This window comes from Musa acuminata, chromosome BXJ2-9, assembly GCF_036884655.1.
Source record: "Musa acuminata AAA Group cultivar baxijiao chromosome BXJ2-9, Cavendish_Baxijiao_AAA, whole genome shotgun sequence".
NCBI classification, from domain to species: domain Eukaryota; kingdom Viridiplantae; phylum Streptophyta; class Magnoliopsida; order Zingiberales; family Musaceae; genus Musa; species Musa acuminata.
This window is the reverse complement of record NC_088346.1, coordinates 9,803,422-9,931,592: the sequence shown is the minus strand read 5'-3', so window position 1 is coordinate 9,931,592 and position 128,171 is coordinate 9,803,422. Positions and strand designations below refer to the sequence as shown.

Below are 128,171 nucleotides of genomic sequence, written 5' to 3'. Positions count from 1 at the left end.
GAAACTGACTCTTTGATGTATCTCATCCTATTACCATCATCTTTTGAATTTGGTTTAATGTTGCCATGTCCTCAGCCATCAATTGTGCAAATGGTTCAATTTTTCATTAGATGTTGAGACCAGCCTTGTTTTTAAACAACACACTAAAATGCTTTGAATATCAAAGAATGAACACTTAACCTTTCAATATACATGCATGCATTTGTCAGCATATTTTGATTTGGTAAACAAAAGGCATGTTGCGAAATCCAATATATAGGACTTTACATGTTAGATTTGTTTTCACATCCAAGATTTTGCATTAGTCATCAAGGAAAGAAGCATGTGACTGACAGAAAATCTTCTGCTGGGTTCACACATTGTGGGCATGAGCTAAGCTTGCCTGAACAAACACATTTTGCTTCTGTATGTTTGAGCATGACAATCGATGGAACATGTTTTTGATGTGACTTGACTATAGAAGAGTTCTAGCATGATAGCACTGAACATAAATGCAAATTTACTTGCTTTTGAGCAGTGGCTAACCCTAGAGAGCCAAAGGTGCAGCAACAGAATTTTAATTTTTCTTCCATTGTGTATGAGAAATTTGTGTAATGTTGGTAGGCCTAGTCATTTTATTCTTTACTATGTTAATATCAGAAAATTTTATTTTATTGTGTATAGGATGAATTTACTAATCATTTACATGATAGGTATATGTTTTAACTGATGATATTATCTTAATTGATGATAATATAAGTAAACTTAATTAAAAATTAAATTATAAAGATGATCCTTAGAAACTAAATATTTTAGATAAGCATGAGTAAAACTGAATATAAGATATAATATTAATAATTTTAGGAATAGATAAGAGAATATAGATGAAAAATAAATAAATAAAAAAATTAAGATATTGTGAATCAATTATTCAATAAAATGATTAGATGATATTTTATTCTGCAATGTGCAATGTGAACGACTGTGGGGAGAATAAGGCAACAGGAAATGTGAGGTGACACTTGCGATTGCGGACCGTTATTCGTAATAGTACACTTAGGACAAATGATGAGCAAATGAGGCCTTTCAGGATGACGCATCTCTTGATATCTTCTATCTAAGTACTATATATATGTATATATTGTTGATTTTTTTTTTCCTTTTAGATCTGGATTTACTAAAATAAATTCTGTCTTCTTAAGAACTTGTTGAGGAAAAATATAAGAAATTAAAAAAAAAATAGACCAAAGATTAGAACGCAACGATGACAATTCTTTGTTGTGATTTATGTATATTCATTTCTTCTTTCCTCTTTATTTTGCATTACATAAGGTATTTAGTTATTGCATGGGATTGTTTTGGGTCTCATTCTCAACTAAATGGGTTGAGCGCTGCTGTGGGCCGAATCCATCGCAACTGGAAGCACCAAAGATGACGCGGCAAATTGCAGAGCTTCCTTCACCTCCTGCTGCCCTGCTTGTTTGATCGCCCTTCGTTCATAGCGCGCATGAGCACCACCATCTCTCTCGATGCGTGAGCGTCCGCCACATGCTTGCGAGTCTGCTCCGACCCACATTCATGGAGGAAGGCACCGAAAGATGATACCAGACACTTGCCGCCGACCTGCTTGTGAACCTTAACCTTCGTCGGCCAATCCTATCAGGCTGCTGCACGGACAAATCAAAGGTGTAAGTTCACAGCTGATGAGGTAATCATTCCAAGATCTAAAGCTACGTATACATGCTACTGGAGTTCTTTTTCCCGTCATATGTCTTTCTGCTTCAATTTTTGCTATGTATAACTTGATCTCCTTTTCTTTTACCCGTCATAGCATGTTATAATTTATTGACTAGTTTTATGTTAAGACGAAGCTACTTTTCCTTCGTGTTCATGGCTCACCCATCTCACCAGTCGCCCTTTTGATTGGAGACATTAGTGAAGCAGCTGATGTTTGAATAAACCTTGACTTGACAATGATGTTAGCAAGAGTTTCTTGCACCACTCTGGAGAGGAGTAGGTACAGAGGAGATCTTGATATGAGGGAACCGAGAAGACTGGGTGTGGATGAGGTGCGGCCGCAACCCGCACTGGGTTGTGTACCACCGGCTTTTGCACTTCCCGGTGGGGGTCACCACTCGGTTTTGATGCCCCTCCATGGCAGACACAGGGTTAGAAGATCGGTAGGTGGCGGCATCGAAGTGACCACCAGCCATGGTCTTTTATCCGTATCTTCCCCCTCCTCGGAGCTTCTAGTTTCTGAAGACTCTGCACGAAGCAAGTCGCCTCCATTTCAAATGAGTCATACGACGGCAGGAGTCACCAGGAAAATGAATGAAGTGGAGACTAACAGTAGGAGGTTGTCTTCAGCAGAAGCAAACTTGATGTTATATCTAATCCAACAGAAGTGCCTCCATCTTAATCCCCCTAGAAGCCAATCCCAACTTGATACGGAGATGAAGAGTAAAGACATCTCTTCTGCTTCTTTGAGTCACGTTGCTACTAAGTAATTAGGATTACATATCTAATTATTGTTTCCTTTTTCCTAAGGATGGTTTGTGGGATTAGAAAGCACAAGTGTAATACCAGAGAAAAAAATGGTTCTTCTCTACTGTACTTGGTCACCATTAGTTTGAGACAGATTGAAGCAGGAATAAGGAAAAAGACAGCTAAAATATTGTAAATAACTAAAAAACAATATAGAGAATTTGGTTTTGCATTTGCTAAAATATACTAAAATAACTATGAAAACAACACATTTAGTGCTCATACATATTTCTGCAATAGTTATTTTTTTTCCTTTTATTAATAAATAATCTTACATTTTATATAAGAGAAAAGATAAATGAGTAGGATTTGGAAAGTGTTATTTTTCCTACAAGTTCTACAAAGAGAATTGAATTTATTTTCTGATTGAGTGCTGAGCAAGGAAATTGGATCTTTCAGCAATTATGCTATTAGATGCACCTCATCTAATTCTTTCTTCTTCTTCTTCTTCTTCTTCTTCTTCTTCTTCTTTTTCATTCAACAGTTTGCTTTTAGCTCTCGTCAATTTTATAGCAAAACAGTATTGAGTTTCATTTTTTAATCTTTAGATTCTCCAAATGTCTTATTATTGAAAACAATGCCAGCTATATCCACTGCATATGATTGCATTCTAAATGTGAGATTTTTGGCATCATTTAGATTTAACATTTGTGTTTCTCCAAGGACTTTGTTGTATTCCTTTTTTTTTGTTGTATATATATATATATATATATATATATATATATATATATTACACAAAGTAGACAACAACCAGTCCACCTTTACCTTTCCATATATGCCTCCTTTGTTCTAGAAAATAACAGTGTATCTCTGTCATTTTTGGTAGTTCTTTTATTTGTCAAAGATGTTATCATAACAAAGAAGAATAATTCATTTTTTTTTGTAGATCAGTTATATATAATCAAATAAAGGAGATGATCTGTGAATAGAAGGAGATGTGAAGAAATGGGTAAAAAAAAAAAATCCATTTTCATAAAATTACTTTACAAAAAACTAAATCAAACATATAGACAATATTACTAGTTAACATTGTAATTAGAAATATATAGTATGCAAAAGAAGACTCTGCCCTTGCAGGAGTTGAGACATGCAACAGACGGTATCATCCTCTTACATGCAGATTCCTCAACATATCATTAAGATTGTTTTTGCAGATCAAAATATTTAGATTATTTTGATCTAAGAAACCAAAATATTTCATCAAAGCAAACTATACATCAGTCATGAAAATTTGCCTGGATGCAGAATCCTCAACATTATCCCTGATAACATTTTTGAGAATAAGAATCCTTCATTTGTTTTCATGCACAACAGGAAAAAAAAGAGAGTAGATTTTGTATCTGAGAAACAAAAATGAGCACCAAGAAATCAGAGAGAAGAATGATTTTGATCGAGCGCAGGACTGACCGAGAGCATATTTCAAGATATTTCAAGATGAGAAACACTTGCCGTACAATGAAAAGTGACAGCATATTTCAAGATGACTGCTGTCTTCAACCTCAGGGCTGACTGAGAGCAGCAGCTGCATCGCAACTTGTTCCGACAAGGGAGGGTGCACAGATGAGGTACCCGTCAAATCCAGTCTCCTCCGTACTCTAGAAACTCCAAAGACCTCAATCATGACCACCGTGCTCTTCCTGCACTGTGACCGAACGCATCCGAAGAACAGTACTTCAACGCATGCTTTCAACGCCTCCATTGTTTGTGGCCTTTTTGTCCGTCCTCGACACGTACAGCCCCGTAGCTGAGACGAGGAATGCTTCATTCGAGATTGATAAGTATCAAGTATTTATTTGCCTATTTGAAGGATAAGTTTCGTTGGTGGGTGCTGTTTGAGGACAGGAGATGGGAGTCAAGATGTGACTTAAAGATGGCAACAAAGTTTGCTTCTGATGCTCCACAGCAAGCACCAAATAACACCATGTTTTCCTCACTGCAACCCTCTTGGCTGATGCCAAGTAGCCTGAGCAGTTTAGTCCACAAGCACATGTTGCCATGCATCACAAACCAGAGCCATCCCCAAGATTTCCCTGTCTTCCATCCAAGCACAACACTGAGACAGTGCTTTTGGAGTTTGGCTCACTGCCAAGCCATCATCATATCTCGGATTACATTGGTTTGACACATGGATGGTGAAGGGCAATTTGGAGTTTTCACGAGGGCCACAAGGAGGAAGCACGGCAGCATTGGTGAGAGCGATGGTGGCTAAAACATGTCAAAGTAGATGACAATGTTAAGTGTGAGAGACAAGATGATACGTGCAGATAAAGTGCAAGATATCACCTGCTGCAGGCCTGAAGAGAAAGGAGAGTCATGTTATGGCTTCTCCAGAATGTGCATGAGGACAGACAAACACACAGTGAGTTGCTGTTGATCCTGTTGTTCTATCTGATTTTGAGCTCACCTTTGGTGGCCAAAACATCTCAATGAAGTATAAGAGACAATATGATACATGCAGATAAAATGCAGAAATCATCTGCTGCAGGCATGATGAGAAAAGAGAAGCAGGTTATGGTTTCTCCAGAATGTGCACGAGGACAAACACAAGGTGAGTTCCTATTGATCTTCTTGTTCTATCTGATCTTTAGCTCACCTTTGCTGAAAAGGTTAAGACAAAAATCTGGATCAAGTGATGTCTAACAACAATGCATGACCAAATGCAGTTCCAAACACACGGTGAGTTCCTATTGATCTTCTTGTTCTATCTGATCTTTTTGAATTTAGTATCTAAATTGATTAGAATTCTGGAGAAGAGCCAATATAAAAGACAAAGTATCTTTCAACTTGGAAAAGCTTGGGAATGGGATTACACTGTGCACTAGCCTCTATCACATCAGTTTTGGCCCCAAAGCCATGTTGACAATGCTATAACCAATGACATAAGAGAAGTGTTTCAGTGGAGATCACTCTCAGATGCTGAAGGAAAGGAAGACTCAATGGCTCTTGGTTTGTGTTTACTCTAAACCACAGAAACCTGGGAAAACCTGCCTCTTACAGTCTTCTTTCCTCTTTTTTTCCTCTTCTCACTGAGCAAACCTCCATTCATCTGTCCAATGGCAAATAGAGCAGATGTTTGCTGAGGGTATCAATCCTCATTACCTCAAGATTCAATATGCAAACTAGTTAAATAGCAAAGGTTTCAAAGAACTTCCAAGTAACACTGAAATAGATTAATATATATCTTCAAAAGCTTGATGTAACCAAGTGACATTAAGATATTCATGCTCTTGTTGTTATAATTACAAGATGAAAGAATGAGAGAAAGGAGCATAAGAGAGGCCTTTGGCAGTATATAACCATTAAAAACCAATTGGTTGCACTTGGCATTGAAGATGTTAGGAAATGGCATGAGAGGGAGAGAGAGAGAGAGAGGCTTTGGCAGTGTATAATCATTAATAACCAATTGGATGCACTTGGCATAGCAGAAGTTATAATATCACACAAGATCTTGCAAACCAGAATAAAGTGAAGTAAAAGAAAATGACACCCCTCTAAGGGTTTTATCCACTCCACATCTACATTAGAGTTTAATATGAATTGGATCCTTTCCTAATTGCATTGAGTATTTAGAATGACTGGTCATCCAAGTTTTCGAGAGTTCAAAATTCTTTATTTATCGGATATTTAATTAATATTTATGTACTATTTTTCTCTCAAGATATGTGTAAGACCCATCCAATAAAAAATCATTATCATCCGCAGCCACAAATCGACCCATCCTCCATCATCCATTGCTCCACCATGACATCAAGATCCTGCTACTCTCACTTTGTGCACGGGTGAATGCCCTTCGCTGTTCTCCAACCAGCACTTGGTTTGATGGTAACAGCACCTGATGGCTGTGATGAACAGCACATCACTGTTTCATCACCATCGGGCAGTCATAATGGTGAACACTGTGTCCATCATCTTCTACCGACCAACCTTGGGGGAGAGGAACTACTGCCTTCTGCACTATATATTAACCCACCAACCATCAACCCTTCCTCCCCTTCCTCAGGCGTCTGCTTGTAGCATCTCCTTCCTCCGTTGACTCCCCTCTCCCCCCTCCTTCTCTCATGCAGAACATTATTACCATGCATCCTGGAGAGATTGCCAGCTTCGGCTACCTCTCACCTTCAGATTCACCTGCTTTCAGTGTCACCTCCCATCTTAGCAGCCTCTTTGGACCTTATCTCGCACAGCAACTCCAGACCACTCCGTTGATGCACTGCCTCAGTAGCAGCGCAGCTTGGGATGAGGCAGGCGGGCACCAACTGAGCGTAGCAGAAGAGAGGAGGAAGAGGAGGATGATATCGAACAGGGAGTCAGCTCGGCGGTCGCGGATGAGAAAGCAGAAGCACTTCAGCGAGCTGTGGACGCAGGTCGTCCACCTCCGGTCGGCGAACCGGCAGCTCCTCGACGAGCTGAACCGGGTGATGAGAGAGCGTGATCGGATCATGCACGAGAACGACCAGCTCAGACACGAAGAGACCGAGCTCCGGAAGAAGCTTGAGAGGTTACCGGCGGTGTTCGGCTGTGCTCCACATGGTGCAGAGAAGCTTTGATGAGGGGGAGATGCTCTTTTTGTGTGTTCTTCCGTTCCCCATTCTTCGAATTCTCTCTTTGTGCGGCATGAACATTAGAATTCCACCTAAATAAAGATATAGAATGTGTCCGACGAAGTTCGATTTGATCTCATCAAATTTCCAGATCAGGATGGCTGGAGCTTCTGTTCGAGATGGCAAGCAGCTTAATGAACACAGAGATGAATATGAAGTATATATGTTGATCCAAACCATTAAAGTTCAGTAACAACAGATGGATGGAAGTTCATCCATAGAACTCGAACACATCTATATTCTAATACATCTCATTGACCTATTAACTTTGTTGAGTCTGTATTACTAATCTAAAATGTTTAAGCTCAATTTAGTAATAATATATCCTTACCAATCAACAGTATCACATCAGGGTTCAGAGGAGCTACCAAACTGTGATCTGATAATGAAATGATATAACAAGCAAAACTGTTCAAGTTGTTGTAGTAGAACAGAGGAAAGTTGCAAGTGGAAGTGGTTTGATCATGGTGGATATATTATGCAACAGTACCACAAAAGGAAATTGTCTTCATATCCTGTTCAGGTCTGTTGCAGGTTGTAACCTGTCCCATAATAACATATGAAAAGGTACAGCCAAAGAGGAAAGACTGCTCCCTAACTTTGCTTTGATCATGAATGCCTGGCCTGGTCAAGGTTGGGAGGAACAAGTTTGCTTGCCCTGTTTCAGGTAGCCTCCTGCAGCATGTGGTCATCACTTGTTCCCAATCTTGCAAATCCTCCTTTTCTTGCAAATAAGTGAATTGGAACTGTCAATCCACCCAACTTAATGTAAAAGCTTGGTCAGCTGAATCATGCTCACCAAATTCTCCTTTCTGCAAGAGGTATCTTGGATTTTATCTTTACACTTCTTTCTGAAGATGCCAATTGGTTAAGGTTGTCATTGTTACATGTTGTTTGTACAAGTGATCTTTGCTATTTTAGCAATCTATATTGCTTTTCAATCACTATTAGTCCTGAAATTTGATCTGATTGTGCACTTTGGAACATAAAAGACAGACTTAGAAGTAACTTGATCATCTAGCAAAATTGATATCGTCCGAAAACTTTTTAACTTTTTATTTACAAACAAACAAGAGTAGAATATTGCTAGCATATATAAGATGACAAATTCTATATAACTGCTTAAAACAAAGAGGAGTCAGTACATTGTCATAAGCTTTCAATAAGCATGAAACATGAGAACTGGACTACAAGGACTTTATTGTCATAAGCTTCATTAAGCATGAAACATGAGAACTGAACTAAAAAGTCTTTAAAGTAAGGAAAAAGAGGATCTCCTTGTTGTCATAAGCTTCCTTAGGCATGAAACATGAGAACTGGACTAAAAGGACTATGAAGTTAGGAAAAAGAGGATCTCCTTATCGAATATCAATTTAACCTTTATAAAAATTCAGAGAAGTACCATTGATAATAGAACATAGGAGACAAAATCCGTGCGTTTATCCAATCAGCGAAGCTAGCATGAAAATTCAAGAGCTTAGGAACATTGATAATGTCACTCCACAACATTCTATAAAACTAAACAAAACATCTTTGCCGTCTACAGTTTGCTGACTTACAACACCTGACTACAAAACCTATAAATCCAACCCCAGATCATTCCTTATGATGGAAAACCAGCATGCCGAAAACACAGAACACCCATCTCACAGAGTGAGATCACATCAAGAATCCTGGTACTAGCACTCTGTTACTCGAGACAAACACATTAAGGGTTTCTGATAAACTAAGGATGTACTCGAGCTTTATTAACTAATCCAGGTTCCCATGACGTTGAGGATGATCACAAGTTAAATACAATGTCCCAAGTTGTCTCCCATTCTAGTCAGAAAAGAAGAGGTACTTGTTCCTCTAGTTCCCCTTCATGCCACACAAAACACTTGCAGCTTGACGAGCGAAGTAAGTTAGGATGATGTCTGCACCAGCCCGTCTAAGGCATAACAGTGACTCCATCATGACCTTTTCCTCATCAATCATTTTGAGAACCCCACCAGCTTTTATCATTGAATACTCACCAGACACCTGTAACAACAATCAGAGGTACTAAACTTTGGAATTTAGGATGTTACGATCATGAGTTATTATCAGAAAATGATGTTACAGATGCCATTAGGTCCAAGTGAATAGAGCTAATCAGCTGCATTACATGGTACATATTAAATAACTTGCAGTAGCCATTTCTTTGCGCAAATCAGGTGTTCAATATAGGGACCATACTGGTCATGGAGCCAGAAAACATAATAAATAAATAAATAGATTCCTGCTTCAAGAAGTAAAGAAGGGTAGAAATTTCCTCTAAAAATAGACAAAAAACATCCACATTTGAAGTTCATTAACATGCATAGTTTGGGTCAGGTCCATACTAGTTTCAAATATTATTCAGTTTTTGGTGAAATAGACAAATTTGTTCAAGTTAAGAAGAGATTCTCTGTTTTCTTAAGTGCCCACACCTACAGAGAGTTCAATGCACCAAGCAGTACTAACAGAAGCATGCTAAACATAGCAATAGCTGCACTCAGATGAAAGCAGACATCAACCAGTAATTGAACTTTGAAATGAATCTCCTATAAATGAAGAATTGTAGAAAAAGTTTTTTTTTAAGATGTGATACTGTAAAATATTTATAATTGTTATCCATCCAAAAAAAGAAGGTATATCAAATTGTCAGCAACTGAATCTGACTTCCATTGAAAATTAGGACACCTATGTCTGGTATTCTTTATGATAAGTTAAGGACAATATGTATGTGAATTCCAAAGCTAAGGATGTGTTTGATGCAAAAAAAAAAAAGGTGATGCAGAATACAAAAGGTAGAACTTACCTGATATGCAGCTATTGGTAAAGAAGAATTATCACGAAGAAGACGTATAATGTCCAAATACGGCAACCCTGGCTTTACCTGTGAGACAGAATTACAGAGCTCCTAAACTGAATGCCTAGAGGAAAAGTACAAGGACATGTTCACAAGACATGTCATAGATTACATATGAAGAAACCAACTCACCAGAAGAATATCTGCCCCTTCAGCCTCATCTGCCTCAGTTTCTACAAGGGCCTCTCTATAGTTTGCTGGATTCATCTGGTAACTTCAATTAGAAGAGGTGCACTTAGTTTTGAGCAAGAAAATTAATCAAGTTGATGAAATTTAGAAGTTATCAATTAGTTACATACGTTTTCTTGTCCCCAAAACGTGGATTTGAATCCAAAGCTTCCCTAAATGGACCATAAAATGCACTGGCATACCTGTTTAAATGCATACAAATAATAATAGTGGTCAGGATAAAGCTACTGAAACTTGGAATTTGGACCACTTGCAACGTAGTTATCAACATTGCACTAAAAACCCCAAGAATCCAAACAAATCTAAGAACAATACTTTGCTGTGTAGGACATTATGGATACATCCTGGAAACCTTCAGCATCAAGTGCCATCCGAATTGCTAAAATTCGACCATCCATCATATCACTAGGACTAACAACATCAGCACCTGCACGGGCCTGTATGTGAAACAGGTACCATAAACTCACCGAACTGCTGTTCATGACAGTAATATAATAAAATCACCTAAAATAAACTTTAAATACCTGCGAAACTGCCTGTCTGCATAACTGATGCACTGTTTCATCATTCATAATAACACCTATAGTGAAACAAAAGGCAAAACATATTAGTATCAAATTTTTTTTTTTGTTTCCTTGTACATGTTTACTTGTTTGCAAGAGGTTGATTTGTGTTTTGGTAAACACCAACTGACTTGACAAAAAATCAACATATGCAACAAATCCCCCTCCTTCCAAGATGTATTGAGTGCAAAGATGCAATACATTCCAACAGAGATCTTTAAAAGAACAGAGTTCTTCTTGATCAGTCAATAATTTCATCCCAAATGTGCAATTTATTATCAACTAAATTTGGGATAAATGAAGAGATCTGCTATATTATTCCTTAATATTTATGGTCATATAAATTTGTCTCGATGCTGCACATCACATTCCCTGGTTAAATAAAAGACGATGACAACTGTAGAGACCACTTATTTTGTCTCATTTTTTACCTTAAAATGTAAATTATTCTTTTATCATGTAATGTTATACAAGACCTGTAATCTTCTTGTCCAGCATAATTTACTGACAAGAAAGATATGAACAGCAATCCTCCTGATCTGGATTCTATAAATACTCCCAGTCAGAAGTGATCTTATCCATGTCTAGTTTGAAGCATATGGTTTCTATCATGCTTTTCTTATCGACCACTACGAGGAATTAATATCTCATCGTGGTCCAGTTCCTCATCCATATAGCATGAGTAAATTTCTACTAACTTTAGTTAACAAAAGGCTAAAATATGAGTCTTGTACCTGATTTGATAATAAAATGACACCAAATTGATAACAAGATGAAATTAAAATGCTGAACTTAAGTACCCCTTACCATCTTCCCTCACGATTCCATCATGCCCATCCGAGGAATAGGGATCCAGGGCAACATCAGTGTAAATAACCTAACACATGCTGAAAATTTTAATGGAAACCACAAAAATGCATAACAATAGTGGACAATAAATATGCTCACAATGTCAGGGTATTTGTCCTTAAGAAGGCGTATGGCTCTAGGTACTAAACCATTGTCATTGTATGCTTCATCTCCTGTTTGTGACTGAACCAACAAAAGTCGCACATTTCATATCAAAAGATATGAAGGATCCAAAAGATAAAAGAAATTCTCAGAAAGAAACCTTCAGTGCATCAGGAATTTTAGGAAATAGCACAAAGCTGTTAACACCAACATCCCGTGCCTTGTAAACCTGCAAATAGGAGCATTTAATTAAGACCATTAAGCTCTGCAGGTAACAAGACATTCAGAAAAGAAAATAGGCTGTTGCAAAGGAGTAAAAAAAAAAAAACACATTTGTTTTATTTATACAGAGAAAAATTCTCCTTCCTTTTCTGTAAGTAAGAGCACAAATTCCCACAAATTTTCAGGGTATTCCATCTAATGATATCCTTCTGTCTATACGATGTTAATTGTGCTAACACTTGCAGCAAGAAACATGTATAAATTTCTTATAAGTGTAAGCATTCCATCATATCAAGAGGAAGAAAAAAGCGTAAGCACCTCTTCAAGAAGGCCATGTCTCCATCCCAACCTAAAGCATCCGGGCATAGCACCAATTGGGACATCCTCTTCACCTACAGATGCAGCAAGACGACACAGAAAAATCAATTATTTTCCCAGTTCCTTGTTAGTTTTTTGGTTCAATTTCTCATACACACATAATAGACAAACAATTACAGAAGAAATATTCCCATCTATTGGAGAAACAAAAAAAAGTTAGAAAGCACACAAGGATCTAAAAATTGCCGCCAACCTTCATGGATAAAAAGCGGATGAACAAAATTAGATGGTGACAGAGTTGTCTCCTGGAAAGCGGCTCTTAGCGCAGGTGATTTCCGATTGCGCCGCGGCCGCCTACTTAGTGGCTGCAAAGATGAGAGAAAACAGTATGCATAAAATCTATTATGTCGCCTATTCTCAACGACACCAAGATGCGTTCATACATACAAGTGGTTGGACAACTGGTGTTCCCTTGGGGCCCTGCGGCCTATATAACGGGGGAGGGTCCGGAAATTTCCCGGCGACTGCTGCAGCTTCGCACTCCTCGATGCTCAAGCCCGAACTTTTCACGGACACCTCCTTCTCGCTGCTCGCCCTGACCACCGCAAGCGGCCTCGCCTTACTTCCCCGCGCAACAGCGACGTATGTTCGAGTCGACAGCGGCCTCAGGCCAACGTAGATCTTGTCATCTATGCTTCTCACGACTCCAACGTTGCCCGGAGCTGGAGAGAGGATCGAAGCCATTGACCCGCCTTATTCAACAAATTCCTACAGATCAAGAGCACGAGATGATCATTCACTGTGGCAAACCAACAAAAGGCTGTCGGGCATGACGTTCTGCATAACATCAGCCGCTCGATCCATCGTCACAGGTCCCAGATCGATCTCGTCTCCAAAAGAACCAATTGAGGTATGATACCAACCACGGATTGCATGGGGATGTACCTTGACGACGGTGGAGGAGGAGGCTTTGATGAAGGGGATGGTTGGGCTTCAGCGGCGAAGGGGGAAGAGCTGGCCTTATCTACCGAAAGAACGGGCTCGGCTGACTACGCTCAGTCAGGCTGCAGGATAGTTTGACCGCGATATCCCGTGGGCCCCGATGGTTCCGCCAATCGCCACGTGCCTCATACGCTTTCCGAGGGCCTTTCCGCAACCCGGTACGATGATCCGCGGCGGGAATCCGAATCAGCCAATCACCGGACTGAAGCCCCAATCTCTTTCTCATTCGTGTCATGGCATAGCAGTGCGTAGTACCGCATAGAAAAATTATAGAAAGATCTTTTCTAAGCCGTCCATTTTATCTAATTATACCATCTCGACCGTCCGTGTATTTGGTCAAATTAATATTTTGATATATATTTATTTTACTGTCAAGATTATAGTAGGTAATAGAACCAACGGTCAGATGGATCCTTAATAGCTTATATGAACGGTGTACCCAAAGTAGATGGAGACCGAGTGCTTCCTCTACGGAGTTGGTGAACCACACCAACCAACTGCCGCATCTAATTGACCGGGTAGGAATTTGGGTCACGACCACGCGGTGTGCATTTGAACAAGATTTTGGAAGGCTCGGCTGTTGTCGGCTGCCCGCTACAGTTTTATATCGAGAAAATGATTCTTTTTTTACTTGGTCAACCAAATAATATACCGGCCTAACACGGTGGGACCCGAACCAATATATAAAGTATCCTCGCTGCAGATAACGTTGTGTCGAATTGAATACCGAATGAGGTGGAATGTTACGTCGTGTGGGGCAGTGTTGTGATCGCCGTAGCATGACTCGTACGTAGATCGACGCCACCGACTTAAGGAGGAGATGCGGCGATGGCGGATCTTTTCCGTCTCCTCCAACTGGTGATGGATCTGACAGCCGCCGGGATCTCTCTCATGCTTGTGCTCGGGATCTTCGCGTTCGCCGCCGCCATCCTTTCCGCCGTCGCCTTCATCCACAACTCCAAGGCCCTGCCCTCCTAATCCCGGTCGTGGGGTGTTCGAGGTTTCCTTCCTCTTGATCTCAGTGTTCTCTTGGTAGAATCGAGAAGAATCGCGTTTCTGTTTTAGGTTTAGGAGATGGGTGACTCTTGATCATTGCCGGTGTCGAAGCTGCGTAGTGGTTATGGTTCTATTTAGGGTTTTGTTCGATTGATTTCTTGGTGGAATCGATGAAAAGCTGCGGCCTTGGTTCCAGATGTTGGGCGTCTTGAATGTCTCGGACTTCATTCTTCCCTCTGGATCTCAGTGTTTTCTGGGTGTAATTGAAGAGAAGTTGCCGCGTTAGAGGTTATGATCATGCCTTGGCTTCGTAGACTGACGATTGTATAATTGGTGTTTGCTTGGTAGAATTGATGAAAGGCTGCTCCTTTAGATTGGAACTCGTGCAAGTCCCAACGAGTATTTCTAGCTTATTTATTGATGATTGTATAATTGGTGTTTTCCATGTTTCATTGCTAGTTCATCTAAAACTATGGCATAAACCATGAATCTTTCTTTGCAAGGGTCATCTGTTTTCCAAAGAAACATAAGGTTATCTTATTGTTCTAATGAGTGGAAGCATAACGGGTTTCTTGGTCCCATTTTGTTGCTTAATTCAATTGCTAGATTTTCTATATTCCTAGCATAATTTTCCATATTCGAAAGAGGAGCTAGTTATATGTTATCCCCAATAATTAATTACTTTTAACATTTTAATCTTTATATTTTTAAAAATTATATTGAAATTATTGTATAGAGTTAAAAAGATAATTTTATAAGGTTAAAAATCAATAGAGAAAAAAAAAATTGTTGAAACAACAAGATTAAATATTTTACTTCCCTAAGTATAAGAATCTTAATATACGATTTCACATGGTTAAAGATCATTTGAGAGATAGGATTAAATATTTTATTTTTGTAAATATAAGGATCTCAATATAATTTTTGAAAGTATAGAAATCAAAATACTAAAGATAATTAATTACAAACGATAATATATAATTAGCAAACATGTGTTCCTTATGTGATAGAGATTTTAGTGTGGGTAATATTCCTATCACACGCAACATCCCCCGAACAAAAGTTCCACTTCCAAGCCTATACAGCACACCTTAAGCTGCATTGGGCCAACAATCTTTTTTATAAGCTCCAAGATGATAAAAAAGCCTGAAAAGATTCTTTCTGTATTATTATTTCCTCATTTTTCTCTTTTTTTCCCTGTCACCCTGCAGTGATAACATTTTTTATGTGATGTATTTAACAATGCCTGATGTGAGATCAACACGAATACATTTAATGTGACACTCTGATGAAATCAAGGCGGCTATATTACACGTTTGTAGAATGTGAAGTGTGACTCAGCAAATACTTTGTGCAATGCAGCAAAGAATTGTTTGCATCTCTGCGTCGCTTCATCTTGTAGAGGACTATATACTCTGGTACTGCTACGTGTGCTCTATCATCTGAAAGCTTTCCCAAATTCTTGAACTCGATAGACATCAACAACCACAGGACGATCTGCTCAGCTAATGACTAGTATGAGTTCAGGCAGTCCATTATGATTGCGATGATCGGATTGTCATCGAATGCATTTCCCACACTTTCAAATAAAATGCCCTCCGTTCTTGCTTGTACCCCATTCAGGCATTTTAGCTCCTGCAATGCTTCCTTGACAGTCTTGTCCAGGCCTAGCAGAGAATTCCCGAAGCCACTTAATAACTCCGGCAGTGATGGTGAGCGTTTTGACACCTCAACCAATTTAACCTGGCATCACCAACACACGTTAGTGACAAAGGCATGAAAGAGCCAAGCCATATATAGAGTAACATAAGCTAGTTTCGTCCTAAACCTCAAGATTGTGGTTATCGATATATCAATCTAGCATACAAAAATGAAACCAACAAATCACACATTCTTACTATTTTTCCGGAAAATTTGATAGGATTTAGAAGCAAAGAAATCAACAAGTCAACATGATAGAACAATATAAATTCATAATGTGTAATCGGCAATTTGAAACAATATGCATGCGGCAGCCTCTTAACACTACAAGGATGCTCTCACAGAAACCCTGCATAAGTTCACAAATAATACGCGTGCACATTGTATGTATGCATGCAAAATATATGTTTCTACAAATGCACAGCTGCGTCTAATTTTGCTAGGTTATCTGAAAAGAACTGCATTTGGAATTCGATCAGAATCCAGTTGTTCAAAGGGTGAAGCCAATCTAGCTGCAATATTCAAGAAACATCAGAGATAAGGCAGAAAAACACAGGAACCTGTCTGTCTTGCGGTATATTGGCCTTGTGTTTTGCTATGGCAACAGCTGTGGAGAACCCACCGATAGCATCAACCAATCCTCGAGAAGCTGCATCTTTGCCACTCCAGACCCGTCCTTGAGCAACTTCCTCCATTTGGTCCACCTATTTACAAATGATATTTTCAAGAGGCCAAAATAGGAAAAGAATACAATTTATCAAGAAAAAACTATGAATTGCAACATCTTACAGTCATCGACCGTGAAAAAGCTGCTTTATCTCGAAATAGCCGATAAGCATTTTGTGCAGACTTCTCAAAGAGTGCTGCTTCATCTGGCCTATAAAATTAAAAAAAGAATCACATTTTAAATGACATGAAGAAAGACACTACCTGGAGAGTGAATCAATACTCCTATGAAGCTAAGAATATCCTTACCCTGAATAACAAGTTCAGAATTATGGATTCTCCATATTGTGTTGGTAATAAAAAAAATATAAATCAATTGGCAGTTGCAAAAATCACGTAATAAACTCTTCCATCTAGCTGGTATATTCGAAGCTAAATAAGACTCCACCAATATGGCAATTTATTGATGGCCCTAATTTAAGACATTGCATCACTTTTAAAGCAAAAGTCCATTTTTGAGATAAGAAAAGTCAAAACCGGACTACTGGTCAACCATAAGGTTCATGGAACTCTTAAATACTCTGAATGGTTGCTGATGAGAAGGTGATATCTGTTCTCTTGTTCAAGTTAGCAAAGAATAGATACCAACATATCTTTGTATCGAGTATGGTGGAAACTTACGTACACATAAACCTGATTCAGTTTGAATCATGCTTCTGCCTACCTCAACAAACTGATTGCTTTACTAATTTAGCTTAAACAGTATTTGACTCTGATCTTGGGCAAACTAAAGTGGCCCAACATCAAAATTGCACATTCATGAAAAACTCATACCAAGTGACTATGCTAGCTAGGAGACAGCATTGCAGAAGGTTCTTGAATATGTTATGAGATGCAGCTAAGAAATTTTCTCCAAGAAAGCACAGATATTTACCTGAAAGGACGCTGATCAGCAGCATTAAGCTCAGCATATTTCCCCCTTGAAATGATCTCCTTATTGAATCCAATCCTTTCATATAGTTTGTTTAAGCTAAATCTCCCTGTGATGAATCAGAATGTAATAACTTAGAAAACAAAAGGCACTGACCACATTAATAAGAGGACACTGCTACAAGTAGAATTAACATTTTACTTAACATGTGATCTAGCAGTGAGAACTAGCCATGTCATGCAAAGTGCAAACTATTAAATTCGTTATAAAATAACTGAAAACAAACCAACTAAAACTAACAAGGGTATATGGAGAGATCGGAAAAGGCCTATGTGAGCAAAAAACAAGCTTTGCTTCAGTAACCAGCAATTTCCATATCTAGGTTTGAGAACCTTGATCTAAATTCTCCCATAATGCATTGCATTAACAATTCAAACGGTGGTGAAAATCAATGGTGCTTCACTGATTTTAGTACCACATCTGGGCTCTCTGTGAGTGCTGCCTTGTATTATGACCTCAATGTGGAGAAATATGCCAGATTTTTCCAATATAAAACAAAGAAGCAGAATCCTGATAGAAATTATCAGAGATACTGTTAAAGGAAAATTCTTGAAGGATGGCGAAAGATGGTATTATAAATAGATCCATTTGTCAACAACCGAGATTGACGGTTACTGTTTGATGCCGATTTGTTTGAAACAAAATAGATGTCAGGGTTAAAACTGACAATGTATTTGCTGAGTTTTCTTGTAAAGTTGTTTTCTGTTAGAGTCTCCATGTTGGTATATCTTGTTACCATGTTAAAGTGACAAATAGCAGACACAGCAAGTGAATTTCTTGGGTGATGTGAGGCTTTTGCATGTGTTGAGTGTAATTGTGTTGTATTTGCTGCGACAGCAAGATCTAGGACAAAATTGATTGTCATTAAAAAAATCTGCTCAGGTGAGTGAATTTGCCCTTTGGGTTGACTTATGTCAATAAGTTCAACTAGAATATGGAAGGGTCAAGTTGTAGTTCACAACCAGGACTGGAGAAGTCAAAATAGTTCATGCAACACGAAATAAGTTAATGTTGGACTAGATGGACCAAAAATAGGAGAGAAGAAAATCTGGGTAAAAGAAATCATATAATCAAGATTTTAGGTTCCCAAAGTTCTATAGTTTCTCTAGCATTGTTGGTCACAGTATCAGCAAAGTATGATCTCTATTTGTCTTACCTTCTTTATTGCAGATAATCTCTCTAACCCTAAGACCTAGACTCTCCAGTTATCAACTCAATACCATCATCACCATGACCACTTCCATCTGCATGCTCCTATTATTTTAGTTACCATCATATTGCTAAATTTCAAAAACAATATTTTGGGTTGATGAACCCAATGGATTAAGTATGAACTAGATATCCTAGTTATATGACAAATGAATAAGGCTGAAGAATAAATTTAAGCTGAGCTGACCAAAAGTGTACCCAACTCAAACATTTGGACTTGAATTTGAAGTACCAGACAATCAATTTTCAGCAAACCCTGCCAGTTTTGGCTAAAATCCAGTAGATTTTGACTGAAAACTGATCGAATATAAGTAATCACAAGGTGTTAGTATGCTAACCCAGTACAAGGCACTCGTCATTTGAGGATACTTTCTGCATAACAAAAAGATAAAGATTCCAATCTTGCATTCATGACTTGTAGTACCCACATATATCCTTCAACAAAAATATTTATTAGGATGAACATATGAGATCACAGCCAAAACACTTTTAGTTCTACCAAATAAGAAAAATGTACTTCTCTAATTACTCATTAGGTTTCGTAATAGTTACCTAAAAATCAGGCCACCATAATAATAGTTATTATCTCAAACAATTTTTACAAAAAATCTTGAGTGATGATTGCTTGTTCTAAATGAATTGTCTATGGCATAAAGGAGAAGCACATGCAATCTTAATACTGCTGTAGAATCTGAACTCCATATAACAATAAGTATATCAACCCAACTGAATCACCTGTGACAACTCCAATGGAACCAGTCAAGGTAAGTTTCTCAGCTACAATGGCTTCTGCTGCCATAGCCATGTAGTATCCTCCACTTGCAGCAACGTCAGACATTGATGCAATTACAGGTTTAGAGGCAGCAAGAAGCCTTATCTCCCTCCACATTCTGCATAGGGTATTCAACAAATATTAGGTTGCAACAAAAACAAGTAAAATATTATACAAAAAAGAACAGATTTAAACAGAAAAAAATTGAGTATGATTTTGATATATGCAAATTATAGTAAATCAAGGCAGCAGCAAGAAGGAAGAAGAAATATATCACTTGAATATAAATGGTGTTCTTGCATATCGCAAGTACAGATTGATCATCTATACGCAACACATGAGCACATGCAGCTATAGTCATTAATATACATAAGATGAATTGCCATGGCCTCCAAATTCTATTTCAAGGTATTAATCTCACAAGAGAAGATGACAATAATGGAGGGATATTCTCACCAGATTCAAACTTCTTTTGGCACTTCTACCAAGTATAGTGAGATGAGGCCAGCCACCATCATCAAATTATCCATGTCTATCAACACTAAGAACAAATGAAATTATAGAATGATCACCAGCCCTTCTAGCTTGGGCAGTAAAGGCATCTGAGACCCTTTCAAAGGGTAGATGATTCGAATCCCCATCTGGAACATGTCTAATTTCTTCAGCCCTTGGAGGTGGATGACTACCACATGTGGGGCTTGAATGTGCCACGTGTGATGCAGTAAAGTTAAAAAGTACCACTAGGAAAAGCAATCCTTTTTTTTCCCTTTTACCAATTAAATGGCATCATGGGTTTCATGTAGGCATTTTAGGATTACTTGCAAATACATAGGTACCATTTACTTGATTTAGCATGCTTTCCAGCACAGCTCCTTGCATTCCATTCATTTTTCCATAACTTGCAGAGGATCTGCTAGTACAGGAAGAAATGACAATGTGTTGATCATTTTCATATTATAATCAAGACCCGAAATTAATGAATCACTTCGATGAAGAATCTATGGATAGACCAACTGCAGCATTACATCAACGAATCCCAGCACTTCTGCCAATTAAAATTGCTCACCTATGGTTATGGAAAACATTACAGAAGAAAGTGGAATTAAATTCATTCTTCAATTCTTAGCATGAAATCAAATGAAAACACACACACACACACACACACACACACAATTTTAGGACTCCCTGATTTTGTTTGCGTAGAAAGATGCTCAATAACTTCCTAAAGGTTAATCATAACAAAAAATGAAAACTTTCTCTGTGTATGCACTTACAGGTTTACTGTAAAAATTATCGAGGTGAAGCCATGTGTAGCACTTACAGGTCAGAAGCAAGAGCATCACCACCGGGGCTGTCAATACGCAGAATAACAGCCTTATACCTTTCTGACTCTGCAGCAAAAATAATTACTTGATTTCAGTTCAAAGCTTTAACAAAAACTTTCAAAAACTCCAGAATAAAATTTTAAATAAAAAAATTAGACTAACTTCTCAGAGCAGTGAGAATTGCTATTCAGCAGGCAATGTTTAGCAAGTTGCAAACAGAGTTCGTCTTGCATGATACAAGGAAAACACAGAACATATATGTTGAGCCAAAAGCATTTCTTCACCTGTTCCAGATTCTAATTGGAAGAATTCATATCAAAAGTAACTTGGGTGTTTGACTGCATCAAGTATTTGGACATCAAACTCTTGTTATACAGAGTCTATTAAGAAAAGATTTGAAACTGTTTCCACCACAATGAGGTTAGAAACAGAACCTTGCCACTTATAAATCTTTGTAAGATCACTCTGTGCATGAAGCTCCCACCAATGTGGGGTCTAGAAAGGGTCATTCTGCACAGTTTTATCTTTGCAAAAATAAAACTTATTTCCGTGATTTGAATCTTAGTCACTTATCTAAATAATGTGGAAAATACTTGGGTTGAGTTGGAATATTTCAAAGAACCCAATAGCAGGTTGGGGGCCTTTGGAGTAGTTGGCTGAGGACTCTTTCTTTAAATCCATATACGGGGATGCTATTCTATGCACTGATTGATATGGGTGTATAGTGTGTCAATACACCGGTATGTGTCGAAGACTCGAAGAGAAAGAAGAAGGAGAAGATGAAGGAAGAGGTAGCAGTGGAGGAAGAGGAAGGAAGAAGAGGTGGCGCGGAAGAGAAGGAGGAAGAGGAAGGAAGATTGTGACTCTTCTCTCCTATCCTAAGGAGTAGGAGAAGGCTTTGGAACCTCTTTCTACACTCTTATTACAACTAGGATTGATTAAGATTCTAGCTTCCTGATTGGGACATTTGCTTCATTCTTCTGCACCAAGTAGGATTCGTGCAGCAAGGCAACCTCCTTGCTGGTCTTTGGCTAGAACACATTAATAGGCTGAAGCAAGCAAAGATCTTCCGTGGGCTGAAATATATTGTTTGAAGTGTGTTTACATAAAACAAATTGAGTGTGTTGCCTCGAGGGGGTTTCGCCTTTATGTGAGCATTTGCAATGGCCTAAGTAGATGATTGAGGTGTAATAGTCCCTTGAATGATGCTAAGTTGTCTGGGGTTGGGTCACATCATAACATGTGACTGTTATTGTCGAGCCATTAGAATCCATTTATTGTGTCAATCATGTTACTCTTGTGTTGATGATATTTTAAAGAAAAGCAGCTGATGCTGGTACACACAAGTATGTTATCAATTGTGGAGTTATGTGGTTGTTCAGTGTACAATCGAATGCATAAACTAATTTTGGTTAATGAGCTTCCTAATTTTCCTAATTTTGTATCTTATTTTTACAAAATTGGCTGAAAATCCACTCAAAGTTCAAGCTACCGATTCCTAATCCCAGTTCAAAATTCCATTATTCTGAACAGTTCCCTTGATTTCAGAGCTTTACCATAACTAGATTTCAACTGAAAAAAAAGGTCAGCTTTTACCAGAGTGAACTGAACTAACCAAATTTTAGCACCAAAGTAAGTTTCAAAGTGATCCCTGTTAACAATGTATTAGTTTCAGCAGAAACAACAAACTATATTTTAATCCCACCAGGTGAAACTAAGGTTTATATTCTTAAACATCTTTGTTGACTAAATAGCATACAGTACACGACTTATGCAAAGTAGAGAGGAAACACCAACAGATGGAAAATATTTATACACACCCTATTTCAAGTTTGAATAGGATAGTGAATATGTACATATGGAACATACAAGAGACCCAATAAATTATATACTTATCGAACAACAAGTGCAATGTTCTAGAAAGTAGAAACAATTGGAAGAATGAGCATCTTGGCGGTTCAATACTTAGCAAGTTATATATTGATAGCAGATTCAAGACATAAAATTTTTGACCTGAAAGCCAAAAATGTATTTGGTTGAATTGTTGAACGAACCTCTAATACTGCGAATCTTCTCAATCAGTTGCTCACTGATGATGCCAGAGCCAGAGACGCTCAATGGACTACGAGTGCGACTTATGCTTCCGGAGGCTCTGATTATGGCAATTTGATCTTTACCTCCTTCCAACCCAAGGGTCCATTTTCTTACATTAGAGTATTTACTGTTGAAAAGACAACAGAAATGTAGCATCTCATCACTCTCCTACTATCAGTAACATCTTCAAGAAGTAATTTGTATTACTCATATTCAATGTTGCTATAATAAATCAAGAAATATCTTTTAACCTTGTTAAATTGGAAGATCAAGCTGTCACACTTGAGAAAAAACCAAGATAAAGCTTGAAGATCAAGCAAATGCACTCAGATGTACAGATGACAGTCTAGGAGTTTATCTTCAAGATGAAACAACTGGAAGTTGCAAATTCAGCAAAACAAGCATCGGCTTTCTACAAATGATGCATCAATTCATACATAACCAAACACCAAATGAGTTTTAGTTTGGCATGTCGGATTAAATTCAGTTATGTAGCTTCATTTCCAAGTAACAAAGAAATAACAAAATATCAAGAAATATCAATAAGCCTTTTATGGACCCTTGAGTTATTCACTTATTCTTCACCATCAACTTCATGATTTTCTTAAGAAAAAGGATTCAAATGTACCATGTTCATCATATTAAAGCAATTACTTTTTGATAGAAACCTAACATTTTAAAATTTAAACATCTTGGATATCTTAAAATCTAAGATATTCAAAATTTATGTTTTATTCCTAAATTTCTTTGGATTGCATACTGAGATAAAATTTGAAAACCGAGTAAAACTAACACACTAGTTATGTGTTATTTTTGGTCCCACAAAAACTGCATTGATATAATTCAAGGGTTGCTGAATAAATCCTACTGAAGGATTACACTATATGGCATATAAAGATAACATAGAAAATGAACCATAATCTAGCTGGATTAATGACTCACTCAAGAAAACAAATGTGCATTATCAATTTTCAAAATGACCAAGGGCTTTCATGGTCATCAAAAGCAATTTTTCAGATCAAGCTCACAACTAAATGCAATCCCCTCTGCAACACATTTCAATGATTTTCTAAGATGTTAATCACCTGTAATCAACCATGAGAAGATCTTTCTTATCCTTCTGACCCAGTCTTGCTTTTAACATTGATCTAACCTGCAGTTCACATTAGCAGTTCATGCAAGCGAGTAATTATTTGGAAAAGAAATTGACCTAAAAGGGCACTGAGAAGATAAAAAGACCACAGTTCATTATCTGATTGAGTTAAACCACATTCTACTTCAAATAACTAGGAGTCTTGCAGTTACCATGTGAACAACTACAAGTACAAAAATGATGTTCCTTAAGATAGATGCATGTATATCTTTAAATAAAATGATAATGGTTTTTTAGTACATCTACTAAATGCTAGTACTGGGTAGTTTCAAGATTCGCCATGCCGAGCTGTACTGGGTAGTACAGGCGATGCACACTGATCCAATAGGAGGCCAGCTCGTAGATCGCCCTGTATAAGGCAGTCCATAACAGGGGACCTGTATCGCCCGATATAGGGTACGTACTAGTCAAATGGTCAAAATCCAACCGTTACCAACTTGTACCAGTCGATAACGATCGGATTTTGATCGATACCGATCAATGGCTAGGAATTGTTAAATTCAAATGGTCCATTTGACCATTTGAACCAAGGTTTGCCGTACCGGACTGTACCGCCCGGTACGGGCGGTACGTACCGGTCCGATAGGCCAGTGGTACGCGGACCGTCCCGTACCGTACCGAGTACTGTAGCAGTGTGCAGTAACACTGTAGCAGTGTACAGTGCTCGGTACACCTGGGTGTACCGAGCGGTATACCGTACCGTACCGGTACCGAGCCCGGGTCGAAACGCCGGTACGGTACGGTACGACGAACCTTGATTTGAACTATCTAAGGGTTTCACCCTCATTTGACCGTTTGAGGGTGGTGCATGGACCGAGGAGTATTTTACACATGCTACTCAAGATTCAGATCATGGAGTTTGACGCAGTACTGGTCAAGTTTATATACAGAAGGGAAAGAGGAAGACAATGGATGATCTTGAGTAGATCCGACAAAGCCTACATAATGTAGACACAAAGTGAAGCTCGTCGTATTCATAGTCGTCGTACTATAAAGAATCTTACGGCCAAAAGCAGTACAGTGATAGTTGGTTATTCTTCTCCGAGCAACAGTACGGTAATCGATCTTATGATACGAAGCAACAAATTAGTGGCGAAAGCAAAGGTTCCGACATTCTCCAACCTCCACACCAGTACATGCCACAATAATACTTGCCTTAGGAGCTGCCTCGGACACGTATGGTTCACAATGATCAAACTACAACCATTATCGCATTAATGTATCAATGGCACACGATGTATCAGTATACTATGTCATGAGATCAATTTCAGTATTGGGTCCGACAAATATATCAAATTGATATACAGATACATAAAATCAAGGACCCCAATTCACCGCCCGTGGAGTCCTGTCGTTCTTTTTTGTGGTAAAACCAAGTATATTCATCGATCGATTACTTGATTCATTTGAATCTTAAAATTTAAATTATTTAACAAATAATCTAACAATTCAAATTATTTCTTTGGATATAATTCAATGTCAATAGAAGGATGGTCTAGAATGTATCACAAAACTACTCCTTAAAGCCCAAAAAAGATGTCATTATTCTTTCCTAATTTAGATTATTTTTGCTAAAATTATACTAAATTTATATTTATTTCCGACTTAAAAAATTTAATCTAACTTTTTTTATTTTTCACGAATTTTTGGAGATATTTTTGGCCATTTTTTCATGCCGTCAGTATGCCCCACCGTACCAACATACGATATGTCAGTACAAAGCGGTACACATCATATCATTAGCCGGTTGATACACCCGTACAAACTAGTAAGGCAAACCCTGGCCAGTTTTAGTTTTAGACAATATATTGGAGGATATCAAAAGTCGGCAAGGATAAATTAAGATACATAAACAAAACATAAAAAATCTCATAGGTACCATTTAAAGCTAATATTTGTTTTGGAATAAACAATGTTACTAAAAGATATTTCCTATGTTCTACACATTCCAATCAATGGAACAGGCAGAAATTTGCACCTCATCATCATACAATATATTTGTTATATACCCTTCTTCTTTAAGTCTTTCAACTTGGTAAACTCCTGTATTTAGAAAATCCTCAATTTCTTCCCTTTTCTTTCCTGAAACAAAGCAGATTCAAAATTCCAAAAGAGTGATTTATGAATTTCAAATCAATAATTAATAAAATAGGTAAAAGTACCTTGAGTTGAAGAAATTGTTTCGAGCCAATTTTCATAAATATTATCCAGCAAAGTAGTAAGCATTTCACAAACTTCTTTTGACATGCTTTTACGAGATAGTTGGTCTCCAGCACTTTTATATCTACCAATGCGCTGAATTTCAGGCAGAATTCCTACTTTCTCAAGAACACCTGGGAAAAAAATTGCTAAATACAGTCAAGCAATAATTTTGATTTTAGAAGTCTCACATCAGAATGTCTTTTGAAAATATAAAAATGTTTATTAATTAAATTAAAACATAACCGCTGCTTGTTCAGTTTAAGCAATATGTTATGATTGTGCCATTTTAACAACTATTTTAGAAACATTATCCTTTTCAAAGAACACCTTCCATCAAACATTATATGGTAGCACACAAGACTCGGAAAAGAAATTCTGGGAGGGCAAAATGGATGAGAAGCACAGAGCAAAGTAGTACACATTATCCTTTTCAAAGAACACCTTCCATCAAACATTATATGGTAGCACACAAGACTCGAAAAAGAAATTCTGGGAGGGCAAAATGGATGAGAAGCACAGAGCAAAGTAGTACACAGACTATGTAGATCCATCAGGGACAGAAGGGCAATAAGCAGCAAAATAGAATTGACATCAACTATATCCTGAAAAGTGTGCAAATTTCCATCACTACTCTTAATAGACACCCATCATCCAAAAGACAAGGACACGTTGAAGTTTTAGGGTTATAAAAATGATTTCCTCTGACAATTCTTTCCTTTTTATGATTCATAGCTTCTAACAAGAGATTAAACAAGTAAACTTTAGATTCTTATTAGGAGATGTAACAAGAGAAGCATAAAACCAATTTGATCTAATTGCAAAACAGTGATTTAAAAAGCGCTAATCGCCAAGGTCCAAAAACACCCCAGGCACTAGGCGCTCGCCCGAACGAAGCGAGGCGCTAAAATATAAAAATATATAATATAATTAATAAATATAATTATTTAAATAAAAATATGATATTAAATTAAAAAATCTTACAAAATCACAATATCACATTAACAAAAAAAATCTCAAAATTCAAAACAATAACATTAATTTTAAATAAATAAAAATTAACAGTATTAAAATTAAAATAATATATTATATTATTATTAATATATTGTTACTAGTATACAGTTAACAGTATACTGTTAATATACTGTTAACAGCATACTATCGAGTCGATGTGAGAAAAGGTAGTAACGAGCAGCAGGAGCAGGAGAGACGAGTGGCGATAGTGGCAGCGGTAGCAGTAGCAGCAAGAAGCGGGATCGGGAGCGGCACGCAACGACGGTGGTAGCGACAGCGGTAGCAGCAAGCAGCGGGAGCGGGAGCGACGAGCGATGATAGTGGCAGTGGCAGCGATAGCGGCAAGCAACGACAGTGACAACGGGAGCAAGAGCGGCGAGCAACGATAGTGGCAGCGGTAGCAGCGAGCAGCTGCAGCAGTGGTAGTTGTTAGGATCCAGAGCACTAAGAGGGGGGGGGTCAATTAGTGCAGCGGAAATCTTTCAGCGATTAAAAACGAAAGCTACGTTCGTTCGATAAAAACTATTTTGATGCAAAAGCCGATTCTAAGATTACTTATAATTAAGTGCAGTTTACGTTTAAACACAGTTAGCGTCTAAACGCAGTTTGCGTCTAAATGCAGATTGCGTCTAAACTCATATTGCGTCTAAGCGCAGATTGCGTCTAAGCGAAGTTTGCGTCTAAACACAGTTTGCGTCTAAGCGCAGTTTAAGCAGAAGTATAAAGACAATATGCTGCTATTGTACAGCTCAAAAAGTAATCTGCAAAAAGCAGATTTACGTCTAAACGTAGATTTACGTCTAAACGCAGATTTACGTCTTAAACGCAGATTTACGTCTGAACTTTGAAACTCGTTTGTATACTCGCAGAAGGCAGTATGCAGTTGAAATCAAGACGTAAATGTAAACTGAAATCTGATGATTGTGCGAGGAAAGCCGATTTACGTCTAAATGCAGTTTTACGTCTAAATGTTGAAACTCGTTCGTAAAATTGCAGAAGACAGTTTGCAGTTATAAATAGAATCAAAATGTAAATGTAAGCTGCAAAGAAACTCGTTCGTAAAAGCGCAGAAGACAGTTCGCAGTTATAAATAGATTCAAGACGTAAATGTAAGCTGCAATGTAAAGATCGTACGAAAACACCTTTTGACGTCTGAATGCAGATTCGGAAAGATTAGAACTTAGAAACTTGTTCGTAAAAGCGCAGAGAGCAGTAGCTATGTAGGAGATTTGCAGTAATGATAAAGTGCTCAAAATAAACGCAAACCAGAGATTTAGAGTGGTTCGGTCAGTCTTGACCTACTCCACTTTTGGCTTCCTCCACCGGCGAGGTCACCGACGTCAATTAGGGGCCTTCCTTCAATAGGCGAAGGCCAACTGCCCTTTTACAGTTTCTCTCCTTTTGACGGGCTCAGGAGACAACCCTTACAGATCCTTTCTCTCCTCTCTTTACAACTCAAGACTTGAAGAACAGAAAAGAGGAGAACTTTTGGACTTTACACAAATTTGAGCTCTTAGAATCACTGAAAAGATCAAGAATTCGGTGTGGATCTATATCCCTTCAGTGCTGAATGGGTGGGGTATTTATAGGCCCCAACCCAATTCAAATTTGGAGCTCAAAACGATCAAATCCCGGAATTTCGGGATCATGCGGTTGCACCTCTTGACTGGAGAGGTTGCACCGCCTGGCAGAGCTCGAAGACCGAGCTCAGGCGGTGCCACCTCTCTGTCAGGGAGGTTGCACCGCCCAGTCTTGCTCGAAGACTGAGCTCAGGCGGTGCCACCTCTCTGTCAGGGAGGTTGCACCGCCCAGTCTAGCTCGAAGACTGAGCTCAGGCAGTGCCACCTCTCTGTCAGGGAGGTTGCACCGCCCAGTCTAGCTCGAAGACTGAGCTCAGGCGGTGCCACCTCCTGGCTGGGGAGGTTGCACCGCCCAGTCTCGCTGGGAGGCTTAGCCCAGGCGGTGCCACCTCCTGGCCTAGGCAGTTGCACCTCTTGGTGCAATCAGAGTCCGAATGGTTAGCTCCATTCGGCCCAATTTCAATCTTTTCAGGGGCCCAATTGCCCCAAGATTAAGCTAATGGGATCACCTCCCATTTTCCAACTTAATCAACGTGCTAACTACGATTAAATCTAAGACAATTTCTGCAGCTTTGCTCCGATGCGTCAATCGCTTCTTCCGGCGAGTTTCCGGCGAACTTCCGTCGATCATCCGATGAACCCTCGGTGATTCTTCTGTGGACTTCCGGCAAACTCCTGGACTTTGTAACGATCCACTTGGCGAGTTCCGACGAGCTTCGCTTGGCAAGCTTCTGGACTTCTCGGATCTGTTCTCGCAGAACCTCCGACGACCGTCCGAACTTCCGTCGAACTCTCGAACTCCCAACGTGATCATGAACTTGACTCCGGCGCAACTCCTGCTGCTTGTCTAACTTTCATCGTAGTTAATCCTGCACACTTATCTCAACACATAGATTAGACAACAAATGACAATTGACTTCATCATCAAAATCCGAGATTCAACAATCTCCCCCTTTTTGATGATGACAATCAATTGATAATGGAGTTATCCTTAACTCCCCCTGTCTATATGCCATAGTTGAGATAAGTCAACCTTGAATTCAAGACCTAAGAATTCAAGTGACGTATTGATAAGTTAGATCAGTTAAACTTATCAGTACTCCCATCATGATACTCATCATGATGTATCTCTTCAAAGATGATGTCAAGGCTTGACATACATCATCAAGTTTGTATGATTGTGTTTGTAACTATTCATCATGTAGTTTGAACATTATCATATAAAGCTGTGAAGCGCTATTACATGATGCATATATTTGAAATATTCTAGCAAGTTTTGCATTTTCTTCATATGATAAGATATCAACTCAGGGCATAATGCAAACTTTAACACATGTTCATATATCTCTTGGTGATGCAAGGATGGCATAATCATAGCAGTGTTTATAGCATCACTCATAGTATTTCTAATCATGGCAGTGTTTATCAATTCATATATCTCCCCCTTTGTCATCAACAAAAAAACATAGTAATTATGATATCAGGAAAATAATAATAGCAAGCTTATAGAGGAATTTTACATATATTGCTTTAATACTTCTTCCCCTTTTCGTTATAAGCCATTGTCTATGTAAAGATTTAGCAGGATGGAATACATACACATGAATCACTTCATCAAATCTATTTCAGAAACTTATTTTTCATGAAAGTGTACGAGAAAATCTGTTTTATAGCATTCGAACAAATAAGATGCATTTGGACAAGATTTTGTTACAGATTTTCACATATAAACATGGCAATCAAGTGATCTGATCATTCAATATAGTTCGAAAAATAATTTTAACAAATTTATTTATTCGGACAACTCATCATTCCTAATTCTCTTCGAATGAAATCAAATTGTTCTTCACTTAGAGGTTTTGTAAAAATGTCAGCTAGTTGATGTTTAGTATCAATGAACTCTATGGTTACGTCATGATTAGTGACATGATCTCGTATAAAGTGATGTCTAATATCAATATGTTTTGTTCTTGAGTGTTGTATAGGATTCTTAGTTAAGCATATTGCACTCGTATTATCACATTTAATGGGAATATCTTTAAGATTAACCTTGTAATCTTCTAAAGTGTTTTTCATCCATACAACTTGTGCACAGCATGCACTTGCTGCAATATATTCAGCTTCGGTTGTTGATAGAGCAATCGAGCTTTGTTTCTTTGATGACCAGGAAACAAGGGCATGTCCTAAAAATTGACATGATCCTAATGTGCTTTTTCTATCTAGTCTACAGTCAGCGAAGTCCGCATCAGCATAAGTTGTTAACTCAAAATTTTCTGATTTTGGGTACCATAATCCTAGATTTGTGGTTCCATTAAGATATCTAAGTATTTTTTTAACTGCTTTAAGATGAGATATCTTAGGGTTTGATTGAAATCTAGCACAAAGTCCTACACTGAACATGATGTCTGGTCTGGTGGCAGTGAGGTAAAATAAACTTCCTATCATACCCCTATAAGTTTTTTGATCAAAGCTTTCTCCACTTTCATCAATTTCTAACTTAGTGGAGGTGCTCATAGGAATGTTACTAGCCTTTGAGTTGTTCATATTAAACCTTTTTAATAAATTCATGGCATATTTAGTTTGACTAATAAAGATGCCATTGCTTAGTTGTTTGATTTGTAAACCTAAGAAGAATGTTAATTCTCCCATTAAGCTCATTTCGAATTCAAGACTCATAGTTTTAGCAAAAGATTCACAAAGAGATTCATTTGTAGAGCCAAAGATGATATCATCAACATAAATCTGAACAATGAGAAAATTATTTTCAAAATTCTTGATAAACAATGTAGTATCAACCTTGCCTTTTGTAAAGTTATTTTTGATAAGAAAAGAACTAAGTCTCTCATACCAAGCCCTTGGGGCTTGTTTTAAGTCATAGAGAGCTTTAGTTAATCTAAACACATGATTAGGGAGGCTATTATTTTCAAATCCAGGAGGTTGTTCAACATAAACTTCTTCGGAAATAAAGCCATTTAGAAAAGCGCTTTTAACATCCATTTGAAATAACTTAAAATTATTACAACTAGCGTAGGCAAGGAGCATCCTTATGGCTTCCAATCGAGCCACAGGTGCAAAGGTTTCTTCGTAATCGATACCTTCTTCTTGGTTGAAACCTTTGGCTACTAATCTAGCCTTGTTTCTAACCACGATACCATTTTCATCTTGCTTGTTTCTAAAGACCCATTTAGTACCAATAACTAAATGGTCATTTGGCCTAGGAACAAGCGTCCACACCTCATTTCTCTCAAATTGATTCAATTCATCTTGCATTGCGATAATCCATGAATCATCTTTCATGGCTTCATCAACACATTTGGGTTCAATTTGCGAGAGAAAGGCGGCGTTGCCACAAAAATTCTTAAAAGATGATCGTGTTTGAACCCCCTTTGATGTGTCTCCTAAGATTATCTCCTTATGATGAGCATCTACATACTTCCAATCCTTGGGTAAGGAAGTGGATGCATCCAAGTTGCTAGTTGGAGACGGGGTTTCGTTTAAATTCAAAGAATCAAAGTTAACATCATCATCAAGATCATTTTTCTTAATTTCGGAAATCTCATTGAAAACAACATGGATGGATTCTTCAATAATTAACGTTCTTTTATTGAAAATACGAAAAGCTTTAGAAACCGAAGAATAACCAAGAAAGATTTCTTCATCAGATTTAGCATCGAATTTTCCTAAGTTATCCTTTTCATTCAAGATAAAACACTTACACCCAAAGACTTTAAAATATGAGACATTGGGTTTTTTGTTATTCCATAACTCATAAGGAGTTTTGGATAGTAAGGGTCTTACTAGAACTCTATTCAAAATATAGCATGCAGTGTTTACAGCTTCGGCCCAAAAATATTTGGGTAGGCCATGTTCATTCAACATGGTTCTTGCCATTTCTTGTAAATTTCGATTTTTTCTTTCTACTACCCCATTTTGTTGAGGATTTCTTGGAGTAGAGAAATTATGGTTGTATCCATTGAGTTCACAGAATTCTTTGAAATCATGGTTTTGAAATTCTCCACCATGATCACTTCTAATTGACGAAATCATAGATTCCTTCTCATTTTGAACAAGTTTACAAAACTTGGTAAAATATCTAAAGCATTCATTTTTCTGTTTTAAGAAATAGGTCCATGTATATCTGCTGTAGTCATCAACAATGACAAAGGCATATTTGCTACCTCCTAGACTCGATGTAGAGATTGGTCCGAACAAGTCCATATGGATCAATTGTAAGGGCCTAGAGGTGCTTATTTGATTCTTAACTTTGAAACTACCCTTAATTTGTTTACCTAATTGGCAAGCATCACATACATTGTCTTTGATGAACTTGATATGAGGAATTCCTCTTACAAGTTCTCTAGATGATACTTGAGTGATTAGTTTCATGCTAGCATGACCTAATCTTCTATGCCATAGCCAAGCATCCTCATTCATAACCGCAAAACACATTTCATCACATAAGTCATTGATGTCAATAGTGTATACGTTATTTTGTTTTAATGCAATCATAGACATATTTTTATGTGGTTTTTCAATGATGCAAGCATTAGATTCGAATTTGACAGTATATCCTTTGACTAATACTCAAGAGGTTATGTTTTAAACCATCAACTAACAGAACATCTTCAATAAAAAGGTTGGATTTGTTACCTATGGTTCCTTTGCCAATGATTTTACCCTTGTTGTTGTCTTCGAAGGTGACATAGCCTTCGTCTATGCTAGTGAGCTTAGAGAATTGAGATGGATCTCCGGTCATATGCCTTGAGCATCCACTATCAAGGTACCATCTCTTGCGATGGTGTGGGTTTCTATAAGAAAGGATGATTTTTAGGTACCCATTTGCTTTTGGGTGCCTCAAAGATAGATCTGCATTGTTTATCATGTTGCATGGAGTTTATCATGGTTCCTTTAGGAACCCAAATCAATTTGTTTGGACTTATTTTCTTGAATGGACAATAATGTGTCTTGTGTCCAAATTTACAACAGAAGTTACATTTGTCTTGATGTCGAATATGTAGGATGGAGCCTTTTATGAAGGTGGTTGAATTTGGTGAGGACTTCTCACGAATCCAATTCCACTTCTTTTGGGAACGTGACCCTTGTTTGTAAGGATCATGTTCAATGACTTGCTACCAACCTCGAATTTCTTCAAGGTGTCCTTAAGTAGCAAGTTTTCTTTTTGGAGAGTTTCTAGATCATGGCATTTTATGCATGGGCTTAAACTATCATGATGTTCAGCATTTAACTTATCGAAATTACAAATAAGACTATCATGCTCCTTTTTTAGCAATTTGTATTTACTACTGATAGTCTTACACTCATCAAACAATTCATGGAAAGCATTTAATAATTCATCGAATGATAAATCTGCATCTATTGAATTTGTTACCTCATCTTCGATGGCCATTAAGGCATAATGAGCAACTTGCTCGGTGTTGGACTCCTCTTCTTCGGATGCGCTTGAGTCATCCCATGTTGCTTGAAGCGTCTTTTTCTTTGACGTTCTCCTTTTGACTTGGGGACAATCACTCTTGTAGTGTCCCGGCTTTTTGCATTCATAGCAGATTACTTGGTCCTTCTTGGGTTCAAGTTTATTTTTTGCATCATTCTTAAACTTGTTTCTTTTAAAGAACTTTTTAAACTTTCTTGTTAGAAGTGCCAAGTCATCATCACAGTCCTCATCACTTGAGTTTTCTCTCAAGTGGCATTCAGAAGTTTTGAGTGTCATATCCTTCCTGTTCTTTGGAAGGATGTCTTCTTGCTCTTCATGAGCTTTACAAGTCATTTCGTAGGTCATTAATGACCCGATTAGTTCTTCAAGAGGAAAATTTCGCAAATCTTTTGCCTCTTGAATAGCAGTGACTTTAGGATCCCAACTCTTAGGAAGGGATCTTAGTATCTTATTAACAAGCTCAAAATCCGAAAAGCTCTTTCCGAGTCCTTTTAGACCGTTGACGACATCCGTGAAACGGGTAAACATGTCGCCAATGGTTTCACTCGGTTTCATCCGAAAAAGTTCGAAAGAATGTAACAGCAAATTGATTTTTGACTCTTTTACTCTACTTGTGCCCTCATGGGTCACTTCGAGTGTGTGCCAAATATCAAATGCAGTTTCACAAGTTGAAACACGGTTAAACTCGTTTTTATCAAGTGCACAAAATAAGGCATTCATAGCCTTTGCATTAAGAGCGAAAGCCTTCTTCTCCAAATCATTCCAATCGATCATTGGAAGAGAAGACTTCGAAAATCCGTTTTCGACAAGATTCCACAATTCAAAATCCATAGAAATAAGAAAGATCCTCATTCGGGTCTTCCAGTAGGTGTAGTCCGTCCCACTGAACATGGGTGGACGCGTAATAGAATGCCCCTCTTGGTTTCCGGCGTATGCCATTTCTCTTTGGGTTTTAATCCGTTAGAGAGTTAACCTTGCTCTGATACCAACTGTTAGGATTGAGAGCACTAAGAGGGGGGGGTGAATTAGTGCAGCGGAAATCTTTCAGCGATTAAAAACGAAAGCTGCGTTCGTTCGATAAAAACTATTTTGATGCAAAAGCCGATTCTAAGATTACTTATGATTAAGTGCAGTTTACGTTTAAACACAGTTAGCGTCTAAACGCAGTTTGCGTCTAAATGCAGATTGCGTCTAAACTCAGATTGCGTCTAAGCGCAGTTTGCGTCTAAGCGCAGATTGCGTCTAAGCGAAGTTTGCGTCTAAACACAGTTTGCGTCTAAGCGCAGTTTAAGCAGAAGTATAAAGACAATGTGCTGCTATTGTACAGCTCAAAAAGTAATCTGCAAAAAGCAGATTTACGTCTAAACGCAGATTTACGTCTGAACTTTGAAACACGTTTGTATACTCGCAGAAGGCAGTATGCAGTTGAAATCAAGACGTAAATGTAAACTGAAATCTGATGATTGTGCGAGGAAAGCCGATTTACGTCTAAATGCAGTTTTACGTCTAAATGTTGAAACTCGTTCGTAAAATTGCAGAAGACAGTTTGCAGTTATAAATAGAATCAAAATGTAAATGTAAGCTGCAAAGAAACTCGTTCGTAAAAGCGCAGAAGACAGTTCGCAGTTATAAACAGATTCAAGACGTAAATGTAAGCTGCAATGTAAAGATCGTACGAAAACACCTTTTGACGTCTGAATGCAGATTCGGAAAGATTAGAACTTAGAAACTTGTTCGTAAAAGCGCAGAGAGCAGTAGCTATGTAGGAGGTTTGCAGTAATGATAAAGTGCTCAAAATAAACGCAAACCAGAGATTTAGAGTGGTTCGGTCAGTCTTGACCTACTCCACTTTTGGCTTCCTCCACCGGCGAGGTCACCGACGTCAACTAGGGGCCTTCCTTCAATAGGCGAAGGCCAACTGCCCTTTTACAGTTTCTCTCCTTTTGACGGGCTCAGGAGACAACCCTTACAGATCCTTTCTCTCCTCTTTTTACAACTCAAGACTTGAAGAACAGAAAAGAGGAGAACTTTTGGACTTTACACAAATTTGAGCTCTTAGAATCACTGAAAAGATCAAGAATTCGGTGTGGATCTATATCCCTTCAGTGCTGAATGGGTGGGGTATTTATAGGCCCCAACCCAATTCAAATTTGGAGCTCAAAACGATCAAATCCCGGAATTTCGGGATCATGCGGTTGCACCGCCTGGCAGAGCTCGAAGACCGAGCTCAGGCGGTGCCACCTCTCTGTCAGGGAGGTTGCACCGCCCAGTCTTGCTCGAAGACTGAGCTCAGGCGGTGCCACCTCTCTGTCAGGGAGGTTGCACCGCCCAGTCTAGCTCGAAGACTGAGCTCAGGCGGTGCCACCTCCTGGCCTAGGCAGTTGCACCTCCTGGTGCAATCAGGGTCCGAATGGTTAGCTCCATTCGGCCCAATTTCAATCTTTTCAGGGGCCCAATTGCCCCAAGATTAAGCTAATGGGATCACCTCCCATTTTCCAACTTAATCAACGTGCTAACTACGATTAAATCTAAGACAATTTCTGCAGCTTTGCTCCGATGCGTCAATCGCTTCTTCCGGCGAGTTTCCGGCGAACTTCCGTCGATCATCCGATGAACCCTCGGTGATTCTTCTGCGGACTTCCGGCAAACTCCTGGACTTTGCGACGATCCACTTGGCGAGTTCCGACGAGCTTCGCTTGGCAAGCTTCTGGACTTCTCGGATCTGTTCTCGCAGAACCTCCGACGACCGTCCGAACTTCCGTCGAACTCTCGAACTCCCAGCGTGATCATGAACTTGACTCCAGCGCAACTCCTGCTGCTTGTCTAACTTTCATCGTAGTTAATCCTGCACACTTATCTCAACGCATAGATTAGACAACAAATGACAATTGACTTCATCATCAAAATCCGAGATTCAACAGTAGTAGCAGCGAGCAGCGAGCAGCGGGAGTGGCAGCAGCAGTGGGAGCGGCGACAGTGGCAGCGACAGCGACAAGCAGGGTTAGGGTTGGGGAAGTCGCAAGAGGGATGTTGGGAGGCTGATATCGGTGCTTTAGTTGGTTCAATCGAACCAACTGAAGCACCGGAGACCGAACCAAACATAAAACAATGGTTCGGTCGCTTGGTTTAACCCGGGCACTCGCCCGAAGCGCCTGACGCCGGGCTCAGGCGAGCGCCTAGGCAGCACCTCTTTGAAGCGAGGTGCTTGGACATGAAGTGAGGCGCTCGGGCCTCGCCTTGCCTCGCCCAAGCGCCTAGGCGAGCACCCGAGCGCCTATTGAAATCGCTGTTGCAAAAGACCCTTATAGAAACATACATGGGGGACCCTCGAGTCCATTACCACATGATGCTTCATAGTAATTTATTGATACAGTTGAAAGAGAAAAGACTCAACTCTTCCTAGCTTATTCTCTTAATGTTCACTTCCTTATGTTTGCCCTCCTTTTTTCCCTTTAACATGTCCACTGCTAACATTGTGGCAGTTGACACATGTAGTGCAAAATCCAGAAGGTTAAGAAAAGCCAAACCTCTAAAATCAAGAATGGCAACAACCAAACCCACATAAAAAAGAGGTAGATATATACCATTGAAAAGAAATTAACAAAATCAGAAAATCTAATGTCACAACTCACCTAAAATTGGATAAAATAAAAAATGAAACTCCTAAAACAGTCAACCTTGGACATCTTGGTTATTTATTTTTTACTAGATGACAACCTTCAATATCAAAATCCTCCAATGATATACATTCCAAGCCTGAGTAGTTTCATCAATTTTTTTATCTACTGATGACAGTCAAGAAAAAAGTTAAACATGAGAACCTTAAGGAACAACAAATAGTCAAACCACCTTATGAAACCAAAACAACTATTTTCTGCAGCTACCAGCTAAAAGTAGAAAGCATATGATATATGAACATATCTATGGTCATAAAACTTCAGAATATTTTTAGCAAGTTGTCTCTCATTTCATGCAACATACAGTTGTTGAACAAGACAAACTTACCCCCAAGGAATGATGATTGAACAGTCAAACCATAGAGTGCAACATAAGCACTAGGGGGGACATAGACTTCTCCACAAGCACACGCAAGGTAGTACTCTTTCTCGCCACATATGGTAACATGGCTCACAATGAACTTGCCTACAAGGAATCAAATTTACTTTACAGGAAAAGTATCAAAATGAATTCCATTTAACAATTATCTTACGTAAAAAATCTCACTGTTCAATATGAATAAAAAGGTTTTCCAAATAAACAAAGGTAACCAACCCTTAGTGAATGAATAATCATCTTTCAACAGAGGAATTAAATGATCGAAGCATACTCAAATCAGTAAAAAATGCACCCAAATTATGCTCATGAGAGCAAGGTTTCAAATACAAATCCTGTACCAGTTTATGGTATCGATATAATGGGGGACAAACTGCTGGACCCCCAATATCATTGAATAAAATACAAAAATGAATACCACAAGTCCTCAAGTACTAACATTGAGCTACAAGTTTTGATAACAGTATCTGGCCAGACCAGTAAATGCCAATCAACCAGTATTTAGAACTTTGCACGAGATATGTCACTCAAGATCATTAATTCCTATATCAAAATCATTTTAGAGTATTATACTAGTTTACACTTATCATGTAATTCTGAAACAACTCGTCTCCATCTATCTCAACCAAAAGATGCATCCATCGGTCATTGTAAAACATTATTTGTTATGAAAACCCTCATTTATGCATTTTCAGGAAAAGCATAATGGTCGTTTATAATTTTTGCACACATAGCGCTGGCAGTAGACCTATGCTAGCACTGGTACCCGCTTCTACAGGTTATCATGCTAGCATGGATTTTTTCATGCATTTTCATGGCTGCTGCAAGTATTTTGACATTGTTTTCTTTGTTACAATTCTTTACTGCCAGTTTGGATCTGAACCTTCATCTTTTCTTCAAATCTAAGCCAAATTATTGTCAGTCATATAATGCACATAAATTGAAATATTCTTATAGCCCCTTATCGTCCTTTGCAATTAAAAAAAAAAGCAAGAGGATCCTCTGATGTAGAGCTGCATTGACAGTCAAAGTCAAGAAGGGACCTCTTTTATATTCCCATTCTCATACTTGGTAAATGTTCTCCAATTTTTTTATAGGGAATCCATCGCAAATTTGATTTTTCTCCTTGCGTTCATGATTTTGCTATTCTTAATAATCTTAGCACCAAGCAAGGTCTATCGTACCGAAACGTACCGCCCGTACCGGGCGGTACATACCGGTACGTGGAACACCCGATACCGCTACATTGCTACAGTACTATACTGTAGTAGTATAGTAGTGCTACAGTAATATACTGTAGCACTGCTAAAAAAATAAAAAAATATTCGGTACACCAGGGCGTACCGCTCAGTACGCCCTGATGTACCGCCTGGTACATCCGTACCATACCGTACCAAGCCCAGGTCGAAACGCCGGTATGGTACAGTACAGTGAACCTTGACACCAAGTAATACTACAGGTACTTGGTTTATCAATTTTCCAAAGGGCAATGGTTGACCCTCTAAATTCGATATAATTTGAGGTTCTCCTCCTGATTTAGCTATCTTTTTTTAAATATCTTTTGCCATGAATAATGATCTGTAATGTAAAGATGTGTCATATTCATAATCACACAGTTCTACTATGGTACTATGTAAGATGTTAGTGGCTGGGGTTCCACAGAGAAATTGAACAAGTTAGTTCAGATTTTGATGTCATAGCTAATTTTCTCCTAAGAATAATTCGGCTCTCTTAAGTTTTGAAGAGTGACATATATAATTTTAAGTTTTTGCAGAAAGAATCATGCTACTCTCTCCAACAGGAGCTTCAATGATTCCTTTCACCATTGAATGATAGATCAAACCAAACAACCTAGAGGTTGCAACCTCCAAGAACCAATTACCAAAAATAACCTCAGTTATCCTTTTCTTGTTATTCTTCATAAATAGCCAAGCATAACTTTGTCAGAGGCAACAGTATTCCTATGTTCACCTGGAAGCATGAGGCACATGTATGTCTTCTTTCTTGATCTAACAATTCACTAGTGCATGGTTCTTATTTATTAATCATAGTTAAGTGATCAACTCAAGTGTCTAAAGTGATGATAAAGGAAGGTAAGAATAATAAGAACAAATGAACAAATTTAACTTTCAGGAAGGGAATGGAAGTCAGGTGAAGGGACCTGGTTATTGTTCTGTTCTTTAACAGTCCATTTGAAAAAAATGGGTTGTTTAATTTTATTACATGATAACTTGTATCAATCATTAAGAGAATCCTTCCATAATTTACCATCTTCAAAGGGAATCCAGCCTCTTCATTGAGTGATTTCATATGGTCAGCCAGAGATTGTTAAATCTTTTGTAGCTCTTCCATTTTCTTTGTATTTTTTTATTTTCCTTCTCCTTCTTTCCTTTTTTTAACTTATTTAACTTGTTTGTAATCTTGCTGATTTGCCTCAATACCTCAAGAACAAAAGAGGTGGATAGACTTGGTTCTTTAGACCTCAAGAACAAAAAGGTCAAGCTAATATGTGAATAGAGGTTTAGGGTTTAGAGTTTAGGGTTTACCAGTCGTGATCTTGCACACACACCAAACAGCGGGCATTTGGCATGTCCATCCCAAGTGCAGAATATGATTAGTATGCATAAAGATATTTTCTAACAAATATAAGGAATTTTCAAGTTCATCTTATTTAAGAGATACATAGATAAAATCACCCACACACATACACAGATAATGAGATTCTCAGTGTTTTTGGGAAAATCATCTACAAGGAAATCAAATCAATGTGATTTTATAAAAATCTTAAAAATATTTCATCACCTTACTATCAATGACTTTATTTATAAGAAACCTTACTTAACAAGATTTATAAAACTTAAGTTCAGTTAATTTATCTGTACCTGACTTCTTGAAATACTGTATATGTCGTCGTATTTCATCGATTTTGGCCCATCCACAGCTAAGTGGTTCTATTTCAAGATAAATTCCAGAAACACGAGGGTCATATGCTGCTTTTATAAAATTTTCACAAATTTGAGGTAGAGACAACCCAGAAGAGAAGCGCGTTTTTAACTGATCAGATATCTGCACCATAAAAATATAATGTTATGGTGCATTCATATCAGAAAAGATCCATTTATGTATAAATACCCAAATTATCATTCAAGATTAATGATTATTTTCCATATCAGCACATCATTGTTTTATGAGTTTTCGTGGACAACTATGTTGTATAAAGGCATACCACCAAGGCACCAACCACCAACGACAAGATTTGATGATATTCTACTCTTTTCTGTGTCAACTGGAACACATTGCACAAAAAAAAGCACAGAAAACCATGTTCTGAAAGTAAAACATTTTAAGGCCCCTAGATCTGCCTATAATAAAGATGCTAGAGAATACAAAGAGTACTGAGTACTTGCTCATGGAAACATTTCTAATTTCTTGAATATTTTTAGCCTGAAAATATGCTCTTTTGTGCTAAATGCACAATCTCACTTATATGGATGTCCCAAATTTCATTCATTAGTTAAATGCTAATCATCCTGTCCTAGTTCTTCTGAACCTTCGCATTAAATTATTGATTTAGACTGTGGCATCATAGCTTTCCACTTTCAAGCATTTGGCATGCTGATTACTCGGGCACAGTAGCATATGGACCTTAATATGAGGGTGGCAACTTGCTGCAGAACACTCAGTTTAATGCTTTGTGGTGCTGCAGATTGATGCATAAGATAACTTATCCATATATGTTACTGTTATGGTATTCACTAGCAAGTACTATTAACTGCAAAATCATTTTTCAATCTCAAAGACACGAATTAATGCCATCTTACGTATCTAAGAAGCACACGTTGGCTGTGATACCCAGGCTGTAAAATAGACTGGCATGATGAGACATGACTATATAATATACAGATGTGCATGGACAAATCCTCAGCATGGACATGATATGCAATAGCATAGTGAACTGAGAATAATAGAAATGAGTACATCTTTGTCATGATTGATGTCAATTGTTGCTCAGATAGTCCATCGCAAGCCATGGAGAGGTACTGACTTATCAGGCTGAGTGATAGTATTTATTTTCAATATTGTTTTGTTGTCCAACTGAAAATTACTGAAAAGATATAATGGGGATTGATCACCGAACAAGTGATATCTCTTTGATAACTTCATGTTTCAAAGGCAAAACATAACTTATGTCTTGGTATCATCATGTATAAGAATGCGGAGCAATAATCTTAATGAAATAGTGGGATTTCCAGTTTTACAAGTGGTTTCAAGTCTCCTGTCCTTCCTTTTATTTAATCTGGATATCATAAGTCAGCCATCATCATATACAATAATCAAGTATGTTTACATATCAATAATGTCTAGAAACTCTTCTGAAATTCAAACTATATATTGTAAAAGCTGAAACTAACTTGCTATAATGGTTGTAGAAGATGATGTTCATGACTGTCAATTGCCTTAATTCAGGAAAAATGAATTAGCTGACGGATAAGGTAGCTACATGGTAGTTGTTCTCCCTTAAAACACTGAGCTGGTTAGGATGTCAATAAAAGGGTCAAAGAGTGAGCAGAGGGATACTTTGCCAAATGCAAGGTTCGCAAAACCATACTGTACCGACCGGTATGGGCGGTACATATTGATCCACCAGCAGATTGGCATGCGGACTGCCTGTTATCAGGCAGTATTAGTCTTTTGGCCTCATATCGGGTGATACGGGACTGTATCAGGCGGTATCGATCGAAATTTCGACCGTTACCGACCTATATCGACTAATATCGGACGATAACGGGAGAAATAAAGCAGGTGATCCTTTATTGCTGATTAGATCGCCAATTCTTTGACCCCTCCATGATCGCCAGTTGGCCCGATGCTGAACCAATGGAAGAAGTTCTGGGCCGACGGTGGTAGCAGCGGGGACGACGGAGTGTGCTGGCTCCTCGTTGAACTTTGGCCTCTCGAGCAAGGCGGCTCACTTGTCATCCTGACCGGCTTCCAGACCTCCCTGGCCGACCTTGTCGTCAAGAACCGCGATCGCTTGAGTAAACCTTCGCGGAAGAAGAAGCTGCCTCCCTCTGACCTCGACTCCTCCGCTTCTGGTCCCGTCACAACCCTCGTTGTAGCGACACCGTCAGACAATGGAACTCGACTCGACGCTATCGTTGTAAACCGCCCCGTTCCACTGACTAAGGATGGTTGTTCGTCGTCGCTCATTTATACTGAGACGAATAGTAAGAGGTTAAAGACAGGGTTGGGGTTTCTTTTGGGAATGATTTTGGTTTTGGATCGTGGGATCAATTTCTATTTTTTGGATATTTTTGAAGGTTTAATGTTTTTTAAGCAAACCGCTCAGTACGTTGTATCGTACTATATCAAGCAAAGCTGGATATATTCGTACCATACGAGATTAAAAACCTTGGCCAAATGAAAAGGAAAACACATATATTCGTTGGAGTGAACTCTAGTGGGAAGTGTACATACCTGACTTATTCAAGTGAGGAAAGGCAAGCATCATTGGCTGTCACATCACATCATCAACAACATTGACCATGGTGACTTGGTCACTATGCCAAGTCATAATGAAAATCAACTAATAGTGTCTCATCCTTGCAAGCTGCATCTTTTAAGTTCTCAAGTGAAACAAATTCCTATCCTGTACTAATAATCCCTGACTGATCCTATAACATACATAACTTCTAAACTTACCAAGTAATTGAAATTCACAAACTTACTAGCAATCCCTTTTCCTAATAATTAAAATTCAATTACCCTATTTGGAGGAATTCAGTCCCTCATTTGGGTTTAAGGATTTCAATTTTCATTTGATGGAGTTGTCAGAAAAAATCTTAAGATAACAGAAATATTTTAATTATATTAAGATCACAATACCTCGATTACCATTTTTTATGTTCTCCCTCCCTCTAGCTAAGTGCAATATTTATTTATCTTTCTGTGTTTCTTTATACATTAACTCTTTATCTTTACTTGTGTGTGTGTGTGTGTATATATATATATATATATATATATATATACAATTTTATCATTGTATCATTTTTTATCAATGTACTATAAAGATTGAGATCATTAAATCATATAGTAAATAATATACAAAAACATTTCATACTAATGTTTGCATTGAAAATTATTAGTCATTTCATATTATAATGAAGAAACAGCAGTGTCCCTCCTAGTTAACCAATTGTAAATCAGTACATGAATACAAGCTGTTTCACAACCCTAGCGTTGACACACCCTTACTTGACGCACTTGCAATCAATTCCAATATTTTTCTTGAGAGAAATCGATCCCTAATTAGTAAACCTAATACTTGTTAGGACCAAGTCAGCACTAAGAGGGGAGGGCAAATTAGTGCTTTTGATAAAAACGACATCGATTCGAAGATTCGTTCAAAAAAGCTTGTATTCGTAAAAGCATTTAAACTTGAAAATGTTCGTAAGTGATTGAGGGCAGTGAGCAAGTAAATCAACGAGTAATGAGAATGAAAAGCATGAAGAAATGGCACAAAAAGAAAGCACACCGGATTTATAGTGGTTCGGTTATCATGACCTACATCCACTCCCGATTCCTCTTTACTTGAGGCCACCGGCTTTCACTACCGATCTTCTTTCAACGGGCGAAGATCAACTATCCTTTTACACCTCTCTCTCCTTTTCATAGGCTTAAGAGAGAACTTTTACACCTCTCTTTTAGATCTCACTCCTCCCTTAGAAAACTTCAAACTCTAGGAAGAAGATACTCTGAATCCTAAGAGAATTTCCAATTTTTCTCAAGTATTCTTTCCCCCCTTTAAACTCAATTTCATTCTTAGCCAAGTAGAAATATCTGGGGTATTTATATACCTCAAATAGCCTTAAAAGTAGAGCCAAAAAAAGTCTCATCCCGGGTTTCCCGTGTCTTGACAGTACCACCGCCTGCAGCACTGACAATGGACGATACCACCACCCAATCTGACGGCACCACCGCTTGACAACCTGGAAAAGTGTGCTCTTGACTTTTCCAGCTCATAGGTGGTTCCACCTAATCTTGGGTGACCGAATGGGCCTTCCACTTGGCCCAACTCAGGCCCAATGAGCCCCTAATTGAGTTGGCATGGTTACACCCCAAAACCGACTCAATTAGACTCTAAACTAACTTAATATAGACATAATCGATTACTAGTATGAATCCTATGTTGTCCGACATGTCATTGATTCATTCGACGCTTCATCCGATCATTTCGGCGCATAGTCCTTTCTTGCGGCGTATTGCCCAATCGGCATGTTGACCTTTGTAATATCCTATCTCCTTAACGCAATGTCCGATCCTTCTGGCCCGATGTCTAAACTCATGGCACGAAGCTTTCTGTCGATACGTCGACCGATTCTCCGACTCGACGTCCAATCTTCTGATGTGTTCCACTCCAGTCCAACGTCCGATTCCTCCTGTTTTAATTGATTTGCTTTTTATGATCGAAGTTAGTCCTGTGTTACTCAAAACATAGATTAGATCGTAAACTCATCAATTGATTTCATCATCAAAATTCGAGATTCAACGATACTAATTACACATCGTGACTATTCTTTTCATCGATGAGCAACACGTAGACCAATCATTTTGCTTCTAAGAAAGTATATGAATCAATCTTAAGCTGCTACTGAACCCTAGAAAAGTACTAAGCGAAAAGAGAAAGAGAAAGCAAAACAAGGTCAGCAAATCAACAACGCCAAGAGAAGACAAGAAAGAAAGCAAGATAAAAAAAGAAAGCAGAGAGAGACCTGGCCGCGGAGTCTCATCGAGAGAACGCTCCCTTTCTTGACGCGCTCCCAGGGAAGAGCAAAGAGCATCCTCACCTTAACGACGAAGAGCCTCCACCAATCGAACTCCTCCATCTCAAACTCCCCAGTCGGGTACTCCTGTCCAACTTCTCCATCCGCACCGACCTTCTCTCGCACGGCCCCATCGGAACCCACACCAGGAGCTGAATTGCTCGGAGGCGTGCCGCCGTCCCCCACATTCTTGGACTCCTCTGCATCCTCATCCTCATTGGTCTTCGCGGCGGAAGACTCAAGCGCCCGGAAGTGGAATCCACCGCGGCGAGGGTTGGATGGCAGCAGGGAGGAGGATGAGGAGAGGAGGCGAGAAGTGGGCGGGGAGGCGAGGGAGGGGGAGAGATGGAGGAGAGATGAGAGAGAAGGTTTGTGAGAAGGGAAGAGGGCGGACAACTTCTGGCGACTGCGGTGTGGGAAGCAGAGACCGTGGAATGGTGGGGGGCTGAAGAGAACGTTGGACATAGTTTCTCTGGGTGGTCGAGTTTGGCTTCCTCCTCTTCTCCTGTTGGTTATACTTGCGCTCGAGAAGAGAGGAAACGAGGAGGGGAGGCGACGGCCGAGTGGAAAGCAAAGCTTACCGACGACAAGGTTGCTCTACGGCCACGTCATCCCAAAAAGCCGTTGTATATCTTTCTTTTGCTTGGTGAGGCGAGACTTCTGATACCCATCCATGGTATGAGCTGTGTTGTGGGACCAGTGTGGAACCCACCCGCGTGAATCACCCCCGAAATGGTTTTGGCTGATGCCACATGGGAGCCGATTTATGGGGTCCAAGTGCGTGGGTCGCATCACACCAGTTTTCATGTGAAAGGTTGAACTGACACGTGTATCGGCTGCCATCATACGGTGGTACGAAACACTTAAATACGTAGACCTCATAGTTTGCAATATATATATATATATATATATATATATATATATATATATATATATATATATATATATATATATATATCGTTTGCTTTGGTATTGATCTTATCGTCTTAATTTGGTAATGACATTGTTTTCTATTGTTACAGTGGAGAGTTATTGTTAATATATATATATTATAATTTCAATCTGAATCTTAGAAAATTTATATTAGGGCACTCCTGATAATACTTTTACGATGCTTAAGTTAATAAGTTAGTTGAATACATCGGATAGTTTTTAAGTTTAGATTATCTTAAGATGTATTTATTGATCTGGTTTAAAGATATTACTTTCTAATAATATCACCTGTGGTAGGGTGATGCATTGATCTCAGGCGCAATTATCATCACTTTATACTAAGTTTGAGATTTGATTATTTTTTACTCTACGGTGTTAATCGAGCAATGCAAGATAATTGGTTAATTGATCACTTATCGCTGAGGTATTAACTGTATGAAATCGAGATGTCAACCACATAAAATATTTTATGACACCGTATAGCACATTTTAAAATATGACTTAGAATTGTGTACATTATGATTCGAATTTTTTTAAGCGTGTTTGATCGTATAGAAATTTATTTTATGCATGAAATACTTCGAAGTCTCATTTGCCGACAACCAAATTCCTCGACTTTATCCAAGTTGGGAGGGGGAGGAAAGTACGTGACACTTTCCATCATAAGAAATATGAGGCAATGACGAGTGCCGTGGGCACATCAACCACTTAGGGCGTCAACGTGTCAACCATCCGTTAAAGTAAAAGCATCCGAGTGTCGTCCTCTTCAATTTAAGTGGGAGATTCGTCCTCTTCAATCGAACTCCGTGAGACTTGGGATCTTTAGAGAGACTGCCTCACGCAGCAACTTCCTTCTTTTCCTATTACTCGGAGATAGTTTTGCTAATTTCGATGACCTAAGGGTGTAGCCAACGTTAGCCACCGCGAGATGGGAAAAAGAACCAAAGAAAACGAAGACTCAATGGAGAAAATTCTAATTCCTTTCTGTTCACCGCTAATATGTATATTTTAAGAAGATTATGGTTTTCCGTTAGTTTAATTCTGTCATATGTATAAATGAAAAAAAATAAAATGAATTTCCAGAAAAGGATTTTTATTTTTTTGAGATGATCATATTTTTAGAATTTTCTAAAAACGTCCCTTCACTTTGTGTAATATTTAAAATACTCTTATTTAACAGTAAGTCATTTATATCTTTTCTTTTCACTTCATTTTGTTACAGATCGATCTAGTAATAATATATATATATATATATACATATATATATATATATATACATATATATATATATATACGTTTGTTGAGATTTGAAATTTCTTCTTAAGCAATTTGATGACTAAAATATTATATTTAATCGCCTTCTGTTTACGGCGAAAAGTCTCGTCAGCGAGAGAGGAAGGAAGATTCCTCTTTTAAATCATTCTCAGCTTTAGCGAAAAGCCTCAGACAGTGAGCGGCCAAGTAGACGCTTCTTTCCAACCCTCACCTTCAACCCGGTCTCCCTCCTCGGAGCTGTCTCGTCGATCTCGAATCCCATGGCTTTGATCGAAGCTTGGCGATCGATTGACTGGGAGCGAGAATCGTACCCGGCCTACGAGGATTTCTGGGCGATGCCCTTCTTCGCGTTGCTCTTCCCCGCGGTCAGATTGTTCCTCGATAGGTTGGTGTTCGAGGTCAGTGATTCACAACTTGCGCCCTTGCCTCTGTTCTGATGCCTTCAGCCTTTTGACCAATTTTGATGGAGACCGTGCGGGAAAGAACTGATTTTGATGTAATTTGTTGTAATTATTAGTGTTAGATCTCTTTGCTTTGTTCTTTTGAAGTTAGGATTAACCGAGGGTGAGATCACGTTCCACAGTCGTGTATGAACTTTCTGGAAAATTGTGGAAATTTCTCTACTGTTATTCTTATTTTGGTGGATGGTTTTGTTTTTTATGAGGAATCAGTATATAATGAAGGAAGAATATGTTTTCTGGTGACAATCTTAAACAGAAAAGGGTTATAATATCACCAAGAAACCTATCACCCATGTTAATCTTAAGAGTAAAAGAAACCCTAAAACAAATCTTACATGACATCATGTGGATTGAAATCCAGAGAAGCATATAACCAGCCTCCTGAAATTTCAAACTAAACCTATCTATCCGCTATCCAACAGTATGCACCGACAAGTCATTTTAATGCTTATATTTTATGTACATTCTCAAATTATACAGCTTTATTATGTCAGACTAGATCTGTTGTAGTTATAGAGTGTCAATGATGTTTTGTTTGAAATGCAATAGAGTCCTGCTGCTTGGTTGGAGGCCTTTTTCCTGAGCTCATGAAATCATCTATTCTTTCACTTTTCAGATAGCTAATTGAAGATATTCCATATTGGAAACAGATGAGGATTCTGCTGAATCTAGGATAACACTAATTAGAATTCATACTGAACTTTTGGTGCAATTTAAGAAATTACTGGGGATTTGCTACATGAAAATTTACCAATCTTGTCAATGATTAACTGATTGAGTTGTTTGGCTTGTACAATTGGTACTACTTTATATTTTTTTTATTTTCATTTTGTAATATCAAGTGTCTGTTACTTATTGTGTGCTTTTCATAATATCTTTGTTTTCTGTAGAAATTAGCAAGGCGAGTTATACAGCAAAACTCGATCGAAAAGCTCAAGGTTGAAGTAGACAACAGGAGAAAAAAGATTAATAAGTTTAAAGAGTCAGCTTGGAAGTTTGTTTATTTTCTTTCAGGTGAGCTGCTAGCTCTATCAGTTACATATAATGAGCCTTGGTTCACCAACACAAGATACTTTTGGATGGGGCCAGGAGATCAGGTCTGGCCAGATCAGAAGACAAAGTAAGATATGTCCAAATCAGTTGCTTAGCAATTAATGTTCATTTATGGATGGTGTCATGGTTTTAACTTATTTATTTCCTGATTCCCAGATTAAAACTTAAGGCTGTCTATATGTATGTTGCTGGCTTTTATACATATTCAATTTTTGCACTTGCATTCTGGGAAACAAGGCGATCAGATTTTGGGGTGTCAATGGCTCATCACGTGGCAACTGTTGTTCTCATTGTGCTATCTTACATATTCAGGTTAGTCTTAAAAATGTTGTTCTGATTGTGTTATCTTACATATTCATGTTAGGCTAAATAATGGATCAGGCAGGGTTATCCTCCGCCATGGTCTACTTTGATCCCTCCTATTAAACCATCAACTACATACACATACTTTGGGGTCACGCTGAATTGCTTGTATCTTTGAGTGACTTGGCTACCCTAATGGGAACAAATATGAAATCCTTACCACTAACTATTTAAGGTGTTTTGGCATTGCAAATTTCTTTCACTTCAAACAGGTTTGCTCGTGTTGGTTCAGTTGTTCTAGCCATTCATGATGCTAGTGACGTGTTCATGGAAACAGCAAAGATGTCCAAGTATGGCGGTTATGAGATGCTTGCTAATGTAGCATTTCTCCTATATGTTGTTTCATGGATAATACTTCGTCTTACATATTTTCCTTTCTGGATCCTTCGAAGTACAAGGTGAGTATAACTCTCTTGATGCAAGTTCTATTTATTGTAAAATGCATATGGAAATACTAATCTGCTAAGTGTATTAAGTGAAAAATTGATAAAACTTCTGATTTGGGATAAATATCACATCCTCTAACCTGTTGTTTTGTTCATTTGGAGCCACATATGTGTGTTAAATCTTCAGATTTTGCTTCACAATGAACCAAGACAATGATGGCAGTTGATTGAAATCTAATATCATCTCATGAATTTTTTATCCTCCAGTCCAAAGAGGAATCGTTTTACAAGATTGGAATTTTTAGCTATTGTGAAATAAGTGTTGCTTACTTTATTAAAAGATGTGCGATGCATTGGGAAGTTTTCTCCAATAAAAAGGTGAGATCCAGGAGGACTATTTATGTTAGTGAACTCTGCATATCTTATTCTTAAGTGTCTTTAATAAATGTGAAGGGCAATGGAGAGAGAGTTTCGGATTCATGGTTAGGATCACATTGAGAGCAAGCCTAGGAAGTGTGTGGGGCTTATTTGAGATTCTGGATCACTTAATCTCTAGACCTTTATGCTGAAACAAATTTAGGAGAATTTTTTCTTGTTTTCTGTTGTTTGTCGAATTGTTTATAAGATAATTTGATTTATTTTTTGTACAGATACTGTATGCTTCCATGTAGAAAGGTTTGCACTAACCGAAGTGTTTTCAGTCAAAACATAGTTTCATCATTTAAGTAATTAATTTGAGTAATATTTACTTTGTTGTACACCAGTGGGCCAGGTAAAAGACTACCAAATCCTGTTTAGCTTTTAAACTCTTATTAGCATGATGCACTGCAGCTTGTGAACTTTCTGTAATTATATAGTATAAACAACTATTCAAGGATTATTCTCTATTGTTAAATGTTGAGCCAGTTTATCTGCTGGAAAGTTTCATATGGAAGATGACCTTGAAGTAATTAGTCTGAAATCTTAATTTTCCCTTACATGGCAGCTATGAAGTTCTCTTGAATTTGGACAAAGAAAAACACAAGTTTGAAGGACCAATATATTATTATGTCTTCAACACTCTCCTATTCTCACTGCTTGTTTTACATATCTATTGGTGGATATTAATGTTCCGAATGCTTGTGAAACAAATCCAATCAGGGCAACTCGGCGAAGATATTAGATCAGGTAAGTGTTGTTTCTTTATAAGTTTCATTTGAAGCTTCCCCAACTAGATGCTGATCCACATCCAATTTCTTAATGATGGAACTAAGAGTGTATATTCTAGGCAATTAGCCAAATGTTCTTAAAAAGTTATGCTGGTCTAGTAGCGTTACAATGTTATACGGCATGACATTTTCTATTACTGCTATGCTATTTTAGAATGCACATACTCTAATTTACTGTTTTTGGAAATTCTTCCATTGTGTAGATTCTGAAGGTGAAGACGAACATGAAGATTGATGTACCTGGGAGATGCAATGCATAACCGAAGAAATCACCAAAAGAGAGTTTGGTGCTCATGATGTCTTCAACTTCAGAACTAAACTTCATTATTGGGAACCAAACAGTCTGCTGATCTTGTAGACATTTGATTCGTGTTGTTGTACTATGAATTTATCATAGAAAAACCAGGCTAAACATGCTAAACATAGTAAACATGTACTTTACAGATTAGTATATGTTTTCTTCTCTTGTTTTAGAAGTGATTGTTGAGTGAATTGTCTTCAGGTCATGTAATTGGGTTAAATCATATCATTTATCGGTTGACCATGTTTTTAAGTGTTGACTACAGTTGTATAAGTAGGTCAAATATATGTCAATCAAGTCGTCTGATGGCTTGGTTACATCAAACATGCATTTGTATCAGTATATCCCAATTCATAGTGTGATCAGATTCGGAGTACGATCCAATTTGGGGTGTCTCATTGAGGTTTTTCTTGTGGAACAAGAACAATTGTCTCATGTTATCAATCCAAGACTAATTTTTTTGGCTGCCTTATTCTTTGCTGAGCAAATTGTCTTTATTTGGTTGTGTTTGACTGCCAGAGCTGGTCAACCCAAGCCACCAAACTCAATCAAGTTTTAGCTTGCTGGTTCCACCAAACTCACTCATGTTAGTTGATCCCCCTGTTGACTCCAAGCGGCCTCTTCAAGCAGTTCACCCTCCCATCTCCTGCATGAAGCATATAAAAGGATGCAACGACTGCAACCCTTCTGCTCATATCCTCCCATCAAGCATCAACCGAGGCGAAGCAGACACAGCAGCAGCAAATCATGGCCAAAGGTGTCGGTTGCTCGACGCCTCTGCAGCTCGTCATGGCTTTTGTTCTCGCCACCGCGGCCATCACCTCATTGGCGCAAGACCCGTCGCAGCTGAGCTTGGGCTACTACTCGAAGACGTGCCCCACCGCGGAGCAGATCGTGCGGACGGAGATGGAGTGCGCGGTGAAGGCCAATCCCCGCAATGCAGCTTTCATCATCCGCCTCCATTTCCATGACTGCTTCGTCCAGGTCGCCTTCTTGACATCATTCATACGAACTGTCAATAGATCAGTAGTAGCTATAGTACTGAACTGCTGCAGCTCTTTAGGGTTGCGATGGATCGGTTCTCCTGGACGACACAGCCACGCTGATAGGGGAGAAGCAAGCAGACCAGAACGTGAACTCGCTGCAGGGCTTCGAGCTGGTCGACAAGATCAAGGAGAAGCTGGAGGCCGAGTGCCCCGGCGTCGTCTCCTGCGCCGATCTCCTCGCGGTAGCAGCTCGAGACGCCACCATTCTGGTATCCTTCAAACCACAAACTTGTCGTCATCCTTGGAAGACATGGATTCGAGCATTTCATCCTTTGAGATTAGCAGGTTGGAGGGCCGTACTGGGACGTTCCAGTGGGAAGGCTGGATTCCAAGACTGCAAGCCTGGATCAAGCGAACTCAGACATCCCATCTCCGCAGCAAGGACTCGCCACCTTGATCACCAAGTTCTCAGCCAAAGGACTCTCGCCCACTGACATGGTAGCCCTCGTAGGTAAGATCATGGATCACTCTGATTCCTTACGGCCATCCATTCTTATCCCACGAGCATCTGACTCTGATCTCAGGTTCCCACACCATTGGCATGTCGAGATGTGTGAACTTCCGCGACAGGATCTACGGGGACTTCCAGCTGACGTCGAAGAGTGAAGCGTCGGCGCAGGTGTACCTCAGCAAGCTCAAAGAGACGTGCCCTACGGACGGAGGAGATGACAACGTTTCCCCCATGGACTACACCTCGCCCACCGTGTTCGACAACGCCTTCTTCGAGACCCTGATACAGGGAACCGGGCTTCTGAACTCGGACCAGGAGATGTATTCCAGCCTCTTAGGGTTCGAAACCTCCCACATCGTGGAGAAGTACTGGGCAGAGTCGATCTCCTTCTTCAAGGATTTCTCGGACTCCATGGTCAGGATGGGGAACATCACCAACCCTGCAGGTGGAGAGGTGAGGAAGAACTGCAGATTTGCGAACGCCTGAGCTTACCTACTTCTCTACAGCTTCTCTAAATATATACATATATATACACATGAAGTCATACGGTTTGTCTGAGGCAACATAAACATTCGACGCAGATGAACACCGTCAATGATTTATTTCCTCATGTATGAAGATCTATAGGAGTCAAATTCTCATGTATGAAGATCTACAGAAGTCAAATTCTACTAATAATGAGAAATTTGTTTCGGTTTTCTTATTTTTAATTAAAATTAAGTTTAAAATAAAATTCATCATTTAAAATAAAAAAAATCATAATTGCCGAGTGTATTATCACGGCATGCGTGGCACATGGGGCCCATCATTCGTCTATGGTTGGTCAGCCCGGTGGGACTTTAACGGGTGAACAGAAGTACTGCATGTTAGCAGATCCGAAGACATTAACGGCTGGATCTTTTAGACATTAATAGTAATCGATCTTTGTCAACGTCAATCTTTAAAAGTGTCTTTCCGCCACGTTGACATCAAATCTAGTCAACGTCAGTCTTACCGTCACATTGACAAAGCATCAGAAGAACCCTCATCAAATAAATCCATAATCTCTTTTGTTTAAGATCAAACTCGTAAGCCGGGGGACATTAGTGTGATTTTTCTTAAAAAAATGGATTAGATCGACTCAATTTGCTATGTCAAAATGACGATCAAAATCTACATCAACGAGTTCTTCTGACACCAAGAAATCCATGTCGCAGTTCAAAGCTTGGAAATATGCTGCCTCTAGGAGTGTGATGGACGACATTAAACATGCCGAATTCTTGAGAGAGAAGAAAAGAGGTGGAAAGAAGCACAAGATCCATGGCGTTGAATCATGACATTCTTTACTTTGAGTCCTTCAGACCTATATACAACAAAACTCGCAGTCATACCGATGTCAAAGAACTACTTTCGTGTTTGATCCATGGAGGTTCAACTCAAGAACTTGCTATCTTTGTGCAACGTCCATGGCCTGGTCTGGAAAGGCTCTCATGATAAGAGCAAATACAGGAAAGATGGTAATTGCATTTTACCTCCTATCTTGTAATCATTGATCACAGATAATTCCAGTGCTTTTTTCCATGCTGTTGATTCTGTAGTGTTATGAACTCTTACCTTGGCCCAGAGAGTTCAACTGCTTGGACAAGTAACGACGAGTCATCCGTCAGGTTCGAGTAGCACCTTTCCGAAAAGGCAAACTCAGGCACCTTGAAATTTTGGGAGTCGACTCTCTGAGAGGCTTCCCATCTCTCCACAAGTCCATCGCCTTCGAGCATTCGCACAACCTCTGACATTTTGGGCCGGTGGCCGGGAAGAAACTGTGTGCACAGGAGCGCTACTTGTACCATCTCCTCGAGCTCGATCCTATCGTAAATGTTCTTCAAGTTCTTGTCCATGAGCATGTCAAGCTTCTTCTCTTGATGGATCTTCTTTACCTGAATGATCAAGTAGACAAATAGTAAAGGCACATAAAGTGGCTTCAATTTGTGAGTCTAACATCATTCTTACCCAGTCAAGCATGGTGCCTTTCTCATTCACCGACTTCCCGAATTCTAAAGCTGTCCGACCGGTAATAAGTTCGAGGAGGAGAATTCCAAATCCAAAAACATCAGTTTTTTCGGAAGACTGGCCTGTAGAGAGATACTCGGGTGCAATGTGTCCGACGGTGCCTCGTACAGCTGTAGTTACATGCGAATCCCTGTGATCCATAAGCTTTGCCAGCCCAAAATCTCCAACTATGGCCTCACAGTAATCATCTAGCAAAATATTGGCGGCCTTTACGTCTCTGTGAATTATCTTCGGATCACACTGCTCGTGAAGGTAGAGTAGACCTCTTGCAGCTCCCACTGCGATCCTTTTTCTCGTAATCCAATCCAATGGTGGTTTTCCTAAGGAAAACAAGAAATGGATAAATGATCGTAACAGTGTGTATTTGGCTACTTTTGAGCCACTAAATCAAATTTTCATTCATATCAAGTTTCCATATTTTGAAAACTTAGAGGGCATGTCTCTTCTAAAAAAGGACATATTAGTGACTTGAAAAATTAATGATGTTGGAAATTTGAGTAAATCCAATAATTTCATTAAGAAGCCAGGATCAGGTAGTCACCTTTTAGTCGGGAAGCAACACTTCCATTTGACATATATGGATATACGAGTAATCTCTCCGAGGCAGTCATACAGAATCCATGCAGTCTGAGGAGGTTTCGATGCACAGCCAAGCTTATCATCTCAACTTCAGTCTGAAACTGGATCTCACCACCCACGGCACTCCCATCCTTGAGCCTTTTGACAGCTACCAGAGTCCCATCTTTTAGATGACCTTTATAAACAATTCCAAAGCCGCCTTTGCCTAGTATGTTCTTGCTGCTGAAGTTATCTGTTGCGATCTGAAGCTCGCGAAACTGAAATTTCTTCAAATTTCCGAGGCAAACTTCCTCGTCGTGTTGCTCTGAATGTATCAAAGAGATGATTAATTTGTGAACATATGTCGATAAATGATTTATAGAAGGATGTGTCTCATAAGTGAGAAAGAGTAGCAAGATTGACGATGCTAATGCATTCTTGTGCCTTTTACTCACCATCAACTTCGAATAGGATTTGTTGGTTATGTCTTTGCCTCCACCAGAGAATCAACCCAATGACAAGAACTATTGAACAGACTAATCCAAAGCTGGAACCAAGTGCTAAAGCAACTTTATGATTTCTTGGTTTTCCTTGGGTTGCAGTGCCTTCATGATAAATGGATGGAAGTCAGAATTGAAAGACACAAGCCAGTTCTGTAACTTACATGAAACAAAACTGTAGCATCCACAAGCACTAGGCAACCGACACTGAAGAACAGATAAAGGAACTTGATCAAGGGACTTGTGATAACAATGATGTGGAAGAAAATGCAGACCCATTGTTTTAGTCAAAGTCCAAAATATTTTCAGAATATTAGTCAAGATAGAAAAAAATTTGATGGCTAAGATCTAGCAAATAGCATAAAATTGGTAGATAAGAAAAGGATTTTGTGCATGTGCAGATGGAATTGTAAAATGAATGTAAAAGAATTAGTTGTGACCATATTACCAAGGCTCGAGAATTAATTTTCTTCAATTAAAATATAATTCTTACCATTATCTTACATGTTAATTACACATCGACAATAAGAAAAGTCAATTATCCCCTTGTGTACTGATTCACAGGCACACAAGAGATATAAAACAGGTGCACGATACAGCTTATGTTAGATTCATGTTAGAATATTCTCTGAAGCATCAAAATGAAAAATATATATCAACTAGATAATATCTCGGATAATGTAAGTACTCTCTGTCTCTGAATTGTTCAAGTTGTAGGAAATCGGCATGGGCATTGTCCCGAAGCAGTCTTTCTCTGAACCAGTAGCACAGATTAAAGGATTTCCAACAATACTGCAAAATGAAATTTAAAAGACAAGTTAAATATGTTCCTAGTTTAAAGAAAGGATTTTACTGAACACTGTTACTACTTTAAATAGACAATCTGAATAGAAAGGATGCAATAAGGTTTTTTTATATTGTTGGACCAATACTAGCACAAATATATCAGTAAACAGATTTAACTGGCAGTGACTGTAGCCCACCAGTCTCTCTGGAAAACTAGACACATTGCAGAAGCAGGATTCAGAATACTGCAAAAGCAAAGAAGCTATCATTTGGCCTACCCAATTGAATGCCCACTGGCTACATGATACTATTTTACTTGGTCAAACAATGGAACAGTGCACCATACGTTCAAGAAAATAAAGTTCATGGAAAACAAGAAGGGCTCCAGCAGACTTACTTGAATGTCCTAGCTGGAAAACTTGGCACAGGACCACTCAAATTATTGTAAGACAAGTCCCTGAATCATGCAACAGATGAGTCTCAGCTACACAGTTCCTTCAAGCCGAATTCATCATATTACCCAGGTCATGTGACTTACAGGAGTGCAAGCTGTGTCAGGTTGGTCAAAGACACAGGAAATTCTCCAGACAAACTATTGTTATTGAGCCTCCTGATCTCATGTAATCAAACAAATGCAAAAGATTGAGTGGTTATATGGGCCAAAAAATAAATTCCAGCATTTTGTACTCACAGGTACTGGAGGCTACTCAGGTGGGTGATAGAGGTAGGGATGTCACCAGTGAAATAGTTGCTGGAGAGGTCAAGAGTTCTAAGCTTTGACAGCCTTCCAATCTCTTGTGGGATGGGTCCTGATATGTTGTTGTTCTGGAGGAGACTATAAAGTAACATTCCCTAAATCATCGATGTGAGGAAGTTTTCACCATTGACTATCTGGAATGAGAACTTACATAATCTCAAGATTTGTCAAGTTGCCAATGCTTGGAGAGAGTGTGCCGGATAAATTTTGGCTTGGAGATCCTCTGTGAAGATTAAAAAATATATATATGTCTATATTCTTCCTTCATTTGAAAGGAAAAAGTAGAACGGGAGAAGAAAGAACAGTGTGGCACTCACAGTCCAATAACTAAATTCTCAGGTGAACATGTAACCATGGTCCAGCTGCATGGATCCACAGAGTCCTGATCCCAGTTCTCAAGAACACTATGGGGATCCTTTAGGGATGCTTTTACGCCCATTAGAGCTTGAACTGCAAAACAAACAAGGAAAACACATCATAGAGAAATGTGATGATCTCCTCTTCACGGAAAGAGAAGAAAGCTCAAGCCATGAAAGATGACAGAGTTACCTTCATAGTTGACACCTTTAGGGGAGAGAACAGCAGCTGCAGGAGACCAAGTCCAGAGGAAAACCAAGACTAACAGCCCATACTCTCTTCTCTTTGCACTTGCTGAATCACCAGCCTCCAAAAAGAAGCTTCCCATGATGAGAAAAACACAAACTTTGGGCTCTTGGAGCTCACAGAGAAGGCTGAATGGATTCCGGAATCAAATCATTAATGTGCTCCTCTCTGTTCCATCTTCTCTTCTGGACTTAGTCTGGCCATGGCTTGGAAGAAGCTTGCAGCCTTTCCTAGCCATCAGCTCCCCCTGCTGTCAGAAGCAAGTAAAGGAGAAAGAAAAAGAAGGAAACACACATGCCTGCCACCTTATGATGCTAGAATGCTAAAACGAGGAAATGGGCATAAAATATAAGAAAATACAAGCTTTATAGTAATGAGTGAGATCCTTGGTTGAATGACTTCTATAAAGAGAAAATTCCGCGGTGGGGGCAGCCTATACATTTGCTTGGGAAGTGTGTTGAAGGAGAATTCTCTGACAGATAAAAGAATGGGAGAAGAAATTAAGTGGGATGGGACAGAGTTGCTTACTGACATGAGACATCAACCAGTATAGAAACGATAACAGTATGTAGAGATAGGTCTTGTTGCTTGAAGCAGGATTACACCAGATCAAAGATGCATTACAGTGTGTATGTAGCAGCAGTAAACTCCATTGAAGATGTAGTCCACAGGTCAGCAAGAAGACAAAAGATGGCAATGGTTAAGATGGTCATGGCAACTTTGCTCAGTATCTTTTTATTGAGCTGTCACTGCCCAAAGACAAAACAGATGGATTGTGCAGCACCATTGGATCTGGATGCCAGCTTTGGGATCCCTGAAAGGAGGATACCAAGTGACATATGAACAAAACTAATATAAAACCCATGAGAGAGAGAGAGAGAGAGAGAGTACACTTTACTTGCGAAGCTGGAAACATGGTGCTTGATGATCCCACCAAAAATACAACTTAGTACTGTAATTTATTAACCAGGACTATTTGTTAATAAAAACAAGCATAAATTCTGATGCGGCTAACTTTTACTTTTCCCCACTCTTACCACTACAACATTTCACTTCAACTCACAGCAAATCTCTTGCTCTAATCTGGTGTTGGCAGGAAATTAGCACCTCAAACTCTCTATGATCTGAGTGCTGCTTGAACCATCAACTGGTTTTGTCAGTTCACCAAAGGAGATCCTGCACATGAGCTACCGACATGGCAAGCATGTGTGGCAACTCAAAGCCTCATACCCAACAAATGAGAGACTGGGGGAGGAAACAGAAATAGGAACAGGGGAATGAGGGTAACTAAAGGAGTAGAGGAGAAAATTGGTGGTTTTGCCATGGTCTGAGCTGGAACCTGGTTATCCCAAGGGGAGACCTAATTCCCAAGGCCTTGGCCATCTCCCTAGAATTCCTTCTTCTGTTTCTTTGCCGGGACAAACCCCGAGACACTGGCTAGAAGCTCCAGACCAATGCTTGCAGATCTTTGTTGGGTCCTTCTTTCTTTATTCTACCTCTGAAATAACAAAATAGTGAAGTTTTCCAGCACAGTAGTATGCTTGCGAGTCGTAGAGCGCATGCATACTACTTTCCATGGTGCTTTTTCCCACTACATTTTCCCAACAACTCCTTGCAAGGAGGCATCACCAGGCTCACATGACTCTACACAGCTGGGCAAACCAGCAGGCTGTCAGCAGCAGTGAAAGAAATCACAAAGAAGAGAGAAAAAGCAAGCCTTCAAAAGCAAAAGCTCTCTCTCCTCCAGAATAATCTGATCATGTGGGACACAGGGGAGGGAAAAATATTTGGACAAAAATATGCTTACGAAGAATCACCACTCCTATCATACAGTGTCACTTCCAGAGAACAGCAGAACATGTTGGCTGAAGAAAATTAACACACTAGCTTGCTATTCAGCATTAAATTTGTTGCTATATAGCAGACTAAGGAAACTGATGACAGTATCACCAGCCAATATTTCATGCTGGTTGATTTGTTTTTCCATAGAACTGAGAAAATATATTTATATACAATTTAAGACTTCTGTTGGGATAGCTTATCCATTTACTTGATGCTTAAATCAAAACTAATAAGCTTAATTATCCTTTAATATCTAGTGAAACATTTGCTCACTTCTTCTTGCATGTTGCTCTAGCTAAAGAGATAACAAACACTCTGCTTCTTTTGTTGGCTTGATTACCAAAAAAGCTTCAATTATTCTATACAACTTGGACGGATGTCATGGGTCAAAGTAAGGAAGAGCTACAGATAGCAAAGACTTTTCCTAAGAGCTTCACCTCATACACGCATGTTTCCGAAAGGAAGAAGATGATGATGATTGGAGATATCGACTATTAATCATTTATTCCTGAAATTGAATCTAGTTTTTATCATTTAGATCTGCAGAAGAAAAGGAAATTAATTTGCTCGAGCTGGCATCATCTCTGACCTTGAAGACCAGACTGAGAGAAAGCCATCCTCGCCCACATGCTGTTGTTGGCTCACAGCGCAGTGGCTTTTGTCCTCCTCCACCACCTCCTCCTCCTCCTGTCGCATGCCCCGTTCATCACCCACTCGGGGAACATCCCCACTGTTCCTTGTTTGTGCTGGAGGTCTTTGCGGCATGCAGACTCCTCGATTCGTTGCTATCATCGCAGTACGGACTCTACAAGGAGTTCGCTGTGATGCCCGCTGTTCGCTGTATCATATGATTTATGGATCTTTGTTTGTAGCTACGTGAGAAACGACTCCAGTCCTAGTCCTCGATCGTCTTCTTATCCTGACACTGCCACCATGGATATCGAGTTTCTTTTCTTCATCTATCATGAGCTTAGAATGGAACGGCAACTCCATTGCCCATTACTCGACAGCCTATCACTTACTGTTGATCTGCACGCCATGTTGCAGATCATCAAACATCCTGTTATTGATAGCCATGGTGTTTTTGTTGCTACGGGCGAACATTTGCTCGAACATACTTAGTATTGACTTATTGGAGATGGGGAAGGCGGAGAAGATTTACTCTGTCTTATTGCTCGAACCTTTACGCCATGATCGAGGTGTCAGCATTGCTGAGTCAAGTCCGAGGTGTCAGCATTGCTCAGTCAAGTCTCGGATGCGCAAGGTTGTCCATGCGGATGCTCTGGTCACGTCGACGTCAGGTCGGGTTAGGTCCAAGCATCGTATCCTGTGTGATTCTCCCTCGATAGGTTGTTGTTGTTTCGTTGTCGGTTCCTCCTGCATAAAGGTTGAGGTCGGGAGGGGGATTTCCCGACTCGACGCTTCTAAAGTTTAAGTCAGTATTGTGGAATTAGGGTGAGTTGAGTCTCCTTTCATGATCAAAGAGGGTTAGCTTTTATACTTGCGAGGATGAATTTGTCATACAAAGTCAATTAACTGTGACTAACTTCTCGAACGATCGATTTAAGCTTTTGTGCGAGCGCCGATCGACTTGCACGGATCGACGCTACACGATGCCGCCCCGAATTTTCCAAGACGATTGTATCATGATGATATCGTTTGTACGAAGGGGGCAACGTGCGATTGCCCGCCACGTGTGTGCTACATGCCACATCGGACTTGAAGTTCCATATCGATAATCATCATGTTTGCTTACTTGGCTCTACGTGAGAGATACCAAAATGTGTCGTATCACAACATAAATTATATTTATATAAAATTCACTAGATAAAATATGATTAGGATCTCCATAGTACGTACAGATAGGGATATCTCGAATATATTTATAATAAAAATATATTATCGAAAGTACAAAGATCGATTTCGAAAGTTTGAATTACCATATAAATGAAAGTTTAAAATCAACATTGAGATCAAAAACAAAAATTCAAACAACCATTAAAACTAGAGTTTGAATATTCACATCCAAATTGGGATAAAAATCTAAATCACCATCTAGATCAAGTTAGATGTAGATAGGCAAATGTGGATTTGTAACAGAGCGTCCATGGTATAGTGACTAAACGATTAGTTTTAAACCTAATAAACTTGGGTTTGAATCTTAATAGTAAGATATCAATTAATTTAGTTGGTAAATATAGTATATTTTAGAATCTCGCCCTCCTCAAATACATCATATCCACTTGAAACTAATATACCGCTTGGTTTTATAATAAAATTATTTATTATTAGCCAATGGCTCGTTGCCAAGTTTCATAGGTGTGACAATTATTAGGTTTTATAAGCATCCACTTGACATCATTTTCAACTTTAGACATGGAGAAAAGGAACTACACCGTCATGCGAAGAAAACTATGGCTCCCATGGTTGGTGAGTTTGCTTGTATCTATCTCACACAATTCTATAACATAGTCTCTTGTCCATTTCCTAAATCAACAAGTCAATTAGTACTAACAAATTATTGTTGGTTCAATAAGATTTGGATACCAGTGAATTATTTTTGAACTTATTATTCAAAAATCCCCTTTCACTAATGACATTCTCTTGAAAAAAAATAAAAAAATATTATTTTACCATATACAGTCATAATATTATCGATTTCTTTCTTTTTCTTCCTATAATTTTGTATTTCATCCTTTTTAGGATCGTAAATAATAAAAGAACGGTAAACAGTAATATTTTTAATGTTTAACAGTAGATTCCAATGAAGAAATGGTGTTACTTCTGTATCCTCTACAATGACAATTTTAAATTGGGACAAGCTAGCCTCGCATCATCGCCGTCCATTTACTTAGATCCCACATCTTTGCCATTTGTTTTTGTGATGAGCTGATGTCGTGGGCCAGTTCATTTGGTTGGTGAAATAATGTTTGGAGAGGATCCGCCACTCGGTTTGGGGAATCACTCCGTCGCACGTGGCCAACACGTGTTACATACGTAATTCGACTTCTCGGTCACCCATTCGCCGACGCCGTCCTCCAAGGAGCGCCTCCGCAGCAGCCGGCTCTCCTCCTCCATCTCGGGCTCGATAGTTCTATAAATTGGTTCCATGCCCAGTTTACCTCGGTTTAGTCGATAGCTCTAGAAATGACACCAAGGAAAGGATTTTGATTGGGTGCTTCTATAGATTCAAGGAAAGGATTCGATCCCTAAAGCTCGTCTTCGGCTTTCTTCGAGGTCTGCCCTTTTCGTTCCCTCCCCGCCTACTACTTTCGACGCGAATGACTCGGAAAAGTTTTAGGGGTTTCAGATCGCGATTGAATTCGATTAGTAAAAGATTGCAATTTCCGTATCGATTTTTTATGGTCTCTTACGATGTTTGCTCGATCTTAATCGCGTGGTTCTTCTCTGATGCCGTCTTTGGGTTTTTGTAATCCAAAAGGCAGATTTTTGGTGCTAGTGGATTGCCCGTTCTCGTCTAATTGATTTTGATTTTGTTTGGTTCCGTGCCCGATTTACCTCGGTTTAGTCGATACTTCTATAAATGACACCAAGGAAAGGATTCAATTGGGTGCTTCTATAGTTTCGTTGGAATTGATGTTATTTGTAGAGTCTTGTATGCATTTGGCACATTAATGATAATCTCGATAAAATATATGAATTTGGTACATTATACATACCTGTGTGTGCGTGTGTGGGAAAAAAAGCTTGTCAAGCATGACATGTAGGAAGAAAAGCTTTCTTTCTTTCTTTCTATATATATATATAATTTTGTTAATAGAATGATCCCATTTAAAGTAAGAGGGTTAATTATAGATTACCTCATGCACTTGGACTTTATTGGTATCACGGTCCCTGTACTTAAAAAAATTATATTAGTATCACGGTTCTTGTACTTAAAAAATTTAGAAAATGAAACAAATAATCTCATTTAATCTAACGCTGATCACATGCTGGATCAATACAAAAGTAATTGGCAAAAGATAATTTCAACATCCTTTTCGTTTCTAGTGATTTTATCGACAAAGAGGTAATTTCAACATCCCATATGTTAGAAACGAAAGGGATGTTGAAATTATTTTTTTGCTTCACTTTTGCACCAATCTAACATGTAGTGGCACGTGTTGTGTTTTCCGTTAATGTAGCTGATGACATTTGGGTAAATGAGGTTATTTGTTTTATTTGCAAAGCTATAGGGATCCTAATATAAATTTTTTAAGTACAGGGACTTCGATGCTAATAGGATCCACGTATAGGGGATAATATGTAATTAGCCTCCTATAAGACTTACTTGACTAAGATAGTAAAACCGTAACTGTAACAAATCCTATTCAAAGAGACATCTAAACCTTTGAAAATTTGATTTCTAATAGTTGAAAGGATTTTCCTAATCCAATCAACGCTGATGATCTGAATTAGAAGTATAACTACTGGAGGTAGGATGCTGACTACTTGAAAGTAGCATTAGGAAGTGGGATGAAAGTCGATGTGAAAACCCAACATTAAGAAATGTATGGCTTCAACTACGTTTTAATCGACTTGTCTAGTAACGCTGATTAACAGATATATGTAACCATGTGATGCCTAGTCATCCTATGGTCTCCTCCAATGCCAATGCATATGTATGGCATGGAATGTCGATAACGATGGTGGTAGGTCTAGAATCCATGGACCCTTCTATTAAGATGGCAGTACATTCTATACAACACCTACTGCAGTAAAAATAACTAACACAGTGGATGGTGTTATGCATTGGAACCTGGCATATTGTAGTCTACCTATGAACCTTAGTAGTTGATGTGAGCAGATATCACAATACTTTTCATGCCTGACACATACCATCCTCCAGCATAGATTATATATGACATGAACTCGTGCAGCGTTCTCTGTTAGTTGATCTGCAGATTTAGTTGATTTGTGAAGTATTTAAGATCAAGGACTGCCTTCCATCTCTGCATGGGTTGGCAAGTTCTATGCTAGAATGGTATTGATGTGTACCATTTAAAGTTAATTGGTGGCGGCACATGCCTTGGCCTATTACTGGCATGTGCTTGTTTGCTCACCTTTGTGTAATGGCACAAAGTGGTAACCTTAATTGAGATCACAAAATTCTGGTAAATGAAGTAAAAAATAAAATGGCAAACTTTATTTTTGTTTTAGGAACTTCCTTTATATATGAACTAACAAGCAGATGATGATGAATAACTAAATTAGCTTTAAGACACAATGTATTTCCTTTTGTGTCAAAGAATTTCTAAAGTTCTTACTAATGAAACTTTTAATGGGCTAATCACCTAGGTAGAAAAACAATAGCAGAAGAACTTACATTAAATATTGCATGCACTTTATTCTGTATTCCCCTTTCTAATTCTTATTATCCTTTGCTATATTTCACTAAGCTATATGTCACCTGGTAGATTAAAAGAAAAATTTTATTAGACAGTTGTGAGACTAACAATGTTTTATAGATCTCAATTTTGGACAGTTAAGAAACAACATATACAAAAATGTATTGCTGAGATGAGACTGTTGAGATGGATATGTGAATTCTAGGAAAAATAGAAAAGAAAATATTTTTATTTGTGAACAACTAGATATCGTTTTAATGGAGGATAAGATGAGAGAAAATTATTTAAGATTGTATGAGCATGTGCTTAGAAGACATCCGGATACGGTAGTCAGAAGAGATGAAATAATAAATGTTAGTGGCACGAGAAGATGTAGAGGAAGACTTAAAAAAACTCTAATAGAAACTATAAATAAAGATCTATGTACTCTGAACTTAACTTAATATATAACTTTTTACGGATCTCAATAACAATGAACGATCCATATATCTGATCTCAAATTGTTGGGACTTATCACTTTCAAAGTTGTTGTTTATGTGTCACCTAGTGAATCATAAAGACAAATATATTTGAGCGTCCCTAACTCAAGTTTGAGGCAGTGCTCATTCATCTCTGTTTCAAGGTTTCCTATAGAAGTTATTTGGCCATTTATCGAGAACTTATGGACGAAGAAAGATTGGATCTGCCCCTCCCTCTACCATATCCGTACAAATAGAATAGTCTATTTATACATAATGGTAAAAAGGGCTCCTCTAACTTCTATGGGAATTCTGTGCAACTAGCTTCCTGTACCTTAATTTATGCATTGCAAAATCAATCTGATACTTTGATCTGATCAATATGTAGTCATAGTGCATGATCCTTTCATGTAAGGATGTCACTATTTTATATAATATTAGAGTTTATTATAGTGGAAAAAGAATGTTTCTATTTCTATCATTCACTTGTAAAATTTTCATTGTTTTAGTTATATATATATATATATATATATATATACATTTTAGATAATCCTGAATTCTTTTATATATTGTTGTATAACTACCTAAAGAAAAAGCATAATTTTTGCACCTATGTGGTTGATTTTTTACGTGATGCTTTGAATCGGATTGTTATTGACCCTAAAATTTGACTGATTTCTATTGAAAATAGGGTTTAAATCAAAGTCATTAAATGGTTTCTAGAGTTCTAAATATACATATTGATGCTCAAGTTTGACATTGAACTTAAAGCAATTATAGTGGAAAATGTTATGCAAAGCATATTAATGCCAAGAATTCAAATCTCAATCCAATACTGGCTCGAACAATCATTCAAATAGGTACATGACCATTATATTAGGTGGTATACCAAATTATACCCTCAGCATTACCAGAAAAAAATAACAGGTTGATAATGACATATATGGTTTGTGAATAACCTACATGGTCTGATACCAACATATATGGTCCAGTATTAGTTTTCGGTCAAATAAATAGATACCGGTCAGCACCTACTGGTCCGGCCAGTATGTGAAACCTTGGTATTTTTATAGGGAAGTCAGTAATGCTTTTTCCATGACGAACTATTCCATGCCATATTTGTATCAACTATGGAATTTGTCTATTCTTCTTACATTTTCTATTAGTACATTAAAATTTAAGCTTCCTTGAATATTTTTTCATAAAGCAGGTAGAAGAGATTGGTGTTTACAATGGCAGCCTTTAAAGCTTTTTGGAATAGCCCTGTAGGGCCAAAAACAACTCACTTTTGGGGACCAATTGCCAATTGGGGATTTGTTGCTGCTGTATGGTTCCTTATCTATCTGGATGTTTTAGTTACTTTTAATCTCAGATTGAATATTTGCTGTTAGTGTTGGATGAATCCGTATATCAAGAGAAGATTAATTCAGAAAGATTACCAGCCAATGGGCATTGTTTTCCTGCTCTACTTTTGTTTAATTTATTCGAAGTTTTCACTCGATATCTTACACTATATATAACATAAAACAATATAGGAATATTAGCGAGTAAAGAATGAAAGAAACAAGTGTCAAGGTGAACTATTCAAATACAAATGCCATGCAACCTGTCCAATATTCATCTAATAGGTTTGTGGCATTTATTGGCTACTATAGTTAACTACCTGTAGCTGTTTTCTTCTGACGTCTGGTTAGACCTGCTGGTGACTTTTGCTGCTGATGTGGTAACTTGCTAGACTGGTAAAAAAATAATGACTCGCACTTGGTCCAATATAGTACATATCTTATGCATCTTCTGTTATATTTAGTTTATTTTTCGTCGGATGCCTGCATTTTCTTGTTTTGTGAAATGGATAATCTTTTCAGGGTTTGGTGGACACGCAAAAGCCCCCAGAGATGATTTCTCGGAACATGACTGCAGGTCTAAGGAATGCTTGGGTTAGAAATAATTATACTTTTTTTTTCTTCTGTAGAATGAACTAAAATCATCTTTTAACTGGTGCTGCAGCCATGTGTGTCTACTCAGGACTTTTCATGAGATTTGCATGGATGGTACAGCCACGTAACTACTTGCTTCTTGTATGCCATGCCTCTAATGAATCAGTTCAGCTGTATCAGTTATCACGTTGGGCAAAAGCACAAGGGTGAGAATCTTGTTATTTAAATCATGGAACTTGTGAAAGATACTGTTTTTTCAATCTTCTCAACATGTGAGGAACCAAATACAATCCAGTTGCATTTGGTTTCAATTAACCTGCAAGATCATAAAGCCAGGCCATGTCTTTGCTAGCACCTCATTCAATGTGTTTAAAACTATTTTCGCCATATGATTATTGTGATGCATGATTTTTAATTTTTATGTGAATATAACTGAGCTAGGATGCTAAAACTGTGGCACAATATTTTGTTGATAGAAGTAATGCATATTGTGATAAGAAATTCACTGTGTTGGGATTCCATCACATCCTTTCTTCTAGCATGCTGTTATGAAGCAGTGAAAAGTGAAAACTGTTTTCTGTCTGGTTCATATACACAGGCATAAGTGACAATGCTAATCTTTGATCAGAAATAGCATGCTCGTTGACTTGTTATCAAGCATACTGACCTCTTTTTATCACAGGTTCCTGGAGAAGAAAGAGCCTGAAGGACAGCATTAAGCTTTTAGATGCGCTGCTTCAACAAATTCGCAATAAGAAATTGATGTGTCGTTTTCTAACAGCATCAAATTGCTATAGAATTGATGAGAACTTCCTTGGAAACATCATTTATTCAGACCATTTGATTGAATCTGTGCTTTGATTTGAATGAACTTTTTTATCTGAAATCACATAAGTCAGTTTCTGTTGATATAATATTCACCTAATGTTTTAAAAACCGTTAAGTGTCCAAAGGCATCACGGTTTATGTTAAATTCACAAAAGAATTCACAAAAGAATATAATATTCACAAAAGAATAAAGTTTTATGTTAAATTCAACCAACATCATCATTTTTCTTTTTTCCTCGTTTATTTTCAGCCAAATAGGTTTTCTTATTTTTAACAACGGAGATGAACTTGAGGTTTTTACACTTATTTTTACCATCGTATCGTTGGTTTGTTTTCTTAATCTATTGTTCGGCTAGCAGTGTTGATGAATGAACAATTTCTTTAATTTTGTGAGTGTAACACCTACTAGGAAATATAGTCCTCATGCTTGATAGAGTGATGTCAATAAAGATTCGACATCACCTTCTTGTGTAGCTCTTATATTTGCGTCGCTATTACATATTGTATGCGTCTATTCATCCATTCTAATTCTGTGTGCAGATGCAAACCTCGCTCCATCTTCTTTCTTCATTTTGTGGTTATGAGATAACTTAATCCCTTTCTTGATTTTGTGGTTATGAGATAACCCAATAGATGAGATAACTGCTTAAAACTGAACCACCGACACCGAATCAATCATATCAGCCGACTAAAATCACCTATCACATCCAAAGTGGAACAAAGATTAAGATGCTTGACAAAGGTACACTCGAAATAGGATACTCCATCCCGTGTCGACAAAAATGCACTCCTGCGTGATCAAGAAAAGGTAATGGAAGTGACGGCATTGTTCAAGGAGAAAGAAGCTGCTCCCCCTGTGTTAAACTCTCGGCTGTAATGCGACATATTTCCACAAGCAGTTCATCCTATGTTCATGTACTGATCCAGTTCATAGTATTCACGGATGTCAATCCAAGATATAGTAGAACAGAAGTCAGACGATAATATATGAAATAGTCAATAACGATACAGTTCATGAATAGAAATCAGCATAGCTGAAGCGCACAGGAAGAACAATACATATGTATTGTCTGAAGAAGAAATAATAGATGTTCCTTCCGAAATGCATCTGAATGGTTTGCATCTTTAATCTATAGTCCACTTTGGCACAACAAACTCTAAAATTTGGATGAGTTCTTATTTCCAGCTAAACATGAACTCGAACAAATTACTCTTTGTGGAGGTTGAGGGCCTCTCCAGCACGACAGATCTCTCTACGGTGATCTGAAAGCCTCGCCGGCATACCGGACTTCACCAAGCTCCTCTTCAATCCGTAAAAGCTGAGCAGAAAAAGATCATCCAAGTGAGGGATATTGAAATGAATGCCAAATGAAGCATGATCTACACTTTTTACTTTCACCAGTATTCACGGTTAGGAACTAGCTTGTTAAGCTTGCTTATCAAAGAATAATCATTAATATAGAAGTTTCTCTTAATGAGATCAAATATCTGCTTGTAAAAAAAAAGAAAAAAGAAAATATCATATGCTAGTTGGCTTAAATATCGCTTTGCTTGGTGATAGCTGCATTTAAAACTGAACATCAAGCACATACTCTTTGATGAGCATTTACTAGAAATTTGATTACTTATATGTGATCAATCAAAGTATTTTAGATGCTTGGCTAATGTAAAAAAAGCAGTCTGGTAATTTGGCGATTTAAGAAGGAATATTGTTTAAGCACATGTAACCAAATAAATAAAAGCTGGTAAACCATATTCATCAGTATAATGATGGCATTACGAAGTGAATAATGAAATATTAAGAAAATAGGCTATACCAAAATTGTAGCTTAAGGTTATATCACTTAAGTTTATCCTCATCTAATAGCCTGATCTTGCCTGGCTTACCAGAATCATGCACTTAGGAATGCATGGTTGTTGGGTTGGCCCGACCACATTACTGAACTGATGCCCATACTACCATGCCTTTTTCTACTTGATTCAAGCAGCAACAATAAGATCTGGTTCTTGATAGCTTGCCTGGATCTTACTGGTTGAACTGTTTGCCTCTAGTCACTAGATGAATGCCCTAGCTTGTGCCAGGTACTGTCACATACAGGACCTAGGATGACCAAAGTACTGCAATTCAATGTCTTTTTCGCTCAAGGTACTAAACCAAGTCAAACCTAATATCAAGCTATAAACTTAATTGCATTTCATAAGGGATGAAGAAGATATGCCTCACGCAAGAGAGGCCTCATTCAGGGCTTCCTTTAGGAGCAATAATACTGACAAATTAATGGGAAAAAATCACAGTCTGCTAGCTAAAAAGACCACATTTAACCTAGAATATGAAATATCTTCCAAAAGGAACCAGAATCCTAAGATAGCATGGGCACATCATCTAGAATTACATAAGCTGGTAGTTAAGGGAAATATGGAGAACAATTTGCTTTATTCTTATTTTGGTCTTGCTAATCCTTACATAGCCATCATAATTGTATTTGGGCTAATTACATATCACCTCCTGTAGTTAGCTATGATTAGTATCTCGGTCTCTATAGTTTAAAAAGTAGCATTGAGATCCCTATATTTACCAAAGTGAAACATTTAAACATAATTCTTCTTACTTCGTCAATTTCAACGACGGAAAAAATCGCACGTGCTATCACGTGCAAAAACAATACGAATGAAAAGGATAAAAAAGTAATTTTAATATCTTTTAAATTATTAATTTCATATAAACCTTTTTTCCCCTTCGGTTCCGATTCAAGCGGCTTTCACAGAAACTTCTCATTGTTTTTCTCCCCTTCGACTGCACTGCGGACGAAGTTGAAGAGTGGGATGTAGGTAGGCAACAATAGGACAAAGCACTCGTTCGAGAGATTGAGTAGTGTGTTCGCCATGAGTCATCTTGCGGCATCTATCATGGAGAAGCTTTGGCTATCGAACACCATGTTGGGGATCTGCCTCTTGTAGAACACTGAAGTTGCGTTCATGTTCTTGGCAGAAGAACGCATCTCTCTAAGCCTCTCTAGGATAGGTATTTTATAGGATATCAAGGTCTCTACTCGATCTACATCCACAGTTCGCTTCGCAGGGCAACTATGCATTAAATTCAATGTTCTATAAGAGGCAGATCCCCAGCACAATGTTTGACTGTAAAAGCTTCTCCACGATAGATGCCACAAGACGACTCCTGGAGAACGCACTGCTCGATCTCTCAAACGAGCGCTTCGTCCTACTGTCCCCCACTTGCATCTCGCTTTTCAACTTCGTCTGCAACACAATCGAAGGAGAGGAAAGCGGTGAGAAGTTTTTGTAAAAGCCTCTTGGAGGGGAAGAAAGATTTATATGAAATTAATAATTTAAAAGATAATAAAATTACTTTTTTATCCTTTTTATTAGTACTGTTTTTGCACGTGACAACACGTGCAATTTTTTCTGTCAATGAAATTAACAACATGAGGAGAATTTGGGTTAAATGTTTCGCTTTGATAAGTGTAGGGATCCCAATACTACTTTTTAAAAGGGACCGTGATGCTGATCATAGCTAACTACAAGGGGTAATCTGTAATTAGCCCATTGGATTCTTTTTACCCTCCAAATTGTGGAAAGCTTACAGTTAAGCCATAAAACGTTAGCTATATATTTACTATAAAAACAACCTCCACTGCTGCAGATTGGAAATCTAAAATTGTTATAGAAAGCATTTCTAGATACGATTACCTGTCAGAGATTTTACCTAGTTTTGGTCCCATTTCTAATTTTCCCAAGCTTCCTATTGGCTTTGTTTTCACAAGACAAACCATGAGAAAAAACACTGAAAATCTGCATTCACTCTGAGCTCAGTAAATTCTTTTATTTTTTAGCTACATAGTCTTTTTTCATGCCAAAGTAAGGGAAACATGATATCGCCTTAAGGCTCACTAATTAGTTTGTAGGTAGTGAATCTAAATTTTTCACAAAGTCAACCTTCAAGAATCAAAAAGCAATTCTTACTTTGCCTGGAGATGGAAAAGCCAAGATAAAATTAAAAGCTCACTATAAAAAACAATATTCATCTCAATGGTAAGATGACCAGAGAGCAAATGGAACACAACTATATATCTGTGATATCTGAAGATTACTTTGATAGTTCTTAATCTTAGAAAAAGCTACTAGACAGGAAATCACAAATTTTCTCAAGATCAGCAGATTATTTTTCAGATAATTTATAGGTCGATTTCCTACTTATATATGCTTTTGTTTGTTAATTTAACTTTTTTACCATTCTAAAAATACTTCAAGAATATTATCAATTTTAGAAAACTGAGGCAGGTAGTAACATTAATATGATTGAAGGAAAGAATAAAAGGTCTTTGATACCTGATTATATTTAGCCAGCCGCTCGCTACGGCAAGGAGCCCCTGTTTTAATCTGTAGGCCAGATAAAGAAAACAACAATTAGTTATTTATTTACTTAGGCATGCCCACAAATCTAGTAAGACATACATCAACAACGAATATGCAGTGTTGAAAGGTCATACCTGCCCGCTAGCCAGCCCAACAGAAAGATCTGCAATGAAATTGTCTTCAGTCTCACCACTACGATGGCTAACCATTACCCCCCAGCCAGCAGCTTTCGATTCCAGAGCAGCTTTAATTGATTCAGTAACAGTACCGATCTGGTTAACCTATAACAGTAAAAAAAACATTAAATTTCAACACCAGTAGACACACTTATTATACTAGGAAAAATATCTTTCATAGGCCAATATTCTTGCATATACAATATTTTACTGTGAAGGAGCTTCAAGAGATATCATAGAAAATCACTAGGTTTCTCTGATTCCATGAGAATGCTTCTTTTTCTAATGCTTCTTTTTCTTGCATGTTTTTGTTATTGTGAAATTTCGAATTACCAATGGCTTCAACATTGGTAATTTGATCAGCAAGAGGAAAATATACAAAAGCCAGTATATGATAATGTAAGGGTTGAACTAAAAATGGCAATCAGTATCAATTGACACTAGTGTTTAAAGTTTAAACAAACTATTCACACAGAATCAAATGAGCACATGCTTAGTAAAACATGTTCATTCATTGATATAAAAGGGGATTCCCCTTCCAGATATGCCATTTATTGTGTCCCAGAAAACAAAAACAATAATTAATAAGAAAAAGAAATATTCATCTAATGACATAATAACTAATAATAATTATTTATTTACTTAAATGAATTTAAACTAAATGATGTTTTTTTAATGCAATTGCACTTTGAAACAATGATCAATATAATGAAGTTAGTATAATCCCAAATGAAAATAGCATTAGCTTAACCTTTTAATGCTGTTTGAGATGAAATAGATAACAGCTTACTTTTAGTAGCAAACCATTGCAGGCCTTCTTTTGAATAGCCTCAGCAATCCTCTTCGGATTTGTGACCAATAAATCATCCCCCACAAGCTGGATATCGACTGAAGACTGTAATGATGCCCATGAGGACCAATCATCTTGGTCAAAGGGATCTTCAATGGACACAATAGGGAAATCTCTAACAAATTCTTTATATAATTCACAGAGGCTTTGAGCAGTATAAACATGAGCTCCATCATTTGGCTGGTTCTTAAAGTTCAGATCATATCTTCCATCCTTCATGAAAAACTCAGAAGCAGCCGCATCCATTCCAATTTTAATCTGCACTTGGCGGCAAAAAAGAAATAAGAACACATATGTGAAACAAGGAACAATCTAAGAAACACAACATAAATGACAATATAAATAGTGTGTCACAACCTTTCCTGTATAACCAGCCCTCTCAATAGCATCCATAAGCAAGACCAGTCCTTCCCTATTATCTTGAACATTTGGAGCGAAGCCACCTTCGTCTCCCACATTGCATGCATCTTGTCCATATTTTGCCTTGATGATACCCTTAAGGATATGATACACTGCCATAACAACATAATATATCATATGGTTACATTACAGAGATGCACAAGAAAATTGCAATAGAATATTCGAATGGTTGAATTGCCTGTTTGCTAAAGAAGCAATAACTTAAAGAGCATCAACAAAAGGATTTTAACTTTGGACAGACACTCAGATAAGAACATATAACAAGAACAAATAGAACTATTACCTTCACTGCCCATACGGAAAGCCTCAGAAAATGAAGCTGCACCCACAGGCAATATCATGAATTCTTGCATTGCGAGGTTATTGCCAGCATGACTGCCACCATTGATCACATTGAAAGCAGGAACTGGCATAACAAGTTCCTTTGTTCCTGATATATCCTGGATATGCTTATACAAAGGAACTCCCTTAGCTCCAGCACCAGCTCTGCATATGCTGAGAGAAACTCCAAGGATTGCATTAGCACCTAATTTTGATTTATGAGGTGTTCCATCAAGCTCGAGCATAATTGCATCCACATCAGCCTGATTCCTGTCAAAATCAAGGATGGATCACATTATACAACTCATCTCAAACAACCTTCTTTTCCACATAGTTCGTTAAAATATCATCAATATGTAGAATGTTAAATGAGGCTTAGAAAAGGACACTCCATTTTAGTGATCCTCTAATTAAACTTTTTTCTTTTATTGAAGAATATGTTGTACTTATTTTTTCTTTCCATTTTTCTTTAGGCATGTTACATCAACTCAAGCAATCCAAAAGGGCAATTTGTTTCTTTATATTCTTCTAACAAGTAGCTATATATCACCATTTAATATAAAATGGCCAAAGAAATTTGAAGAAAGTGTCATAAAATTTGTCGCTTTCACAGCATAAATGAGACTAACCTGACGTCGACACCGACAAGCTTCGGCCCGAGGATCTCATTGATGTTCCTAACGGCATGGAGCACCCCCTTGCCCCCGTAGGTCTTCTTGTCGCCGTCCCTCAGCTCGAGGGCCTCGTAGATCCCTGTGGAGGCGCCGCTGGGGACGGCGGAGCGGTAGACAGCGTCGGTGAAGAGGTCGACCTCAACGGTGGGGTTCCCCCGGCTGTCGATGATCTGGCGCGCCTTGACATACTTGACGGCGGACTCCCGGGAGGCCTTCGCGGCGGCCGTCTGGGGTGCGGCGACCGCGGAGGCCCGGATCGCAAGGTGGCGGGAGGGTCGGGGGAGGCGGGAGGGAGGAGTGAGGGAGGGAGAGAGGAAGGGGTTTGGGGATCGGGCGAGAGCCATTTCAAGCGATCGAGTTCCTCTCAGAGAAGAGGAGGACGTGGATTTTATACTTGCGGCGATCTGGGCCTCGACGAGTCCGTCATTGGCCGATCAAAAATTGCCCAGAGGATCCTCTCCAGTTCTAATTCTAAATAGAAATCACGATCACGCATCTTATCCGTCCATAGATAACATAAATCAATGTGTAAGAATTGGATCTGTATTGTACTTGGAGGAGATCTTGATTTGGGAGAGGAGGGTGGCGGCTACTTTGGTTGTATGGTCGTGTTTGCTTGGCCTTTGAAATGGGAGAAGTGAGGTTGGTGAAGGGAGGAACGGGTAGGTGGGAGAAGAGGAAGGTCGGTCCCGCCTAAGAATCGACGGCCGTGGTGGTGACTTGCATAGAGATCATGATGCGCGTGCACACCGTCGACGTTGCAAACGTGCGCTTGACTCACCTTGCGGATCGTCGAAGTCCGCAGGTGGCACCAACCACGGTCGCTGCTTCACTTCCCGGCTTAACTCACGACAAGATGACGTGGCGATGGGCGACGACGAGCGTAAGGTTTGGTCCAGCGTGGCCTTCACTTAGACACGGCCATACAAGGAAGAATTTAAAGGGTAAAGAGGACATTTCGTTGAAGTGCTTCGAAAAATATTAATAAACCAAACCGGTTTAATTCACAAATTGTATCAGGCCATTAGACCGGGCTAGGACGAACCAAAACGGTGTGATCTAAGTCGGACCGCTGTTTCTTGGCTTAAGTATGAGCTAACTTGGCCTCGACGAAAACCCTACTCGTCCCTCCGCTCACCTGCCTCCTCTCGCTCCCATGGCGAGAACGGGCCAAAAAACCCCAAGAAAGCCGGTAGAGACCCGAGAAAGATTCACTGTGGCGGACGCGGAGGAGGAGATGGCGGCGATGGTGGGGGTAAGCTCCAAGGCGGAGCTGAAGCGGCGGATGAAAGAGATCAAGAAGGCCAAGTCCGGTGGCTTCGAGTCGCTCGGCCTCTGCTCTGAGGTCTACCGCGGCGTCAAGCGGAAGGGATACCGCGTGCCCACGCCGATCCAGCGCAAGACCATGCCCCTCATTCTCTCCGGGGCTGACGTCGTTGCCATGGCCCGCACCGGGTCCGGGAAAACCGCCGCCTTCCTCGTCCCCATGCTTCAGAAGCTCCGGCAGCACGTGCCGCAGGCCGGTGTCCGCGCCCTTATTCTCTCGCCCACCAGGGACCTCGCTCTCCAGACGCTCAAGTTCACCAAGGAACTCGGCAGGTTCACTGGTTGGTGTTATCGTCTACCCTTTTCTGTCTATTCCCTTTGTTTAACTCGTCGATCAGATGCCAGAAAAGATGCTGTTTTTTTCCCCAAAATGATGCAAGATTTCTGAAATAACTGGAAATTGAGAATTTGGAATAGAAATAAAAACTGATAATGAAGGTATGGGTCATCATTTGTGCAAACAAGCTACTGTTTTAGTATAATAGTTAAATCCTAAGTACTTAATAAAAAGTTTGTCTTTAGATAGCTTGTGATGAAGAAATACCAGCTTCTGAATGGTATTATAAGCACCAATTCATTTTGTTGCGAAATTTGAGAATTAAAGCTCCCTACCATCATGACTATTGTACTAGTTATTTGAGTTGTAACCATGGGATGCAGTAAAAGTTTTGGGGGAAGAGCTGATTTGTTGCCTCAGAATGATAGTTTTTGTGGGAGACTTGGTGCATGGTAACGTCATTAGTTGGAAATTGAACATTTACATAAAGGAAAAAAAAAAGGACACGAGGACTCATTTGATTGCTTTTATGTTTTAATTGGATTTTTTTCACTTTATAGGCCATTTTTGAAATCTTGTTTATCAATGTTTCATGTTTAAGTATGTCATTTCTTCATGAATCAAACTTTCTTCATTTGAAAATCATTATTACTATTTCTTTTTCACTTTTCAGGTCATATTCAGAATCATGTCTACTGTTCATGAATCAAAATTTTTTTCATTTGAACATTATTTTTAGCATTGGCAGTTGCAAGCAAGATGATTGGTACTAATTTCTTCCACATTTGAAGCAATTTTTTAATTCTATTACAGTACAAATGATAGAAAAACAGCAAAAAGAAAAGAACAAGACCTTTTTCAAACTGCACAATGGCTGCTTGCCATGATTCATTCAACTGCACAGTTGGATTTGTATGTTAATCATTTTATAAATTGCACAAGTATACACTTGATCCTTTCTTGTTTTTACTCTTGATAGCAAAGGAAATGTGTAAAACTTTTAAAATATTCAATGTAACACATATTTTCATTGATTACTTTATCAATTCTTTCAATTTCTTGAAGTTCTCTATATTTTCACTTTATATGTTTCAATTCTCTGCAGATCTTCGCACCAGTCTATTGGTAGGTGGGGATAATATGGAAGATCAGTTTGAAGAGCTAGCACAAAATCCTGATATTATAATTGCTACTCCTGGTCGGCTCATGCATCATTTGTCAGAGGTGGAGGGCATGTCTTTGCGTACTGTGGAATATGTAGTGTTTGATGAAGCTGACAGTCTCTTTGGTATGGGTTTTGCTGAGCAGTTGCACAAAATTCTTTCACAGCTAAGTGATATGCGCCAAACTTTGCTTTTCAGTGCTACCATGCCAAGTGCACTTGCGGAGTTTGCCAAGGCTGGTCTGCGTGACCCGCAACTTGTAAGACTTGATTTAGACACCAAGATTAGCCCAGATCTTAAGCTGATGTTCTTCACATTGCGTCATGAAGAGAAACTTGCTGCTTTGTTGTACTTAGTCAGGGAACATATCAGTTCTGATCAGCAGACCTTGATATTTGTTAGTACTAAGCATCATGTGGAATTTCTGAATATTCTCTTCAGAGAAGAGGGTATTGAACCTTCCATTTCCTATGGTGATATGGATCAGGATGCCCGAAAGATTCACATTTCAAAGTTCAGAGCAAGGAAAACTATGCTGTTAATTGTGACAGATGTTGCTGCAAGGGGCTTAGACATTCCCTTGCTTGATAATGTTGTGAATTGGGACTTCCCTCCAAAGCCTAAACTTTTTGTCCATAGAGTTGGTCGAGTAGCTCGTGCGGGTCGGACGGGTACTGCCTATTCTTTTGTTACAACAGAGGATATGCCTTACCTATTAGACCTTCATCTTTTCCTATCAAAACCACTTAGACCCGCCCCTAGTGAAGAGGAAATTCTCAATGACATGGAGGCAGTCTACTCAAGGATTGATCAAGCACTTGCAAATGGAGAAACAATATATGGACGTTTTCCTCAGCCAACTTTAGATCTTGTTTCAGAAAGAGTCCGGGAGGTTACTGATGGAAACACAGAACTAATCTCATTACAAAATGTGTGTGCTAATGCCTTTCGATTATATTCTAAGGGAAAACCTTTACCTTCGAGGGAATCCATTAGAAGAATAAAGGATCTACCTCGTGAAGGGTTGCATCCTGTCTTCCGAAGCGTCCTGGGATCAAATGAACTAGCAGCACTTGCTTTTTCTGAACGATTAAAGGCATTTAGGTAAGTTTCGTAATGCTCTTGTATTTAATATCCATCTTCTGATTCTGTATATACTTGCTTGTTTAATAAGTTTATTCTTTCTTTTTGGGAAAAAAATCAAATGAGGAAGAATGAAATGAATTTGCTGCTTTATATATGTATAGTGTTTAGATTTGTTCTTACTGGTTTAACATTCCAGGCCAAAGCAGACCATATTAGAGGCTGAAGGGGAAGCTGCAAGGTCAAAAAATGCACAAGTAATAGCATGTATTTCATTTACTTCGAGAAGTGATTTAACATAATATGCCGATGATTTATATATATTCTTTTATGTTGCATTTATCTTTCTCTTGTTATTTTTCTGTAGAATTTTCTATGATCAAGCAACCTAGCATCATATTTTCATAATGATTTCCTATCTATAAGTAGGTTGAAGGCTTGCAAGAGCCAAGGATATATTGGTCAGGGTCAACTTTGAATTAGTTGAGCAACAAAGTGAACAACAACAAATCAATTATTAATATCCATCACTCAAAAGTTAAATTGTCATGTATTATCAATGAAAATCATCTAACTTTCAGATAAGAAGATGCAAAGCTTCTTTGTAGATAGGGAACTAGGGTAGCAACAAATGTGAAATAAGAGACTAAGGAAATGCCCTCCTTGCTCTCCTTTCCTTCTCTTCTATTTCTTTTGTTTGTCTATTTAGTATTTGTTCTATTATTTTCTGATGTCCCTTCTAAGATTTGCTGAAAATATAAGGAAACATAAAATATTTTTCCCGCAAATTGGATTGGCCAGATATTTAGAAATCATATTTACATCATTGTTCCTACCGGAACCAAAATGTTAAGCAGTATTGGCAAATAGAAGAAATACGATGTCTTACTACTAGAGATTCATGGAATTCAAATTAAACATGAAGCAAAAAGCACATATTTGATGTTTATGGAGAATATCAAGCATGCATGTTGATTTTTGATAAATTTGCATTCCCACCAGAAATCAAGGATGACAGGTAATGACCGTAGAATTTGTGTCTTTGATAGATTTTACAGGTAAGTTGTTAGGATTTGTGACTTTTTGCCATTAGTGAGCTTCGCATATCTTGCCTTATAGTTTTATTTTCTTGTTGTCCTTGTTAGGGATTAAAGTATTACAAGTTTATATAATCTCTGTCTTTTGGAGTTCTACAGTTACGATTTAGGAAGTAGCATCTTTTTTGTCTTTATACTTGGCTTATCTGTCATAGGGTTCCAATCAATGGCTTGAAGTGATGAGGAAGAAGAGAGCAGTTCATGAGGAAGTGATCAAATTGGCCCATCAGAAACGTTCTGTTGATGATGCATCAAAGGTGAACCTTTATCTGTCTGAATGATAAAGCTGACTTCATAAGTTCCAAGAATGTTGCAATTAGAACTGTGAACATTACTTCATATGCAGGCTGAGTATTATTTGTCAACATCTTTGCATTGGGAGAGATATTTTTATGGTTATTGGCTGCTAGGTTGCCGAGTGGGTGTTAACTTATTGAAAAATCAGTTATATTTGTTAGATGATGATGTCTTTTAGTTGATGATGGTCTCAATTGTCATACAAAACTATTGATTGGTATAGCTCAGTTTTAATTTAGCAAAGCTGCTAGATGGCATATGAAAAAAATCCTACTGGTATTGCTGGCAACTTAGAAGCCGGTGACTGTTAACCTTGGGTAATGGTAGATTAACTGAATGTATTTGCGCGCTACCACATGTCCTTAAATTACTACCAAAACATAACATTATTACAATGAAAAGTCCATTTTATGGTTTATTTGCAGATGAAAATTAGGATGGTAAATTTAGAGGGGATATTACAGTAGCAACTTCATCAGGACTTGCTTGTAAAGTAGAATTGTGATGATAGTATGCTGACAAAGCAGCAATACTTACCTTATCTATGCTGGTTTTCTTAATTTCCTTGTAAGTATAGATGAATAAATAGAATTATCTATGGGTTCATTTATTGGTGAACTAATCAATATAAATGGCTGGAACATCAAGTTGCTTCTTGCATGAGAGTGTCAGAAATATGTTTCAATTTTTGGTAGGACTTCTCACTAAAGTTAGTGCATCATTTTGTTGTTGGACAAACAAGTAATTAGTGAAGGAAAACCTGTTGCAGACAGAATATGTTTCAATCGTTGAAGAAAGCTCTGGTCTTCTGCTAATGCCTTGGTCCTCCCTTGTGCTATAGCAAATGAGATGATGTTTATATGTTTGGAAAGCATTTGTAATTACAAAAACAGTTAAGATTAGTTGATTGCAATCATCTAATGACTTGGGTTAAGATCTGCAAACCTGCTTGGAGTTATATTGAATTGGTTAACTCAAGCAAAATCACTTGCCTACCCCTCACCTCTGTATCCAAATATGATTCTTGTCCGAAAGTTGTTGTTGCCGAATCCATTGATCAATCAGGTATGGGCACAGAGAAGTGAAGCCTTCTCCTGTATGTCTGCTAGTTAAGAAAATAAAGAGAAAAGAAATTCTAAAACCAAGCATAATTTTGCAACCATGGTGACTCTATCTGCAATCTTTTCTTGGCCTCATGATATCCTATTGCCAGCATAACTAGTTTGAGGTTGAAGAGAATTGTCTTTTTATAAGCATGCATCGAAAGGTTAGCTTCACTCTCATCATATGGGCTCAGTCAAAAACCTTGCTTAGATAAAAACTGCAAAGGATAGCTTGATTTGGTTTGGAAGCTATTTTTGCAATGAGACTTAAAAAATATATAGAAGTATGAAAAGTGACATATTTTGAAGAAAAAATAACAAATATAAAATTTTGATGCAGAAAAGGGAAAAACAATTTTAATTTTTGTATGCATCATGGTTGCGAAATGTAATCAGTGGATAATTTCGTGGCATGCTTTATGATCCATAAATTGATGAAGTATCAATGTAAACTAGATGAAGGCATGGTGCAGTTAGCAATTAGAAATATATTTCTTCAGGGCAAGTTAATATTTTTAATGAAAAATGAACATAAGTAATTTGAGGGCCATGCTGATCATCTTGCTTGCAATGCTTCGCAAGTTCAGAACGAACGAGAAGATAACATTACTGTTTTTCTGGTAGTTTCAGGTATGACACTCGTAATTTCATGTGCTAGGTCATGCATAATGACACCTGAAAGGGTTAGGGTGGATGGATTGAAAAGATTACAGTTTTTGTGTGCATGCATCTATTAATGTATGATTTGGAAGTCATTTCTCTACATTGTCGTTTAGCGTTTAACATGTATTGTTATTTATTATGTCAAATCTGATTGGAGGGAAAATTATGCTTTTTCTCACCATCCTTTTCTATGGAGAATCGCTGTAACCTTGTGCTCAAATATTAGGTCTTGTTTGTCCTTTTTGAGATGCAGGGGATGGAGGCTGCAAAAGAATTGTCAGTAGACTGGATGGAAAAAGGTTCTCTTCCTCTTGCTCTTGTTATGTTCATTCATTATGGCACATAGGTTTCTATAATTACTTTTTCAACTTAATGTCAGCTACTCAAACTAGATTAACATTTAATAGTAACATCACTGATCTGGAGGCTTGTAAGATTAAGTTCTAATATAATCTTAATGGAATCTGTCCTTTTTTTGGAATCAATTCAGCAGTAGGATAGCAATTATAGGTACCAATAGCGAGAAAATTTAAAAAGAATATGATATATTATAAGGGTTGTGTGTATTGGTCCAAGTATGTGGTATGTGCTGTTTTTGGTGGCTTGGTGGAGGTGTTGGAAAATTAAAAATTTTGTTAACCGGCACCTTTTGTGGGGTTACAGGCACAAAAGGTTTGACCTCTTGATGCCAAATGAGTTCAGATGTCGAATTAAAGATAATATAAAAGTTGACTTAAAGTTCTCTTTGGATCATCTAGTACTGGTGGATTCCAAAAATCATCACTTAGGTCCCATCTAGATGCCTCTCTTTTATTGGGCTGAACTAACCATTACAAGTATCATTTACTTGTGATTTATTATATTGGTTGTTGTTCAATTCAATCCACCTGTCGTTTCACCAGTTGTGATTTGGATTAGATTGGCTCCAGGTGCACCATACTAGAGCTGGGATGCTCTTTTAATTTTATGTTCTAGAATCTAGAGTCTGAAATCTTAAAGAATTCTCAACCAAGATTAGGTTGTACATGCCATATCGCCCTTTGTGAACTGGTTAGTGCTATTCTGAAGAGTTATCATTTATTTTGAAGTTTGTCCTATTTTTCCTTCTTTCTTCCTTCCACTACTTCATGTACACCGTTCTGCCACCAGGCCAGTTGCAACTGGAAACTTACAGTAGCTCTAGGAGGGTTGGCTGATACATAACAAGGCCTGTGTGGCTGCCAGCACATAGCAGAAACTGTAGCAATATGGTCACAGGCTCATGCCTTTGACAATAGCACCATCCACCACCCACCCATTCAACTCTCTTTTATTCTCTCACTTTGTTTCTTTTTTGTCCCTTTAATCTTTGTCTTCTCCCATAGTTTCCCTTCCCATTTTCTTTTCTTTTGCCCAGCATTAAGACCCCCAGTGAACTCGCATTCAATATTCTCTCTTCCAAGAATTTATATCTCAGTTCCTTACCAGTTTTGTTAACTTATTGGACTGGTAGATAACATTGTAGTGAAAAAAATACAAACAAATTGTGATGTTTTAGTTTTGAGCTATATGTTTCAGTGTAGACCAGTGAACACTCATCCGTATAGACCGGTATGGTCAAGATATAAAACCTTGTTCTCGCGACACCGACTATGATCTTGCAACCCTGCAAATGTGCAACAAGATAAAGTGTAAGGCGACAAGAGGAGAAATTAAAAAGTAGGGATGATAAAGAATACAGAAAAGGGAATATTTAGGAATCAACATAGGCTAAAAAAGAAGACAGAAAAGAAATTTATTAATTTCCAAAAAGCATTTGTGAAATTTATTTGGGTGTACCGTGATGATTGTATTTCTTTATGTTTAGCCATTTCTTTTCTTGAGATTTTTCCCTTTTTTCTAGGTTTTACTGGCACTCTTATGTGACTCGCCATGTGAATGACACAAGATTTAGAAATAAGTAAGTTGGATGAACAAGAAGTTTCACTAAGTAAAAGTTTTAGGTATGTTGGATTAATTATTCAACAAGATGAAGAAATGGATGAAGATATTATTGATAGAATAAAAACAAAATTGATTAAAATGACAAGAGACTTTAGGAGTCCTATGTGATCATTAGGTATCTTTGAGATTAAAAAATTATAAAATATTTATGAGACTAATAATGTTTTATGGATCAAAGTGTTGATAGTTAAGAAATAACATATAAAAAAATTTGTGTTACTGATATTATAATGCTCAGGTGATGTATAGAGGCAATAGGAAATATAAGAAAGGAACAATTTTTGTGAACAATTAGGTATAGGTTTATTCAATAGAGGGTAAAATGAAGAAAAATTGTTTAAGATTGTATGGTGTCTAGGAGATTTACAGATGCGATAGCTAGAAGAGGTGAAATGAGAAAGACTTAAAAAAACTAATTTAAGGATTTAAGTACTCTTAATTTGACGAAACATATGATTGTTTATGGATCTCAATGCTGATAAAGAAAACCATGTAGCTGATCCAAAATTATTGGGACTTTACACTTTGTTGTATTTTTTAAACTTTTCTAATTTAATCTTTGATCACTGAGCATATATTGCTTTTAGTTACTTTTTCTTGGTATGTGCCGGATTTAATGTATGTTAATGATAGATAGTTATATGGTTAGTGTTTAATTTTGTTTCTTTGGTATTTTGTAATATTAGATATCTGTTGTGCAAAAAGAAAGGTGTCAAATTTTAAGGATGACGAATATTATATAAGTTCTGTTCCCACAAATCAGGTATATTTTTCATCCTTATCTAGTTTATTATTGAGAATGTTTCGTGCGCTTCTTCTTTATGCTATTTGCAGCGATGTGAATTATAAGAGCTTATATCTAAACCATCTTCATGTGAACTTCTACACAAATAATTAGACATTTCATGTCACTACTGTTACAGCATTTGGAGGCAGGATTGTCAGTAAAGAATGATGAAGGCTTTGGGTCAAGCAGGTATCACAAATTTTTTGTTGAATAAATGTTTCTCCTCAGTTGATCTGCCATCTTTATTTGTAGCTGAATTTATGTTGGGAAATACTCAATCAGTCACTTGTTACGCTAGTTGAATCTGCACTTTTACACCAGGAATAAACCAAAACAGTGCAATGGATTGTCAAAATAACTCTTTTTTTAGCATGATTATAAGACTCAGAAGCATCATCTTTGGCAACTGCTGATCATTATTATCTTTTGTTTGAAGTTAAAAGAGAATGATATTGGGTGAATATCTCATCCAGCAGGGACTTGATCAATATTTACAATATTTCTCAGTATGGTATATGGTACAGATGGTACTTACCGGTCCGAAAGCTTACCAGTATGCAGGATCAGGGTAAACTGGGCAGTATGCCCGATACATGGCCTTTATGTAGGGCCTGTACCACCTGGTACTCTCGACACATAACCCATACTGCTCAGGACAGGGCCTATATTAACTGGTAAAAGGTGGTACAGGCCTTGTACCAGGCAGTTTATTTCTTTTGTTTTTCCAATCTTTTTTCAGGATTTTTTCAAAACTTGGTATATACTGGCAAACTGTCACTTGATACACTGGTATGGACCAGTATGGAACCTACTCTGAGCCCTGACCAGTATACTATTGGTATACAAAATTGTGATCCTTAGATTTAATTATCCTGAAATGAATCAGAAATACAGAAAAGTTCACCACAAATATCAATGATGAGATCCACTTATTTGACTGGTTAAATAATACACTATAGAGCAAGCACATTGGATAACATTAACAGTCACAACCTACTTCCAGTGTTGAAGACAAGTTGCATAAGCACACATTGGCTTGGGTTATATAATGTCTCCTATTCATACTTACTGATTTTGTTGTGCAGACCGTTCAAGAAGTCATTTCTGTTTCCTGGCACAGAATCATGCCTGTATCTTTCTGACAAAGTATAGTTCAATAGTATGTTGGTACCTCCAACATTTGTCAGCTATGTTATTATTAGTGACAGTCAATCTTCAATCTCATCACCTTCTTATTCTCAATAGAATTTCACGTCTACATGAATGAAGATTTGAAAAAGGTTATTAGGCTTCCTAAAATTTCCATTTTATGACTCATCATGAAATTCCTAAAGATCTATTCTTGGTGATTTTTCCTTACCATACTTCTGAGGCTGATGAATATCAACTAGCTTTTAAGATTTAATCATTATGTGAAAAGGGAAAAGTTTTACTTAATGTGCTTTCAAAACTTATTGATGACTGCTGAGAACTGAGAAATCTTCCTATCTGTTGGCATGAAAGATGGAGCCTTTTATTGCTTTAATGCACTGGTGCTGTTGTTGATGTTTTCAATGGATGGAGGTCTTTCACTTTATTTTCTATAATGATATTAGTATCTATGCAGATTGGATGCTGCTGTTCTTGATCTAGTTGGAGATGATAGTACTGGTCTGCAGAAGCAAAAATCTCAATATCATTGGGACAAGGTATTCTTTTGATGACACAAGGAGCGTGTTTATCATTTTTTCTGAAAGATATTTACTTTGTTTTTCCTATTTTTGGTTTTAGAGAAGCAAGAAGTATATAAAATTGAACAGTGGGGACCGTGTCACAGTTTCGGGCAAGGTATGATGGTTCTTGTTCCTACAGATTTCACATGGTGCATGGTATTTCCCATCTTGGATTGCCGATCAATGACTACTAAATTTAAATTAGATGTATTTTAGTTGCTGTATTATAATGCAACTCTGATATGTCTATTTTGTCAATGCGGACCTGTCTGTGTAACTTCTTGTGGCTGTTTCTGCATCAGTTCTCTTGACGTGCCTCTTCCATTGCTGTATTGTTGGTTTCAGTCTTTTTAGGTCAAGTTTAAACAACACATACTTTGCATGGAGCAACATCCTTATTGGTTCATAAGTTTTCAAGTGCTCTTGTTACTAAAGTGATAATGCTTTAGCAGAAGTTTGTTTTATACTGTTCAGTTGTTGTTCTATTTTTACCTTGTGTACCTGTGGATATTTTCTTGATAAGGATTACATGTTTCATAAGTTTGTCAACTCCATTTTATCTACTTCTGCATAGTTACATATTGTTTAGTTTATAACTACATATGGATGAAGCCACATATTGATTAATGGATCTCCTAATGCATTAGATCAAGAACGAAAGTGGTGCAAAAGTTAAGGCTGACAAAACAGGGCTATACAAGAAATGGAAGGAACGCTCCCATCAAAGGATCTCTCTTGGCGGAATGGAAAAAGACAATTTGCAGGAGGGTGGGTTAGCAGGTAATGCAATTCATTATTTTTGGTTAATTGTCAATACCTATTGGTTTGTCAACCACAAAACTAATAACATTCAATCAAGAAATGGAGATTATTTGATGGTCTAAAAATGCAAAAAAAAAGTTTTTTATATATTGGATCTGTTATCTGTCACTGAGAGATGAAAAACGTATCACTATCCCTAAGAGTGGGATGGTACAGTGGTGCTACTAATATTTTTGTATTTGGCCACTTCCACTTTTTAGATCATGATCAGTTGTTTGGATCATATTGAAATATTCTGAAAATCGTAAATTTTTGGATGAATGCGTTTTTCATTGTTCATTTTTTGATAGTTCGATTAATATCAAAATTTATTCAAAAGACATTTTTGCTCTTAAATATATTGAATGTCATAGATTATGTTCATCTTTCAACATGAAATCCAGTGATAGATCTTGGGGTGATAGTATTGATACCTCAATTCTCGCCATTGGATTGTAGTTCAACCATTGGATACACACATGCATATATATATATATATATATATATATATATATATATCTGTGTGTGTGTGTGTGTATCTGTCTTGGACTCATCAAATGTTCTCCATTCTTCTTAACATTTGGTACCAAGCAAGGTTTCAAATAACAGTTGGTACAGATCAGTATTATAGGTCTGACAAAGGACTGGCATTAGACCATATGGTCTGGTTTCTGTTAGTATTATTTCTTTTTGGTTAGTACTGGGTTGCATTGGTTAGTATACTACTTGGTATAATTGGTAATGTACTGGTTCAGTAGATCACAGAAACTGGTATTCATCAGAACGTTGGTAATAGGCTACCGTTGACCCACCTGAGTTGCAGCCTGTTGAGGAGCAACTTCTAGAACCATGACATGAGTTTGGACTGCTACTGTGTGAATCAGCATGGTTTGTTGAGTTTGCAGCAAACCAGCACTTGGTTGGCATGCGCAGACACACACAAACAGGACCAATGTCTCTGGCATGGATTAGTACAGCTGGCATGCATGATTGATGCTGTTGAAGTTGTATACAGTTCTTGAGAGTCATGATGGATTTCCAAGAGTAGTTAATAAACTAAGATTATGATTGTTCTTTATTTATATTCAAAGAGGGTCTGTTTGACTGACCCATTAAAATCTGCTTTTTTGATGACATGATATGTCGTCTGCCTTGAGATAAAAAAAATGGCTTTCAGATCTTCTAGGCCACCTGTTACGCAATGAGTGATGAGGGAAAAGTGAAGTTTGTCAGGAACATAATTGGAGGGAAAATCTCGGTCAGATTCATTAAATAGTTCTTTTTATGAATCACGAACAGGGGAATTTGTCCTGGAAATGGAAGAACTACTGAAACTTTGTGAAACCCTCACAAAGGTTTATGTACAAAGAACGGGCAAGCCTTTATGGGTTGTATCCGAAGACATGGAAAGGGATGTTTTTATGATAGCCTAAATTCTTTTAGTGCTTTCCTGTCTCTTGCTTATACCGACTTCGAGATCTAGTCCAAGGGGACACCCTTACAGTAGGGTTTCACAGGCAGTTTTTTTCTTGTAGTTATTTGTATGTTTACTTTCTTGATAGTAGTGTCTTTGCTATAAATCATTTATGGCTTGAAAGTTTCTTTTCCTGCATTCTTGTTGCAAAATGTCTCATTTTTTTGAGACTCTAAGACTGAACTTTTTTCTTTCTCCGTAGAGAGAGGAAATAAGCAGCATTATAAAGGTAAAAGGAAGCGTTGGACCGTTCCCAATGCTAATGTGCCATCTGAGCTAAAAGACCCTGAGCAAGTGCGCAAAGGAAGACAGCAGAAGGCCAATAAAATTGCTCATCTGAAGACCAAATCTTCCAAAGGGAAGAGATTCAGTAAACAGAAGCGTGGTAAGAGAGAAAGGTGAATGATTTTTAAAACAGCTCAATCAGAGCCTGCAGTATGTATGTTGTGCCAATATGGCTGATGAAGTTGCTCACCAATTTTGTTTTATTCTTGTAAACCAAAGTATATTTAGATTTCACTCTATAGATCAGCACAGTCAACCCTAAATAGTTCTGACGCAATTACTGAGCAGCAATTATCCTTGGAACCATCTGAGCTGGCAAAAGAGAGTTGGTGCAAATAGTGAGAACACTGTAGCCAAGGTTGCAATCCAGTTTTGATTTATTCTTATAAGCTATATCTTCTTTATTTCTTTCCTGCTTTGCATCTCAGATTGCACTCGGTTATAGTCATGTTTCTCTTATATCCTGAAACAAATATTGACATCACTTATGCTACTATTGATATCCTCCTTGATGAGGCGTGTCAAACCATCCATCTGACCACAGGTAAATTAGATTAGATAGAGAGAGGTGTTTCATACTGCAGGCATGAGCTTGTTGATTCAACACCAAGGTCAACAAGATGAATCAGCGTTGACCTTGAAACCATGCAAATGCAAGTGTGATCATTTCTCAACTCCCAGTAATCACCATGGCGGAGAGAAAATGGTTAGTCAACTTGCTCTTCATTTACATACCTCTGCGACATGAACACACAAGCACTAGGAAAGTGAAAGAGGAGCACTACTGGATTCATCCGACTCACCCTACTCCAAATCTAAAAGGCTTCCCGCTTGTGACTGGCTCATCCCATCACCGGCCGTATCAGCCTTTCCACTAGCTTTTGTTTCTGTTCCTTAGATATATTGTAGCAGCACGGCAACGACGTCCATCTTGTTCTGCTAAGTAGAAAGTAGAAGAAAGATTGCGAATCCCTACTTTGTCACACACAACGCAGAGGCTCGTGTCCTTTTCGACTCAAAAGATGCCACTAAAGAAAGAAGCAAACTTGCTTCTTTCCCCATCTTCCTCCTTAGTTTTAAGATGAAGAATTATGCTGTATTAATTGGAATGATCAAGGTTTTAAATATCATAAAAAAACAATTGATGCGATAAAACTTGTAAACATATTGGGTCTTTTCCTGAAAAAGAACAAAAATATTTATTATGATATCAAAGCATATCATGAATTCGAATCGTGTATTTGGTCCTCCTCTTTTATAATGTCTTAGTTAAAATTGCATCAATCATAAATCAACCAAATAGTTTAAAAGATATTCGAATTCAATACCTAATCGGGATTTAAAACCTTATCTATAGCAACAACATGGTGGTGCCTAAAGAAAGAAGTGACATGGGAAACAGAGCTGTGCCACCTCCTGTGTGGTTCCCCAGATTCCATATGGGTTAATGGGGGAGGGAGCTTAATTAATGCAAGTCCCATGGTACTTGTTAGCATCACTACTTTGCTTTGTTGGTAGGAGAGAGGAGACCCACCAAGTTGTGTGTGCAGTAGAGAAAAAAGGAGAGGAAGATTCTCCACCACTTTAGACACCTACATAGAATATGAATTCAATGCCTCACTCGATCCAGTGGCAAGTTGAGAAGGCAGTCCTTCCTAAATGTGATGGCACTGTTCATATATGCCTTTCTTCCTCTACAGATGACAGGTGAGGTTGGACCATGCAAGCTGGGGATGACATCTGAGGTGCATATGGAACCAAAACCCTAAAAATGTCACTCATTGCACGCTTCAGAGCACCAGTCTCCAGAGGCCCACTTCGTGATGGTGAAGTTTATACTCCATGGGATGAGATTGAAGTTTGAGATGCCTGAGATAGTTATCTCTGAAACAAAATAGGGTTTAGATCAGTAAGACTCATAGTGAACTGGTCCAAGAGAAATAGCCTGCTTTCCAGCAAAAGACTTGTACATGAAACCTTTTGCTTTTTCTTCCTTTGCAGTTTATCTTCTTCTTGATCATGAAACCTTTCGCCTTTTCTTCTCAACATGTTGGAAGTTGATATATACTGCTGCAAAATTAGCAACCTTGTCATCTTCTACTTTCCATACTTCAATCAGTATCTCCTTCAGCTGCTAAAAAACCTGTTTGCAATGTCATCATCAGCTTGTTTGCACATCAGAGTTTGAGGAACTATCAAATTGCAGCTTCCAAGCTCAATCATTCAAGCATGAGAGAGAGAGAGAGAGAGAGAGGTTGGCTCAACTTCCAGGAAGCTGCATGCCCTACTCTCCCACATCCATAACATGAGTGCAGTAATAGTTTATTAGAAGGTGGTACACAGTCCTCCACCAACCTCCCTCTCCCCATGTGCTGCTCCGACATGGGGGTGCGTCCATCCTTTTCTCGGTGGGGCCGCACGAACACCTGTCTAGAGGTACCGCCCTGATAGGTGGGTCCTAGTGGGGCCCCTCCTCCTTGGCTTCATCTTGGTGGTGACTTCCATATCCCCCACCTCACCTCGACTTGTTTACAGATAAGCTTCTCTAATACTACGACTCATTTGAAATCCTTGTGCTGCCCCCTCCCATCTTGCCTTGTCTCATATAGTATATGTCAAAAGGAGAGTTCGTATGTAAAGGCAATAATGTGATGATTACTCCCTTCTTAAGCTGATAAGAAGTTATGGCATAAGTCCATGGGATTATAATTTGTTGTGCTTCATCGTATGAGGAAAAAATTAATTTTATTTCAATAAAAATTCAAAAAATACATATAAACAAGTGCAATGAAGATGATATATCCTTTTCTTAATATATTTTTAAAAATAAAATAAAAATATTATATTAAATGATGAGATCTATCTCTTGTAAAATAATATATTAATCGATCGAATTATCTCAATAGATATTTTTTAATGCATTAATTATGATAATATATTAAGAGAAAACAAACTTCCCTAGAAGAATATAAGAAGAAAACTTGTGGTTGACTATATGAAACTTGGAGGTGCATACAACCACATAAATATTTGTGTTGGTTGAAACCTAGTGAAGAAAGTCAAATGCACAAACCACACAAGTAGAATGATTTTCTTTCTTTAACAAAAAGAGTAAATGCATAATTATTTTTCACAATGGATTTTAATAACTTTTTTCTTAAAATTAAAAAAGAAAAATTACATGTAAACCTCTGTGTTACATGATGAATACATGGAACATGGTGATTGGACATCAATCTAAAATAAAAGTTTATGCTAATAAGTTATAGAACAACACCTATTATATATACATATACATACATACATATATATATGTATTTATATACATACATATATGAATATATACATATGTATATGTATATGTGTATATATATATGTATATATATGTATATGTATATATATGTATGTGTATATATGTATATATATATATATATATATATATATATATATATATATATATATATATATATCGCTTTTATATTAATTATTTATGAACTCTAAAGAAATCCCTAAATACCAAGATTTAAATATTTTCATTATATGAGTATTTAAAAGTATGGCAAAGAGAAAAAGTAAAAGAGCCCAAAAGAATATAATCACAAACATTAATATACATGATATTTATGGGATTCATTAATAGTTTTTTAGGACATATGTAGCCATATTTTCAGGTACAAAACTATACCATTATTGATCAAAATTGAATACAAGATCCATTTAAATATTTTTTTATTAAAAAATAATATAATATTATACATATTTATATAATAGTAGTTGTTCCAATTCATCATTTTGACATACATATTTGGCCACCCAATCCCTAAGCATTTCACGTGGCATTTGATTCCTTATGCCCACACCAGCTTGCCGTTATCCGCCGACAGCGCCGTATGGGCCGATCCGTCCCCGTTGCTTAAGTCGTGCCCCCTGTCGTCCGCGAAGTTCCACTCTCAAAGGGGTATTTTAGTCATTTTGTGCACAAGCCGTCTATAAAGAGCCGCTTCTACGCCCTTTTTAACTTTAGCCGCGAAGCTTTCCACCCCAAAAACAAGGCGAAAGCAGAGGCGGCTCCTTGCGGCCGCCGGGAATCTCGAGCTTCGGCTAGCGTCTTCTCCCGGATCCTCCTTCCAGGTCGGCGTCTCCCGCCGGCGCCGAGGTGCTGCAGGTTTCGAGGCGGTCGGAACCCCCCGGCTGCGTTCGCCGCATGATGTGGTTTTCTCTCTTCCCGATGAAGGCGTCGACGCGGCTCCTCTGGAGTACCTCCTTCTTCCGCCACAAGACCGCTGCCGTCGCCTTCCTCTGAACCGGCCTACAAGCCATCCCTCTATAGATAGAGTCTGTATAGATATTGCTCCGCGTGGATACTGCTACCACTGTAGCTGACTTCGATCTCGCTGGCGACGACTCGGATCTGGGATCGGGCGATGGATCCTGCCCGTCTGATCTTTGATTCCTCCTCGTCGCACCGCCACCACGGGCAGCGGATGCTCCTCTTGGGAAGCGGCGGCGTTAGTCCGGTGTTCGGAGGTGAGCTTTAGGTTCTACAGTACTTATTTCCCATTATACCCTTGATTTGAGGGTTGATCGAGAGGGGTATTTTCGGAATAAAAGGGGCGATATCGTCACTGGCGGAGGGCGCGAACAAGCGGCGGCCGTTCTTCACGTCGCCGGACGAGATCCTGGAGGAGGAGTACTACTACGACGAGCAACTGCCGGAGAAGAAGCGCCGCCTCATGCCGGATCAGGTAGTAGAACGCCTCCTCTCTCCTCCATCTTCGATGCGGATAAAAGTGTTCACACTTAATGATCGTGTAAGTTTTTGCTGCTATCACTTCTCATGCACGCATAGCTAAATCCATCATCTTATGAATTCCTTCTTTTGGATTTCGATGTGAGAACCGAGAAGAACATAATAAGAGCTAACAAATTTGTATGCGTTTGTCCAAGATCTGGTGTATAAAATGAGATAGCAGAGGAAGCATGACCACAATAGCATGTGTTTGATGTTATTCCCCCCTGCCCATGTGACCTGCTGCATCACGTGTTGCTTGTCAGTTGCCATCAAATACTACATAAAACACATAATGGTTGATGCATGAAACACTCTGGGAAGATACAAAAGCAGTTCCATGTGTTCTTGTTGATGAAATGGTTGCCCTGATTGACCAACAATTAGCATATAATGATGAGATTGCATGACAAATGTTTGAGTTCTTATTGGTCATGAATGAATTTGACGGTGAGTGTTGAAAGTAAAAGGTACACTTACTGGAGCGGAGCTTCGAGGCGGAGAACAAGCTGGAGCCGGAGCGAAAGAGCGAGCTAGCTCGGAAGCTCGGCCTGCAACCGAGGCAGGTGGCTGTTTGGTTCCAGAACCGTCGCGCCCGGTGGAAGACTAAGCAGCTGGAACACGACTTCGATCGCCTCAAATCCTCCTACAACTCCCTCCTCTCCGATCACGACTCCCTTCTCAAGGAAAACGACGGCCTCCGCTCCCAGGTAATCTCTCCCATCCTGCTCTGAGTTCTTTGGCATTCATCAATACTTTCCTCCTTATCTCTAATAAGAGTTTTTAGTTGGATAGTAGTCAGGAATCTAAAGTATGTTTATAAGTCTTGATATCATCTCATGTCCAAGTCACGTGTGAACGAACCCCAAGTATAACATTGAGAAAGAAAGACATAGGATTCTAACTCATGATCTTCTTGTTCAAACCATAAGCTCTTAAGAAAAGACCTAATATGTTTATAAGTCTTAACATCCTCTCTCTCTCACACATGTAAATAAAAAATAGATATGCAATACAAGCTAAAATGAAGAATGAGTGCTACATAAATATTTTTAATCAAATATTGAAAAAATAAAATAGGTACATGATTGATATCACTAGAGAAGACTTCAAATTTTGAATATGAAAGAGGAGCACTAAATTTACTAGCCAAATTTATAATTAATTTTGCCATCAATTTCAGGACAAACATTGGTACAAAACTAAGATTGCTTCTTTGTGACCTGAAAATTAGTGCTCGAGTTGTAAAATAATTTTCTTAAATTAAAAGATCAAGATGCATATATTGATCAACCTGACGGGAGGCTCATGCACACTGTGATCATCAATTTGTTCAATGTATAGATAAGTTTGGTAGAGTTACGCAGTGGAATCAACTGCTGTAACACCAACCAAGTATCCACCAAAGACTGACTAGGAATCAGGTTTCCTCGAGTTAAACCAAGGACCATTCTAGATATTGTACAGTGGCTGTCTGAGGTCTCCGTCAACTGTGGAACTTGGAACCAACTGCTGCAACACCAACCAAGTATCCACCAAAGACTAACTAGGAATCAGGTTTCCTCGAGCTAAACCAAGGACCATTCTAGATATTGTACAGTAGCTGTCTGAGGTCTCCATCAACTGTGGGACTTGGGGCATGGCTAATGGCGGAGAATAATAAGCATTTGATTTCTTCCTTCTGCTCGGAGAAAAAGGAGAGAAATGCTTTTGTTCTTACCGCACCACTACGAGGAAGTGACCCTTGAAAGAGAGTGGCACTGTTCCTATTGCCCACCTACGATTCCTATACGTTCAACCTTCCCCTGTATCTTTCAGGTCATCTCATTGACTGAGAAGCTCCAGAGTAAGGCAGCAGCACTGATGGCCGCGGCTGCATCAGTCAATGATCCTGCGTCCCTGGGCGTCCCAAAAAAGGCCGAGGATAGGCTGAGCACGGGGAGCGGCGGGAGCGCGGTGGTCGACGCGAACCAGCTGCTGCACAGCAGCGAGGAGTCCTGTCTCCCCGATGGCTACCATAGCATGGGGCCGGTCGATGGCCGGGTGCACTCGGAGGAGGACGACGCCAGCGACGAGGGGTGCAACTACTATTCCGAGGAGGATGCTCAGCTAGGATGGTGGGTTTGGAACTGAGGAAAGTGAACACTGCTTTGCTCGTCCTCTCCTCCTCCTACTTCCCCTCTACCAAGTGTTTGTGGTTAAGTAACGTTAGGGTTGGTGGTGACTTCAATTTGTGCTTTGTGCTTTGTGCTTTGTGTCATGTTTGAATAGCTGGACTAAGTGGTTAAGAGATGAACACTATTTATCCTTGTGCTATTATATTCTCGTCATCTTCCTCTTGATATGGTCCTTATTTCCTGCTCATATACAATGAACTTTAAACCGTGCTGACATCCTCATTCTTCCTCTACAAGTATCTTGTTCTCTGAAAACCCTAATTACTGTGATGACAAGGGCCTGACTGTCACTTGGAGCTACTCCATTTGTTTTCTTTTGATGGCAATATAAGCAAAAGAATATTCTAAGGTGGAGAAAAAAGGCACTTATTTCCTTAATTAGTGAGGATATATCTTCAATAGTAATTGGACCTTGATGCAAAGAGACAGTTTGATTCTATTAGTTGAATGGTCATTATCATGTCATTCTGCTGTTTTTTTGCTTGCCTCCGTTCATCCTCCTATGTTAACTAATAATTGATTAAAAAAGAAGGACTATAATGCTTGACAAAATATTTGTAATATTGAGTATAATACTATGACTAACTGTATCCAATGTAATAGTCCTATAAATGTTTTCACCAAGACTAATCGAGATATTTCAGATAGCCAATGGAGTTGGAGAAGACGACTAATTGTTGTCTTCATTGCTGTAATTATTTTCTTCAATAAGTTAACTATTTAGATTAAAAAGAATTATTCATATATCAGATGAAGATGAAAAGAATAGTCTAATATTATTAGGGATCCAAAGAGATAGATGATACCTATTAGGTTTGACATATAGATTAATATCTTAAATTTTAAATTATGTTTATGTCTAATTCTATATATTTATTTCTGACCATCGAAAGGGTATATTAGAACTCTTACAACTTAGGTGTTCTCATGATTATTTTTTGAGGATAAACATCAGATCTTGTTCTTAAAGGATACATATATGATCTTGTTCACCTTTGGTTTCTCTCTCTCTCTCTCTCTCTCTCTCTCTCTCTCTCTCTCTCTCTTGTTTTGTCTTGATTAGAATCCGAGATATTACTATGATGACATATAAATACCATCAAAATATTTCTTTTTGAGGGAGGCCTCAGGCCTCTCTGTAGGTCTGTTTATCTTCTAAAGGAACGACTTTGGATAATGAAAACAAGGATTAAAAGTAAAAAAATATTTGTTAAAATGAGAGGGAAAACAGAATCTCTGTGTGTTGCATTTGATTATTGGAGTCTGCTTAGACAAAAAAAATTGTATATAATTGAGTCTAGTTTTTGTGTTCCAATTAACTCAATCCTGTGAACAAATAAATATACATCAGCAGAACTTTTAAAACTCTTCTTTGATATTTTTTGAAGAATCATCTTTGATCTATTGGCACATCTAAATAAATTGCTACAATCCTTCATCTTGATTGTATAAAATGTATATTTGGATACAAAGTTGGGATTAGTATGTATCTATTTTCACTCTTTACAGTCTTCATCCTCTCTATATTTGTTGTTTGGCACATAATGATCATTTTTATTGTTCCAAATAATCATTATGTTGTTGTTGAGGGCAACGTTCTTTGAAGAGAGGAAGTTTGATTAAGCATTTGATAGTTCCATGTTAGCTCCATGTGAATGGTCTATTTTTTATAAAAGTAATTTTCATTTAAATCAGAAAAATATAGTAAGTGAGGTAGAGGAGATGCTTAGATCATTTTGTTAAAAAAAAAAAAAGGGAGCATCCAAAGGTTCTACCTAAAAAAAAGCTAATTGGTGAGTTGGGAGTTGGGTAATTAGAGATTCTTGATATAAAATTAATGATTACAAATTAAAAAGTAGTTATAAAAAACTTGATATTCTAGATAATAGTTTTAATGTAATAAGGGATTTCTTCGGAGCCATTAATAATGGAGATGAAGGATTATAAATCAAATTGAATTCATAAGTAGAGTAACCCGTAACTATCATGATGTAGGAAGGAGAATTTAAGCATGGTGAGGGGGTTCTTCCTTTTGAGAATAAATATCAACTAAGTCTACCCTAGTTAAGTGGGAAGGAATTGGAGGTTTGAAAGAAGGAAAAAGATCTATTAATATGCTTATTAAGAGTATCCTAGAAAGCTTAAAAATATTTAATATTAAATTCATTAGGCCCGAGCTCTTGTCAAAGCCTATTTAGGAAAGGGTAGTCTCAATTTCTAAGAGCATAAAAATGCTATATAGCATGGAATGGGTTGAAGATGGAATAGTGGGAAGGGGAGGAAATAGGAACTAGCTTAGAGATATAGGGGATCCAACATAGCCCTAAAAATTAGAATATCAAATGAAAAAGATATTGAAGATCTTATCGAGGGTGCTAGAAACAAAGTCATCCTCCCCTTTGATGTAGAGGATTTTATTCTTATTACGTCTAAAGGAGGTCATTCTATGAAAAGAATTTAGTATTTTTATCTCTATGCTCCAACCATTATATTTTGCTCTGAGTTCACTTAAAGTGGAGTTATCTATTAAGAATAATAACCCTGTTATAAGGGGATTAAAGCTGGATATACTCTTAGTTAGTAAGATGACCAGAGAGCTCCACAATATTTTCTTTTATATTATATTCAAGATTCAAGCCAGTATAATTTTTTTATTTAAATAAGGAGCTAAGGACTAAAGCCACTAGTGAAAGATAGTCATGAGGTTTAAAGGATATAGATCAAGTTAGGTAAAGGATTAATTAACTATGCTATGGACCTTGGGATACTTCAATTAAAAATTCTCAAAACAAAAATGATATGAGGTCATAAAGATTGGAGGTTGAGTATCCACTTTAGTTAAGATAGAGGAGCGATCAAAATGAATTATTAGAAAATGGATAACAATATATTTATTAGATAAAAAAAAGTTAAGAAAAATTAACTAGAATCTAATTTAAACGAGTAATAATACAATCCTTACCAAAACGCTTATTTCACCATGTGAAATGATTTTTAAAAAAAATCTTAGGTCAATTAAACTTGATCGAAAAAAAACTCTTTAAAGATAAGAATAAAATTAGTAAGAAAAAACAAACGACCTCCCACTTTGTCCTCTGGAGAGGAGATCGTGTTTAGGTTACCGAATAAACACCAAAGAATATTCGATAAAAGATTAATAAAGAAATATTTATCTTATAAAGCCTTATTTAATATACAAAAGTCAACCTTCAATAGATAATAAGATTAAGATTCTAAAACTTATTACTTGCTAAAGCAATCTTATATTTCTCTACTTTTCACATGACGTCGATTCCATTATATCTACCATCCATTGATGAGAATTCCCTTTTTCAATTCTTTCCTATCTTCCTAATAAATGTCTTAGCCTCATCCTCCTACAAATATATTTTCATCAAAACTATCATATTAAGCTTACGAGTATGAATTAAGCTAGACAATAATTTTATAATCCTTTTAGAGCCTCTTTACAGTTATGTGAAAGCATATTTATGAGAAAACTTTAGGAAGGGGGGAGTTAGAAGAGATGGCATCAAATTACATTAAATCTAAATTTTTAAGCAGAGCAACCCTTTTCTTTTTGCTATGATGCTTAATATAGAGAAGATAATGACTGAGACTTTCCTGAAAAAGCTATTGTCAAACTTTGTTGGATTTGTGTGTAGGGGAGGTGACGCATTCCCCTTCCATCTCGCTTTCTACAAAATCATCTTCTCCCATTGCACCCTGCTCAGTTGCCTTCTGAAATGCAATCATCATCTTGTCCACTATGACATCCAACACTAACGAAGCAGTGGCAGAGGAAGGACGAGAACTAGAGGCTTTGGACACGATCACCTAAGCTATGCATTAGAAGTTCTCCCGGAGGGGGATAGAGGGGTAAAGATAGTCTGAGTGTTAGAGGGAATCCAATGAAATAAAAGAGTTAGAAAGGAGAATCGAAGGGAAGTTTTCCTTGGGGAGAAGAGTTGGGGTTATTGTGTCATGACTGGTCTTTTATTCCTTGGGTAAACTACGAGAGAATGATGATAAACAGTACTTTGGCTCATCGATCGAAGAAAGAGATATATCTCGATAGGGATGGGTTAGATGAGGGAGCCAAATGACTAGGACAATTAATGGGTTGCCTCAAAAGAGAAACCTCATTTGTACTCGGCCTTGGACCTTGGGTAGGCACCATATTAGAGAACCTGAGTTGCATTAGACCCAAAGTATTCAAGTGAGACAGAGTCAGGTGAGAGGTGATCCTATGCAACATGTTTACCTTTGTCTTGGCTAACTAGGTTAGGTTTGATTGATTTAGGTTTGAGTTTTCTCTTGACCTAGAACCATGGCTCATGAAGTGAGTCATCCTCTTCCTCATTCCACTAATGAGAAACCTTATATTCAATAAGAGATGGATGTGGAGGCTAGGGAAGCAGAAGCTTACAACTCGAAGTGGATTAGCCAACCTTACCGCATTTGAAATATATATCATAGAGATTCTCATATGTAACAGGTTGGAATAGCTAGGTGCTACCTATATAAATCCATATATATTGTAGTACTATGAGGGTCAAATAAGCATAACACATATTCAAACAAACTTACCTCTAGAGTGTGAAAGGGTGGATTGGTCGACCTTGAGAAATTTACTTATCTAGGAAGTTGTTTGGGAGAGAAAGTTGAGTTGAAGGAGTTCGAGAGGGAGGCTAGGAAACTATAATTAGGTGATAAATATGTCGATCATGTCCAACAAAGACTGAAAGTTAGGTTGTAAGATATAAGAGTACAAGGTTGCCCTCTAAGGAACTAGGGACTATCGAAGGGGACATAGTTCACCTCCTCAACAATATAGAGAAGAATCCGTTACCCATATCAATGAATGGTACAACTAACGATTAGACCACAAATTTTAGCGAGAGAATTTCAGAAGTTATAAAAAGGATGTCCTGCCTAGAAATTTATCATAAAGGATTGTTCACTATTCCTCATAAGATTGGGTCACCTCTTTGAAATCTAACTCAACCCTAAATACATATTGTTGTTAGTTTCATCCAAACTGATCACATAGAGCAATATCAATTAGTCTCTCTCCTTACCCTTTTACCTTTTTAAAGAGGTTTACCTTATTATAAAAGAGTTGACTACGCAAAAACCTTTAATTAGGAGATGAACGAATAACTTAGGGAATTAAGAAATACGGGTGAAGAGAAAAAGTAACTACTATCGAAAAAGAAAAAAGTGAAACATAAAAAAAAGATGATAGAAGAATCAAAAAGAACAAACAAAGAAAATAGAGTATCCTAAGAGATTTAAAAGATGACCTATCAGTAGAGCTTCTCTCTCCTAAGAGTGTTATGAGATGGGATGTATTTTGTTTGAATAATTGATTTGAAAATTTATGAAATAGCAAATATCCAATAAATTGAAACTCATTTCACTTAGTTGTCAATAGTTTGTGACCTTGATTTACCTTCTGAATTAAAAGCTAAAATTCTGAAGCTTGGTACTGAACAAGACCATGTTATCTGATTTTTTTTTTGATATTTGATATAAGCTAGAAGTGAATGTTAAGGTATTGTGTAATCTCTGTTATTGAAAACTATGTGAAAGTATATTTACGTGCAATTCTAATCCCAATGCAACATTTGGCTTTTCTTCGACTGAGTGAAGATAGCACAAGATGAGATCTTTGGGCCAGTTCAGTCAAATTATATGTTTCCTCGTGATGATTATTTGGTCTCATCTCCAATTGAACATTCAAAAATCAAGCTGAAACGTGTTGTTGAATAAAGCACTTAATATATCTTATGGTCAATTTTGATCAACTCCAATTGATGAGTTTGAGACGACTTGATTTGATATGAAACTCAAAATGTGTTACTCCTTTCTCAAAGGCAAGGCTACAGAACTGCCCTCTGGTCACATCTTCAGTCCTTCAACAAGATTTTATACACATCCAAATGAGTTCTAAAGAAAGCCCATCAAATTCTACCTTGGTTTCTCAAGTCAAGCATCTGATGATGATTGAGCATCCAAAGAAAAAAGCCTCTGCATTTTCCATGAAGCAAGTTCCCCTAATGAGGATTTGTCTATCATCACTAATATCAATATGTTGTCTATGTCAGTAGGTAACTGTGTTAGATCCAAAAGCATCTTATAGTTGATTTTTTATGGGTTGTAGAGCCTCATCTCTCTCTCTCTCTCTTATATATTTAATCAAATAAAGGTCTTTGTTTTGACATCTGTTTTCTGCCAATTTGACACCATCATACGGATGCAATGTAATAAACTGGCCGACCAAATGCCTGTTCCCTGCATTCCCTTGGACGGAGGGAAGGGGCGATGTGCTTCATAAATGGGAGAAATTAATAGCACCTGAACGAAGACAGCAAGCACAATCCATGTGGGCGACCTGATGCTGCAGCAACCATCCATGGCCGGCACGCAGTCTTAGACTCTTCTTACTTCTGAGGTCATTGTGTCGAACACCCCAGTCGCAATTCTCTGATACAAGTCGAAGCCGCAGTTGAACAACTGTTGATTACCTGTCTTAAGATTGTTCTTTTGCTATCTCCGTCATCCAAAGTTCTCTGTGTACACACATTAATGCATCTAACTCTTGAATTGACAGAAACCTCACGTAGTGGACTTACCACGGTGAGAGAGACGCTAAGACGATTCATGAGTGCTCGAGTCTCTCTCACCGTAGAATATTGACACGCCAAGACATCAACCGGGCGGCCTCAATCATGAGGTTTTCCTGCACCTGATTGACATCTCCATGAGCCACATTTCTATTAAGCGGCCCACACGCACTTCTAATTTGACGCTTATGTTGGCGTCTGACTCGGTCATTTCCTCGCTATCTGCCACTTCTAGTTAACATTCACACGTATACTGCTCTGCCCCACTCTCCGCGTGCCACGTGCCCCACTTAACCCTTGTTTTAAGCCCTTGTAGTTATCGACGACATTAGCGCCAATCTCAATCTTCTTGATCTAATATCTTCTACCCACACGAAACAGCGTCCCTTACCATTGGACGGTCAACGCGTACGACGAGGATAACGTTTTGCAGTGATCTGTTGGCAGTTGGATCAACAGCGTGGCTCCGCTGATGTCGGCCGCAAGAGTCGGCCCTTTGACTAGCAATACATTAGGAGCCTCGACCAGATCGTCCGCCACGTGTCCTCGGCGGCCCGTTGGACCCGATCCCGCCCACCACCCTCGAATCAGCCGACACCTGCCTTCCGTACGCCAACCCGGCTCAATCCACGAGGCGGATGCTCCCACTTGCTACTTCGACACGTGTCCTGCCACGGGCCGCCTCTGTTGCGTGCGCTCCATAAATGGAGACCGGTAGGAGAACAAGCATCAGGTGATAGATTGTCACTCAAGCCAAATCTCGCTGTTTCATCTGTTTGTGCCTTCGTCTCCATTCGCGATGCCACATCCTTCCGACAGCCGGAAGTTCTTGACGCTTCCAGCGGTGCAGCCTGGCGGCGACGTCTCCCCGGCCGCCCTCCTCTGCGCCCTCGTCGCCCTCGCCGACGAGATCCTCGCCCTTCGGTCGAACCCCTTCCCGATCCACCGGCGCAGCGCCCGCGAGGCGATCCGTCAGGTCGGGGCCATCCTCGAGTTCCTGGCCGACGTCCGGGGCCGAGGGTCGGCCCTCCCGGCCTCCGCCGCCGTCGGCTTCTCAGAGCTCCACGTCGCGCTCCAGAAGCTTCGGCACCTACTCCAGGATTGCGCCAGGCCGGGCGCCCGGCTGTGGGTGTTGATGCGATCGGAGCTGGTGTCGAACGAGTTTCAGATGCTCGTTCGGTCGATATCCACCGCACTCGATGTCCTCCCTCTGGCTTCCATCGACGCCGCCCCGGAGCTCAAGGAGTTGGTTCGGCTCGTCCGGGAGCAGGCGTGGAGGGCGACGGTAGGGACCGAGCCAGCCGATGCTATGGCTATGAGGAGCATGTGGTCGATACTTGGCCAGTTCAAGAACGGCATTGCTCCCAATCGGATCGATCTCCGATGGATCTTGGATCACTTGCGCATTCGAAGCTGGAACTATTGCAGCGAAGAGATCGCGTTCCTGGAAGAGCTCTTCTTAGCGAGCCTTGACGACGACGACGACGAGGAAGAGGCAGCCCTACTCGGCAGCTTAATGGCGTTCATGGTATACTGCCGAGTGGTGCTGTTCGATGCCGTGGACGACGAGAAGAGCAGCGAGAAGCAATCGAAGGCCCGAGCAAGAGCCGTGAGTCATGTCAACCTGGATCATCTCCGGTGCCCGATCTCTCTCGAGCTCATGATGGACCCTGTGACGATAGCCACGGGGCAGACCTACGACCGAGCCTCCATTTCGAAGTGGCTCAAATCTGGGTGCCTCACCTGCCCAGTGACCGGCGAGAAGCTGGCCAACAACAGTCTGGTTCCCAATTCCGCCATTAGGAACCTCATGGAACAGTTCTGCCACGAGACGAAGGTACCCATTCCTGAGCCAAATGGCAAGCCCAAGCGAGACCTGACGAGGACCGCGACGCCTCTCAGCGCGGCGGCAGCAGGAGCAACGAAAATGGTGGCTGCCTTCCTAGTTCACAAGCTAGCGGTCGGGACGAACCAGGAGAAGAACAAGGCGGCTCACGAGATCAGGAAGCTGTCCAAATCGAACATCTTTAACAGGGCTTGCTTGGTGGAAGCTGACTCGGTCCCATGGCTTCTCTACCACTTCTCCTCATCGGATCCTTCGATCCAGGACAACGCAGTAGCTGCTTTGATGAGCCTCTCGAAGCACCCAAGCGGCGGCAAGGCCATCGTCGAGGCTGGCGGCCTCGGCCTCATCGTGGACGTCATCAGGGTAGCACTCAGGGTCGAGGCCCAGCAGAATGCGGCGGCCATCCTCTTCTACCTCTCATCAGACGAGGTGTACCGGACAGAGATAGGGCGGATGGCAGAGGCGATTCCGACACTGGTGGAGCTTTTAAGAGAAGGAACTTACCGGGGGAGGAAGAACGCCATCGTCACACTCTACGGGCTGCTGCCGTGTCCCGATAACCTGCGCAAGATCCTGGCAGCAGGGGCGATTCCGGCTCTCACAAGCATTCTGTCGAGCGACAGAGCGGATTTCGTCAACGACGCAGTCGCAGTGCTTGCGAAGATCGCGGAGGGGCATGACGGGACGATGGCGATCCTGGAGTCGTCTGCTGTGCCTCATCTGGTGGCATTCCTTCGGTCATCGACGTCTCGGTCGGGGAGGGAGAACTGCGTCTCTGCTCTACTGTCTCTCTGCAACAATGGTGGAGCAAAGGTGGTCAGTTTACTCGAACAGATCCCGGTGCTGATGCCCTCGTTGTACACCCTTGTCACAGAAGGCTCTCCTCAGGCCGGCAAGAAGGCGAGATCGCTGCTCAATCACATACACCATCTCCACGACCAGGAAGACCTCATCATGATGGGCATTATTGATCCACAATGACAGTGTTTGATCTCTTAGGACGATTCATTCTTTCTTCTCTGCTCGTGACTTGGGAGCATGTACTCCCTTGTTTCATCAGTTGGTGCAGGGATTTCAGCTTTGTTTTTAGAGGAGCTGCAATCCAGTATGGTCTCAAATAGACATCACAACCTATACTTGTATATAGATATATATTATATAAATATGTGCAATTTTTCTGAGTCGATATGAAATTTCATCCAATAAAGAATTCACTTACCGAAGAACAAAAATCTGAAACTTCATCCAACAAATTTTCTATAATTAACACAATTTTCTTTTATAACTAACACATTGATCCGATGGTTATACATCAAACACCGTTACCAACATGAAGGTAGAGCTGATGACATTAGCCACAGCGAGTTCTGTAGCATCTAATGAATGAAGCATAAATCACCCAAGAAATGCATTTGAAGTAAATTTACAAATCCATATGCTGAAGAATAATCCCAAAGTAATTTACAAATACATTTTAGCCATCAAACCTATTTAAAAAGGGGGGATAAAAATCAAGAGAACTTTGGTGTAATCCCCAAGTTATCGTATTCACGTTGCTGGCACGCTCCTCTTTGAGGACTCGATGTTTCATATGTGTTTGGTACTCCTGAATAGAAACAGGTAGAATTTTTTTTCAAAGGGAAGAGTGCTGTTATACTACTCTAATCTAAAAGCCATGTCAGTGGACTATGACCAAGAATAGATGAAATGGACTGAAGAAGTTAGGGTGGTGATCATCCATGCCAGTGAATTCCTGCTTGCACAATTGTGTTCGGTCTGATACTGGGACAGTAAAGAACAGATGCCCACACATATTGCAGGTTAGCTGCCACAACTTCTTGGGGGCTCTGCGTGGGAGGCGAAGTCAGAGTGCAGCCTGCCACACAACTCCCAGATCTATACAAGAACCCTGTTGGAGATCAGGAATTCTAAATTAAGAGGTCATCCACATGACAGATCAACTCAAAGTTCAATTCAGCAAGTAAAAATTGGCCTGGTTGATAGATTGATGAACTATATATAACTTGCAGATACATGAAATGCATATCTTCGGTTATAACACTTTCAAAGCACATTAAACTGGCAGCAAATACCACAAGTCCAACTTGAGATAATAAAAGAGAGAGAATTCCAAGTATGTACACTGACCTAAAATTACATCCTCTTGATCTTCGAAAATGTCCCTGTCTCAGAAAAGTAGATGCTTTGTGTTCCGCTGCCGAGCTGGGTCCCATAAGCTTGTGGATTTGTAAGTTCTATTCCCTGATGAACACACAAGCTCAGCATCAATTTAATTCATGCTGAGAATTGTTGTTCTAACAACATGTAATCAGAAATAAGCATACAATTTATGAGATGATCAAATTCGGAAGTACCAGATGGCCAAATCAGAAAACCACATCATGTCTCTCAGATCATAACTTACAGAATAAAAAATGGCCAACTGCACAAATAAGTTTCATCTGACGACAGTCACTATACATCACAGCAAGAACTCTATATCATCTGATATGCACAAAAAATTTCACAGAGCGCAGACATAGACGAAGCTTGCATAGATTAAGACATGCAAAGAAAATTCTGAACACTGTCAACTTAAGGTAATGGACTATTTCTGTTTCATGTCAAGCCACAGGCTTTTTAACATTAACCAGAATTTCAAGTCAGTGGCACAAAGGTCATCACCACCTTTAGCTTTATATTTTTTTGTCACAACCGGTTCTCAGTTGGTGGTGACTTGGTGTCCAATCTAGGGGTACACGCAAGATCAACAGAAGAACCATCAAATCTCAGGATCACAATAATTTGACCCCAAGTGATGACACATAAAAGACAACCATCTTCCCTAATAGATTGAATGAAAATGATCTAGCAACTAAATGCATTATTGACAGAAAGACTAGAATGTGAAGACACATGATCATAGTAGTATAATATTCAATGTTTTTATAACATAAGCAACACTATTTTGTATACACAGATTGGCTCTTTGATAGCCTATTCATGGCACTTATATTGAAGTATTGATTTACCACCATTAACAGAGTATCTCATGTTTTCCATCCTTGCAGATCTCTGAAGCTTCCACTGAAACTGAGAATCTCAATCAATTTCATAACTAGGTATGGTAAGGTCTATGTAACTGAATCAATTTAAAAGGCTCTGCTTCAACTGTAACTGAATCCAACCCACTCCTTAAACATATCATAATATGATCTGCTACATGAATGAATGTGATTATTATTTTACAAATCACAGAAATCCCTAATTGGTTTAAATTGTAGGCCAGAAAAGAACAGAGCAGAGTGCAGCACTATGGGATGACAACTTTCAGAAATATGGATAATAACTATTTTTTTATTTCTATTTTCTCCATATGCATTTCATCTAAAACAACTTTAAGTATAAGCACAAGAACTGTACTTCATTTTTTTAGTATTTAGCTAAATATTTGAAGTAAAAGCACATGACCTGTTCTGAAGCTAAACATGAGACTAAGCATGCATTAACTTCAAAGCTTCATCATTCTTTATCTAAAGAAGGTAACTTTTTTTTACCTATACTAGCTTTATCTTTTGTAGTTTGGTCTTTATGATTAAGTTGCAAACCCCAATGTAAACCTTCCCCATTTTAGACATTATACCCCCAATAAAAGAAATCCAACTTAAACTTGTTGAATCTCGTATTTTGATGATGAAACTACTTGATATATGTTTATGATTTAATCTGCGTTTTGAGTGACGCAGGATGCTTCGATCAGGATGAGACAATTAAAGCAGGAAAATCATGTTGTGCCGAAGGAACATGTCAGAAGATTGGACGTCGGGCCGGTGGATCGGTCAACGTATCGACAGAAGGCTTCGGGCCGTGGACTCGGGCATCGGGCCAAGAAGAGCGGGTATTGTGCCAAGGATATCGGAGTTGCGGGGTCAATTGGCCGATTGGGCAATAGGCTGCAGGAGAGGACGATGCGCCGAAGAATCGGATGAAGCGTCGAGGGACCAATGACATGTCGGACAACTTGGTTAATTGCTTAGGATTAATTGTCTCGATCGAAGTTTTGTTTTTGTTGTGCAGGATTAACTATGATAACGATGAAAGACATAAAGCGAAACAAAGTGTCGGAGTCAAGCGCGAAGGATTTGTTGTGAGTTCGAGAGTTCGACGGAAGTCCGAAGGTTCGTCGGGAATGCTACCGGAGCTCACCGAGAAAGATCGGAGCTTGCCGAAGAAGCTCATTGGAACTCGCTAAGATCAAATCGTGAAGTCTAGGAGCTTGCCGAGAGTCCGCAGAATGGTTTCCGAGAGTTCATCGGAAGACCGCCGGAAGTTTGCCGGAAGCTCGCCAGAAGAAGTCTTGACTTGCGGACTTTGTAATAGCTTAGAAAATGTCTTTAAATTCATAGTTAGCACGTTAATTAGGGTTAGGATTAGGTGTTAATCCTATAACCCAAGTAGGAGCCAATTAGGCCCAAGTTCGGACTGGTTTGGACCAAGTTTGGAGCCAAACCAAGTGAGCTGAAATAGTGAAAGAGGTGCAACCGCCCAGGCAGGGAGGTAGCACCGCCCAGGCTATGTCTCCCAGCGAGACTGGGCGGTGCAACCGCCCCAGCCAAGAGGTGCAACCGCCCAGAGCTCAAGTTTCGAGCCCTGCCAGGCGGTGCAACCTCTCCAGTCAGGCGGTGCAACCGCCTGAGCTCGATCTTCGAGCTCTGGCAGAGAGGTGCAACCGCCTCTGACAGAGGTGGCACCGCCCAGAGGCTCAGTCTTCGAGCTCTGCCAAGCGGTGCAACCTCTCCAGTCAGAGGTGCAACCGCCTGATCCCGGAATTCCGGGATTTGATGGTTTTGAGCTCCAAATTTGAACTGGGTTGGGGCCTATAAATACCCCACCCATTCAGCACAGAAAGAGCAACAGATCCACTCCGAATTCCTGATATTTTCTGTGATTCTAAGAGCTCAAAATTGTGTAAAGTCCAAAAGTTCTCCTCTTTCTGTTCTTCAAAGTCTTGAGTTGTAAAGAGAGGAGAGAAAGGATCTGTAAAGGTTGTCTCCTGAGCCTGTCAAAAGGAGAGAAACTGTAAAAGGGCAGTTGGCCTTCGCCTATTGAAGGAAGGCCTCTAGTTGACGTCGGCAACCTCATCGGTGGAGGAAGCCAAAAGTGGAGTAGGTCAAGACTGACCGAACCACTCTAAATCTCTGGTTTGCGTTTATTATTTAGCACTTTATCATTACTGCAAACCTCCTACATAGCTACTGCCCTCTGCGCTTTTACGAACGATTCTCTAAGTTCAGATCTTTCCGAATCTGCATTGAGACGTAAATCGATGTTTTCGTACGATCTTTACATCGCAGTTTACGCTTACGCTTTGATTCCATTCATAACTGCGAACTGCTTTCTGCACATTCACAAAAAGATTTTCAAAGTTCAGTTTCTGCGTTTAGACGTAAAACTGCGTTTAGACGTAAAACCACGTTTAGACGTAAAACTGCGTTCAGACACAAAACTGCGTTCAGATGCAAAACTGCGTTCAGACATTAAACTGCGTTCAGACGTAAAACTGCGTTCAGACGCAAAACTGCGTTTAGACATAAAACTGAGTTTAGACGTAAAACTGCGTTTAGACGCAAACTGCGTTTAGACGTAAACTGCTCTTAGACGCAATCTGCGCTTAGACGCAAACTGCGCTTAAATACAAACTGTGAATCGGCTTTTGCATCATAATAGATTTTATTGAACGAACGCACCTTTCGGATTTAAATTGCTGTAAGATTTCCGCTGCACTAATTCACCCCCCCCCCTCTTAGTGCTCTCGATCCTAACAAAACTCACCCACCAAATTGAATAAACTAATAGGGAGGAAAGTTTTTCTTTTCCATGAAATGTTGCATGATACCTACAATTCCTAGAATTTGGAGTTGCATCAATATGTAATAAACCAACATACTCTTCAAGATGGTACAACAACTACAACAATAACAAAGTCATAATATCCCAATTAATTGGGTGAAAGGTTGCATTAGGTAAGTGATTTAAAAAGCATCAGGAGCCAAGGTCCCAAAATGCCCGAGGCACTCGGCGCTTGCCCGAGCGAAGCGAGGCACTCTGAAATATTTAAATATAAAAAATATATAATATAATATAATATAATTATTTAAATAAAAATATAGTATTAAATTAAAAAATATACTGTTAACACTTGACAGCATATTACTTACTGTTAACAATAGTTAAAGGGGAGGAAGAAAGTTAACAATAATAGAGGATTAGTTTAAGATTGTTGCAGCAGCGCTACGAACGACAGCAGCGGAAGCTGCGAACAGCAACAGTGGTAGCCGCGAAAGCTGCGGATAGTAATAGTGGTAGCGATGGAAGCTACGGACAACAATAGTGACAGCGGCGAAAGCTACAAACAACAGCAGTGGCAACGGTGGAAGCTGCAAACAACAACGGCGACAGCGGTAAAAGCTACAGACAACAGCAATGGCAGCGACGAAAGCTCCAGAGGGGGTCCGTCGGTGGCGAAGGAACCTGCAATCCACTCCCTCGACAGTGGAAGGAACTGCACATGGAGCAACAGCAGAAGGAAGCTATGGGGGTCGTCAGACTCATCCGTCGGTGACAAAGGAAGGCTCGATCCACTATGTCTGCGGCGGAGGCAACGACAGAAAGCGTCGACGGTGGAGGTAAAAGCAGTGCTAGGGTTGCTCGGGGTCGCGCGGGCGTGAAGGGTGGCTTTTGAGGTAAGAAACTACATTATTTAACCAAACCAGATTTAAAAGTATGGTTCGGTTCGCTTAATAGAACCGGGCTCGCCCGAAGCGCACGACAACTGGCCTCGAGCGAGTGCCCAAGCAGCGCCTCTTTGAAGCGCACCGCTTGACCCTTAAACGAGGCACTCGGGCCTCGCCTCGCCCAAGTGCCTAGGCGAGCGCCCGAGTTCCTTTTTAAATCACTGCATTAGGTAGCTAATAGCTACCACGAAACTGTGACATGGATGAGATAAAAATAGTAAATAACTTAAACCAATTTATGTTGCATATATACTCACTTGTACGGGTGTAAATGTCAGATGATGTCAATCCTGAAGCTGCCCCACTGCTTCCAAAGCGTTTCTCCTTGAACCTATTACATTCAAGTCAGCAATAAAACTTTTTGATCATCATTAGGTACACCATTTACCTACATATACTTTATGGCACCTTTAAAAAAAGGAGCCAAAAAATTTGAGACACCTATTCAATCAGTTAAAGCTTTCAATGAGCATATTGTGGAGTTCAGGTTAATTTAGAGGACAAAATGTGACCAAAGGATGAAGTGGATGACCTTTTTGCAGCTTTTGTAGCAAGCTTGCTCTGCCCAATAGACACACGCAACTTTCCACTTCCTGCCTGACCGAGCATACCATACCCTTCACCCAAGCCATCACCTAATAAAAGATAGATAAAAACATAAATAAAAAAGTGATGTAGTTAGACTAATCATTCAGAAAATAATCTGGCAAAAGGACAAAGTCCATCACAACCAAGATGGTACTTCAATGTTCAAAGTCAGACAATCAACCTCCTCATATAGTGATTTATTCTTTTCAACTAATATTTGTAAGCATATCATACAGATGGTGAAAAAATAATAATTTAGGAATAACAATAATTTTATACACTATAAGCAGTATAATCTGTGTTAACAGTAATTATAATAAACTTTCTGTGGCCCAAATACTAGACCACAAGATTAGTAAATGAAAGTTAATAAAGTGTGACGAAGAATACTAAAAATAATTCACACTACAAAAAGTTAACATTAAACAAGTTGTGCAAATAAGTAGCATCCAAGCATAATTCATGCCATGGTTAGGATCCTGGCGCTAAGCAGCAAATAATCAGTGACTGCATCTAGAAGGACACAATTTAGACATTTGTTGCCCATTCCTGCAAATATACTGACCATCTGATCTGATGCATGTGCAAGGGTTCTCACACGGGCCATTAATTAGTAAACATTAAAAAAATGATGAAAACAGATAATTAACAGGATGATACTGTCCATGTGTCTGTTTAAGGTCTCTATTCAAATCATGCTTTAATTCAAAACAGAAGAGTTTTGAAACAAACCTTTAATTTTTTTTCAATTAAATCATATAAAATTCGCACCTGTCAAAATGACCTAACAATAATAAAAAAGAATCATGGATGAATGAGCAAAGAGAGTGGATAGCTAATGTTTTTAAATCAACACTGGGGGGCAAATACTCAGTGTGAGTCATGTGAAAGGTGGAGTCCACACTTGAAGAAAGAGCACCTTTAAAATGTAAAACATCCAATATATATTTACAATTCAGTCAGAGATGTATATGGAAATAATAATTTATATATAAATACAAGAATATAGGCCACCAATCCCCTAAACTTCACAAAGTATTGCAATTTGTTAAATGAAGATGATTCTACACCTAAAATGTAGTTTTCCTGGAATGCATGTTAATGGTTCTAAAACTCCCAACACCATAAAACAGAAAATTATAGCTTAAAATTAAGAATTTATAAAGAGAAGGAACAATTATATGTTATAAATTTCTACCAAGGCCAATTGAAGTGATACTGAGAGTCAATACAATTATTTTTATATTTTAATTTAAAACAACCAGCTAAGAAAAATCTAAAACTGTAATATAAAATGTCCTAATTCTCCAAATCAAATTAATTAGTAGATACTATTTTAAGGTTAAAATTTTTCATTTGAAAGAAAAAAAAAACTTGAGCTGTAAATTATCTAACATATCATCAACCAAGAATATAAGTTCCAATCCTTTAAGCCAACTATTGTCACCTCTTGAAAAGAATATCTTAATTTCTTCTTAAGCCTCTATAAAGAATTGGAAACTCTAAAACTATGCTAAATTTGACTTGATTCTGATGTAACTAAAGATGATTCTGCATCTTATTCTATTGCAACACACTGTCTAAAATATTTTCAATAGCATTTGAGATCCATCCTGCAAATAGTTCACCACCGATGGATCTACCTCCCACATAACACTTAATTCCAAAAAATAAAGTAATTACGATAAGCTTTAAAAAATATGTTGACTATTCACAACCAAAGTCGTGAGCATTTATCTAAACCCAATAAGAAGTAACCAAAACGTCATTTTGACTTGAATATTTGTCCTCAAGTTACAGACTATAATCAAATTCACTTGACTGAACCATAATTCAACAACTCTCAAATAGAGATTAGAACAATTATCACATACAAAAATCAGTACCTACTCACCTAAAGAATTCTCTTCAGGCACTCCGAATTGCATCCTGTTGGCCAGCTTCCTCATATCAGTTATTGCATATCTGTCAAATATAAACACAAAATAAAAGGTATTTAGTTATGAAGGTTATAACAAAAAAGGCATCAGTTGCTTTTCCAAGTGCTGTTGTAAGAAACTGCTACCTTTCTTTAATTTTCCGCAGCCGACGACCACCTCTCTTCTTTTTGGGCTCTGAATATGGCACCGGAAGAGGTTTTGGTTGCTTTGCACGGGGTGGTTCTTGCCACTTTTCAATCCTTTTACCGATTTCTTCTCGCAAATCTCTTCCAGTATTTCCTGTAGGATCCCCTCTGGTTGAGTCAACTCTTGCTGCTAGGGTTGATTTTGCAGCCAATAGTCGGCAAGCATGAGTTCTAAGCGAAGGGGGGGTGCTCTGGAAAATCTCAGTCTGTTGAAGATAACCTGCACGAAACTGAGAGGTTGCAGTACAAAAACCCAGCAAGAGTCTTTTTCTTTGCCCCAAGAAGCTGAACATCACACGCTGGCATTTTTGCTAATGCTAACAAACCTCCAGCAGTTCCCATAAGTTTAGCTGCAACTGCACTTCCAACGATTTCTGAAAGGTTTGGCACAATGTAACCCATTATACTCTCTACGAAATCAAGAACTTTCTTTTTTGTAAGGTCAAGAGCAAGGGCTCTTTCACATGCATCAATACTTTTCTGGAGGTTGTCTTCTGAAAGAGGCTGTCCACTTGTAGTTGATGCTGTTACAGAAACAACCATAATAATAGCTGAAGGTAACAGACATTCCAAATCAACAAGGGTTAAATACATCTCATTTCCAATCTTCTTGACAACCCGAGCATAATCAATTTGGTGATGAACAAGGGACTCAAGCTCAGGAAATTTCAGACGATACTTATCACGGATAAAATTGTGAATTATAATGATCTCATTTTTTATATCCACTGATAAAGAATTGCAGTCAACAATGACTTGATACTCAGGATCATCCTCCAAAACTATCCCATGACTAGAAATATCTGTTCCTTTCTCTAGAGCATCATCCAATTTTTGACAAAGAAAGAAAGGAAAAGGAGAGAATCTCATTAAGACACAAAAATGCAAGTCTATTCAATATAAAAGTCCATTTCACCAGTAGCAAATGTTAAAAACTATGTCCCAAAGAAAAACAAAATAAGTTTTCCAAAATAAAAAAACTGAAGCCAGAAATGTACACCACTAAAATAATCTTCTAATACTTATTTGGATAAGAAAAAAAAGGATCAATCTGAAAACATGGATAATATCCGAGTAAGAAAAATCACAACATACAAGAAACAAAGGGGAAAAAAGATGAGCATTACCCAAGGAAATCTAGTGTTGGCCAGATAGGATAGGACAATCTTGAATAATATAGCATGTATATAATATAAATTTAAGACATATTGAAAACAGGAAAAAGAAGGAAAGTTATGAGACCAATAAATAAATATTGGCTCACTACAAGGAACATGATGTCACAGTTTATGATCGTTAATCCAAAAAACAAGGAAATCAAGAGCATCTGGAGTAATGACGCTGACCTGCATAATATCATTGTATCTTTGTGTCTTTTGCAGTTTTGAAACACTATCAAAGTCCTCATAATTGAGAGTTTCAATATCCAGCATGTCACCTTCATCATCTTCTTCCACAGCAGCTGCATCAATATTCTCATCATCCTAAAAGACAAGGTCGATGGAAAACATGAGCCGATATCACAGTAAGCTGCAGTGACTAAAACAAAGTTAAGCAACGAAAAGAGGCCTCAATGATAATGCAATGAAAAGAAGCCATATAAATAGTAATTATTTGTTACAAGTAAGAAAGATAGTGCAGGCACAATTAATAGAATTGATGTCAACTCACGAGTTGGACTTCATTGTCAGATAGCTCATCAAGATCAGCCAAGAAGGAATCTGCAAGTCTGGCCTGTGTACGAGCAACAGGAGGAATAATTAGTTTAAGTCAGCTTCACCGAAGAAACATCAAGCTTTCTGAAATCAACATGCTCATGTCAAATCTAATCCTTAACATTTAATAAGAATTTTTTTTTCAGAATTTTCACAAGCATGACCTAAAAATGAATACAGAACATTAAAGTCTGATTGGCATCAGTTAACATAACAAGTTACTTAGCAGTGCAGCAACAATAAGCAATAAAGAAACATGTGGTCACCCAAAAGAGGTATCCACTTACAGTTGTGTATCAACAACCATGGCTATTTGTTGTGCTGTGTCATGCTGTACATAAGGGCCAACCACATGTTAGTGATATCAGGAAACTTATTTCGTGGCTCCTTCTGAGCAATTTATCTTGCTTCTATAAGGCTCCTAATCCTTGAAATGATTTTCATGTTTCTAGCTATCTAACAAACGACACGATACTTATCATCAAAGTTGAACGATGATAAAATTTGCAATAACTAAGTATGATAAAAGTATTTAAAAAGTTCATTATCAAAAAAGTTGTTGCTTGCACCAAGAAAATACAGGTAGCTTGACTACACTAACTCTTATTTATAACACTTCAAACAACAAAAAGAATGTCTTCTAGGTTAGTCATGATTTAACCTGTAGGTTAAAGAGAAAACAATGAAGAAATTATCTTGCTACTTTCTCATCCTCCTCATTGGACTACTTCCTAAGGTGCAAAATTATCATAAGCATGAAAGAAGAGTGCAATATAAGTTGATTACTAATCAGAAAGGAGATATGTTTACCAACCATTTGTTCTCTCAATAATTAGAATCCAAAGCTGAATGGCTGGCAAGATCTGCAAATATCTGCTGATACAGATACAAAAAGCAATAGCAAGAGGTTAATTGCTAGTCCAATCAAGCCTAATTATGTCACACTCAGATATGAAGAGGTTAACAACAAAGGAACAAGTGCATAGCTGACCACTGTCCATCCAAGTCATTGCATGCTTATCAAAAGATCGTCGTATATACCACGCTATCCTAACATAGGCAACTACATAATTACAGAAAAAAACAAGCGCCTATAGACCAACCGTGGCTACTTCGCACAATCGTCTCCAATATCAAAAGACAACGAAACTATAGGACTTGTGCTGCGTTCTCGACCAAACAAAGCGGAAAGCCTACCACCAAAATAAATTGAATTCAGCAACATTTTATATGCCGATTGCCAATCTGCGATTCACCGACTCCAAACGATTCAAGAAAGCGGTAGCGGAAATTAAAATATTCTTTCATTCAATCTTTCGATTGTTCCCCAAAGAAAGAGGAAGATTTTGTATGAAGAAAGTGCGGAGGGATAAGGGTAAGAACAGAGAAGGAGAGCACCCACGCCGCGCCTAAGAAAAGACCGTGACGTTCGCAAACTGGAACTAAAAAGCTTGCCTCGTCGATGGAAATTGGAGAGTTGGGCATTAAGAACCCTAAATTTGGGGCAAACGGCGCGCACGAACCGATGAAGGCGACACACATGTCGGATTCGGGTGTAGCGGACATCCGAAAAGGATCCGCTGCCTCCGTAAGCAGCCCAGAGTTATTTTATGGCTCGTCGTTCGTCAATATGAGCCGGGAGCAACTGTGTACGGTAATATCGGATTCGGATTCAATGTACACAACCCGATAACCCTTCTTGACAACAATTGAGATCAAAGAAACAACTGTACCAAACAGAAGCTTTCTTACTATTGAACTTCTATCCAAACTATCAAAATAGTTTCTTAATTTGGAATCTTTGCTTCTTGACAAATATTGACACTAAATAAAATTTCTGTGTCAAATAAAAAGAGCTCTGGGAAGAAAAGAACTATAAGAAGATATTAAACAACTGCTGAAATCTTCATGTATGAGAGACAGTTCCTCGACATCTACTGCAGTTGCAGCTCAAGTCAAAACCTGGTGATAAATGAAAACATGATGTGCTACACCTTCTTATGCCTACAAGTGAAGATGCAAAGATTACTGTAAATCTCATAGCCCAGAAAGAGATGAATGAAGAATTCATACTATTTAATCAGCAATTGCCAGTGCAAATGCAATTGCAGTTGAGGACCATACCTACAGGCCGCAAGGAGTTTTAACGTTCCTTGACCTTAATATTTACAGCAAAAAAAGAGAAAGGATAGCACCATATGTACACAATATATACAGAAGAATTGTATTTACACCCAATTGTCCGGTCCGGCACCAGAGAAATCGTTCTGAGGCAGAAAACAAGGAGATAAAGAATAGTATTCACAGGTCTATTTGAATCTTCACCGAGGATGCATCTCTTTGCAGCTTCCTTCACTCTTGCTTGCATCTTTGCAAGGAATGCTTTGTCCAACAAGAAATTTATGTGCTTTAACATCCTAATAGCTTCTTTCTTGCTTTGTTTAATCTTTTTTTTTGTTTTTTTCTGAGGCACCCCATGATCTTCATATCTTCATCAATACAAGGAACACACCAATGACAAGCTTTCAGCGAGTTGTTTCAAGCTGACAAGTGTTCTGCAAGCCACTCTTCGATATACCTTTTGCTATCTGCAACAATAAAATGATACATAAATATATATGAAATATATCTACCAAAAATTCAAATCAAATAACATAAATCATAATGCATAAAGCTAAGGATCATTCTATTAAGGTAGACATCATATTTGAAAAAAGGTTGTGGCAGAAACATGATTTGTAGTGCCACTGCTCCTCTAAGCTCATTCTCATGCCTTTGAACTTGAAAGAAACACATTTTATTTCTTCAAGATAAGAAATACTAGATGATCAACGATACATAAAATTACATTCAACAGGACCCTTTTTTTTTTTGGGAGTTTCAGGAACGAAAGAGGTAGTGGCCAAACTTGCGTGCTGAATCAACCAGAGGAAATAACTAATATCCTAACAGTTCAGCTAATATTTACTAGCTAAAATTTATGAGTTCGAGAAACTGGATTAGAACTGCAAATTTCATGTACTTAAATCAGTGCAAATAAGAAATGGTAGAAGTTATGGGTTGCAAGTGGGCATGAGATAAAAAGAATGCAGATTCATCGAAGATGTCAAAGCTATGATATTTAATGAGAACAGTAATAAGGGTATATACCAGTATACTGAAACTCATAATAGATCATCTAACCTAAGCAAGAAAAATTTTGCTTACTCATCCATGGAGTAGAGATGACATGTAGAAGTATATTAAAGCATTTTTCCAATAGAAACCACTAGACAGTAACAAACGGATATCATTCAGTGACTAAATTAGAAGTCAAGATGGTTAACAAAGGAAATCACTCTTATGCACAGTCAGCTACATAAACAACCTTTTCTTTTTATTTGAGCAACTGGAAACATTGAATGGATTAATCTTGAATAGCATAATTGGCAATAAAAAGGTCCTTTCTTGAAGGAAGACAAAATGGCAGCAGAAATTTCCTTAGATCATTAACTATTTCTGAAAAAAAATATCTCTAGGTGAAAAGAAAAACACAAACACAAATTAAAAAGATAAATTATAAGTGGAATTGAGAACGTCCAACAAAAGGCTAGAGAAAACATGCACCCGTGCACCGACGCACAACTACAAGACTTCAAAGCAAATGTTAGATGTACTGCTGCTGCACAACATGTAAAGTTTTATTGAATTGGAAGTGTAATCCCAACCATCTTTTTAAAGCAGCATAACATTACCAGTATACTTTCATGAGAGACCATTATTCTTCTAATGGCAGCATTCTCCCTACATTTAATCCAAGAAATCTCAAGAGACATAAGGTCAGCATTTAAAGTTCCAACAAGTGCAACCGGGTTACTTCTCCAAGCAATCTTTTTGTAGTGGGAAAACAAATGATTATTATGCTAAATAATGAGTTCTTCTTCTGAAAGAAAATGAAAAAGGAAAACCCACATAGTGAGATCAAACGAATTAAGACATAACAAGTAATGAGGCAAAGCAATAAAATGTCCACTAGAATGACAATTTCTATCAAACAAATTGATTCAAGATCCGATTTACCAGAATAATCGTAGTCCGTGAGATCAACAGCACCTATAACATGCTTCTGGGAGCCGTCCACCACCTCGCGACGACCACGGCCATAGCACGGGACCAAGACAGCGAAGCTGCGCTCTGTATCGTTCTCGGTCCCGAACTCAGGGGCGTGAGGTTCCAACCAACCGATCGACCAATCGGAATCATCGGATTCAGAACCAGACATGCATCCTCCATCCGAGGGCACCAGGACTACGTCATACTCCTTATCTAACCGCCGTTCCTCCCGGCTATGCCACTTCCTCCTGATTCTTCTCGGACTAGATCTGATTCGAGGCCCGCTCACAAACTTCAACGAATCCAGCTCCCTGAACCCCGCGGCGGAATCTGAAGAAGAGCTCAGAGATGGATTGGGAGTTTCATGACCTTTTCCACCCAAAAGCCAACGGGATAGAAGGTTAAAAGCCACATCCATATACTCTAGGAAGAAAAATCCCGCGGCGCCTGAGGCAGATCGCGACCAATGGAGACGAAACGAGACGTATCGAAGTTTTCCTGACAGATGGAAAGCAAACCAACTCAGGGCCGATATAAATCGAACCTTCATATCTAAACCCATCAACAATCATCAAAATCACAACTTTTCTTACCGAAAGCCCGCAAGAAAACCAAAATCACAGAAAGGGAGGCAGCCTTCTACTGTTTACCTCTTTACAGAACAATAGATCTTAAATTCGAACGAGCAGAAGTAGAACAAGCAAATCCCGAGGAAGAATATCTCGAAATAAAGCGTACTTTTCGATTAAAACTCCTTAAAAACCGCAATAAATTAAATCTCCGTCTCTTGCCTGGTTATCGGAAAGTCGATTCGATAAGGACAACTCTGATTACAACACGGGATCCAGCAATCCTCTGGTCGAGGTCTCCTCCACACAATCGGCAGGGGGATGGCTCTCTCTCTCTCTCTAATCTCGGTGCCCGTCCACCATTTATCGACCTCGAAGAGGCGATTTGGGCTCCGCGATACCGTGATCACGGTCCAGATTCCGTGGATCCGAATCTTCCGTGAATTCCAGCCGTTCAATACGGGATCCCCAGCTATATTCATCCACGGGACCTACAGAAGTTACGTGGCACAGGGTGCCTGGTGGGGCCCGACGTTTGGTAGGTTTGGGGGGATGACGTCTTCGCGTACCTCTAATACTGTTGCGATTTAATGGGATTCTGGCATTTGGCGGCCCAATCATTGCACAAGTCTACGGTGCATGATGTTGCCACGTCAGTTAAATTTGCTACCTCCTGATTTATGAATACACTCCTGAGATCATTTTATTCAAAGATCGGCCCAAACCACAGTCGTCTAAACATACTTTTGAGTTTTATTTGGAATGCTTAGTTTAATTGACTTAATAATTAACATCATTTACTTCTATAATTAGGGATAATCACATACTATCATATATAATTAGTTATATTTATCATTTCGATCTCTATATTTTCAAAAATTATATTGTGATTCTTATATTTATGAAAATAAAATATTTCACATCATTGTTCCAACAAAATCTCTCTTCCTTTTTTTTATTTTTAATTTTATAAAATTATTTTTTTAACAAAATCTTAATGTTTCACTTCATAAGTATAAGGATTTCAATATAACTTTTAAAAATATAAGGATTGATATACTTGAGATAACTAATTACAGAGGATAATTTATAATTATCATAGATAGTATAAAATTAATTTTTCAAAAAAGTTTAGGTATGAATTATGATGAGAGAAATATCTACCTCTTATTATAATTTGACAAATGATAATCCAATCAACACCCGGTCAATAAGCATTGACTAAATATAAAATACATAGAAATTATTTTCTTAAAATATTTTGATTAGATAAACTAAAAAATCCATCAAACCACAAGGTTAAATATTATTTACCCTAATTTTTTTTTACTTTATTTTATTACTGACTTTATCATCGGAAAGACTACGTAAAAAAAAAAAAAAAACTCACTCAATCTTAGTCTTATGAGTCGACACTAAATCAGACATCCAAGACTTTCTCGATTGCTTCTTACAAAGATAAATCCCAACCAAATAGATTTGTACCCTCTCTTAATAGTGCACTAAAACCAGATCGCAGATTTCTTAGCTCAAGTGATTTAGAATGCATCTGATGAGAGTGGTGGCTTCCTGGAAACTTCATAGCCAGCACCAGAAGTGAATGATTTGATCTCGAATTCATTCATCGTATTCAACGCTCAACAGTAATTGTGGTTGAACTTTAAATCCTCGACACCGACGACGCATGGAGTCGTGTGTGAGAGAGATGTTTCTGCCATGGAAGACGACACGAGGAAGAGCTTCCTGGTAACTCCACAGCCGACGAGTCTTCTCAGGAACAGAGAAGGAGACAGAAAAATTAAGTCTTTGCAGTCCGAATATTGAATGCTAAGTAAAACTTAGCACATTGAAAGCATGAGGCTACTCGATGTACGTATCATTAAATATTGCTAGAACTTGACTCTGACTAACGACTTTGATCTTAAAATCTGTGCCCAAGTTTGATTTGGATGCCTCCTTTCTTACCCGAACTATTTTTCCAAGATTGATTGATTGATAGTTGACACACGAAGAAGAACAATAAGAGGTTGTCATTGTCATTGTCATGTTCATGAATTTTAACATGATATAATTTGTATTTTCTATCAATTATGACTTTAACATATGAAACTTAGTCGACATTTATATAACGTGCCACCTTAATTACCAAATACAATGAATCACATTAATAGAACATCTATAAAAAATATTCACTTGTGAAACTGATTATTATAAAAAACATTCACTTGTGAAACTGATAATTACAAAGTCTTACCATCAAATCCCACAAAAGTTAGTAATCACAAAAATAATATTGTTTGCATGTACATTTTCATTTGGAACTTAATATAAGCTATAAATATAGTCTCTCGAAGAAAGCAAAATGTGAGATATAAGCTATAAACATATTATATCGTCGAGATATAACCATTTACAGGTCTTTGATATTTATAAATGTATATTAACTCGATTGTTTAAAATATTTTATTAGATAAGTCATGGACGTAATATTTTAGGAAACAAAATTATATTCACATCTCTTGTCTTCGAATCAAAAGTACGATAAGAGATACGAAATATGAGCACTTTTTATATTCAAAAAAAATTTCCTTCTAAATACTCAATAAAATTTGATTTTTTTTAATTTTTAAATACCCAATGATGTTTTTGATAATACTCGAAAGATAGATTAATCGATTCCTATCCGAAGTAGAGAGATTGCGATGAATGGGAGGGAAGGTTAAGTAGTGAAAATAACATGACAATGAATGTTGAGGATTTATTGAGTAAAAGGGTGGGGAGAGAGAAGATATGAGGTAAATGAGAGATTTCTCTCGTAAAGTTCCAATCATTGTATTAGATGTTATGATCGATGGGGAAGAAAACAAGCATGATATATAGACATGTGGATCTAATGTCATAGTTACATTCAAACAATCGATCAAATCATATGTCACGTCATTATCATCAAATCAAAACTAAGGGTATTTTTATTTCTTTGAAGGCCAAATAGATCGACTTCATGTTTATTATATCACAGTAAGACATGAGAACCATGACAAAATAAAGAAAAAAAAATCTTTTATCATGTTTCTATCGATAGTCGAGTATTTTCTTAATGAGTTTGAGTTAATATAAATATATGAATAGATTTAAATCAACCTTACTTTTTAATTTTTTTAATAAAATTTCCAGGAGGAATGCAAAAAAATTGAGGGACTGAAGTCTATGAATAGTTGAAGGGAAGAATTGGTTCAACAATCCTTAATAAAAAAAACTCAAATTACTTTCAAATAAATAGATAATTAAATAAAAATATTAAAAGTAAATATTGATAGCGTATATATTGTGCGATCGATGAGGTGTTTTTTCAATGACTTAACCTTATTTAGTGAAGAAAACATCATGCGAAGAAAACTAACTAAATTAGGTCTTAAAATACATTCCTTTGATCTAGATTTCGACTAATTCACACGTGGTACGATGTGGAATATGTTTTCACAAGTTATACATTAATAATTATACTTAAGTATTTTTATTATTTACGAGAGATTCTAAGGATTACATAGATTCATAACTACGATCGTCTACGAATTCTCTCATACAGGAAAGTCCATACTAAGGATGTATCTCGTAAAAAATATCATTTTAGACCGATATATTTTTCCTATGTCTCTATATAAAAGTATTAATCACTATAGAGATAGAGTTGATGATAAACTTCATATCTATGTGTACTAAAGTGTAAACCATTATATTTTTTAGTCAACCAACCAATCAATTTATTATTATTATATATATAACATCCTTCTAGGATCTTCTTTCATCGTTGGAAGGCTTATTTTAGGTAAACACTTATCTTCCTCAATGACACTAATCCTATTTAAGTATTTAATAAGACAGTCGACTATATTTATTATCAGCTTTAATATAAAATATAAAAATAACTAAATAAAAAGCTAGCCATCTAATATAATTCTATCTAACCTTTATGTGTCTACTAATTTAAGTATTTATAAATTCATTTTATAATAAAATATATTATAACTTTGTAATCACAATTAATAGAAATAAGAAGAGTAAGGTTTGAGATCATAAGAGTAGAAATTAAATTCTTAAGTCATTTTGCTTTAGTACAAGTGGGGTCAAATGCTACAATTAGTCTATTTAGTTTATTGGTAAGATATAATATTTTCATCAAAAATAAATATGTATCCAAATGTAAACTTAATATCCAAAACCAATTGGCATCACTATAACTTTCAAAAACTTTTTATAAAATTAAGTCCATAATAAAAAGTATCCTTAAGGGATATGAAAAACTCATTCAAGAATATTTAAGTGAGTCAAACTTAGGTTACTAGTATATCTACTAAGTCTAAATATAATATAAGAAATATCGAGTCTAGTTTTATTTGATAGATAAAAATGAGATCTAAAAATTTGAAAGTATTTTTTTTTTGTTTACATAATAATTATTATTTTTTAACAAAATGAATATTTAGATCATAAGGAGTGGAGATAAATGAACACTCAAAATATCTAATTTTTTTAATTATGTTTTTAGTATAATGAGATTGTGATAATGATATAGAAATAAAAGATTTTTAGATTTTCTATCAATTTTATCAAAATCTTTCATTTCAAAGTGATGATTAAAATTAAATTAAAATAAGATATTCTTTTAATTGATCTGAAGTGGATACGACCAAGTCTACTAAATACCACACAATTCAGAATTTAAAACAATAGAGGAAGTTGATTCATCTTTGTTAATCGAAAGATTGATTACATTAAGCGTAAAAAATTCTTTATATACCAAGTCTTTTCTTATTTACATATCTCCCTTAAAGATTACAACTGAGCTTCTCAAACTATTCTATAGGCTAATTATACAAGGAAAGATCTACTAATTAATTTTCAAGGGATATCTAGCATATATATCACATCTTCAAGTGTAAGTATATTTCTCAAAATATGCTTTATGTTCATGTGTTCAGTTCCTACTATGGCTACACTTTCTTCACTTCATATCTAGTTAAGAGTAAATTCATTCTTGATTAACATAAACATGAATATTTACACCAAATGATATTTGGTTATACTTTTATTTAAATTTTGGGGTTAGCATCCTATTTAGTTTTATTCAGAGGTATACATGTTCGAGTAATAATAATAAAATAACATCAAATTAAATCATAAATAGGTTAAATATGTAGAAATTAAAATAGAAAGTTTAGCAAAAAACAAAAATTGAAGGCATAAAATCAATATCCTAAATGTATTCCTTGACATTGTGAATATGAACACGTTCCACACCAATCATGAAGGAGAAAAAAAAAATAAACCAAGGAAAATAAGTGAAAAAAAAAAAACTGTTTTTTTTTTTATTTTAGTATTTCTTTTTGCTTGCTCGACTAGCGTGGGTGAACACTGCTCGTTGTTTATCCACGTGCCGACATATAATTTTATAATTGTCTAATGGTGTTATAATATATATAATTTTTAAATTTTGGATATCTATTAACAAATTTAAATAATTTTTAATTATTAATTATTTATAGAGGAAAATAAAAAAAGGTGAGGAAGAGTTTTATTTTTTTTTCCATGAAAATTTATTTTTTTTCCCCCTTCAAATTCCAACACAAAGATCATGACTCCAAGTGGATTCATCATTTATTGAACCCAGGGTTGTTTGTTCTCCTCCATCCTCTTTAGAGTTCCTTAAACCATAATTCTTCTATCATGGAGTAGAATTATCCGAGCACTGATATCCTTTGTATTTTGTTTTAGTTCTTCACAATCAAACTATAACTCCAAACTATTTTTAGAACCATAGATTAATTTTACATGTCTCATGCTTCATAGATCACAAAAGAGTCACATGAAATCAGAGTCAATTAATCAGTGTCTGCATGTTCTATAACAATCATAAATTACCTCCTATTACCAACCATTGCAGTTCATATCCATCAATGTCAATTTGAAGGCTAACAATATGAAAATAGTACAGTAATTCCCATTTTGATTTCAAAAATACAAGATGCCAAACAAAATGGTAAATCCCACCACCTAAATATGATATTTTTTGATGCAGCTTTCAATCTTTGTGATTGCCAATGGAGTACTCCAAGAAGGGAGCTTATCCAATGAGCAGTCCTCATGTGAGACACAGATTGAGACTGACACCATGGAGGATACACACCCTTTATGTCCTGCTGCTGGGAACCCTGAGAGGCCCCACAATCTTCTCCTCCTCCTCCTCTCTCTCTCTCTCTCTCTCTCTCTCTCTCTCTCCTTCCCCTATCTTGCCTCTGTCCCTCCTTGAATTGATTCCTCCCCAGTCTCTTCTTCCCTCATCTACATCGGCAACGAGGAGGAGGAGGAGTGAAGCCAACCATGGGTTGTCCTCCCACTCCCCTTCCCCTTTCTCTTGAATGCACACTCCGACCTTTCCTGTTCTCCTCCTCACCCCACCGCCCCTCACCTTCTTCGACAACCTTCTTCTCCAATACCACCACCCTCTCCCTGCACAAGTCCCGTGCTTTGCCCCTCCTCAAACTCCTCCGCCGCTTCTCCTCCCCTTCGGCGCC

The 128,171-nt window shown here is 38.3% G+C and overlaps 13 protein-coding genes and 1 pseudogene across 18 annotated transcripts in view; 8 read left to right on the top strand and 6 right to left on the bottom strand.

Moving 5' to 3' along the window:
- The first annotated feature begins 6,599 nt into the window (after positions 1–6,599).
- LOC135624044 (basic leucine zipper 43-like) lies at positions 6,600–7,070 on the top strand. The gene has a single exon (XM_065127518.1). The coding sequence runs from the start codon at positions 6,600–6,602 to the stop codon at positions 7,068–7,070; it is 471 nt and encodes a 156-aa protein (XP_064983590.1).
- Positions 7,071–7,565: 495 nt separating this feature from the next.
- LOC135623062 (delta-aminolevulinic acid dehydratase, chloroplastic-like) lies at positions 7,566–13,335 on the bottom strand. 3 transcript variants are annotated; one of them, XM_065125567.1, is made up of 13 exons: positions 13,185–13,335; positions 12,687–13,007; positions 12,493–12,604; positions 12,240–12,313; positions 11,860–11,928; positions 11,697–11,780; positions 11,556–11,625; positions 10,710–10,765; positions 10,501–10,622; positions 10,296–10,367; positions 10,129–10,210; positions 9,946–10,023; positions 7,566–7,936 (listed from the first exon to the last, which is right to left on the bottom strand). In XM_065125567.1, exons 2-13 carry the CDS (start codon positions 12,981–12,983, stop codon positions 7,874–7,876), a joined length of 1,179 nt encoding a protein of 392 aa, XP_064981639.1. In that variant the 5' UTR covers positions 12,984–13,007; positions 13,185–13,335; the 3' UTR covers positions 7,566–7,873. The 3 variants fall into 3 exon arrangements, with proteins under 3 accessions (XP_064981639.1, XP_064981637.1, XP_064981638.1); XM_065125565.1 differs by lacking the exon at positions 7,566–7,936 and adding an exon at positions 8,611–9,146; XM_065125566.1 differs by lacking the exon at positions 7,566–7,936 and adding an exon at positions 8,611–9,146 and having other exon boundaries at positions 13,163–13,264.
- A 2,036-nt stretch (positions 13,336–15,371) lies between these two features.
- Positions 15,372–46,873, bottom strand: LOC135623061 (serine protease SPPA, chloroplastic-like). Its single transcript, XM_065125564.1, has 13 exons — positions 46,219–46,873; positions 41,329–41,512; positions 38,399–38,536; positions 26,311–26,481; positions 26,127–26,230; positions 24,081–24,148; positions 22,956–23,122; positions 20,898–20,967; positions 19,540–19,694; positions 17,539–17,644; positions 16,728–16,815; positions 16,499–16,642; positions 15,372–15,980 (listed from the first exon to the last, which is right to left on the bottom strand). Exons 1-13 carry the CDS (start codon positions 46,732–46,734, stop codon positions 15,750–15,752), a joined length of 2,142 nt encoding a protein of 713 aa, XP_064981636.1. The 5' UTR covers positions 46,735–46,873; the 3' UTR covers positions 15,372–15,749.
- Positions 46,874–48,572: 1,699 nt separating this feature from the next.
- LOC135623060 (ASC1-like protein 1) lies at positions 48,573–52,501 on the top strand. Its single transcript, XM_065125563.1, has 6 exons — positions 48,573–48,875; positions 49,829–50,058; positions 50,148–50,303; positions 50,567–50,752; positions 51,726–51,907; positions 52,152–52,501. Exons 1-6 carry the CDS (start codon positions 48,738–48,740, stop codon positions 52,181–52,183), a joined length of 924 nt encoding a protein of 307 aa, XP_064981635.1. The 5' UTR covers positions 48,573–48,737; the 3' UTR covers positions 52,184–52,501.
- A 297-nt stretch (positions 52,502–52,798) lies between these two features.
- On the top strand, positions 52,799–54,501 carry LOC135623059 (peroxidase 11-like). The gene is made up of 4 exons (XM_065125562.1): positions 52,799–53,233; positions 53,313–53,504; positions 53,581–53,746; positions 53,820–54,501. Exons 1-4 carry the CDS (start codon positions 52,997–52,999, stop codon positions 54,230–54,232), a joined length of 1,008 nt encoding a protein of 335 aa, XP_064981634.1. The 5' UTR covers positions 52,799–52,996; the 3' UTR covers positions 54,233–54,501.
- A 336-nt stretch (positions 54,502–54,837) lies between these two features.
- Positions 54,838–59,293, bottom strand: LOC103997942 (protein NSP-INTERACTING KINASE 1-like). Of its 2 annotated transcripts, XM_018831132.2 has the most exons (12): positions 58,943–59,293; positions 58,711–58,843; positions 58,545–58,616; positions 58,328–58,471; positions 58,175–58,246; positions 58,034–58,093; positions 57,834–57,881; positions 57,539–57,642; positions 56,806–56,955; positions 56,334–56,675; positions 55,733–56,112; positions 54,838–55,659 (listed from the first exon to the last, which is right to left on the bottom strand). In XM_018831132.2, the coding sequence occupies exons 1-12, from the start codon at positions 59,076–59,078 to the stop codon at positions 55,336–55,338; spliced, it is 1,965 nt and encodes a 654-aa protein (XP_018686677.2). In that variant the 5' UTR covers positions 59,079–59,293; the 3' UTR covers positions 54,838–55,335. The 2 variants fall into 2 exon arrangements, with proteins under 2 accessions (XP_018686677.2, XP_009417562.2); XM_009419287.3 differs by lacking the exon at positions 57,834–57,881 and having other exon boundaries at positions 58,943–59,288.
- A 4,569-nt stretch (positions 59,294–63,862) lies between these two features.
- On the top strand, positions 63,863–69,430 carry LOC135583541 (mitochondrial pyruvate carrier 1-like). Of its 3 annotated transcripts, none has more exons than XM_065125559.1 (5): positions 63,863–64,075; positions 67,855–67,969; positions 68,510–68,564; positions 68,652–68,787; positions 69,264–69,430. In XM_065125559.1, exons 2-5 carry the CDS (start codon positions 67,877–67,879, stop codon positions 69,298–69,300), a joined length of 321 nt encoding a protein of 106 aa, XP_064981631.1. In that variant the 5' UTR covers positions 63,863–64,075; positions 67,855–67,876; the 3' UTR covers positions 69,301–69,430. The 3 variants fall into 3 exon arrangements, with proteins under 3 accessions (XP_064981631.1, XP_064981633.1, XP_064981632.1); XM_065125560.1 differs by having other exon boundaries at positions 63,935–64,075; positions 67,852–67,969; XM_065125561.1 differs by lacking the exon at positions 69,264–69,430 and having other exon boundaries at positions 68,652–68,791.
- Positions 69,431–70,368: 938 nt separating this feature from the next.
- On the bottom strand, positions 70,369–76,583 carry LOC135623058 (enolase 1, chloroplastic-like). The gene is made up of 7 exons (XM_065125558.1): positions 76,180–76,583; positions 75,513–75,820; positions 75,167–75,321; positions 74,750–75,067; positions 73,918–74,064; positions 73,757–73,807; positions 70,369–70,728 (listed from the first exon to the last, which is right to left on the bottom strand). The coding sequence occupies exons 1-7, from the start codon at positions 76,566–76,568 to the stop codon at positions 70,663–70,665; spliced, it is 1,434 nt and encodes a 477-aa protein (XP_064981630.1). The 5' UTR covers positions 76,569–76,583; the 3' UTR covers positions 70,369–70,662.
- Positions 76,584–77,339: 756 nt separating this feature from the next.
- Positions 77,340–90,679, top strand: LOC103997939 (DEAD-box ATP-dependent RNA helicase 29). Its single transcript, XM_009419282.3, has 11 exons — positions 77,340–77,831; positions 78,933–80,094; positions 80,273–80,330; positions 81,326–81,427; positions 83,487–83,532; positions 85,903–85,979; positions 86,140–86,192; positions 87,610–87,691; positions 87,774–87,830; positions 88,363–88,495; positions 90,193–90,679. The coding sequence occupies exons 1-11, from the start codon at positions 77,381–77,383 to the stop codon at positions 90,390–90,392; spliced, it is 2,421 nt and encodes an 806-aa protein (XP_009417557.2). The 5' UTR covers positions 77,340–77,380; the 3' UTR covers positions 90,393–90,679.
- Positions 90,680–94,281: 3,602 nt separating this feature from the next.
- On the top strand, positions 94,282–97,406 carry LOC135623057 (homeobox-leucine zipper protein HOX16-like). The gene is made up of 4 exons (XM_065125557.1): positions 94,282–94,802; positions 94,887–95,020; positions 95,535–95,774; positions 96,883–97,406. Exons 1-4 carry the CDS (start codon positions 94,700–94,702, stop codon positions 97,195–97,197), a joined length of 792 nt encoding a protein of 263 aa, XP_064981629.1. The 5' UTR covers positions 94,282–94,699; the 3' UTR covers positions 97,198–97,406.
- Positions 97,407–104,669: 7,263 nt separating this feature from the next.
- Positions 104,670–106,697, top strand: LOC135624043 (U-box domain-containing protein 19-like). The gene has a single exon (XM_065127517.1). It carries the CDS (start codon positions 104,670–104,672, stop codon positions 106,695–106,697), a length of 2,028 nt encoding a protein of 675 aa, XP_064983589.1.
- Positions 106,698–106,956: 259 nt separating this feature from the next.
- LOC135623056 (U4/U6 small nuclear ribonucleoprotein Prp31 homolog) lies at positions 106,957–118,429 on the bottom strand (annotated as a pseudogene).
- A 564-nt stretch (positions 118,430–118,993) lies between these two features.
- Positions 118,994–121,964, bottom strand: LOC103997935 (uncharacterized). The gene is made up of 3 exons (XM_009419278.3): positions 121,822–121,964; positions 120,998–121,528; positions 118,994–119,526 (listed from the first exon to the last, which is right to left on the bottom strand). Exons 2-3 carry the CDS (start codon positions 121,446–121,448, stop codon positions 119,477–119,479), a joined length of 501 nt encoding a protein of 166 aa, XP_009417553.1. The 5' UTR covers positions 121,449–121,528; positions 121,822–121,964; the 3' UTR covers positions 118,994–119,476.
- Positions 121,965–127,830: 5,866 nt separating this feature from the next.
- LOC135623055 (GCN5-related N-acetyltransferase 5, chloroplastic-like) overlaps positions 127,831–128,171 on the top strand; it is a 4,997-nt gene continuing 4,656 nt past the window's right edge. The window contains exon 1 of the mRNA XM_065125555.1: positions 127,831–128,171. This exon is cut by the window's right edge and continues 474 nt beyond it. Coding sequence (XP_064981627.1) covers positions 127,978–128,171 — 194 coding nt within the window. The 5' untranslated portion in view covers positions 127,831–127,977.

Excerpts from the sequence above, each read along its gene's own strand:
- LOC135624044 (XM_065127518.1), top strand. The coding sequence starts at position 6,600 with ATGCATCCTGGAGAGATTGCCAGCTTCGGCTACCTCTCACCTTCAGAT.
- LOC135623062 (XM_065125565.1), bottom strand. The coding sequence starts at position 12,983 with ATGGCTTCGATCCTCTCTCCAGCTCCGGGCAACGTTGGAGTCGTGAGA. Across the intron at positions 11,929-12,239 it reads GACATGGCCTTCTTGAAGAG|GTTTACAAGGCACGGGATGT; the intron begins GTGCTTACGCTT and ends TCCTATTTGCAG. Across the intron at positions 11,626-11,696 it reads AGGACAAATACCCTGACATT|GTTATTTACACTGATGTTGC; the intron begins GTGAGCATATTT and ends AGCATGTGTTAG.
- LOC135623061 (XM_065125564.1), bottom strand. The coding sequence starts at position 46,734 with ATGTCCAACGTTCTCTTCAGCCCCCCACCATTCCACGGTCTCTGCTTC. Across the intron at positions 26,482-38,398 it reads TCAATCATCATTCCTTGGGG|GTGTTCTTGAGAAAGTAGGA; the intron begins GTAAGTTTGTCT and ends TTTTTTTCCCAG. Across the intron at positions 15,981-16,498 it reads ATATACCGCAAGACAGACAG|GTTAAATTGGTTGAGGTGTC; the intron begins GTTCCTGTGTTT and ends TGGTGATGCCAG.
- LOC135623060 (XM_065125563.1), top strand. The coding sequence starts at position 48,738 with ATGGCTTTGATCGAAGCTTGGCGATCGATTGACTGGGAGCGAGAATCG. Across the intron at positions 48,876-49,828 it reads TCGATAGGTTGGTGTTCGAG|AAATTAGCAAGGCGAGTTAT; the intron begins GTCAGTGATTCA and ends TGTTTTCTGTAG. Across the intron at positions 50,059-50,147 it reads TGGCCAGATCAGAAGACAAA|ATTAAAACTTAAGGCTGTCT; the intron begins GTAAGATATGTC and ends CCTGATTCCCAG.
- LOC135623059 (XM_065125562.1), top strand. The coding sequence starts at position 52,997 with ATGGCCAAAGGTGTCGGTTGCTCGACGCCTCTGCAGCTCGTCATGGCT. Across the intron at positions 53,234-53,312 it reads TCCATGACTGCTTCGTCCAG|GGTTGCGATGGATCGGTTCT; the intron begins GTCGCCTTCTTG and ends GCAGCTCTTTAG. Across the intron at positions 53,747-53,819 it reads TGACATGGTAGCCCTCGTAG|GTTCCCACACCATTGGCATG; the intron begins GTAAGATCATGG and ends CTCTGATCTCAG.
- LOC103997942 (XM_018831132.2), bottom strand. The coding sequence starts at position 59,078 with ATGGGAAGCTTCTTTTTGGAGGCTGGTGATTCAGCAAGTGCAAAGAGA. Across the intron at positions 58,472-58,544 it reads TTGACAAATCTTGAGATTAT|TCTCCTCCAGAACAACAACA; the intron begins GTAAGTTCTCAT and ends GTTACTTTATAG. Across the intron at positions 56,676-56,805 it reads AATCCTATTCGAAGTTGATG|AGCAACACGACGAGGAAGTT; the intron begins GTGAGTAAAAGG and ends TGATACATTCAG.
- LOC135583541 (XM_065125559.1), top strand. The coding sequence starts at position 67,877 with ATGGCAGCCTTTAAAGCTTTTTGGAATAGCCCTGTAGGGCCAAAAACA. Across the intron at positions 67,970-68,509 it reads ATTGGGGATTTGTTGCTGCT|GGTTTGGTGGACACGCAAAA; the intron begins GTATGGTTCCTT and ends TAATCTTTTCAG. Across the intron at positions 68,788-69,263 it reads CGTTGGGCAAAAGCACAAGG|GTTCCTGGAGAAGAAAGAGC; the intron begins GTGAGAATCTTG and ends TTTTTATCACAG.
- LOC135623058 (XM_065125558.1), bottom strand. The coding sequence starts at position 76,568 with ATGGCTCTCGCCCGATCCCCAAACCCCTTCCTCTCTCCCTCCCTCACT. Across the intron at positions 75,322-75,512 it reads TTTCCGTATGGGCAGTGAAG|TGTATCATATCCTTAAGGGT; the intron begins GTAATAGTTCTA and ends TTGTTATGGCAG. Across the intron at positions 74,065-74,749 it reads GCAATGGTTTGCTACTAAAA|GTTAACCAGATCGGTACTGT; the intron begins GTAAGCTGTTAT and ends TTACTGTTATAG.
- LOC103997939 (XM_009419282.3), top strand. The coding sequence starts at position 77,381 with ATGGCGAGAACGGGCCAAAAAACCCCAAGAAAGCCGGTAGAGACCCGA. Across the intron at positions 83,533-85,902 it reads AGTAGACTGGATGGAAAAAG|ATATCTGTTGTGCAAAAAGA; the intron begins GTTCTCTTCCTC and ends TTGTAATATTAG. Across the intron at positions 87,831-88,362 it reads GTGTCACAGTTTCGGGCAAG|ATCAAGAACGAAAGTGGTGC; the intron begins GTATGATGGTTC and ends CTAATGCATTAG.
- LOC135623057 (XM_065125557.1), top strand. The coding sequence starts at position 94,700 with ATGGATCCTGCCCGTCTGATCTTTGATTCCTCCTCGTCGCACCGCCAC. Across the intron at positions 94,803-94,886 it reads CGTTAGTCCGGTGTTCGGAG|GGGCGATATCGTCACTGGCG; the intron begins GTGAGCTTTAGG and ends TCGGAATAAAAG. Across the intron at positions 95,021-95,534 it reads GCCGCCTCATGCCGGATCAG|GTACACTTACTGGAGCGGAG; the intron begins GTAGTAGAACGC and ends TGAAAGTAAAAG.
- LOC135624043 (XM_065127517.1), top strand. The coding sequence starts at position 104,670 with ATGCCACATCCTTCCGACAGCCGGAAGTTCTTGACGCTTCCAGCGGTG.
- LOC103997935 (XM_009419278.3), bottom strand. The coding sequence starts at position 121,448 with ATGGATGTGGCTTTTAACCTTCTATCCCGTTGGCTTTTGGGTGGAAAA. Across the intron at positions 119,527-120,997 it reads CACGGACTACGATTATTCTG|ATAGCAAAAGGTATATCGAA; the intron begins GTAAATCGGATC and ends TTATTGTTGCAG.